At 48.6% G+C, this 142,253-nt stretch overlaps 4 protein-coding genes across 7 annotated transcripts in view; 2 read left to right on the top strand and 2 right to left on the bottom strand.

Moving 5' to 3' along the window:
• Positions 1–12,152: 12,152 nt before the first annotated feature.
• U2AF1 (U2 small nuclear RNA auxiliary factor 1) lies at positions 12,153–24,380 on the top strand. Of its 2 annotated transcripts, none has more exons than XM_090272032.1 (8): positions 12,153–12,287; positions 14,984–15,071; positions 18,727–18,793; positions 22,082–22,131; positions 22,298–22,396; positions 22,928–23,061; positions 23,155–23,247; positions 24,103–24,380. In XM_090272032.1, exons 1-8 carry the CDS (start codon positions 12,244–12,246, stop codon positions 24,239–24,241), a joined length of 714 nt encoding a protein of 237 aa, XP_090128158.1. In that variant the 5' UTR covers positions 12,153–12,243; the 3' UTR covers positions 24,242–24,380. The 2 variants fall into 2 exon arrangements, with proteins under 2 accessions (XP_090128158.1, XP_090128163.1); XM_090272037.1 differs by lacking the exon at positions 18,727–18,793 and adding an exon at positions 17,828–17,894.
• A 12,153-nt stretch (positions 24,381–36,533) lies between these two features.
• On the top strand, positions 36,534–56,040 carry CBS (cystathionine beta-synthase). 2 transcript variants are annotated; one of them, XM_090272019.1, is made up of 17 exons: positions 36,534–36,668; positions 38,207–38,423; positions 42,534–42,640; positions 43,591–43,725; positions 45,334–45,413; positions 45,499–45,633; positions 46,199–46,268; positions 47,283–47,374; positions 47,987–48,112; positions 48,725–48,809; positions 49,467–49,572; positions 50,137–50,214; positions 50,391–50,525; positions 51,109–51,217; positions 53,380–53,464; positions 53,771–53,812; positions 55,206–56,040. In XM_090272019.1, the coding sequence occupies exons 2-17, from the start codon at positions 38,215–38,217 to the stop codon at positions 55,361–55,363; spliced, it is 1,752 nt and encodes a 583-aa protein (XP_090128145.1). In that variant the 5' UTR covers positions 36,534–36,668; positions 38,207–38,214; the 3' UTR covers positions 55,364–56,040. The 2 variants fall into 2 exon arrangements, with proteins under 2 accessions (XP_090128145.1, XP_090128150.1); XM_090272024.1 differs by lacking the exon at positions 53,771–53,812.
• Positions 56,041–65,892: 9,852 nt separating this feature from the next.
• Positions 65,893–114,623, bottom strand: PKNOX1 (PBX/knotted 1 homeobox 1). The gene is made up of 11 exons (XM_090272013.1): positions 114,544–114,623; positions 93,779–93,885; positions 90,566–90,693; positions 88,361–88,532; positions 86,378–86,548; positions 81,220–81,319; positions 79,938–80,035; positions 74,159–74,287; positions 70,639–70,715; positions 68,337–68,509; positions 65,893–66,451 (listed from the first exon to the last, which is right to left on the bottom strand). The coding sequence occupies exons 2-11, from the start codon at positions 93,827–93,829 to the stop codon at positions 66,240–66,242; spliced, it is 1,311 nt and encodes a 436-aa protein (XP_090128139.1). The 5' UTR covers positions 93,830–93,885; positions 114,544–114,623; the 3' UTR covers positions 65,893–66,239.
• A 23,589-nt stretch (positions 114,624–138,212) lies between these two features.
• NDUFV3 (NADH:ubiquinone oxidoreductase subunit V3) overlaps positions 138,213–142,253 on the bottom strand; it is a 10,373-nt gene continuing 6,332 nt past the window's right edge. Inside the window, exons 3-4 of one of the 2 annotated variants that reach the window (XM_090272001.1) lie at positions 140,561–141,652; positions 138,213–138,454 (exon numbers count right to left, since the gene is read on the bottom strand). In XM_090272001.1, coding sequence (XP_090128127.1) covers positions 138,288–138,454; positions 140,561–141,652 — 1,259 coding nt within the window. In that variant the 3' untranslated portion in view covers positions 138,213–138,287. The remainder of the gene's footprint in view (positions 138,455–140,560; positions 141,653–142,253) is intronic. The other variant, XM_090272006.1, reaches the window with a different exon arrangement.

Genomic DNA, 142,253 nt, shown 5'->3' with positions numbered 1-142,253 from the left:
AAAAACCTCAGGATTGCTTTTCAGGCCTGATTGAATGGGGCCCATCCAAAGTATATAGAATAATCTCTTTTACTTAATGATGACAGATGTCAACCACATCTGCTCCCTCCCCAGCGACAGCCAGCTGAGTGTCTGAATCACAGGGGGCCAGGCAGAATGGCACATAAAACTGACCCTCACATGGAAGTGATGGTCTCACAGCAAAGGGGCTGCACTTAATGCCAGAGAACTGTGCGCTTAAAAAGGGACACAACCCTAAATTTTATGCTATGAATATTTTACCACAATTTTTTTTTTTAACTGACCATAACAGGCTCTGATCCAGGTGAATGTGGATGCCTGGGGAACCAGCCAGGAGGTGTGACAAGCTTCAGCAGGAACAAGCAGCGCCCCTGAGGCAGAGCTCGGCTGGCAGGGCGGCCAGTCCTTGTCTTTGACCATCCTCAAGACATAGTTTAGGCCTATGTGAACAAGAATGCATTTTCTCCCTGTAACCTGAGCCCCTGTCAAAACCAAGGGCTGACCACCAAGGTGGGGGGGCTGCCCATGGAGGAGGGGTTTCCCTGCTCCAGGAGCCTGTACAGCAAGCAGGTGGTCCCACATTAGCACATATGCACACTATGAGTTTGTGCAGAGAAACTCAACACGCGCTGTCTTACTCACGTTTCTGTCCCCAGGGAGCGGCATGGGGAGGTGTTCAGTAAACCTCTCACTGGTCAATGGACATAGGTTTTCTACGTCCTGTCTCAGTCCATGTTCACCAGTGAGTGCCTTCCCGTAAAACTTGGACAACGAGGAAGAGGACATTCTGGACAGACACTGGTAGGTGGTCACTTAGTAGCCAATCCAAGAGCGCCATTCCTGTTTTTCTCTCCCCTGCCCCCACTTCTGCCAGAGGCTCATCCGTGGGGGCTGTATGTCCAGGGCCACCAGCACCTGTCCATCTAGCAGCCAGAGGCCTCTGGGAAGCCAGAACTCACAGCCTCGTCTCCGATCTCGCTTTCAAAGCCCGCCAGCGCCCACCATTCCAGCATGAGTTATTTCCTGTGCGGCACGCTGTGGAAAGTGTCAGGACACAGTAGTTGCTTGGGGACATGGCCCTCTCCCCTTCCTCCTGCCAGCACCAGCCTCCTCCCCGCTCATGTCCATACAAGTGCCCACAGGCCCCTCCAGGCCCCTGAGCTCCTCCACACCCTTCAGAGGACCACAAAGGTGCCTCAGAGAAAAAAGATCACCCTGAAATTTCCACTTACCATTCCTGCATCCCGGGACGTGGTGGCTCTCTAGAACAACTGTCTAACAGATAGCTCGTTCACACCTACAGTTCAAGGAGGCCCTGTACCGAGTTGAATTATGTTCCCCCAAAAGATGGTCACATCCTAACGGCCAGAACCTGCAAGTGTGGCCTTATTTGGAAAGGTCCTTTAGATGTCATCACATTAAGATGAGCCGCACGGATCAAGGTGAGTCCTAATCTAATGACCGGTGTCCTTATAGGAAAATTGGATACAGAGACCAATGGGGCGGAAGCCATGTGAGGACGAGGGCAGAGACTGGAGGATGCTGCCACAAGCCAAAGAGGCCAAGGCCTCCCAGCAGCACCAGAAGCTGGTCGCCAAAGGATGCTCCCCTAGAGTCTTCAGAGCAAACCAGCCCTGTTGACCTTGAACTCAGACTTCTAGCCTCCAAAACTGTGGGAGAGTATACGTCTGTCATTTCCAGCCGCGCCATCCATGGCACTTAGTTACGGCAGCCCCGGGACCCTCACATGAGCCCTGTCTGCTCTCCCCTTCCAGGCATTTTCAACTCCCGTCTGCCCCGGGAGTGACTGCCCTGACAGGCAGGTCCAGGGGTGACTCTGCCAGGACAGCTCAGACTGTGCTCAGCCCCGCACATGGTTGTCTGGCTGGGCAGGCCCCATCTGCATTTCTGCGTTTCTGTGTCCTGGACCATAAAGCAGGAGTTAGGCCACCAGCTGGAAGGTCCCTTCCATTCCAAGGAGCAGGTTGTGCAGGTTCTGCACCTCTCTGTGCTCGGAGCACAGCATTGTTAGCCACCCTCCCTGTGATGTACAGGGATGCATGTCCTTGCACACACATCACAGTACAAGTTAGGCAGAAAGACGCATGTTGCCCACCCAGGACTCAGCACAGCACAGAGCCTGGCCCCAGGGCTGCCCACCTGGGGCTTTCTAAAATCGGTAAGGTAGAGCTGTAGGTGGGGTAGTGCAGTGAGTACAGGGGGTTGCTGCAGCCAGCGTGGCTCAGCTGTGTTCTACCGATGGGGAGCACACCTGTGGGGCTGGGGCTAAGAGTAATGGGGACCAGGCAGGCGGGCAAGGTGACAAGGTGCCCTTGCTGAGGGTGGGAGAGAGGAGCACAATGGCAATGATATCATGACCACATGCAAACCTGCTTGGAGACCAACACGGGGACTCTGGTTTACCTGACCATCGGGGAGTCCTGGGAAGGGGACATGGAGAAGCCCATTCATGCTGGGGTGCAAGACGGAGTGCTGACTGCCTGAGACCCACAGAAGAGGTGGTATGGTGGGTGGGGGAGTTTCCTGGGGAGGATTGGGTGCCAGGACAGAGGAGGTCTCTCTCCAAGCACAGCGCAGGAGCCCCGCCTCTTTGCCACTCAGTCCCTACTCAGCTCTGCACCAGCATCCCTCCTGCCGGCAGCCCCCGGCTCCCTCCCAGCACCTCCAAACACCCAAAACCTAGGTGCCCTGGACACCCAGGGTGGGAAGGCAGCCCTGCACTTGTGCTGGGGGTGGGGGTGGCTTGCACCGGTGGGGAAAACCCACACACTGACCCCCCATTGACAGGCAGAGGAAGGACCTGGACCTGCCCCTCTTGCAGCCTCCCTACAAGGTGGGGCCCCCACCAGCTAGTTCTGACCTCCAGCTCCTCTCTGCTCCCGGAGCAGCTGGCCTGACCCAGAGCCAGAAGCTGCCCTTCCGAAGCTGGACAGGCCCATCAACACACTAGAAGGAGGTGATGTGTGCTCAGCAGCAGGGCCCCCATGAACTGAAATATGCCATCGTCTGTTTAAAAGAAACTGTAAGTAGCAACCTTTGGGCCCTGTCTCCGTGGGGTCAATACCGTGCCCCAGCAGAGGCGTGGGCGAAGAGCAGGCACTGGGCTGGAGGTGGCAAGGAATCCCCGGGTCCCCCAAGTCGGTTTCCAGCTTCCATACTTGCTCTCTACCCAAACGCTACACAACAAATCCTGTGTCGCATCTCTTCAGGCAACACCGAGATTTTTTTTCCATTCAAGAATCTTAATAATCATTTGCACGGTGGCAGAAGAGGACAATTAGCTGGAGCCTTCTCTGCCCAAAAGTGGGGCAATTGCGCCCCCTAGTGTCTACCACGCAGCAAGCGGGGCATTTCTGCTTCCGGTTGCTTTGTCAAAGATGCAGCCCCAAGGCAGCAGGCATCTGAAATTTGCAAACTCCGACCACGACTATTGCCTGGTAAGCACCCACACCCTCACCCTATAGCCAGCAAGATCTGGGTCATCTGAAACCAGTTGCCAACAGCTGCCCAAATGGAAATGATCTAACAACACAGGTTACTGAATTACAAGAGCACCTTCTGTTTGAGGCAGAGGTTCCACCTGTAGACATGTATCCTACAGCCATCAAGTGTCATGGGCACGGATGGAGTCACCGGTGCACGGGGCTTACTTAGGGCAGCCATGCTTGTGACAGAAAAAATCAGACCCTCGCTAAAGGGGCACCAAGGAGGGCAGGGTGCTAAATTCTGCGGCATGGGATGGTCTGCAGTGCCCTCAGAAATGAGGACATCTGTCCACCCGTGTTCCTGGCAGCGTTCCTCACGGTGGCCAAAGGTGGCAACAACCCCAACGTCCACCCACAGACAAGCGGGTAAATAAAATGTGTGCTGTTTCTCAGCTTCAAAAAGGAAGGACGTTCCGACACACAGCACAGAGTGGATGAACCAGGAGGACGTTACGCTGGGTGAAATAGGCCGGTCACAAAAGGACAAATTTCGTGTGATTCCTCTAACAGTAGGTTTCTAGAGCCTCTGGAGTCATAGAGACAGAAAGTAGGAGGGTGAGTGCCAGGAGCTGAAGAGGGGGATGGGGGCAGGGACTGGGGTTGGTCCAGAGACCAAAACAAGGCCCCCAAACAACAACCCTGTTATTAGCTCATGATCCTGGGGACCAGCCACGGACGCTGGCCCAGCTAGGGCTTGTCCCCACTCAGCTGGGCGCCTGTGCTGCCCCCGAAGGAACACAGTGCCCTTGTAGGTCCTGTCTCAGCTAACTCAAAGCTCCAAAACCCTCCTCCTTGGAAGGAATCTTGCATCAAGCTCTCTGTATCTCTTTACCACGCCACCCCCACCATTCCCACCTGCAAGCTGACCCTACCTCCCCTCCTAAACCCAGAGAGCTAGCTCCCCATTTTCCTTCAGCGGAGGGGCTGGTGGTAATAGTGAGGCTGCTACATGACCACCACTGCCAAGGAGCAGCCAGTGATCTAAGGCAGGAGGCCCCAACCTCTGGGATGAGGACCAGGAAGGGTCTGTTCGGAACTGGGCTGTACAGCAGGAGCTGAGCTTGAATGTAATGCGCTTGGACTATCCCAAAACCATCCCCTCACCGCTGGTCTGTGGAGAAATTGTCCCACAAAACTGGTCCCTGTTGCCAAAAATGTTGGGGACCGCTGCTCTAAGGGGTCTCAGGGAGGCCTCTGGGCTGCACTTGAACATGCTGGACAAGAGGATGATTCAGAATCCAGGCAGAACAGGGCAGGATGGCTCAAGACTTCATCATGCTACTGAGAATGGTGCACCATTTAAAACTTATGAATTGTTTATTTTTGGAATTTTCCATTTAATATTTGCAAATCACTATTAGCTGCAGGTAACTGAAACCACAGATAAGGGAGGACTACTGTGCTTTTCAAAAGACCTTCAGAAGGGAACGTGTGGAGCAATTGCGCGGAAATAACATCTTGGTTTTCTTCCTGTTCGGGCTCTCTGCAGTGAATTCATGAAAGGCATTATCAAACGACGCAATGAACATTTCTTGGGTTACCAACATACGTTCATTTGCATAATAGGGCACAGGGACACGCCATATGCCATTCACAGCTGTGGCTTTTTCCAATCCAGGTTTCTCCTGACTCACCCTGTGCTTTGCATCCTAAAACCCCGCCTGCACACCCCTCAACCATTCTGAAGTCTTTCTAGAAAAGGAGCATGGGGCCGGGCTGCCTGGTCAGCGCTGGAGACTGGTTCACACAAAGGCTATCATCCATTCCGATCTGAGCAAATCCATCAGTATAATCATCAGATGTTTTCTGATAAGAAGTTTTTCCTCCACATATATTCAGATTCTTTTACAATTTAACAACACCTGTTAAAGTTCCCCAGCCAGCCTTTTGAATATTCACGCTCGCCTTTAGAGAGCAATGCTTCCTGCTGGATCTGAGCTGTTTCGTAACCAGCAAACCACCTCTCCAGGGCTGTTGGCATCTTCACTGCCGGCTCCGTTCAATCCCCTCCTGGCCAGCCTCTCCTCCAGCCTCCCCCAGCAGTGTTTCCCGCTTCTCCGCGGTTCTTGGTCATCACCAACACTGTAAAACTTCAACTGCTTGTCCTTTGATGTCTGAAGTCGTATGTCATGGCGGTTCCCAAATTCACTGGCTTTCCACTCTTTATAAGGACAGCATTTTTATGTTTCCCTCCCACAGCAAGCAATGGAGTGCCTTTAACGCTTTATGATGCATTCGTAGTGCAATTGAACCCAAAGTCACAAAAGGAAAAACAATTAAAAATGCGCACATTGTCAGCAGCCAGCAGAGGTGCCTGACCATTGAGGGTGCTAGAGCCCTGCAGCAGCTCAGGTCAGGCCTGATTTTGCAGCGACTTAAATCTTGGCACCAAACTCATAGAAGAAGAAAAAAGACTCAGTTTTCAGGATTGCAGACAAGGGACTGTGGGTCTTTTCTACCAGGAAATCAAGGGAAAGATAGAACCGGGGTCTTCAAAGAGCCCACAGTCTAGTAAGAGATGTCAACATTCAATGAGAGCGCAGTTCAGCGATGAAAGTAGCTATTGTTTAGGGAGCACCTACTAAGAGCCAAGCTTTGTACAACTCTCCAGGTAGGTTACTGGTCCCGATAATAAATGGAAACTAAGTCCAGAAAGGTTCATAACCAAGTGCCATAGATGGAATCTTCAAATTCCTCCCAAATTCATCTGTTAAATTCTCCCCCTCAGGGTAGTGGTATTGGAGGTGGGGCCTTTGGGAAGGGAGTAGGTCACAAGGGCAGAGGCCTCATGACTGAGCTCAGTGTCCCTGTAAAAGAGAGCTCAGAGGGTTCTTCTGCCTGCCTCTTTTCCCAGGTGGGGCCACAGTGACAAGCCGTCCTTCTGTGAACCAGGAAGCCGGCCCTCTCCAGACAGCAAATCTGCCAGTGCCTTGACCTGGGACGTCCAGCCTCCAGGACAGTGAGAAACAAATGTTTGCTGTCTAAGCCTGAGTCTGTATTTTGTTAGAGCAGCCTGAGCTAAGACCACAGCCTAGGCACGGCTGCAGTGATGCAGCACACCCAGCGTGGCCGGGAAGCAGAAGAAGAGCGGACACAGTTGAGAGGCCAAGGAACTGGAATGCATGCAGGAGGAAGGAAGTCAGAAACCCCAAAACAACCCACGGGGCCTTAAGATGTGGAGGGCTGACCCCCACCAAATGCTGAGGCAGGACGTCCTCACTCCACATCTGTCGTCAATTGATAAGCGGTCAGCAGCCCAGCAGCCCCTGAACTTTAGATGTCTCAATCCAGTAGCCATATGTGGCTACATAAGTTTAAATCTAAATTAATTAAAATATAATTTAAAATTCAGTATCTTCATCCCACTAGCCACATTTCAAGTGCGCAATTGCCATATGTGGTCCGCGGCCACCGTATCACTGGACAGCACAGAGAGTGTATCCATCATCACAGAACATTCTATCAGACAGCTAGCTATACAGGGGTGGGCAAAACTAGGTTTATTCTTGTATTATTATTTATTAATTATTGTATTATTTATTTGCATGACAACTGTAAACCTCCTTTTGCCCCTCCCTATATACAATGGTTGCTGGTCATTTCTACTTGAAATTCCGATAGGCCATTCACATCCATGCTGTATTCGTGGACAGAGCTGCAGTAACAACCCTAAAATCCAACTGGCTTACAAACAAGTCTCCTGCCCGCTCCCTTGCCTGCAGGGCTGATTCGGCTGCAGGCCTGTCTGCTCAGTCCTGCTCCCTGCGCTTCTCACTCAGGCCCCGACTGCAGGGGAGCAGACTCTTGGGACCTGCTCTTTTGGGAGCGGCTCACATTATGTCCCCTTGCATTCTGCAGGCCAAAGCAAAGTGCAGAGCCAAGCCCCAAGCAGTGGATGGGTCATGATCCGTCCTCTCTCTGTGGTGTTCCAGGGGCAGGAAGATAAAGTTCCAAAAGAAGAACACGTTCTCGCACAGAGGCCGGAACTACCCCCAGATCAGTTCCTCCTCAGCCACTTCCTGCTTTGGTAGGTGCCGCCTCTCCCCTTGGCCACTCAAGGAGCAGTCTAGAAGCACAGACCATGACCTTGCCAATGCACTCACCGCCCTGCCAGGAACACATATAGGCAGCGATGGGAGACCTCACTCAGGTAGTGGCGGGGGAAGGGTAGCAACGCAGAGTTCCAGGTGTCACTGGGGGAATGAAGGGGGTCAGAGTGCACTGCAGCAGGACCAGCAGGCTCTTCCCCAGACCAGTGCAGCAGGGTGACCTCAGACTTAGCACCCCAGCCCTCCAAGCAATTTCCTTACGAAGGGACCAAAGTTTGGCCACCTGAAGCTGGATTTTGGGGATACTGGTTTTAAGCTGTTTATTTCAAAACAAGACTCGGAGGGAGCCTTTCACCCTTCCCGCTTTCCAACCCAAGAGATTCAGAGAAACCTGCTTCAGGAGAAAAATGTTAGGATGCTGCTTTAGCCCAATTTGAATTAAATGTGGTCAACAAGAAGGATTCAGGGAGGTGCCTATTAGCTGGATACCCCACTGTTGCTCAGTTGCCTCCTAAGGATTTTCCTGCCACATGTGTTCCCACTCTTCAACTATGAATTTATCACCCAATCTCATTTCTGAAATCTAATATCATACCCCAGTCCACCCTTCTTTCTCCTTTGTCCAATAAATGTCTTATATGCCCAGGGACTTCCGGCCAAGATGGAGGCCTAGACAGACACTCTGCATCTCCCTCCACAACTAAGAAGGAATACAACTACCTAAAAACTAGAGAGAACCAGAAGTTCCAGAAAATCGAGCTGCATGAAAGTCCAGCAAAGATATAAAGAAGAAATACTCATCCAGACAGGTAGGAGGGGCGGAGCCGGGGCAGAGAGGATGCGGTGTGGTGGCGGCAGCAGTGGCGGCAGCGGCAGCAGCAGCAGGCTGGCAGAAAGTGAAGTCAGACATTTTAAAAAGTCAAGAGGGACACCTGGGGAGTGCTCCCAGAACCAGACCAGACTGCACAGCTCATGGTTCCAGCGCCAGAGACAATAAAACCTCATTGCTTCTGACTGCGCAAACCAGCGGGGGTTGGGGTGGAGGAAGAGAGACTGCCGGTCTCTCAGCAGAGATCGCTTGTTTAAAGGGTCCCCGTGGTCCTAGAATGTCCGCAGACCCACCCACTCTGGGAACAACAGCCAGGGCAACAGCTAGAGAGGTGCCAGTCCCATACGGAAGTGGGAGAAGTGCCTGGAAAAGGGGCAAGTGCTGAGCAAGCGGCATTGTTCCCTCTCAGACCCCTCCCCCACATACAGCACCACAGCATAGTGAAATGAGCTGCCCTATACTGATGAATACTGAAGGTTCCGCCCCTTACAATGTAACAGGTGTGACAGCTCTACCTAAGACACAGAGGCAAACAAACACAGGAGCCTGTCAAGATGAGGAGACAGAGAAGTATGGCTCAGAAGAGGGAACAGATCAAGGTTCCAGTGGGAGAACTAAGTGATGAGGAGACAGCCAACCTAACAAATGAGGGGATAGCCATCCTAACAGATGCAGAGTTCAAAACACTGGTGATAAAGATACTCACAGGCTTGACAGATATGCTTAAGTATAGCAAATGCATTAGGGAAGAAGTGAAGGCTGTGCCAATGGTGAAGAGAAGGAAACTGGGGTTCAAATCAATAACTTGGAATATAAGGAAGAAAAAAACAGTCAACCAATACAGAATGAGGAAACAAGAATTGAAAAAATGAAGAGAGGCTTAGGAACCTCTGGGACAACTTTAAACGTGTCAACATCCAAATCATAGGGGTGCCAGAAGGAAAAGAGGAAGAACAAGAAATCAAAAACTTATGTGAAAAAATAATGAAGGGAAATTTTCCAAATTTGGTGAAGGAAATAGACATACAAGTCCAGGAAGCACAGAGAGTCTCAAACAAGCTAGACCCAAAGAGTACCACACCAAGACACATCATCATTAAAATGCCAAAGGTTCAAGATAAAGAGAGAATCTTAAAAGCAGCAAGAGAAAAGCAGAGAGTTAACTACAGAGGGGTCCCTATAAGACTCTCAGCTGATTTCTCAAAAGAAACTTTGCAGGCAAGAAGGGACTGGCAAGAAGTATTCAAGGTGATGAAAACCGAGGACTTACAACCAATTTTACTCTACCCAGCAAAGCTATCATTTAGAATGGAAGGACAGGTGAAGTGCTTCCCAGACAGGGTGAAGCTAAAGGAGTTCATCATCATCAAGCCATTATTATATGAAATGTTAAAGGGATTTATTTAAGAAAAAGATCAACATTATGAACATTAAAATGACAACAAACTCACAAGTATCAACTGAATCTAAAAACTAAAAACAAAAACAAACTAAGCAAACAACCAGAACAGGAACAGAATCATAGGTATGCAGATCATTTGGAGGGTTATGAGCTGGGAGGGGGGAGGGGGAAAAATGAGGAAATGGTACAGGAATTAAGAAGCATAATTGGTTGGTATAAAATAGACAGGAGAAAGTTAAGAATAACATAGGAAAGGGTGAAGCCAAAGAACTTATATGCATGAGCCATGGACATGAACTAAAGGGGGTGGTATTGCTGGAGGGAAGGCGGGTACTGGGCAGAGGGCAGCCGAAGGAAAAAAATTGGGACTACTGTAACAACATAATCAATAAAATATACTTAAAACTTGAAGACAATTAACCTATCAAACAATTTTTATGTCAAAAAAAGTCTACTATACCCAATGTTGCCTGTCTTGGAATTTTCATGCCTATGTGAATTCCCCATGCACATGCATGTTAAACTTTTGAGTTTTCTCTTGTTAATCTGTCTGTTAATTTGGTTATTAGCCCAACCTGGAAGAATTTAAAAGGTAGGAGGAAAAGTATTGGTTTTTTTGACCCCACAATTTTAAAGGCCCCTTTTTAAATGTCTTTTTTTAAGATTTTATTTATTTTTAGAGAAGGAAACATCAATGTGTGGTTGCCTCTAGTGTGCCCCCAACTGGGGACCCGGCCCACAACCCAAGCATGCACCCTGCTGGGGAGATCCACCCGCAACCCTTTAATTGACAGGTGCTGAATTCACTGAGCCACAGCAACCAGGGCTTAGGACCCCTTTTTAACCGAAATGTGTTCCTTCACAGTGCTGGAGCCTGGAAGCCTGAGGTCAGGTGTCTCAGGGACGGCTCTTCCGAGACCTCTCTCTTTGGCTTGTAGAATGCCTTGTGTTGTCATACAGTCCACATCTCTTCTCAAAATGACACCAGTCGGATTGGATGAGGTCCCACTCTAACAGCCTCCTTTTAACCAAATCACTTCCGTAAAGACCCTCCTTCCAACTATAGTCATAATCTGAGGTGCTAGGAGCCAGGGCTTCAACATACGGATGTGCGCCACACTTCTGCCATCACAGTCCCATCGTTTCGGTAGCCTGCCGCCCAGGACTCTGAGCGCTGCACCTGCCACCCCCGCCCCAAGTCTGACCCAGCCGTTTCTCACCCACAAAACTCCTCCTGTAACCGCCACCTCCCCTCTGGCCTTGTTCCCCTCAAGTCCAAGCAGGACTCCAGTGATGTTTCCCCAAGATTTCGGCCCCTGTTTGTTCAGCCAAACACAAAGCTAAGGACTGCCAGGAAGAGACTTTCCAGACTGTAGGAAACAAGGACATAGTGACTCACAAACCAGTAGCAAGTCATTAGTAACAAAGGGCAAATGTAATTAGAGGGTCTCTGAGAAGGGAGCTGACAGCATTAGCATAGTCACAAATCACAATAAGGGCATTTAGACGAACGGGTTAGATTGTAACTCCGGGGTAACCAGTCATGGAGAAACGGGGAAGAAGGAGAGGGGAGGGGGAGCTAATTGCGTTAGCGTGGGGGAACTGATCCTCTCTATTTACAGCAAGGAAGCTAGTCAATTTCACTCTGCCCTGGCAATTTCATGGTGGGGAAGCCAAGACTATAAAACCAGCCATCTTTGTCTACTTGGGGCGCACATTCTCCTGGCTGGTGGTGCGCCCGGCTCTGCAGACTCGTGAATAAAGGCCTCGCTTTACTGCTCAAGTCCTGTGTCCCGGTTTTTATTGTGAGCGTTTCTCACAAGACCACCTTGAAACAGGGAAATTATCCTGAATCAACCAGGTGGGCCCAGCGTAGAAAGTGGGGCTGTTAAAAGGACCAAGCCCCCAGGCACGCTCCTCCAGACCGGAGCGAGGGGGGGGGGGGCAGCCAGAGACGCCCCTTCCCCATTTCCCTCCGACGAGGGCAGTGGAAGAGGTGCCTTCACGGAGGAAAGGCTGGAAAGGCGCTGCAGGTCCCCCAGGGAAGGCGCGGGGAGGGAAGTACGCCTGCACCTCTCCGAGCTCCACGGACTCGGCCCCACGCTACCGCGTGGAAAACCCCTCGCCCACCGCCTTCTCTTCCTGGCGGTGGTTTGCGCATTGGGCTTCCCCAAGCCGCGGTTAAGGTTGTGGGCGCTAGGTCCGCACTCGCCGGCAGGGGACGCCGACGGGCAGCACGCGGGATGCGGGGCCGAGGAGATGGTGCCTCCCGCGCGCTCCAAGCTCCGCCCAGGCGCAGGCAGCGTTTCTCCTGATTGGGCAGCGCCGCCACGCCATGGGGGCAGGGAGAGCGTCGTCGCGTCCGGGTGACGTTTCCCGCGGGCGTCGGGCAGGGTCGGCTTCGTCCGCAGCGGTGTCGGCGCCTGCGGGTGGGAAATGGCGGAGTACTTGGCCTCCATCTTCGGCACCGAGAAAGACAAGTGAGTAAGAGCCGCCTGCCGGGGCTCCAGACTGGGGGAGGCGAGCGGGCACGGCGGCGGGCCCCGGGCGGTGTGAGCGGCCCGGTGGGGGAGGGGCGCGTCGGTGTTTCCGGCCTCGGGAGCCGCGCGCCGCTGCCGCCTCGTGGGCGATCGGGCGGGCTGGCAGGACGGCTACGGGCGCGGGAGCTGGCCGCGTCCTTCCGCCTGGGCGGCGCGGCCTTCCCCGCCCCGCTCTCCTCTGCGGCCCGCCGGGCCCCCGCGGCTTTCCGAGGCTGTCTGGAGTTGCGCTGAAGTTGTCGATGTTAAACAGTTCCCAACTTTCAGTCCTTATGTGTCGGGAAAGCTCTGGTGCCCATCTGGCCCGTGGTTATCGCCAGATAACGTGGGACCCTAATTGTGGAAATGTTAAGATACTTGGACACGCAATTACCATATAAGGAAAAAGGTGGGGTGTTTTTCCTTTTTTATTTTAAAGGTTGCATGCCTTCCCTAATCAGTTGTTAGGTTAAGAGTTAAAAATTGAATCCTGACTTTGAGTGTCACCTTTGCAGGTATTCAGATTTAGACTAAAAATGCCTTCAGACATTTAGAGGATAATTTTTACTTTGAAAATCTAACGACTAAATGTCTAGCTTAATCTCCTCTTTCAATAAGTCATTACTATTTGGGATTTTTCAGGGCTACGTAAGGTTTATGTGAATATATGTTTTTAATGGTAAACCTCTTAAGTTTGTCATACATAATGCTTTAATGCTATTTTTCTGTACACTGTTTAAACTGTTTCTATTTTCCAGGATACATCTTACAAAAATGTCTTCTTTTACACATGATAGAGTCCTCTCTGTTGTTTGGAAGAGGGGGTTTTATTTTTTCCTAACAAAATCACAAGACAGAAATCATCCATCATAGTCACCTGGGTGACAACCCAAAGACCATCTCTGGAGACTCAAAGATGGATAAAAGTTGGATCTTACTCTCAAGGAGGGGGTGCATGCATGTAAAGGATAACTAAAGTAAAATGCATCAAGATATGTTAAATGTTACGGCGGAGGTGTGCACCCCGAATGCTTTGGGCTCACATAGGAATAACATGGGGAACTTGCCTTTAAATATAATCTTGATTGAATGGACCAGCTTTGCTGGAAAAAGGCTTCTGAGTGCGGAATAAGAACATACATCATTAATTTCACTCTTTAGTTTATATTAGTATGGGCCATGATTTCTGTCTGATGCTTTCTTTTCCCTGTTAAAAAAAACTTGCAGGTGGTGTCTTCACTGTTACTCTACAGAATTCTTGCTACAGGGGTTTATTGCAATTACTGAGCTGTTGTAAAAGCCATGGCTTTAATTCAAGAAACTTGGTTAATTTATTGAAGTTATTCATGTTCTCATTTGAGAGAGATTGGGTGGGGTAGTTTTAACTGGACATCAACAAATGAAAGCCAGCTTTGGAAGTATAGGAACAAGGATTGTTTTAATTGTGGAAAAGTTGGGTGTTAATTGTTAAGGCAGGGTTTTGCCCATTCTGAGAATTTATTTTTTTTTAATAAGCTTTTCATTTTCAGGGGACTCTGAAGATAAAATGTTGTGTGCTCATTAGGTAATCTAAAGTAGACCTATAAGATTAGTTTGCAAATATGTATAGTAGTGTAATCATTTTCTTCCCCTGGTAAGTTCAGACTTTGTTAATTTTATTGCTACCTAATGATAAATCAGTGGCTAGTCAGTCTTCATGGTTCATCAGATTTCATTGAGGTCCTTCTGTCTTAACTCTGGGTTGGCTGTCTAAATATATGACGCTTGCTAAAAAAAAAAGTTGAATCTACAGGGTAACCTTCCCACCTCATCAAGTCTGAATTTGAATGGGAATCATCTAGTAAGGTTTCATAGTTCACCACAGATCTGCTAAGCCACATGGCATTGCTATCAGGTTGGCTGGATTGCTAGTTTGGATTTGATCTGGGTCATCCAATATTTGGCCAGTATTAAGGGAGGGCTTTGCAACAGGGACAGAGGTGCAGGTCAAGTTCCCCAGCAGTTTGTTTTTAATATATTGAAACCAGAAGAATTATTTACTTCAGACCTGTTTGTGGAAATTTCCTATTGGCCTGGTATCATGGCGAGAGACCCTGGACTTTGTTTTCTATTTTGTTTAGATAATGATTGCATCTGATGAACACTGTGTGACGCACACCTGCATTACAGCTGTTTCTCAGAACAGTGTCTGGTTGGCATTTTCCTCACTGTACAGGGGGCTCCTAAGACCCTGAGAGGTGGGGTGATTTGCCCAAGCCCAGGCAGCTAGCAGCACAGGAGGATCTTGACCCTCACTGCACAGTGTGGATGTCCCAAGAGAAACCATTTCCTCATGGAAGACTAAAGAACAGTTAAAAATAGTAGTTTTAGACTAATATTTATGATAGAACGTAGAGCAGAAGAGGTTGAAAGTGGAGGGGATTTGAATAAAGAGGAATTGGGTTTGAGTGCTCTGCAGTGAAAGAATTTACAGAAAGACAGATATGAAGCTGAGTAGTCCTAAAACATGGCCCGAAAGAGGGAGGGGTATCTGCTGCCTCCAATCAAGAAATGTGCCGGTGTTTTTCCGAAGTCGTTTGATAGTATGTGTCATGTTGATGGAATGTTTTCATGTTTGCCGTCTTCCCAGCAAAATAATTCACTCTTATTTTCCTTTACAGAGTCAACTGTTCATTTTATTTCAAAATTGGAGCGTGTCGTCATGGAGACAGATGCTCTCGGTTGCACAATAAACCGACCTTTAGCCAGGTTTGTTTTATTTTTTCTGTTTTCACATAGTCAAAACTACGTGTACTTTACAGAGCCAGTTAATACTGTCCACGTATAAGTTAGTCCTTTGGTTGTTTTATTTTCCATTTGTGTTCATAATGAGTGTGTTCTTCTGTGTCAGTGAGGATGAGGCTGGTGAGCCACCCCAGTGTAAGGTCTCAGAGCACCATTCCATTTTTATCACTAGAGAACCCTGTTAAAACGAAGTTTTTAACCTGAGCCTGTTGATTGTGCCTGGTCCTTGATGTCTTGCCCCCCTCCCTGCCCACTAACAGACATGGGCCCAGGTGGCAGCCTTGCCAACATTGACTTAGCCTGCTCCAGGCACAGGAGATGCAGAGTGGGCTCTCTGCTCTTTGCTCTCTCCAAACAGTAGAGGCGGAGAGAGCCATCCTCCAGGAGAGGCTGGGTGACTGCCAGCAGACCCACAGTGCCATGCACTCAAGTTCTCCAGTTCTCCGGGCTGAGATGACATCATGGCATAGAAACATTAAACACGAAATTTAACATTAGAAGATGGGCATTCAGTTCAATTATTTGTAGCCAGCCTGTTTAGTAAATTGAGAGATGCCTTTGATCTTGGCTTTAGGTCTGCTATGATTTGGTTTAATAAAAAGATGACAATTTTTTTGATATTTTTGGGTAATTGAAGAAAAGGCAAGAGTGTGTACACTAAGTGATTACTGATGGATTAAAGGGAGAAAGCTCCTCTAATACAGACAGAAAACTGACGCCCATGTTTTACTAGAACATTCAGAATTTGAAAATTTTTTACTGCAATCTTTGTAGACTGAAGGCTGTTGAGCTCCTTCTGACCACCCAGGAAGTCTGAAGGTGCAGCGTCTGAACCATTGGTGACCATTGTGTCCACCCCGGAAGCTGCCAGACCCTGCTCTGACCCACGTCTTCACGTGTTTAAGTGTTTAGGGGAAGCAGCCAGTTGGTGTTAGAAAGTGACACTAGTGTTTCCTAAGTTACGCCTATAGGAAACCCCACAGTTTAGTTTGTCTTTAAAGGGGGGCGACGGCTTCCCTTCCTCTGTTATTCCTGGTTACCATGTGGTTGGTGTAATAAAACTCTTAATAGCTTTGAGCATGTCTCAAGTTTCAGAATATTGGAGAATTTGCTTTAAATTCTAAGTGCTTTGGTATATAACTAAATCTTGCCACTGAACCAGTGGCCATAGGTTGGGCAGTAACCGGCACCTTAAGTGTCCTCTGAGTTCTTGGATTTTGGAGGGTTACTTACCAATGGATCAGGTGTTGGGCTGAGAGATTGTCCCTTTACACTGCTGTTGTTCCCCGGAGACACCCGGTTTATTTTCTTTCTGAATCATTTGTTACCTCAGAATATTAACATCAAGTTAATTTGAGCACTTTGGATCAAAACAAGGCAATGGTGCCATTCACCATTCAAGTCGGTGGGGTCAGTTGTATGTGTTAACCTGAGCGACTCGTTTTGATGTGGCTGGTTGGTTTGAGGTCATCTTAACCAGCCCTGATTTCAGTGGAACTGCATGGCCCCCTTTAAATGGCAGTTCTTTCATGGCACGGCCAGCTCTGCCAGGTGACCTGAGTGAAGCCTAGAGGGAATTTCCCTGTTGAATAACTGGGCCCAGAATAGCTTTCTGTTAGAATTGTCCCTGGTGGTTCCAGTTGAAAACACTCGGTCGGCTTTGGGAAACGCCGGAGGGCCAAGACAGGCCGAGTCAGGGCAGCGCTCCCTGGCCCGGGGACGGTGCCAGGCCCTGAGTGGGGGGGTCCGCGCGTCCCGTGCGCAGCGTGCGGTTGGGGTTCCTCCTGTGCTTTTCCCGGCAGCTGACCTTTGACAGGGGAGTGTTTACACAGCCCCCCACCCCCTTAAGGTAGCCAGAATTGGAGTGGTTGGTTCTGTGAAACCACTTACAAAACTGCTTTGGGCACGTGTTGTTGAAACTAAACATTTATTTTCCTAAGTCACATGTTTTATTGGTTCAGCTTGTAAATATCTAGCATAATTCAGTGTGGGTTTCTTTTACGCTTCTTACAGTGATGTGGACATTAAGATTCGTGTAATATATTAGTCTACTAACTTAAACATGGTTTGTTTTTTCAGACAACTTGATTTTAAGAAGAGCGGTACAATGTAAGGTTTCAAGTCTGCCTGATCCAGTTTAAAGCAGAAGGGCTAAAAGGATTATTTTTTCCCTTAAAAGAAGGATTGGAAAAGAGCAAATGTTTTAAACTATTGTATTATGTAAACAGAGATCCCACCAAGAAAACATAACTCTGATAGGCATCCGTGGCAGTTAGGAAACCCATTCGGTGTGCCTGTTCCCTACGAGACCAGAGAGCTGGGCGAACTGCATACAGCTGGGTTATGCGTTTGGTTTTTTTAAAGAATTGTGTATGGGGGATGTGATTATAATGTCAGTTTTTCAATATCTTGGTGTCTGTAGCTTAAAGTACGGGGAAATGCTAATGTTCTATTTATCTTGCATTAAAACACTTACAATGTGGGACTACTCAAAGTGACAGTTATCATTTCTCCTTGGTTGCTGGCTGACGAGCCAAGTCACCGCTTAAACTCTGTTTTCATAATATGATGGTTTGGGTGTCCTCTTCAGAAGACACTTGTCTGACTTGTGGGAAACAAACAAGCATTGAGCCATTTACAAACAAGTTGTCTCTTTGCAATTGTCTAATATATGCACAGCAGCCAGTAGAATTCCCCTTTTTATTTTTTTTTCCCCGCAGACCATCTTGATTCAAAACATCTATCGTAATCCCCAAAACAGTGCACAGACGGCTGACGGCTCACACTGTAAGTCCCACAGTTGGAGAAACTTTTTTAAAACAATGGTGTTAAAGAGCCCACTCTTAATTGAGACAAATAATGTTGGCTTCTGAGCTGCTGACATAGAGCTGTTGCAAACAGGACAAGGTGGTGGAAGTCCTTGGCGTGTACAGCAAGAACTTGATACTTGGCTGTGTTCAGGAGGCTGTCCTAGGGCAGTTCGCTGGCCAGGTCTCTTCCCTTGACTGACATTTTTTTAACAAGAGAGGGGTCTGTCCATGTGACATTTGAACATTATCAGCCGATCATTGGTCTTTACAGTGACTGAACCCCTGGCATTTATTAAGTTCTTTCTGTAAAATTAATACTCTTAGGAATATTTAGGAATCATTAAGGTAAGTTGCCCAATAATTGCGGGTTTTATTTCAACATTATGATTTTTTCTCTAGGCAATGGAGATTTCATGATATGTAATTATTGTATTTCTCTAATACAGTAATTATGTCATCAGTTCATATGGGCACTTTTTCTTTCTCGTTTGTCCATTAAAAGTTTTTCTGGGAATGTGCTGGTGTAGCTTGCCGAGTTATTTGCGCTCCTACCTGGCTGGGATCGTTGAAATGTAGAACGCTTGCGCTCTGTGAACAGAAATACAATACTGGCATATCATGGGATCTCTGTACATTGCAGCGCTAGGGTGCTCCGAGACCGCCATCAGCTAAAGAAAACGTCTGCCTCGAAAGAAATAACTTGCTTTTTTTCAGCAATGAGTCTTGACTGAAGCGAACGCCACAGGAAAACGGTTAAGTGTTTACATTTAATTTTCCATAATATAAAGTTGTTGCGTTTTGTATTTCAGACCATTGCCCTCTTGAACATTTACCGTAACCCTCAAAACTCTTCCCAGTCTGCTGACGGTTTGCGCTGTAAGTTCATACAAGTTCCTTCCCCGGTTCCCTGGGCTTGCGTGTCAGAGCTCAGCGTCCACTCCACCTGGTCTGCCGCTGTAGCGTCAAGGACTGCCTCCACAGGAGTGTTGAGGGCCTTTGTCCCAGCGATCCCACGGCAGCCTCGGTCAGAGATTCGAACTCTTCCCACTGCCTCCCGCAGGAAAGTGGTGGCTGCAGAGGGCACCCTTGACGGTGCTCGGAGCTGCGGCTCTTGCTCCCTTTCCCGCAGCCGCCATCCTAGGGGAGAAGGTCATGGAGTTGAGTTCCTCCCTCTGAGAGCAACAGTACTTGAAAGTTTCTCTCACTTAGAAAAAATTGTTCTGAAATCACTTTTCGGATTTTATTTCTTGTTAGACATTTTTCCCTTAAACTCCACCCTGGAGCTCATGCTTTAATTGTGAGAACATTGTTCTGAGCATGTTTCCTGAGTGAGGGTCCTCTGACTTTTCCTCCGCACCGGCCCTGTTCTCATTCAGTTTTTAGCCAGAATACTTCATGTAGATATCTCCAGCTTCAGGAGTTAATTCACTGTATTTGGAAAATACGGGGTACTTGGTGGGGAACTAGCTCTAAACCGGGCATCCATTAGACGTTACCGATTTCTTCTTGTACTGTCAAACGTTAAGTTACGGATATTGTATTTACTGAGGAGTGGAGAACAAGATACATATTAGTATCATTGGAAAGGTCACAAAACAAAAACTGAAATTGAAATAAAACTGTCCAGCTGTAGGATCAATGTAGTCACCTGTGGATAAATTGAGATGAACATCCTGGACTCCTGCTAAAACCCAGGGGTTCAAACCACAGGGCGGGTACTTCTCATTCACCAGTTTGTTCTAAAGCTATAAACATTAATAGAAGATGTTGTCCAAGGTAACTGGGTAGCACAGACCTAAATCCAATGCAGTCTTGGCCCAGAGCCCCTCAGTTTACGGGTGACCTGCATTGGGTGGGAAGGTCCCAGCTGCTGCCACCACCTTTTTCTGGTCCCACACTGGAGGTCTCCTGGTAACATGTCTGAACACGCAGGAGTGCCCATGTCTGCAGGGTGGGACTGTCTTGTCACTTTTAATTGCTAATACCGACACAATAGTGGAGAAGTCTTTCCCCAGATCTGGTGGTAGCAGGATTGACTTGGTAGCCTTTGGATTAAAATACCTGGTTTTCTTTTCTTTGTTCCTTTTATTTATTTACTTACTTACTTACTTAATTTTTAAGAAGGAAGATCAATTAGATGAAGGAGAATGTTATATATGGACTTAATTAATATTAAATGATTGAAAAGTAGATAATGGAGTAACAATAGTTCATAATTCTTTGCCCTGCTTATTTACTTGGGGACTGTGGGTTCTTTATTGGCAAAAAAAATGTTGTCAGTTTTCTTGGTGTCTTTATTTGCAATTCGTAGTGCTCTTGTTCTGTATATGCTACAAAATAAATCTAGCTATACAAATATTCCAGTTCTGGGGTCCAGATAGTACAAATTAAATATGATTCTGATTCTGCAATATAAAAAAAAAAAAAATTCAAGTTGACAAACCTGAAATATTTGGCATCAGATCCTTCCAATAAGATTTCAACCAGCTGGGTTCATCAGTTTTCCTAAAAGCAATGATTCTTTTGACTATATCCTTTCATTCTTAGAAAAATGAGTTTTCTGTGCTTGGGTTAAATCCCAGTTTAAGAATGTTTCTGTAAAAATAAAAATAAAAACTTGGGTATTTTTCAGATTGTATTAAAGTTTTATTGAGTTGTATAAATTATTTTTTAGTTGATGAGTTTTTAATCATCACTGCCTTTTAAGTCATTTTGATTGACTTAAGTCAAAATTTTTAAGTAGGGTATAGAACATAAAATATGCCCATTTTCAACTACAACCTTTCCAGAAGTTATTGAAATACAGAACTCCATGGTCTGTAGAACAGAAGAGGAGTGTCATCATGTAGCTGGTATTAGAACCTCCACTGGTCTCGTCATGCTGCTCAAACAAACCTTGAGCATGCGGGGATTTTTTTCCCTCTGTTCTCACTTTTCTTGATGTGGGGAAGGACATGCATTTAAACACTGTGACCTACCCTTTGCAGTGGGCTTGTCTGGCTAACTCCTCTGTTTAGAGCTTGGCGTCTTCTCAGGGAGGAGTTCCATTCCTGATGGCCTTCCAGTTGGGACGGGCCATCAAAAGTAGTTGTTGCCTATATTCAGTGGGTTTGGGTTCTGTATTCAAAATTAACTAAAATGCAGGGAGGTTAAGTGTTAGAGAACTTAAGTCACTCTCAGAATCAAAAGATTCAAATTCTTGTCCTTAAAGATAAAAAGATTTTTCAAGACAGGGAACTGCTGGAAGGCAGCGGTCTGGATAGAGAGCCCTGCACCCCAGCTCTGGTGCCCTGAGTGAGTTTTGCTGGGTGAGGTGGCGCGACCAATAGCGGCTGAAGACTCAGCCCAGACATCACTCAGCCTTCCTAAGCTCCCTGACCCAGCTGTTTGGAAATCAGTATATTGGCACGCCAGCTCTGTGACTTCTTCGGTTTAGGCTAGGAGAACTCTAAAATTTGGTAGAGGAGATAATGATGGAGAGAGAATGTAAATCTGCACAATCCACCCACAGAACGGACATTATTTCACTGAGTGCATGTGAGTTATGAAGAAGAATAAATGAGGAAAACAAAATAAAAATGCTTTCAACAAAGTATTATAACTTTCCCTTTACTCAAAGGGCATTCAAAATACTGTACTTGAACTTGGTAACTATTCTACTGGGTATTTATGGTCATTTGGGTTTTAATGGCATTAGAAAGAATTTCATAGCATTCTGTGTGTCTGAATAACCTGTGGGAAAAAATGAGTCAGGAACATAAGCTTTTCATTTACCCTGATTCATTTCGGCTTTCATTTTAACCTAATAAAGGGGGGAAACTGATTACTTGACCTCTATTTTTTTAATCTTAAGTTTTTCATTACGAAATTTTTGAGAGTCTACTTTTTCCTTATACTTTCTGAAAATGCCCTTTGATGCTGATTGAAACTTGTGGTTTTAATGGCCAGAGTGGAGACTGTCGGGGGCATTGAAAAGTCTGACCACGCTTTAACAATCCTGACACTTGGCTGTGTGACACAGTCTCGTCAGTGCTCCGGCAGCACACAGCCCCAGTGGGTTCTCGCTCTAGATAATCTCGTGTGTCACTGTGGCAGGCTGATTAAGCACAAGTGTTCTCTCGGTCGCAGCCCCGCTCTAACCAGCGAAATGTCTGTCGTTCACAGGTGCTGTGAGCGATGTTGAGATGCAGGAACACTATGATGAGTTTTTTGAGGTGAGATACTGACTACTGGGAACTGATAGACCTGTTTACCTTTTTATCAGTTTGGAGGGCATTTAAACTTTTCTCCATTACTAAAAGTACGTAGAGATGAGTTGTGTTCAGTTGGTTTTTTTGTCTTCAACATGTTGTGACCATTAAACCGCCGTTGTTCCTCCAGGAGGTCTTTACAGAAATGGAGGAAAAGTACGGGGAGGTCGAGGAGATGAATGTCTGTGACAACCTGGGAGACCACCTCGTCGGGAACGTCTACGTGAAGGTGGGCAGGAGGTGACGGGAGGGAATTTCTCTCCCAGCTGCTGTAGGTGAGGCCTCAGGGATGCTGGCCTTGCCCTTCTAGCTGTTAACCGCGGGGTTCTGAGTGCGCGGTCACGCTCCTGCGGGCGGGGGAAGGAAGGGGGGCTGCCGAGGTCCTGCGTCGTCCTTTCAGGGGTGGGCACCTTCATGGCTGTTTGAAATAGGGAGAAGTGGGTTTATATGTTGGGTTTCCTTTTCCTTTTTTTATTTTTTATTATGAAACTTGCATTGCCTACAGATACGGAAATCATTACATTTGCTCATTTAACCAATTGAATTGGAAAACCAAGACAACGTATTTGGCATGACCTTGGACCATCACAAGATTAAGTAATCTAATTGTAAATAGAAGATTTTCTGATTTTAATTGTGCTACATTAGTTAGTCCACCTTAATTACTTTACCTGCATGAGCACACTATACGTACTGGAATCCGTAATTGAAAATGTGTTACTGAAGTGTGGTAGCAAGCACTTTGGTTTTGTCTTTCCAGTTCCGCCGTGAAGAAGACGCGGAGAAGGCTGTGATTGACTTGAACAACCGCTGGTTCAACGGGCAGCCCATCCATGCCGAGCTCTCCCCCGTGACCGACTTCCGGGAAGCCTGCTGCCGCCAGTATGAGATGGGGTAGGTGCGGACAGCCTGCCCGGGCAGATGGAGGGAGGGTGTGCGTGCGCGTAGGTGAATGTGATGTGACAGTCACCTGGTTCTGTCCCCCAGAGAGTGTACACGAGGCGGCTTCTGCAACTTCATGCATCTGAAGCCCATTTCCAGAGAGCTGCGGCGGGAGCTGTACGGCCGCCGACGCAAGAAGTGAGTGTGTTTCCGGTGTCCATTAGCTTTGGGGGTTTTGTGGGTGGGTGGTGGCTCCCCCACCCCCCTTTTTTTTCTTTTTAAGTAAAGCTTGGCTAAATATCATTTCTGTTTCACTGCTTAGAATACGGTACACAGTTTTAAATATTATAATGTACTCTGAAGACTACCCTGTGTACGTGTTTTCTATTTGAGATCAAACCTCAGTAACTGAGGAATTGGTTAGTGGGAAACTATTAAAATTCTTTGCTGTGTGCAGTGTTTTATTCTCTCGGTTGACTGTCCTAACCTCCTTTATATCCTGCATATGTTCATTCAGCGTCTTGGGTTTTGTGAGTTTGGTAGGTTTCTTGGCGTTGCCCCTGCAGACCACTGGCAGAATTGAGCACGGGCATATCTGTCTGGTCATGGTTTTTAAATGTCACAAAACAGTGAACCCAGATGTCAGAAGGTACAGAGAGTCACTTTTCCTGCGTAAACAGAGTTCTGATTCCATAGGGGTTTCTGTCCATCCCATTAAAACATACATTAAGAAATGCAGGCGTTGTTCGTGACTGTCCTCTTGTCAACAAAAATAAGCATAGGAGAAAAAGATCCCTGCTCTCCCCACCCAGAAGTCATAGAGTGATGGACACCAGGCCTCGCAGTTCTGAGATGCCCTTTTCCCCAGACACTTGAACCCCTGAAATTAGGACTCATCTTATAGGTAACTGCTTGCAGCTAAGTAGGCAACATTTTTCTTTTTATAAACTTATCTTCAATTTGATGGGGAACAGCATTTGAAAGTGTTCAGTCACTGTGGCTTTATGTTGTGTGTTTGGATGCCAAGGTTTTGTTTCTTTTCCTTGATTGCAGGCATCGATCGAGGTCCCGGTCCCGGGAGCGTCGTTCTCGGTCTAGAGACCGTGGTCGTGGCGGAGGCGGCGGAGGCGGTGGGGGACGGGAGCGTGACAGGAGGCGGTCGAGAGATCGTGAGAGATCTGGGCGATTCTGAGCCAGGCCATTTGTACCGTATGTCTGCTAGGAAGTGTTGTAGCTGATTGACCAACCCAGTTCATAATGGGAATTTTTTTTTAAAAAAACAATTTAAAAAAAAAGATGGGTTTCTGAATAAAATTTGTAGTGATACAGTATTCTTGGTTTAACTTTTTCTTGTGGAAAGTCCACTTTAAATCTTTTACTTTCAGCCCTGGCTGGTGTGGCTCAGTGAATTGAGCACCAGCCTGCAAACCAAAGGATCGCTGGTTTGATTCCCAGTCAGGTCACATGCCCGGATTGTGGGCCAGGTCCTCATTTGCAGATGCAACCACATATTGATACTTCTTTCCCTCTCTTTCTCCCTTCCCCTCCCCTCTGTCTAAAACAAATAAATCTTTTAAATAAATAAATAGATAAATCTTTTCCTTTCAGACCAGCACATCATCAGCCCTTGAAGGGAAAGATTAATGTCCATCAGTCACTTTGGGTAGAAAAGAAAGCGTGTTTTTTTGTTTTGTTGTCTGTTTTTTAAAATTAGGTTCTGCAGTAAAACACCCATTGAGGTAAAATTCACACAGGAAAAAGTCACATCTCTTGGTCTCTGCATATTAATAGGTAATCCAGAATCTCCTGAGACACTGGAGACCGGTGTAGAAATCACGGGAGGCCCCTTACTTCCAGTGAGTCAGGAAATCTTAGCCATAATTCTCCGTAGGCTGAGCTGGCCTTTACAGGGAAGCCGGTCCTCAGTGGTACATTTTCCTTCTTCATTCGTGGGTTTCCCAGTGTTGCTCTGAGAGCTGCCGTGCACTCCTGAGCCGTGGCTGTGTGGCAAACAGGCGTGTGCTCCTTGCAGCCTGACAGCCTGCAGTCACCTATCTGTCAACAGCTGACTCCTGTGTTGTGAGACTGCTGGCGTTGCGTGAACTCAAGCCCTGTGATGCAGATCTGCCTTCCTGCAGAATTTTGGCATGCATATCTATGTGTGTGTGTGTGCCAGAAGCAAGCAAAATGGGATAAATGCCTTGCTAGCACTTAGGGTAGCTCAGTTGGCACTTCAGGACAAAAATAACGCCTCTCCTCTTGAGAAATGGATTTGGAAGTAGCCAAACGAACTGGGCCCTGGAGTTTGAATTCCCTGCCGATCCAAACACAGGCACAGGACCTTGGAGCAGACTTAGCACAAAGTAGGAAGGAAAGGGACCTTGTGGGACCAGCTCTTGATCCCAGTGAATCCACACGACTTTTTGATAAATGAGAGGAAACAGCTTAGCAAATAGCAAGTTGGTTGACCAGGCTGTCGCAGTGCCAGGAACAGAAAATACAATGAAGTGGTTTTAGCAACAGTGATTAGAGATGTATTAATAAAGTAATTAAGTGTCCACACAATGAGGTATCTCCTCGCACTGGTTGGAATGGCTGTCACCAAAAAACCAAGCAAGTTCTAGCAGTGTGGAGAAACGGTAATCCTTGTGCACTGTTGGTGGGATTGTAAAACACTAGAGATTTCTCAAAAACAATAGAAATAGAGTTACCATTTGACCCAGCAGTAACTCACTTTGAGTATTTGTCCAAAGGAAACAAAAACATTAATTCAAAAAGATGTACGCACCCCCGTGATCAGGGCAGCATTGTTTACAATAGCCAAGATGTGGAAGAATCGCCTCGGTGTCCGACTGTAGACGAAAGGATAAAGAAGATGTGTCCACATATATATACAACGGAATGTCACTCAGCCATAAAAAAGGAGTCTCATTTGTGACAACAGATGGACCTAGAGGATGCTCTGCTAAGTGAATAAGTCAGAAAGACAAATGCGATACGGTTTCATTTATGTGGAATCTATAACAAAACATAAACACATGCATAGATATATTGGGTTGGCCAAAGAGTTCATTTGGTTTTCACTGTCTGGCTCTAGTAGCGCTTTAGTTGTGTATACTTCATTGAAAACAATTTCGTTAGTGTATTGTGACAGCTGTCACGTCAGCGTCCATTTTAAAACATCAAAATTGGTGCATATTTGTGTAGCCATTTTTTGAAGATGGAAGGAAATAAGCAACATTTTTGGTGTATTGTGCTTTATTCAAGAAAGGTAAAAACAACAAAAAATGATTTGTGCAGTGTGACTGATCAAACACATTGAAAGTGGTTTGTGAAGTTTCATGCTGGAGATTTCTCGCTGGGTCATGCTCCACGGTCAACATAGACCAGCTGAAGTTGATGGCAATGAAATTGAGACATTGAGAACAATCAACATACCACATGGGAGACAGGTGACACACTTCAGAATATCCAAATCAATAAGTCATTGGTGAAAATGAAAAATGTCTACAGAAAAAAGCGATACAGACTGGCCAGCCCAGTAGAGAACAAACGGCTGGTTGCCAAAGGAGAGATGGGTAGGGAGAACTGGGTGAAATTAAAAAGAAAAAGGAGTTCAGTTTTAGACCAATTTAGTTGAGATGTACATGAAAAGTTGGCCCTTGGCTGGTTTGGCTCAGTGGATTGAGCGTCGGCCTGTGAGCTAAGTGTCGCTGGTTCGATCTTCCAGTCAGGGCACATCAGAGAAGGAAAACTGACTCCAAAAAACCTCCGCTGCCTTGCGGCATACCTCTTCAGGGGAAAGGCTAAGGGAGTAAACCCCGACAGAAAATCCGGAGCCGGAGTCCCTAAGGCGGTTTGACGTTGTAGTCAACACCGGCAACTCCTGCGGCGCACTTGAAGCCAAGCTGTATTGACTCCGTCTTTCCCTTGGACCCTTCAGCTGCGAAGAGAGGGGGGGTCTGCTGCATGGGCAACAGCAGACCCTCCATATCACCCTGCCCAGGCTCTAGCTTCAGCTTTACTGGAGAGGACACTCCAGCGTCATCGCAAGATGTCGATTCAACACGGGAGGAGACAGATACCGTGTCACTCCCGAGTCGGACTGCACAGCCATTCTCGGCGGTGCAGATAGACTCTTAAGAAGCTACACCATCGTCTCTCGAGACGGACGGCTGCCGACGACATGAAAAGTAGCTTATAGAAATAGTAGGTCATACTAGTAAATGCATGTACAGTATTGGAAAAAAATGCGGGACCCCCGCAGTTCAAGCCCATGTTCAAAGGTCAGCTGAACCTAACACATGAGTCTGGTTTCAGGAAGAGTTACAAGGCAAACATCCTAGTGAGTACTGCTGGTCAGGGAGCCACTGTGTGTTCTTGAACTTAATCTGGTCCTATTTATCCCTTCCCCTTATAAGACAGCCTTCTGGGTCCTGTTTCAGGAGACAAACAGGCTCAAGGCTGCCTCCAAGAGCTTTAACCTCAGTAGATTTTTCTCCCTCTTTGTCAACTATTAGTGATAAAGCTGGTTGGAGAACATGAATTTGGATTTTTATATATATAATTTTTTCTTTTTTTTTTTTTTAGGATAGGGGAAGGGAGGGGGAAAGAGGGTAAGAAACATTGATGTGAGAGCGAAACCTCAGTTGCCTCTCATGCACACCCTGACAGGGTCCAAACCCACAGTGAAGGCATGTACCCTGACTGGGAATCGAACTGGCAACATTTCATTTTGTGCAATGACACCCAACCGAGTCACATCAGTTGGCATGAATTTGGCTTTTAAGGCCCAAACATTTGGCTTTTAAGGCCCAAACATTTGACCTTGGGGCAGCCCTTCTGAAGGCCAGTCTGGGTCTACAGAGCAAAACGGCCACCAGGATGGCCAGCTTGCACCATCAGACTAAGGAGGGGAGAGAAGAGAGTAAGTCCCCAGAGTTTGCACTTTTGAACAAAGCAGTGTCCTGCAGTCAGGAAAAATGGACAAGTCAGTGTCGGGGCCTTGTCACCCGCCCATCAGACACTGCGCACCTCATCTGGGAAAGAACAGAATGGCAAGGAGAGGGAAACGAGCGTCTCTGTGGTAGGTGTTACTTCCTCTTGGAAGCACAATCGACGTGAAGGAAGGTCACTCCCACCCCAATATTCCTCAGTGTTCTCTCTCAGCCCACTGGGCAGAAGCCCATGGTGGGGTGGTCCTGAGTGGGATGGGGAGGGGACCAACTCTCAACAAGGCTGTCCCCCCGCACCCCATCCCCTGCTCCTCTGTGCCTCCTCCTGGTTCCATGGTAGGCTGCTGGCTTCCACCCAACAAGGTTTTGAACAGATGAGAACCATGCAATCATTAACAGGGCCGCCGTACAGCCCAGGCTGAGACTTCACGCTCCTTCCCACCTCCCATGACCCTCCGTCGCACTGTCCGGGGAGGCTCCCCAGCAGCTGTGCAGGAGATCAAAAGAGAATGAAGCCGGCAATGTACGTAAGAGCGCCAGACTCGGGAAAACATAACTTTCCTCTCAAGTCAAATTTCCGAGACACAACACGGTCCTCTAAAGCTCAAGATCTCTTTCCCCCTCCACCTCTTATGTAATGGAAGCTTCTCAACCAAACAGACTTGAGGCCAACCAGGTGGCTGCCTTCCCTGGCTCCTGTTCCAAGAGCAGCAGGACAGGCCTGAAAAAGCCACTGTAAGCCACGTGGCCCTCTAGCAGAGGTCCCCTGCCCAGAGACCTGTTGGCCAGCGGATGGTCACCCACTCAGTGCCTGTCCCTGGTGGTGGGTTATGTCTGGGTAATTCATGTAGATGGCACAGATCAGCTCTCAGGGATGGGACCTACCCTTTGTCTCCCTTGGGACTTACTGTTAGAGCAAGCACAAGAGCTCTCACCCCCCAAAAGGGGCCCCCATCTCAGAACAGACTGCAGTGTTCTGCTCAGAAGGTGCCGCGCACACATCCAGGTGCACTTGGCTCACCAACTGCTGGAGTGTCCTTGGGGAGAGCATGTTCAAACCTTACAAAGCAGAACCTTAGAAAACCCCCACCTGAATCAGGAGACAAATATTCAGGCACCTGTTTCAAATCTCAGGTTGGTTTGTTTTTTTAACAAGTTACATGAAATTTTTTTTTTTTTTTTTTTTTTTTGGTAGGTCGCAAAAGATCAAACATCAGCAATTTCACGTGGTTCCACCTAATCTGTCCCAAGATTGGGCTGACTGTCATTGCCAGAGAGGCAAGAAGCCCAGAGGCGGGAGTGAAATCCTGGGTCTGAGTCCCAACTCTGCTCCTCACTGGCAACAGACTCTCTGTGCCTCATCATAAAGTGAGGATTAAATAACACCCACCTCTGATTGTTATGAGACTCCTCAATTAACTCAGGTTAAGTTTTCAGAACAGTGCCTGGCACGTGCAGAGTAGGAGCTCAGTAATGGCTAGTTGTTAGCAGTAATTGTAAATGAAGGTGGTGGGGAGAAGGACAGCAGAGAAATACGTAGCCACCCTAATAGTTCTGTCTTATAAAGAGAATAGTTGATGGATGGTGTAAAAATTTATTGAGTACAACACATGTACTCTAAAAGTGACAAAACATTGTTGGAAAAAGTAAAGTAGACCTTAATAAGTAGACATCCCATGTTCATGGACTGTAAGTCTTACTTCCCAAATCTGAAAGAATATGCTTAGGAATAAATTTAACCACGGAAATGCAAGAATTAAATATCTGAAAATCAGAAAACAGTGCTGAAAGAAATGAAAGACCTAAATAATGGAATGACTTCCTAAGTTCACAATTGGAAGATTTAACATTGTTAAGAGGGCAATTCTCCCCAAAGCAGTCCGCAGATTCAACGCGACCCCGATCACAATCCTAGCAGCCTTTCTGCAGAAAGAGAAATGCTGACCCTAAAATTCATATCGGATTGCAGGGGACCCTAAGCAGCCCTGACAATCTTGAAAAAGGAGAAGAAATTTGGAAGACTTCGTTTCCTGATTTCAAAACTCGGTGCAAAGTTAAAGTAATAAAAACAGCGACGGTGGACTTCCGGCCAAGATGGAGGCCTAGACAGACATGTTGCGTCTCCCTCCACAACTAAGAAGAAACACAACTACCTCAAGACTAGAGACAGACAGAAAATTGAGCTGCATGGAAGTCCAACAAACAAAGATAAAAAGAAGAAATACTCATCCAGACAGGTAGGAGGGGCGGAGCCCGGGTGGAGAGAACGCGGTGTGGTGGCGGCAGCAGCGGCAGGCCAGCAGAAAAGGAAGGCAGCCACATGTTTTAAAAAGTAGGGATGGACACTTGAGGAGTGCTCCCAGCACCAGACCAGAACCTCACAGCTCACAGTCCCAGCGTTGGAGAAAATCAAACCTCATTGCTTCTGACTGTGCAAACCACTGGGGGTTGGGGTGGTGGGAAAAACTGCCGGTCTCTCACTGGAGTTCACTGGTTTAAAGGGCCTCCACGGTCCTAGAATGTCCACAGACCCACCCACTCTGGGAACCGTGGCCGGAGCAACAGCTAGAGAGGTGCCAGTCCCATACGGAAGTGGGAGAAGTGCCTGGAAAAGGCGTGAGTGCTGGGCAGGCGTCATTGTTCCCTCTCAGACTCCTCCCCCACATGTAGCGCCACACGGTGGTGAAACAGGTCACCCGTATTGAGGAATACCTAAGGCTCCACCCCTTACAACATAACAGGTGTGACAGCTCTGCCTAAGACACAGAGGCAAACAAACACAGGAGCCTGTCAAGATGAGACAGAGAAGTATGGCCCAAAAGAGGGAGCGGATCAGGGTTCCAGTGATAGAACTAAGTGACAAGGAGATAGCCAACCTGACAGATGAGGAGACAGCCAACCTAACAGATGAAGAGTTCAAAACACTGGTGATAAAGATGCTCACAGGCTTGACAGATATACTTAAGTACGGCAGACGCATAAGGGGAGAAATGAAGGCTATGCTAAATTAAACAAAGGAAAATCCACACAAAACCAAAGGTGAAGGGAAGAAAACCGGAGTTCAAATCAATGATTTGGAACATAAGGAAGAAATAAACAGTCAACCAGTACAGAATGAGGAAACAAGAATTGAAAAAAATGGAGAGGCTTAAGAACCTCTGGGAAACTTAAAACATACCAACATCCAAATCATAGGGGTGCCTGGATAAGAGGAAGAGGAAGAAATTGAAAGCTTATGTGAAAAAATAATGAAGAAAAATTTCCCAAAGTTGGCGAAGGAAACAGACATACAAGTCCAGGAAGCACAGAGAGTCTCAAATAAGCTAGACCCAAAGAGGACCACATCAAGATACATCATCATTAAAATGCCAAAGTTTCAAGATAAAGAGAGAATCTTAAAAGCAGCAAGAGAAAAGCAGAGAGTTACCTACAAAGGGATGCCTATAAGACTATCAGCTGATTTCTCAAAAGAAACTTTGCAGGCAAGAAGGGACTGGCAAGAAGTATTCAATGTGATGAAAAGCAAGGACCTACAACCAAGATTACTCTACCCAGCAAAGCTATAATTTAGAATGGAAGGGCAGATGAAGTGCTTCCCAGACAAACTAAAGGAGTTCATCATCACCAAGCCATTATTATATGAAATGTCAAAGGAACTTACTTAAGAAAAAGAAGATCAAAATTATGAACATTTAAGTGACAACAAACTCACAACCATCAACAACTGAATCTAAAAAATAAAAACAAAATCCAACTAAGCAAACCAGAACAGGAACAGAATCATAGCTGTGGGGATCATTTGGAGGGTTATCAGCTGGGAGTGGGGAGGGGGAGAAATGGGCAAATGGTGCAGGGACTAAGAAGCATAATTGATTGGTACAAAATAGACAGGGGGAAGTTAAGAATAATATAGGAAAGGGTGAAGTCAAAGAACTTATATGCATGACCTATGGATATGAACTAAAGGGGGTGGGATTGCTGGAGGGAAAGGGGGTACTGGGCAGAGGGGAGCAGAGGGAAAAATTGGGGCTACTGTAACAACATAATAAGATATACTTAAAAACAAAACAAAACAATGATAGTGTCACTGGCACAGGATTCATGGAATAGAGTTGAGGTTCCAGAAAGAAATTTTTACATCAATGGTCAGTTGATTTTTGACAAGGGTGCCAAATCAGTCAATGGGGAAAGAATAGTTCTTCAGCCAATGATATTGGAACAACTGTTTATCTACATGCAAAAGAATAAAGTGGGATTCTTACCTCACACCATATACAAAACAGTAACTCAAAAAGCAAAAAGGATTAAAACCTAAATATAAGAAATAAAACTCATGTAAGAAAACATGGGGCTAAATCTTGATGACTTTGGATTTGGCAATGGTTTCTTAGATATGATATCAAAGCACAAGCAACAAAAGAAACCAATAAATAGAAGTTCATTAAAATTGAAAGCTTTTTCCATCAAAGACACTGTCAAGGAAGTGAAAAGACACCCCACAGAATGGGAGGAAATTTTTGCAGTCATATATCTGTTGAGGGTCTAGTGTCTCGAATATATAAAGGACTCCTCCAGCTCAACAACAAAAAGACAAACAACCCAATTTAAAAATGGGCAAAGGATCTAGATCAACATTTCTTCAAAGAAGATACACAGAGGATGGACAAGCACATGAAAAACAGTCAACAGCATTTGTCATCAGGGAAAGGCAATCAAAAGCACAATTAGGTCCCACTTCACACCCACGGGACTGGCTGCGAGCCATGCGAGGGAGAGCAGGTACTGACGAGCATGTGGAGAACTTGGAACCCTCCTGCATTCCTGGAGGGAATGTAAACGGTGCAGCTGCCCTGGAAAACAGTCTGGCAGCTGCTCATGAGGTTAAACATAGAATCACCACATGACCCAGCAGTTCTATTCCTAGGTGTAGACCCCAGGGGGAAACATATGTCCACACAAAACGTGTGCATGAGTGTTCATTCGCAGCAACGTTAACCATGACAGCCAAGATAAACGTTCATCAGCTGATGAGTAGATAAATAAAATGTGATATTTCACGCAATAACATTTCATTCGACAATACAAAGAAGTGAAGTATGGATACATGTTACAACATGGATGGACCTGAAAACATGCCAAGTGGAGGAAGCCAGGCAAAAAGGACCATATATAATATGATTTCATTATATGAAAGCCCAGAATGATGTGGGGGGGCGGGGGGGCTAAGGGGTGTGGAGTTTCTATGTTGATGAAAATGTTCTAAAATTGACTTTGGTGATGGTTGCATAGCTCTGTGAAGGGACTAAAAGCTACGGATTGTACACTTTAATGGGTGAATTGTATGCTGCTATGAATTGTATCAATAGAAGTGTTACAAATAAAAAGTATTTGAAACAAGCAGTAGGTTATTTTTATGGTATCAAATAGATATTGTTTAAAGGTCATAAATCAGGAAAGAGAAATACAAGATACTGTCTATGTTATGAAGATGAACACCTGGAGAATAAAAAGTAAAACTACCTAAGAGACTGCCCCTGAGGCTGGAACGGGGGTGGGGAGGGGGGAGAGACAGGGGCCGCTCTTCCGGGCCATCGCTTTTGTTATCCTGTGGATGTGGGAAGGTTTTCTCCCTAGTTGTCCAGACCTGGAAAACCCCAGCCTCCAGTCCTTGCCCCCTTGTCTGTCCCACCATGTGCCAATTCCTGAGCTGCAAACCCTTCTGGTGACCCTCAGAGGACTCGGTGCTGTGGCAGCAAACTTCTCCAGAGCAGAAATGTATTTCTTCATGGTCTGGAAGCTGAAAGTCAGAGATCCAGTGTGGGCAGGGCTGGTTTTTCCTGAGGCCTCTCTCCTTGGCTCTCAGATGACCACTTTCTCCGTGTAATCATATGCTAGAGGCTGGAAGTCCAAAATCAAGGTGGGACCTTTCTCCCCCTGAGCACTGACGGGTGGGGGTGAGGTTCTTCCTGCCTCTTCCAGCTCCCGGTACCACATCCTTGTCTCATGCCAGCATGACCCCAATCTTTGCCTCTGTGGTCACATGTCCTCCTCCTCTCTGTGTCTGTGTCCAAGTTTCCCTCTTCTTATGAGGACACCGGTATGATGTCATCTGAAGTTGATTATATCCTCTAAGACCTTAGTTTTAAATAAGGTCACCCTCACAGATTCCAGGGATTAGTAAATGTTTAACATTTGGGAATCTGGGTGAGTATCTAGGAATTCTTTGCCACTTTTGTGACAGTCTGAAATTATGCCAAGATAAAATAATGCAGATAATTGATCAAAAACTACCCCAAGATCCAGCCAGTGCACTGGATGTTGTCCCACAACCCGAAAGGTTGCCTGTTCAATTCCCAGTAGGGCACATGCCTGGGCGGCACGTTCGGTTTGGTTGGAGCACATAGGAGAGATAACCAATTAATGTTACTCTCTCACGTTAATGTTTCTCTCCCTCTCTTTGTCCCTAACCTTCACCTCTCTCTTGCCTAAAAAGAAAAACAAAAACAAAAAAGCAAATCTACCCACAAGGGTCCCAAGTCATTGAGGCTGAAGTCCAGATCCTGGCCCAGAGTGCTCAGGCCTCGTCCCCTCCCCCCTCTCTGACCACGCCTGCTCCTCACTGCAGGGGTCCCTCTGACCCGCACCTGAGCTGGCTCCTGCCCAGACATTGGCAACGGCTGTTTCTGCCTGGAACATTCCTCCCTCAGAAGGAGATGTGGCTCCTCAGGTCTCCACTCAAGGCCACCTCTCTGGAGAGAACTTTCCTGACCGCTGATCTAAGAGTACCTCCCCTTTCCATCCCTCTTCCACGTTTCCGGCTTTATGGTTCTTCCTACCAGTTCTCACTAGGGCACATTTCATAATAAAATGCTGTCTTGTTGAGGCCCTTGCTCCTAGATCAGCGATTTGCAACCTTTTTCATCTCGTGGCACACACAAACTGATTACTAAAATTCTGCAGTCCAAAAAACAGTTTTTGCTAACCTGACAAAAATAGGTATGATTTTTGTTGATTTACAAATAATAATAATAGTAATTACCTACCCTTCTTGCTCTAAAGTTACTTTTTAAAAAAGTCAGGTGCCTATACTTGTATATAAGGATTTCTGGCACCAAGAATTAACCAATCAGGGCAACCTTATTATGTGACCTGACCAGTAAGATGCAAACTATTATATAACCTATATATTTACAGTTCAAGACAGGTCATTCCCACCAAACGGCTGTTGTGTTGGCTGCTGTCCTTTATTTCTTTTATTTGACAGCCTGCGGGAAAAGAGGTCAGTGCCCCTGACTAAATAGGTATTGCATGTTTTAAAAATTTCTGCACCGCACAGGTTAATAATCGCTGGCCTAGAGAGTTTAGAAACACCGCAGGGGAAGAAGCCGCTGTTAACTCTGAGTTGGGCTCTATTTCCAGGATCTGGGACAAGTGCAGGCAGGTGGCAGGGACTTGGTGAATAATTGTGGAACTTAGGCACAAGATGCTCAGCAGAGTGACTTAATGTGCCCACCTGTGCCCAGTCCAGGACTAGTCCGGTGCCCAGAAAGTCAGGTTGAGGGGTTCTCCATTCAGCCCTGTGGGACTCCAGAGCACATACATTTGGAATATTGTTAAGTGTGGCCCTCAGGCCCCTCCTGGCCGGCAGACCTGGCGTCATTGATGGGAACCACCTGTGTGACATCTGTTTTAAGGGGCTTTTGCGATTTCTGACCTAGTCTCAATGAACTCGGGTCCCTTCTCTGATCGGTGAGAGAGCCCCCCTTGCTGGGCGGACAAGGGCGCTGGGCCGGCGAAGCCTGTGAGTCTAAGCATTGGGACAGGAAATAAATTCCGATGACCCGCCCGCGCGGTTAGTGCTGAGTCCAGGTGCTGAGCGCTGCCGCTGCCTGTGCGCGCGACGGGCTGCCGCAGCTTTCGACCCCCGCGCGACCAGACGGCACGAGCGCGTAGGTCCCCACGCCGCGGGGACCAGGGCCCGCGTCAAGGGACCGCGAGGGCGGGATATTTGCTGAGGCTCATCCTCAGGGCCTTCCAAGTCCTTCTCCTCTCCAGACGGCACGTTTTAAAGTCATCCACAAATGTTTATTGCGCCGCGCAGAGCGAGCAGTTACCCAAGTTAAATGGCATCGGGACATCGCGTATTGAGCGTGCGCACAGCCCCGGGGGCCGCGGGGTGGGGGAAGGGATAGGGGCCCTCAGGCCCGCAGTTGCGTCAAAGGCAAGTGGGAGATGGGGGCGGGGCAGCGGGGAGGCGTGGGTCCGGCCCGCGCCTGGAAAGTTGGGGGGTGGGATCGGAGCAGGGTCCTGGGGTTGGATGGGGTCTGGGGGCAGGCGGGTCCCGACCCGCTGGGCGGCAGTTGCGGTGGGGTGGGAGGGGCTCGGCCCCTCTGCGGGTGGTGGGAGCGGTGGAGGTGGGGTCGGGGGCGGAGCAGCGCGGGGGCGGGCCGGGCGTGGCGGCGGCCTGGCGCTCAGCACCTCGGGATTGGTCGAGCGCTGGTCCTCCGCCCCCGCCTTTGGACCAATCGTCTTCCAGCCACTCTCGGACGCCAGGTCCGTCTGAGGCCCGCCAGCCCCGGCTTCGGTCCTGGGGTCGCAGGTGTCCGTCCGCAGCTCGCCGCGCTTGGACGCGCCCTACACGCCCCCTTCCCGCATTCGGTCCAGGTGAGCACCAAGCGGCCCAAACCCGCCCCAGTTCTGGGCCTAGGGGTCGTCTAGGTACCGGGGCGCCCATCCCCCGCCGGAGTTACATCATCTACGCCGCCTGTGGCGAAGATGGGCTGGCGACCCCTCCTGGCTCTCGGGACCCTCTCTCCCGCAATCCACACCGTCCTGAAGCCGAGGGTTCAGTGCCCGTGGGCCCGGGACCGCCCTCCCCCCACCCCCAACTCTGAGCTGCGGAGGACCCGGGGCCGCAAGCCTGGGAGCGCCGCGCTGGGAGCCGGGAGGGAATTGGGGGGAGGTGAGCCGTAATGGTGCCCATCATTGATTTTTCGCCGCATTCCAGATGGGAAATGGCTGTTTCGGAAATTGTTCCTTTCCACCAGTTGTATGGGGTGGGAATAAATGTTGATGTCGCTGCGCGGGCGGCAGTCGAAGCGGGTGCCCGCATGGGGCAGAGGGTACAGGGCGCGCGGGGCCCTGCCCACGCACGTGTCGGGTGCGGGCGGGGCGGGAACGCAAAACGTTTAGCCTCAGGATTGTGTCTGGATGGTGTCCAGAGTCACGGGAGCGCCTTGGTCTCCCACCTGGAAACTCTCATTTCAAAAGACGAGTTTACTATCGTCCGCACCCTTGGCCCTAACCGGCCCCCTTCGAGCTGACTGGTGTGAGGGGTGCCCTCGCAGGCATCATGACGCCAATAGGGTCTTGCGGTTTAAGGGGTGGAGGGAGCGTCTGGAGGCGCCGGCTGAGCCCGCCTCCCCTGGGCTCACGTGCGTCTGCCTGGCGCAGGCGCCGGAAGCTGAGCGGCCCTGAGTGCCTGAGCCTGCAAGCTCGGGCTCCCGTAGACAAGCGGCGTGCGTTTGGGTTCTGCGGACCAGATCGATTGCGATTTGTTCCCAGCAGCTCCTTACTTTTCTGGAGGTTGCTCCGGGGTGAGGCAAGTCTCCAAGAAGGAGACGCCTGCATCTTCTGGGGCGGGGTCTCCGTGGGACTGTGGTCAGTCCAGCAACCCAGCGAGCGCCCACCGTCCAGGACACTGCCAGGCTATTGGCCTCTGCACAGTGGGGGTGGGGAGGGAGGTCTGCGACCTTGAGGCGGTGGGACTTCTGCCAAATGGAAGAATCACTTCCCAGCTCGGGCTTGGCCAAATAATATTCCGTGTACGGATATAGCATATTTTGTACGAGTATATCCATTGATTCATTGATGGACATCTGCTTAGTCTGCATATTTTGGCTATTGTGAATAGTGTGCTTATGAATGTGGTGTGCAAATATGTTTCCATTTTTTTGAATAGATGCCTAGGAGTAGAATTGGTGGGTGGGGGGAGGTTACCTGGTAGTTCTATGTGTTAACCTTTTGAGAAACCGCCAAACTCGTCCAGAGCACCTAGTGCCCGTGTTTTTAGGCTTGTCCTTGCTGAGCTATCTGAATGAGTGGAGCCCCACACCCAGAGGGGTGGGTGAGAGGCCAGGCCCAGCAGCATCAAATGGGAATGGCCTTAACAGATGACTTCTCTTCCCCTACCCCTCTGATAGATCGCAGCATGCCTTCTGAGACCCCCCAAACCGAAGAGCAGGCGGCAGGGTGCCCCCACCTCTCAGGGGCCCACTCAGAGAAAGGGAGCCCAGAGCAGGGGCCTCCGGGAAACAAGGACACCAAGGACCGCCTGTGGATCCGGCCAGATGCCCCGAGCAGGTGCTCCTGGAAACTGGGCAGGCCCATCACTGAGTCGCCCCATCACCACACTGCCTTGTAAGTCCTGTTTACAATCACACGGGGGTTCATCCATTACATGGCAGGGAGGAGTTTGTGGACTTGGGGTGTGACCCGCCCCCCCACTTGTAATCACTGTAATGGCCAGTGAGCTGCAAGATGTGGGCACTTTGTAGATGAGTCTACCAAGGCTTAGAGAGGCCAAGGCTTGTTTGCACTGTAGCCCAGCGGCCAGGTCAGTGCCGAACAAGAGTAGATGCGAATCCATAAATGAAGTGCCCAAGCCACACACTGTGACTGGTAGAGGGAAGTTTCTAACCCAGGTCTGTCTGGTTGAACACTCACGTTTGGGGTAAGTATGCATAATTTCAGCAATTAGGATTATACTGGCTCCCTTTTACTTAGCTCTAAGTCATAAACACTTTTCCTGGCCATGAATTATTTTCCGAGTCATGAACTATTTTCCGATAGTGGGTTCTTTTTTGAGTTTGGACAGAGATGGTTGGATGGATAAACCATGACTTTTTAAGCCTTCCAGTAGGATTTATATGTAGCAATTATATCATTCTGAATAACAATAGTAGAAACCACTATACATTCATGTCGTCAGTACATCTTTTTTTTAAAAGATTTTATTTATTTTTAGAGAGAAGGGAAAGGGAGGGAGAAACAGGGAAAGAAACGTCAAGGTGTGGTTGCCTCTTGCGCACCCCCAACTACGGGCCTGGCCTGCAACCCAGGCATGTGCCCTGACTGGGAATCGAACTGGTGCCCTTTTGGTTTGCAGGCCGGCGCTCAATCCACTGAGCCACACCAGCCGGGCATCAGTACATCTTTATGAAACACCTACTATATTTTGTGCCCTGTTCTAGGTGCATGAGATCGATCAGGGGCAAAGGGAAAAAAAGAATCGGCGACCCATCGTGAAACTTAAATTGAGCTCACTTTATTTTAGGATTATCTTTATTTCCATAATAAAATCTCCCAGAGTCAAAGACCGTGCCTTTTAGATGTTTGATTCTCATTCTGTATAAGCTCCTATACCAACATTCATGATGACTGATTTTAACATCGGAACTGGGGAATGCAGAGAAGGGTGAACTTCTCTGTGGGTGCCAATAGATAGAAATGGAAATTTACAAGCCCAGGAGCTCCAAGCATTAAACATATCTCAGTGCTGAGTGCTTAGGAGGCCAAGTTGGCCGCTCGCCAGACAGGATAAGTCCTCGATGCCAAAACAAACCAAACCGAGCAGTGGGTGGGAGCTGCGGTGAGGCTGGGGCGTGGCTGCTGGGGGTGGGCAGGGAAGAGAGACCCAGATTCCCGAGGACTGGGTGACCTAACGCTGGGTCTTGGGGTGGAAAGGACACTTCTCCTGTCCAGGTTGTAAGACAGCATTACACCTGCACCTCACCCCCCCCCCCGGGCCTAATCACCCCTTCTTAAAAGCCCTGCAGGGGTTGCCACCCCATCCCGAGGCTCAGAGCCCTGCTCCACTTGTCCCAGCTCAGGTGCCTGGCTACGAGGTAGCTGGGCTCAGGCCCAAGTTAGGCTGGGGCTCTTCTGTGACGAGGACACAAAACCAAGGTCCCCTGGAGGAGACAGGCCTTGGGGATCCTGACTGTGAGAGGTGACCTGGCAGGTGGCTTGGGAAAGGCCTCAGAGCTGGGACCTGCATAGGCAGAAGGTGCTAGAAGTGTGGCTGTATGGGGAGGGGGATTCCAGATGGTTCCAACGTGGGATGGGCTTAGAAGAGGGTTAGAGTGAGGAGCAGCAGAGGGGCCGCAGAGGGAGAGGGGCAGGCAGGTCCCTTTCCCTGGTAAGGAGTTTGGGGGTTATTCTGAGATGCTGTGGGGTTGTCCTCCCAGAGGCCTCCAGGGCTGTTGCAGTGAAAACAGTTGAGAGAAGGTGACCCCAGGGCCGTCCCTGGTAAATTCTCTTCCCTGGCTCCTGCCCTGATCACTTCAGGCAAGATTCTCAGGTGACTGAGTTAAGAACCCAGAGGAATCTCGAGTTCTTGGCCTGCCCACTACCCCCTGCTTCATGGGGAGTGGGCCTCAGCCTCCTCTGGCTGCCACAACGCCCAAGGAGCAGGTGTGACCCTGTGATCCACCAGCCCCCCAGTTCTGCCTCATCATGACTGTGCAGATGTTCACCTCTGTCCAGCTTTGGCTTTAGCTAGTTAATGAATGAACCCCCCCACCCCCCGCATGGCCCCAAGAACCTGCCCTCCAAAATGGGGTCAGGAGTCCTTTGCCCCTAGCGAGAGCTTCACCCTGACACCCTGCCTCTGGCATGGCTGTCCCTTTCAGCTCCTTGCCACATTGGAAGGGAGCAGTTGGATGCCAGTGTGTCTGTGCAGCGGCCTGATTGTGCCCATGGTGAGGGGAGTGCAGCATTTGTCACCTGTCTCAGGGCCCCTGCGGAGCTGGGCCACCACCTCAGGGGTGGTGGGGCCAGGAATCTTCATGTTCAATGGGCTCCGCGCTGGTGACAGGGGCTCGCTAAAGTTTGAGGACCGCAGAGCAGTACGTTGCAAACCCAAGGGAGCAGGAAGCTATTTCATTTCATGAACTCAGGCCAGGTGTGTATGTGCCTGGCTGGATATTTGGTGAGCACCAGTCCCTGAGGGCAAGGAGGAAAAATCACCACAGGAGCCATTTAGGAAGTGCCCATGTCATGGATCGCAGCTGGGGAGAGGGGACAGTTGCTGAAGCGTGAAGGCAGAGCGTTGGCGCATGTGAAGGAAATCCTGCACGGAGCCTGGAGGTCCACCTGGGGGTCCTGACCCCGATCCCAAGGACAAAATGACCATTCTGAGGTCTTTGTTTTTTTTTCTTTTTTTAATTTAAGATATTACTTATTTATTTATTTAGAGGGGAAGGGAGGGAGAGAAACACTGATGTGTGAGAGCTACATCAATCCATTGCCTCTCGCACGCCCACAATTGGGAGGCCTGGCCCGCAACCCAGGCATGTGCCCTGACCGGGAATCGAACTGGCGACCTTCTGGTCTGCAGGCCGGAACTCAATCCACTGAGCCATACCAGCCAGGGCTCTTTGTTCTTTTGCCTTGAGTGTCATGCTTCACAACACCTGTACCTGACACTTTCTCAGTGATGCCTGGTGCTCTTTACAGTCACTGTCACTGCCTGGTGACCAGGCAGTTCAAAGGGTCTCCACTCTGGGGTCACTCCAGTTTTTTGATCTAAGAGAAGAAAAGGAGGTACCACAGGGGTCAGACGCAGAAAACTGAAGGGAATGGAAGGTCCCCAGGCAAGACTTTCTAAAAGGGTGGACTTGGACCTATTGCTTTGAAGTTAGTGTTTATTTTAACTTTGGAAATAACGCTGGCAAGTAGCTGTAGAAACAATACAGAGAGGTCCTGTGTCCCCCTTCACCTGGCTGCCCATCGATGGCATCTTATGTTACCACAGTGCATTTTCCTTTTTTTTTTTTTTTTCACTGTGTGGTTGCCTCTCACTTGCGCTCCCAACTGGGGACCTGACGTGCAACCTAGTAATGTGCCCTGACTGGGAATTGAACCTGCGACACTTGGCTCACAGGCCGACGCTCAATCCACTGAGCCACAGCAGCCAGGGCTCCCACAGTGCATTTTCTTTCTTCTGCTTCCTCCCTCCCTCCCTCTTCTCCTTCCCTTCCTTCCCTCCCTCCTTCCTTCCTCTGTCTCTTTCTTCCTTCTTCTTTTTTTTTTTTTTTTTTTTTTTGCATTTCCCACCAAAAGAATGCTTTATTGATAAAAGGCATTATTTGCTTTATGGGAAAGACAGATCAGTTGCTAGCCCTGCCTCCTGCCTTCTCACCCCACCCAGTCCAAGAGATCCAGCTGGAGAAGGACCATGAGGGAGGCGGGACCCGCAGCCCCCCAGGGCGCCCGCAGTTCCACATGCGCTTTCAGACCCGGGCAGTGAGGCTGGTGTTAACAGCTGACTGTTAACTGCATTACGGACGTTATTCATTTCACAGGTTTTTAGGTGTGTGTACGTGGCAGTGACCTTTTATCCTGAGTGGGGATTTGTGTCATCACCACCCAGATCCCTCATTAAAGCCAGTTCTTTGACTTATTTTTTGACTGCCAAGGCCAGTACCATTTTGTTTTTCTGAATAATCACGGACTCCTCTGTTTTAGGACAAAATCACCCCAAATCTTGCCAGATATCCTGAAGAAAATTGGAGATACCCCCATGGTGAGAATCAATAAGATCGGGAAGAGCTTCGGCCTGAAGTGTGAGCTCCGTGAGTGCCTGCCCCCTCCGTCCTGCGCTTGGCCCCGCAGCAGCCCCGTGTGCCTAGGCGTGCGGGGTGGGCCCCTTGGACCCGCGTGGGGGTTAATGAATGACCAAGACCGGAAATAATGTGCTGGAGGGTAACTGAGTGGGATGCTCTGTAGCCCGTGTCAGTGAGGAGGGGACCTGTGAGCTAAGGCCTGAGTGTCGTGGAGGGAGTGTGTGGTGTCCCGGGAGCAGGCTCGGCAGGTGTCACAGGCAGACCTGACCCAGGTGGGCGAGGGACCTCCCCTGGACAGTGCAGGAGGAGGCCCGGGGCCCAGGCGCAGAGTGCAGTCTTAGACTTTCCTGGGGAGGAGTAGACACACTGCTGCTGATGGGCGATGTGACAACGGGGACGGTGTTTGTGATGAGGGTCTCAGTCATCACCTGGGCAGGAAGTGGTTATCTCAGTGTTCAGCCAGTTTTGTGGGGATAGGCAGTTCATCTGTCACTTATGAGACAAAGAGTGGGAAATGGGGGGACCTCGTCCTACATAAACAACGATGTCATCCACGAGTCTTATCTGTCATTTGGGGAAGGGGCAGCTTTGCAGGAAGTGGTTTCTAGGCACACAGGGGGCTGGCAGATTTCTTTACTGTCACTGCCTTCAGGGCAGGAGCCCAGGTAGACTGCCACTTGGTCACAGAGGAAACAGCAGATGCCAGTGCCCTAGAAGGGGACCAAGCACTCTGGGGCTCCTTCCCTTGGAGTTGATATGTGTGGTCCCAGGCAGGTGGGAGGAGCACCTGCAGCTTGGGTGGTGGGTGGGCGTGGAGAGGGGGCTGACGTACAGAACCAGGGAAGACCAGGCCTGGCCCTGCATCAGTGGGTCAGCTGGCGGGGGCGGGGTGTGGACAGCAGAGATCAGGCGGGGGGCAGGGGCCTCTTCCTGTCTCATGCCTCATCTCTGGCTCCCAGTGGCCAAGTGTGAGTTCTTCAATGCGGGCGGAAGCGTGAAGGACCGCATCAGCCTGCGCATGATTGAGGAGGCCGAGCGGGCCGGGACCCTGAAGCCCGGGGACACCATCATTGAGCCGACATCTGGGAACACAGGTACGTGCCGGGACGAGCCGGGGTCCCCTGGCCAAGGTGACCTGCCGCTGTGTGCACCGGCCTGGCTGGCGGCCTCGTCCCCGGCAGTCCACTCTGCGGGAATGCATGCTGCACCGGTGTGTCACGCTTGCTTCCTCTGACGTCATAGTCGGTCCCGCGTTGCTGATGTCAGATGCTCACGTGAGCAGCTACACCGGAGAGTAAAAACCCGCCTTGGTTTCCTATCACTGCCATAACAAATACCACAGACAGGTGGCTTGGTCAACACACATGTATGCCCTCCCATCCCGGAGGTTGAAGTCCGAGATCAGGGTTCGCAAGGCGGGTTCCTCCTGAGGCCTCGCTGCTTGGTGTGTAGACCGCTGTCTTCTCCCTGTGTCCTCATGTGGTCGTCCCCTCTCCATGTGTCTGTGCCCTCGTCTCCTCTTCTGGGGACACCAGTCACATGGGATTAGGAACCAGCCCAGCGACCTGACCTCTTCAAAGACCCATCTCCAAACACAGTCACTTTCTGAGATGATGGGGTTTGGGACTTCAACATAGAAATTTTGGAGGACATAGTTCATTCAGCCCATAACACTCTGCCACCCGGTCCCTAAGCCCCATATGCTCCTCACATGCAAAGGGCAAAGTACATTCACTCCATCCCAGCAGCCCCAGCAAGTCTGAACTCACTCCAGCATCCGCACTGCAGTCCAGGGTCACATCAAAGTCAGACGAGGGGGAGACTGGAGGCAGGTTCATCTGAGGCAGGTTTCTCTCCAGCTGTGAACCTGTGAAACCAGACGAATCATGTGCTTCCAAAAGACAGTGGTGGGACAGGCACGGGACAGCCACCCCCCCCTTGTAAAGGGAGAAACCAGAAAAAAGGAGGGGTGCCGGGTCCCAAACAAGTCTGAAACCTGGCCTGGCAAAAGCCATTAGGTCTTTGTTTTTTTGTTTTAAGATTTTTAAAAATTTTTTAGAGAGAGGGAAAAGGGAGAGAGAAAGAGAAGGAGAGAAATATTGATTGGTTGCCTCTCATACACCTCCAACCAGGGACCTGGCCCGTGGCATAGGAATGTGCCCTGATTGGGAATCGAATCAGCAATCTATTGGTTCGCAGGCCGGCACTCAGTCCACTGAGCCGCACCAGCCAGGGCGCACTGGGTCTTAAGACTCAATAGTAATCCTCTTCGGCTTGATGCTCTGCCCTCTGGCCAGTGGCCCAGACCCCTCTGGAGCCAGGGAGGAGGCCACCCTGCCGATCTCTGCTTGCCTTCCGGCCAGTCCCCCTTACCCTGAAGGACCACGTGTGCTCACGGTCAGCCCACAACATTTGCTCTTACTGTTGTTCTGAGTCGCCCAGGACATGGTAAGGGCACCCAGGAAAAGCTGGAGGAATTGGGGTTCATGTTTGTGCCCCAGCTTTTCTTCCCTATGAGCACAGGGGCCTTTTATTTTATTTCCACACTCTCTTACCCCACGGGCAGCGAGGGACAACATGGGGCTTTTGGGACTCCACAATGCCCTCTCCTTGGGCCTTTGAGGCTTGTCTTCGGCCTCCCAGATGGGGGCTGCAGGTGCACGGGGAAGGGTCTCACCTGTGTGCCCATGTGCTGTCCCCAGGGATCGGGCTAGCCCTGGCTGCTGCAGTGAAGGGCTATCGCTGCATAATCGTGATGCCGGAGAAGATGAGCATGGAGAAGGTAGGCTGGCGGGCAGGCCTGTCTCCCAGACCCCGGACCCAGCTCAGAAGCCTGGCACGTGGGTCAAGGTTCCGTTTCTTTGCAGGTAGACGTCCTGCGGGCCCTGGGGGCCGAGATTGTGAGGACACCTACCAATGCCAGGTTCGACTCCCCTGAGTCACACGTGGGGGTGGCGTGGAGGCTGAAGAACGAGATCCCCAATTCTCACATCCTGGACCAGGTGAGGCTTGGGGCCTGGCGTGAGTGCGTACCCAGAGTGTGGACTCCTAAAGGTGGGGCCCTCGGGGGGGGGGGGGCGGTTCTGCATTGGGGAGGGAGTGGTGCCACATTTGTGGCAGGAGAGGGGCCACAAAGGTGACTCACACAGCGAGTAGCACGTGGTTGCGCACTTCTCTGGCTGGATGGGGCCTCCAGTGGGGAGCCTAGCCTTTGGCTCTGCATCAGGCTCAGCCCATCACATTGGGTGGGAATGCCCATCGCTGAGGACCCTGGATGCTCTGCAGAGGTAAAACGCAGAAAAACGTTTTCTACTGGTAACTCTTCTGTCTCACTCATTTTGCTCCTACGTTAATTCAGAAATCGCATCTTCTGAGGAGCTGCATTTAATGTTTTGTGTCTGGTGAGGCTCCCGAAACTGCCTGCGCCATTGGTCCCCCTTCCCGGGGCTGCTGGAATCCTCTCTGGCTTGCACCAAGCTTACTGGCCTGTTTGCCTGATGTCCTGTGGCCGCTGCCTTTCAGTGTCCTTGGCCCTCACTCACAGCCCTCTGCTCTCTTTCCACGCAGTACCGCAATGTCAACAACCCTGTGGCTCACTACGATAGCACGGCCGAGGAGATCCTGCAGCAGTGTGACGGTGTGTACTTCCAGCCTGAGCCCTGTCCATCTCTACTGCCTTTCTCTCTGGTGGCCTGCGAGTGTACAGATCACTTGCCCACTCCTTGGTAAACTCCTATTCATCCTACAAAACCCAGATCAAATGTCCTCTCTCCGTGAAATGCCTTCTAGAGCATTTCTCTAGAGCGGGGTCCTGCTTCCGCTGTGCTCTCTTGGACTGTGTGTGCACCTCTTATAAACACCAAGCAGATCGTGCAGTCGCATCTGTCTCCTCAGCAGTCCGTCCTCCGGAGCTGCAGAAGCTCCTGCGTGCAGGGAGCAAGCGCGTCCTAGGCTGGCGCTGGGCTCACGGCTGCGGCTTCACGTTGCTGAATGGCACCGGGCATCAAGCCCTGGCTCAGGCGTTGAAGTCCACATTCACGTTTTCTCATCTCCGCAGCCTGGGTGGGGATGTCAAAGATGCGCTTGCTATCCGTATGAACAGGAGTCAGGTAGTGAAGTCCAGGCACTTGCTCACCCAGGTTTTACGTGTGAGAATTCCCTCCTTTGGCAGGAACAGCCCCCTGCCTCGGCGCGGGGCCCGCACCCACACGTCTGCGGGATACCTGGGCTGGCGCTCGGCAGCGGCAGAGCCCAGATGATTTCTGAGCCAAGCCAGAGTGACTGATTCTTTCCTTCGGAATTCAGTTCACTTATGCCCAGCGCCCAAAACAAAACAGCGTAAGAAGGGGCATTGTGAGGTGCCCCCCCATGTCCGGTCCCCCCAGGAAGCCCCACATCTGTCCTTCCCACACCTCCAGATGGGCTTTACACCAAATAGAGATTCCGTGGCTCAGTGTCGTTTGGCAAAGACTCAAACAAAGCTCACTGGGGGTGAGGCAATGCTTCCTGCACGTGAAGGACTGTGGTGAAAAGCTGTGGAAATCGGAGAGCAGCTTTCCTTTGGACCTGTTTTGATAACCTGCCCTCATCTGGGTCAAGTACGCTTTCACTTATTAGAATGTTCGTCCTGATGTGGCTTCTCCCCCATCAGGGAAGCTGGACATGCTGGTGGCTTCTGCGGGCACAGGCGGCACCATCACAGGCATTGCCAGGAAGCTAAAGGAGAAGTGTCCTGGATGCAAAGTGAGCGGCCCGGGGCTGCCGGGGCGGGTGGGGGTGGTTTGGGGGCCCTGCCTGGGAGGTAGAGGAACCCGGCCATCAAATGAACGGGGGGGAGGGGTCAGTTTGGAGCCCCCCAGGGATCACTAAGAAGCTCTCAGCACCCAGGCTCAAGTCAGATATCTGGGCTCTGAGAGGCAGGAAGGGCCTGGGCGGGGCTCATAGAAATACCTGCTGCTGGTGCTGAGCGCACTTCCTGCCCGCTCTGTCCGCTGTCCTGCTGGCCAGGAAGGGGTCAGTGCCCTGCACCTCTCCCTGTTCCCAAGGTTCCAACTGTCCCCCAGGCTCCAACTGTCCCCCTGGGGTGACATGTCGGGGCTGTCCTGGGACATCCTGTGCAGGAGGAACTTCCTTGGGAAACCACAGCCCCGCCCCCCGCTCTCCCCTTGAGCTGTGATCACTCCAGCTCCTAGGTGTCTGGGTGTCGAGTCTCTCCCCAGAGTCCGGAATGACATCTGCCTCCCACGGGCCGATCATGAACAGGCACCCATTAGTGGCGCTCTTGACCACTGACGATAGCCAGGCATGTCCAGTTAGGCTTGCCGGACACAGGCCCTAATGCTGCCCGCTCTGTAGATCATCGGGGTGGATCCCGAAGGCTCCATCCTTGCGGAGCCCGAGGAGCTGAACCAGACAGAGCTGACAGCCTATGAGGTGGAAGGAATCGGCTACGACTTCATCCCCACGGTGCTGGACCGCTCGGTAGGTGGGGCCTTGGCGACCAGGCCCAGCCCTCAGGGCTCTCCCTTTAACTGGCTTGTGCATCCACATGCCCGGCCGACCCTCCTGCAGAGGGAGGGGCAGAAACATGGCCACGCAGAAGCAGGTAGAAGCGTAGTCTCGCAGGTCAAGACCAGGTAGTGTGCTGCACCATATCCAAGTGCCTGACGTGACCCCGCCGGGCAGACTCCGGAAGGTTTGGCTTGGACCCAGATGCAAAGATGAGGCTGCTGCCAAGGGAGGGAGCTCAGACAGGTGAGCAAGGAGAACATGGGAGAGGTAAGGACCCCAAGAACAGGCTCCTTCTAAGGACCCAAGAGGGATGTAGAGCCCCGCCTGCAGGACATGCAGCAGGAGCCAGCAGGCAGTTTGAATCACCACGTGCAGACTACAGCGAACCAGGGAGAGGCAGAAAGTTCCGGGTTTGTAGACTAGTCAGACCCTGGAGCAGGGGCCGGGCTGTATCCACTGAGGGTCACAGCCCCCTGGACTGAGGTCATCTGTGAAGTTGCAAACCCAGCTGCAGGGCCCCCACCCCCACTGCACACCTGCCCAAGCCCCTCCTGGAGCCGGCAACCTGGGTCCTGCCCACAGGTGGTGGACAAGTGGTTCAAGTGCCGCGACGAGGAGTCTTTTGCCTTCGCCCGCATGCTGATTGCGCAGGAGGGGCTGCTGTGTGGTGAGTGGTGGGCGGGCACTGGTGTGGCGGCTGCAGCGCGAAGGACAGGGGCTCGCCCTCTGCCAGCATCCAGTCCACACATGTAAAGGGCACCCTCACTCTGAGGCTGCGTGGCAGCTTCCCCAGGTGCCATCTGTCCGCTCTGGGCTTTCGGGAGGTCGGGCCTGTCCTCCAACTTGGCGGTCACTTCGCAGGCGAGGCAGGAGCCCCGGGTCACTATTCAATGTTCCCCGGTCTGCATGCTTTGTTTTCTGCGCTTAACGGGCTTGCTGGGGGTGGGGCATGGCGTGAAGCCCTGCAAAGGGTCTGGGGACACGGTCTGACACAGAACAGCAGCAGCTGCTGGCTTTGCACTCCTAGCAGAGTCAGCAGTGGGGACCGGGATGCGGCCCCTGAGAAGTGACCTGGCAGCACTGTCATTGGTGCCTGTGTGTTTTGGGGCCAGAGGTATCAGGGCACATGGTTTTTCAGTCAAGACCAGCATTGCCCTTGGGGTGGGGGCTCCCCATCAGTGGGGGGTCCAAGGCTGGGGTGGGGTGCTGGGAGAGGCTGGAGGGTGTCCGTCATGAGGGCCTTCATGGCCAGGAGGTAGGACAAGGCTTCTGCCTGCTCACTTCGCTCTGACACCAGCGGGTCTGACCCTGGCCCTCTTGGCAGGTGGCAGTGCCGGCAGCGCCATGGCCGTGGCCGTGAAGGCGGCCCAGGAGCTGCGTGAGGGCCAGCGCTGTGTGGTGATTCTGCCCGACTCCGTCCGGAACTACATGTAAGAAGCCCCTCCCTCCTTCCCCCTCTAGTCCTGTCCTTCCTAGTACCCCTCGGACCTGCAGTTGTTGCTTTGCTGGAGCTCCCCTGAGATGACAGCAGGGATGTGGGGTGGGGTCAGGGGCCCTGCAGGCTCTGCGCCCACCCTCCTGGGCCACGGCTCCCCCGCATCTCGGGAGCCCATGTTTTCTCCAGCCTGCCATGTCCGTGTCTGGAGTCTTCTAGCTGCACTTAAGCCCTGTTCACGACCATGGTGGCAGTGCCCACAAGCCTGAGGACTCCTCACCGGGGAGTGGCCCTGCTCCTACTGGCAGCTACCCCCCTCCATGCCCCATTGCTCCTGTGAGACCTCTGGGCCTAATGCACCAGCTGCATGAAGCAAGGACGCAGCGCCGAAAGAAGGCCTCCACCCCACTGCCCCACTTGTCCCATTGCTTCACCCACACTCTGGCCCGCAACCCAGGCGTGCGCCCTGACCAGGATTCGAACTGGCAACCTTTGGCTTTGTGGGACTACACTCAACCCACTGAGCCCTGCTGGCCCGCTGACCTACTGACGCCCACAGGTCCAAGTTCCTGAGTGACAGATGGATGCTGCAGAAGGGCTTCCTGAAGGAGGAGGACCTCACGGTGAAGAAACCCTGGTGAGGACACCCCTGGGCAGGGGCCGCGCCCCAGAACCACCTACAGAACGCACGTCCCTGGAACCTGGGGAGCCTGAGCTGTCCCACACCCGGCCAGTCATCCCCAGAGTCCCCCCGCGTGACACTGTCCTTGCGTCAGAGTGTCTGTCCTTGACTGCCCTGCTCTCTTCCCTCAGGTGGTGGCACCTCAGGGTTCAGGACCTGAGCCTGTCGGCCCCGCTGACGGTGCTGCCCACGGTCACCTGTGAGCACACGATCGAGATCCTGCGAGAGAAGGGCTTCGACCAGGCGCCGGTGGTCAATGAGTCGGGGTCAGTGTCAGCCACACGCCGGGACGGGGCTGGCCGGCTGACCTCGACCACTTGGCATAGGAGGGTCCAAAGCATTGGGCCGCGCCTGCTGGACAGCAGTCCCTGAGCACCAGTGGGGGCAGCGGGGGCTGGCAGTGTTAACCCTTGTATCCCACCCCACTGCGCTCGGCGTGAGCACAGCAGGCAGCGGGCAGTCACTTGCCTTGCTCTGAGACGTCTCCTGGTAGAAGGCCTGGCAGACATGCCCCAGTAACCAGCCGTCCAGCTCCTCCTGGGCCTGTCCCCATTCTAGCTCCAAAAGTCCCACGTCCCAGAACACCCTGACACCCGTCAGAAGGAAATCCCCACAGGACTCATTGGCTTGCTGTCTGCCCGCATTGGGTGGGCGGGTCCAGGGCGGGGCGTGTGGGCACTGCTGTCTTCCTGCCACATGTGGGCACCTGGCAGGCATGTGTGAACTCTAAGCAGAATCCCACGTTTGGCCAAAGACGACACGGGCGCCGAAGGAGGGTGGCTGTGGGCGTGTTCTGTCTCCAGGAGGGGGAGGCTCCTGCCCTGACCCTGCCCTTCCCTGCCTCCCCAGGGTGATCCTGGGGATGGTGACTCTGGGGAACATGCTGTCATGCCTGCTCGCTGGGGAGGTGCAGTCATCGGACCAGGTTCACAAAGTTATCTACAAGCAGTTCAAACAGGTACGCGCTCCCGTTCGATGGAGTGGTAGGTGCCGAGACCCACTCCCATCCTTGAAGGCAGGGCGCAGCGCTTCCTGTGCAGGGGGGGGGGTGGTGATCCCTGGCCCTCCGCACCGCTCCCATGCCAGTGGGGCCAGTGCTGGCAGCACCCGGTAACCTGGCATTCGCCCCAGCTCTGCAAGCGGAGAGTTCCCCGTGGGGAAAGGCCCCCATCGGGAGGGTTCGTCCGCCTGGCCATACCTGTGGGTCAGTCTTGAAATATTGGGCCCTCGGTTTTCCCTGGGAAGCCTTCATTTAAGAACATTTGGCACGCCTCATGATTTAATAAGAACTAGAATGTTCTGGGAGAAGTACCACATCACCCCTTGCTGTGCTGGGGCTGGTCAGAACTCTGTGGTTTTACACCCACCTTCTCTGACCTCCCAGTGAGCAGGGCTAAGGGTGACCTCCCACCTAGGAAAGAACTTGACCTTCCTCTCTCTCTCTCTCCCCCTTCCCCCCACCTCTCACTCTCTCTCACACACACACATACACACACACACAGCTGAAATGTCACCAGTCCCAACCCCAATGCCATCAGCTGTCATGTGGTCCCTGCAGCACCCCTCACCCCATCCCCTGTCACCAGGAGAGACCTCAGGAGAACATGCTGCCCAAATAGTTGAGCTTCCATCGCTTTTCACAGGCTGAGTGGGAGTGTGTGGTGAGCTCGCCCCCCTTTCCTGCTCTTCCCTTAACCTTGTCTGGGAAACTCCCGCTCCTTTCCAGTGAGAAAGATCTAAAATGGAATTACGGCCACACATGCATTCACCTTGCAGGGAAGTCCCCTTCTGCGGCCCCAAACCCGATTCCCCAAGGAGGGCATTTTCTGTCCTCACCGAGTCCACCCGCCGGCCCGGCAGCCAGTTCAGCCAGCTCTCCGAGGGCCGGGAGCTGCGACCCCCGAGGCCTCCTTGGGGCTGGCTTCCAAGAGGGCCTGGAGACGGGCATGGGGGCCACAGAGGCCTCTCGCCCACAGCAAACGTCTCCCCTCCTGGGCATCTGGTGTCTGCGACTTCTCACAGCTGGGCTGAGGGACCCTAGGGTCCCCCCTAATCCCCGTTTCCAGGGTCTTTCCCAAGGAGCGAGCTGCCAGGTTACCCCCGCAGGCCAGGCACGGGTGATGTGGGGGTAGGGGTTCCAGGCAGGCTTTCCCAGGGGGCTGCACGTGGACACACCTAGACCGGGCGGAAGGGAGCAGGCAATCCACACACAGGGCCTCTGGGTCAGTGACGTGTGGACCGAGTGGGTTGACACGCCTGGAGCTGGGGGGCCACCATGGGTCAGCTTCGCCCCTCCTCCACCTTGGCCAGGACCAGTGTCCGTGCCTCAGCTGGTCTCTCCGATCCCCACTTAACTGCCTTCCGCTCACTTGCTCTGTCCCTTTCGTATTTCCCCGTCTCGCTGTAAACTCCATTCCAGAAGGGTGCAGGTGGGTCCCTCTGTATCGAGCTTTGACTGCTGGGCCCTAAAGTGGCCTTTCTTCCTTGTTTAGAATTTCCATGGTTTGTCTGTGGGGCCGCAGTACGGAGTGAGTCCCAGCGCCTCCCTCCCCTGCCAGCTTCCCCTGTGACTGAATGCACACGGCGTCAGCCTCAGGACTCGTCACCATTGGCGACGGCCACTACAGGGTTAGTGGCTGAAGCCCCTCACTTACAGGAGGGCTCGGCCTTGGTCTCCTGCAGTTCTGTGGCTGTGACAGTGTAGAGTGACGCGTGTCCATGACAGCATCACGCAGCTTTAGACCGTGTGTGCTGCTGCATGTCCCTGTGCTTTGCCCATTTTTCTCTCTCTCCCTCCCCCAACCCCCTGCACCACTCATCTTCCGAGCTCCCCTTTCCCAGAGGGCCCGAGAATTGGAATCCCAGTGAGGGCCGCCTTTCTCACCGGCTCCTTCACAGCGATGCACATGTAATAGTCCTGGGTCTTTTCCTGGGTCGGTGGCCCACCCAGAGCCTTCCTGAGCGTTGTGCCGGCCTCCGGTCCTGCACTGTTTCTAACTCAGCGGGAGGCTGCAGAAGCAGCTTGTGGAACGAGGCCTGCCTCTCCGTGGCCTCGCGCTCCTTCCCACGCGGGCCTGGCCGGGCCGCCTTGGCGAGCGATGACCACGGCTTCTCTTCCAGATCCGCCTGACGGACTCGCTGGGCATGCTCTCGCGCATCCTGGAGATGGACCACTTCGCCCTGGTGGTCCACGAGCAGATCCAGTGTAAGTGGGGCCGGGGCTGGGGGCGGGGGCAGGGATGGTGGAGCCCTGCAGGGTGCCGGCAGCCAGGACCTGGTGCCTCGCAGGCATCTGGGAGCCAGGGTGCCGACCTTCAGCCACTCCCAGCCTTGGGCACGGTTCTCAGAGGGACCCCTCTGTGAGCCAGGCCTGGGTGCCCACGAGGGCGAGGGTTGTAGAAATCACGAGAATTGGGAGTGCCCTGGTGCCTGCCCCCCAACCGCCCAGCTGAGGGCCGTCTCAGGGCCTGGGCAGCCAAGTCTAACCCCTCTCCCGTCCTTGGCTCCACAGCGCAGGACCAGGCCTTGGCAGGAGTGGTGGGGGGGTCCGCAGGTATGTACGCCCGCTGTCCCCCCTCGGCAATGGCTCTGCTGTCAGAACTGTGGCTCCGAGGGCAGAGGAGGGCGTCTGGGCTCCCAGGTCCCAGAGCCTGGAGGGGAGGGTTCTTCCTCTTTGGCTCACGTTTACTTGTATTTGAACATCCCCCTCCAGAACGATATGAGTTCCAATGTCGGGGTCCACAAATGAAGTGTCCTTGGGCACGGCCACACCTGATACTGTGTCCGTGGCTGCCTTTGTGCGGTTGGCAGAGCCGCGCGGTCATAGCAGAGACTCTGGCCCTTTACCGAGGTGGCTGACCCGCTCTGCACGGGGGCTCTGTAGGCTGCACAGACTGCCCACCCCCTGCGGAGGACCCACTCCTCCTAAGTGCCCCTTTGCCTAGAAGTCCCTGAAATGCGGGTAGCTGGTCTCATCTGGGCTTCTCTTGTTTTTTCCTGAGGTGCTCAGAGTAGCCCAGCAGGGTGCCTGGCTCCTCTGTGTCATCCCCCTCCCCTCCTGTAGGGACAGATGGCCCTGGAGTCACTGGGATGGGGTCTGGGAGATAGAATGTGACCTGGGCACTTCCCACCACCCCTCAGCTCCACCTGGCTCTCTGTGCTTCATGGCTCTCCAGAGAAGCAGGACCATGGCGGGGGGCGGGGGTGCAGGGAGAGATTTGTTACGAAGGCTGGCTCACATGACCAATTTGGCAGGTCCCGTGATCTGCAGGGGGAGTGGGCAGACTTGAGACCCAGGAAGAGTTAGTGTTTCATTTCAAGTCCAAAGATAGGAAACGTCCCCTCTTCCTTGTGGAACATCAGCCTTTTGTTCTATTGAGGCCTTCAGCTGATTGGATGAGACCCACCCACAGCAGGGAGGGCCGTCTGCTTTCCTCAGTCTCCCGATTCAAATGTTGATCTCATCGAGAAACACCCAGAATGATGTTTGACCAAATCCGAGCATTCCGTGGCCCAGTCAAGTAGAGCCATCTCAATCTGCTCTCCAGGGCGATGGGGCGGCATTCATTCCAAGCCCGAGAGAGAGGCATGGGTTTGAAGACAGTCACAGGCCAGAAATGTGAGCTGATATAGCTTGTGGGTGTGCTTGATGTTGGAACTTCACGCCAAGACTAGAGGCAGGCCCACGGGCTGCGCTCAATCGGTGCGGCCCCGGGCACGTGGCTGCTGGGCATGGCTCAGAGACGTCAGCACCCTGCTCTCTGCAGCTTTGCCCAGGCATTTGTCAGGAGGAGGAGGCCTGTGTTGGGCTTCCTTGGGTGCTGCCAGGTGCTGTAGACACTGGGGTAGGCTCGTGGCCGCTCCCCCAGGGCCACACTGTGGTTCAGTCTCTTACAGCGCCTGGGGATGGGTGTGGCCTTTAACCCACTGCCTTGTTCCCTCCTCAGACCAGAGCCACGGGAAGTCCAGTAAGAGGCAGATGGTGTTTGGGGTTGTCACCGCCATTGACCTGCTGAACTTTGTGGCTGCCCGGGAGCGGGACCAGAAGACAAAGTCAGCAAGTGCCTTGGAAACCAGAGCTGGCGGGGCTGCAGCCCAGCTCTGACTCCACACACCCCGCCTGCTCTTTTGCTCACAAACAGTAAACAAGCCCGTGTGCCTTTTAACCATTGCTGGGTGCTGCCCGGTTGCTACGGGCAGCAAGGAGCGGGTGTAGGATGCTTAGCCGGAGGCCAGCGGAAATGTTCCAGTTTCCCTCTCATTAATGTCTGACACTTGGATGAATCTGGTTTGTTAGAATGTGCTTTTCTTTACCTTTCTCTTAAAATGTTTCAACAAGGAAATCTTATTAAGAGGGACCTCAGCCGGGTTGATGAGCCCATGCAGTGATGAGGGCAGAGTGGACTGAAGGCAGAAGGAAGTGCCTTTTCCAGAGAAGAATCCAGAACGGGGAGCAGCAGAGATGGGGCTCAGGAAGCGTGGATCGGTTCAGTGACCCTTGCACGGCTGTGCCGTCTGCTTGGGGTGGAGTTTTTTAGTGTGGCTTGGGTGGGGGTTTTTAATTGAGGTGAAATTCACATACCTAAAATGAACACATTGTAAATGTACAATTCCGTGGCGTTTATTACATTCAAGATGTTGTATAGCCACCACCTCTGTCAAGTCCCGAAACGCTGTCCTCATTCCCCTCTCCGTCCCCTCCCCTCCTGGCAAACAGTAATCTGCTTTCTGTCTCTGTAGGTTTACCTATTGGGGATATTTCAGATAAACGGGATCACACAATCTGCGGCCTTTTGTGTCTGGCTTATTTCACTAGACGTTTTCAAGGCTCGTTCCATAGCAGGCATCAGCACTTCCTTCCTTTTCGCGGCTGACACTCCACGCACCCGTGGACGGACACTTAGGTCGTTGCCGTGCTCTGGCTATTGTGAACTGTGCTGCTGCGGACATTTGTGTACACGGATTTGCTTGGATGACTGTGTCCAGTCATTTGGGGTGTGTACCCAGGGCCGGAATTGCGGGGTCATGTGATAATTCTATGATTAATATTTAAAGGAACTGCCATACGGTGTCCCACCGTAGCTATACCATTTAAAAATCCCACAAGCAGTGCATACAGGTTCCAGCTTCTTGTCCTCGCCAACGCTTCAGTTCCTTCTTTATTTTTTATAGCTACGGTAGAGGGTGTGATGGGGTGTCCCGTGGCTTTGATTTGCCTTTCCCTTCTGACCAGTGACACTGGGCCTCCTTTCGTTTGCACATCTCTTGCAGAGATGCCCGTGCAGGTCCGTTGGCTATTTTTAAATCGGGCTGGCCTTTGTTGTTCGGTTGTAGTTCTTTATGTATTCTGGAGATAGATCCTTATCAGAATTATGATTTACACGTATCTCCTCCCATTCTGTTAGCGTGTCTTCCCTTTCTTGATAAAACTTCAGGGCATAACAGTTTTTCATTTTGATGAAGTCTGATTTATGTATTTTTCCTTTTGGAATTCTAAGAACTCGTTGCTAGAACCAAGGGCATGAAAATATGCTCCTATTTTCTTCTAAAAGTTTTATACTTTTAGCCCAAAGTTGGCTCATTTTGAGTTAGTTTTTATACATGGCATGAGGTAGGAGTCCAACTTCATCCTTTTAGATGTAGGTATCCATTTCTTGAAGATACATTTTTTTTTTTCCATTGACTGGTCTTGACACTTGCTGAAAATTGGCCACAGATGTCTGGGTTTATTTCTGAACTCAATTCTATTCCATTGGTCTCCATGTTTATATATGCCAGTGCCACGCTGTTTTCATTATTGTAGCTCTGTAGCAAGTTTTGAAATCGGAGAGTGTGCATCCTCCATCTTTGTTCAATTTCAATATCGTTCTAGAAATCATGATGCTTCGTGATGTATTTTTCTTCATGTTTTTTGTGGTTGCAATTCTTTGAGCTTCTTGGATTCTCATGTCGGACTAGTAATAGCTCCAGAATGGAAAGAGAAACAGGAGGAAATAATTCAAGAAACTGTCCCACTGAACATTGGCCTGCGAGCCAGGTGTCACTGGTTCGATTCCCAGTCAGGGCACATGACTAGGTTGCACGTCAGGTCCCCAGTTGGGGGCGCGAGTGAGAGGCAACCACACAGTGATGTCTCTCTCCCTCTCTTTCTCCTTTCCCCTCTCTCTAAAAAATAAAATAAATAAATTATTAAAAAAAGAAAAAGAAACTGTCCCAGACTAAAAGACATGATTTTGCACATTGAGAGAATCCACACAGTTCTCAGCATGATGGGTGGAGAAATTGCCACACACGGACCATTTTGAACATCACTTGGGACAATAAGATCCAACAAAAGCTCCCAGGGGTGGGGAAGCCGGGCTTACACAGAAAGCCTCAGAACGCAAAAGGCATTGAACTTCTCTGTCCCCAGCACAGGGAGGCTGGGAGGCAAGGGGGCGGGGCCTAAAAGCATCCGAGAGGAGAAGGGATGGTGGCGAGCACGCTCTCCTAACAGCCGAGGCGGGTCCAGATGTCTCCACTGAGGCAAGTGGCCTCCTTGCCCAGGAAAGCACTAGAAGGTGCACCCCACCACAATGAGGGAGTAAAACGAGGGGGAGCTAACGGGCTCCACCGGCCGAGGCCATGGAGGGCACCCCAGAATGACAGGGAAGGGAGATCCCCAGACAGCAGGACCCGGCAGCCACAGATGGCAGTAGAAAGACAGGAGGGCCCAGAAGTGAGGCTTCGAGGGGCAAAGGAAACGCGATCCAAGCAATCCCGGCCGTGAGGGCGGGTGACCAGGCACACTGCTGTTCCTTGTGCTCCTGCTGGGATCTTGCTGAAGCCCCCATGGCAGGAGGCGGATGCGAGGGCCGGGGACACCGCTGGTCTGCCCTGGCATCCAACCGCTCCCTCCATCAGCTCGGCCTCCGTGCCCTTCACCCACAGCCGTGACTGGGCTGGGACTGGTGGGGACTCCCCGCCGCCTGGGCAGGGCCTCAGGGTGGGGCAGAAATATGCAGCCTCAGATCGTGAGCCCCAAGGAGCCTCCTGTGGGGGATGCCAGTGCTCTGGGCTCAGTGGGGAGCGACAGTGTTCTTGTTTCATGGAAAGGGAGCGGGCCTGCTGGACCAGCCTCTGGAAAGGCGGCAGTGCGAGATCACATGTAAGCTATTACACTCAAGACAACCAACTGCGTCAGACTGCGTTGCACGTGGATCCTAAGGACACAGATGCTGCTAATTACAAAGACTTCATTTCAGGAACACTCGTTTGCAAATGAGTCATTTCTTAAATATTTAAATAACAGAACAGGTCTCTTACTGTGTTTTATTGTTTGCTCTTCTCATTAACTCAATCTGGCTTCTGTGATTTAGTTCAAAGCAATCAGGCCCTTCCTTCCTGGGCTGGGCTGACACCTCCCTCACGGCTGCCGGCCCAGTGTACCCAAAGCACCTCAGACACGACTGGGCCTTTCTGTGGCCCGTGACGGGGCTGGACGAGACCCATTAAGTCGGGATTACGTGAGCTGGAACGCAGAGCCACCCTGCTGCCTGTGCAGGCAGAAGATGGCACTCTACCCCGGATGAAGCCGGTGTCGGGCTGCAGCAGCAGCCGTGGCGTGGGCCGTGTGCAGCCCCTGCCTTCCCAGCCCCCTTGCAATGCCTCCCCTTCAGCCAACAGCAAAGGTGGGAATAATGACTGGGACCAGAGCCAGCATCGGGGTTGGGCTCACTGAGTGCTTTCGTGGGTTGGCAGCGGGCTTCCTTCCGAGAGGCCGGTGCTGCCGTGATGAAGGAAAACAGGCCCGCCCTAGGATCGCGGAGCACAAAGAGGGAGCTTAGCAAACCTGAAAACGGTTGTGCCCCAAACAGAGACGGAAAGCAATGACCAGTTATTTGCTCACAGGGCTGTGCTTTGAGCAGTACACAAGTTCAAGGACAGCCGTCTCTGCTCCATCCCGTCCCCAGGGCAGCGGGAAGCGTCTGCGAGCTCACCCACTCTTGCCTGTCTGCTGGTTGATGCTGGTTCTGGCTGGAATGCCTCTCACAGTTCCTGCATGGAGCCTGGTCTTCCTTACCACATGGGGGCCGGGACCCACGGGCAATCATCCCAAGAAAGAGCTGGTGGAAGTGGCCCGCCTCTGGTCTAAACCTCCCAGTCACCAGTGTCATAGCCACCTCATGCTGCTCCGACATTGAAGTGGTAACAAAACCTCACCCAGTTTCAAGAGGAGGGACCTCACTTCAAGGACAGTCTTAGAAAAACACATGGGACTGGACCTGCTGCTGTGGCCACTGTGGAAACCATAACCTGCCATAAGACCCCATATACTTGTAGAGAGAATGACATTCCCATACAAAGAAGCAGGAATTAAAATGGCTTCGAGTCACTCCACGATGAAGTGGATGACAACAAAACCACCCCTCACATTCTGAATAGAAATGGTTTCCGAACCCAGTTTTCCCCTTCTTGATCCCATCTTTGTTTAACTTTGGACCTCTGGTCCAGGGAGCTTGTGCGCCCCACTCGGGGTCTGGACAAGGCCCCCCTCATTGCAGACGGGCCTGTCCTGCTGACCCACTGCTAATGCCCTCTCCTCCCAGCCCTGTGCCATGGGTATGCCCTCAAAAACCTGTGTTTTGCTCATTTCTCATTTACCTAATGGGATTGTGCTATCGATCTGATTTTGCTTTTTCCTCCATTCTAATTTATCTTAAAATCTTGTTTTTCACACCATTTTGTGGCTCCACTTCCATTTTGGACGTACAAGGCCATGAGAACATGACTTGCGCCCTAACAATGACAAAAGGTGGATAATCTGCAAACTCTTAACTTTTCAAGCTCAGAGAGCTGTGTGTGCCAGGTTAGCAGGTGACTCAATTCCAAAGAATGACAAGCCATCCAAGGAGAGAGGGGGACAGAGGGGTTCCCCTTCGGCGGAGTGCAGGAACAGGAGGCAGCTGAGGGGAAAGCTGGGGAGCGGGCAGGGAACTGGAGAGACCACCTCTGGGGCACACAGGCATGACACCCATCCCACCACCCCGACCCTTCCCTCAAGGGAGGCAGAAGTCTTCATCCCCTGGGGGAGGAACAATCCCCTTCGCCCTCCCAGTAAGAACCATTACTGGTGGGAGGGGAGCAGAAAACCTTTCAGACCCAGGGTCCTGCCGATCCCCGGCCCACTCCCACCCACCCAAGGCCCTACCCAGATACGAGACACAGTCTGGCCGCAGAGGCAGGAGTGGGCAGACCGCTGCAAAGGCTGACCTTTGAGCCCCTAGGCACCTGGACACAGGATCAGCCTCCAGCTGAGGCTGAACCCGGAGCACACCCTGCCTCCCGAGCCTCCTCTGGTCTTCCGCTGGGGGGGAGAGAGGGGCAGGGAAGAGAGACCGCCTCCCTGGCCCAGGTGTGCAGCACCTGTGTGAAGCTGAGGCGTGGCAGGAACACGGAGGCAAACTGGGGAGAATCAGGGTAACGGGAGCAACGGAACCCAAACCCCGCACACAGGCTGCAGAGGCTGACCTGCTCCCACACCAATGGCCTGTCAGGAGTGCGGGGCCCATTTCTGGGCATGAGCACTCTCTACTGTGGTCCCTACTTGTTCTACAAAAATATCCAGTGCTAAATCACAAATTATGAGACACAGAACATGGGAAAAAACCATTGTCAACACGGAGAGATGCTGCCAGGAACTGAGTGGGTGCCCGCCGAGACTCCAGGTCCCTCCGTGCCGTCAGGGCTCAGGATGGCTGTCCCAGGGACACCCCGCCAGCAGCGTGCAGTTCCCCCACTTGCACAAATGCTCGATGTCACCTTCCCCCACTTGCACAAATGCTCGATGTCACCTTCCTGACCTTTGCCTGATACCGTGGTTTCCATTTCTGTGCCCGGCACTCCGTGTGCTTGTCACCTTTTGAGTCTTCCTTTCAGTGAATATCCTGCCATTTTTCTCTTGATTTCTAGTCTCTTCCTTACTGATTTGCAGGAATCTTCCCTCAGTCCTAATTATGAACTCCCTGTCAGCTTTAGATGTAAAAGAGAGAGAGGAAAAAGGAAAAGGCTTCTCTCTGATTGTCACCTGTTTACAGTACATGGGTCTTTCTTCCACTGAACGGAAATCCTCCCTGAGGATCTGCCCAAACCCACCAGTGCACTGTCCTGTTGTCTCTGCATTTGGGGTCCCCAAATGTCTTCACTTCAAGCCAATAAAACAAGCCCCAGGTTACCTTCCACTGGCTGCAGTCACCCTGTGACCCCGACGCCTGGCCTCTGCTCTGACCCTTCTCTGACACCGCTCTTTTCAAAGCCACAGGTGCATCCTGGGGGCCCCAGCCGACGTCCTCCACACATTCACCTTCTGGAAACTGCTTTCTCGGCTTCCCTGGCTCCATCCCGCAGAGCCTTTCCTCCACCCTACCCCCACACCCGGCTGTTCTGACACGCACGCCCTCTGCTCTGCAAACCCAGGGCTGCACTAACCCCCCAGAACACACACCAGCAGGGGCCTCACGATTTATTTCTGACATGGATTGCTGTGTTGAGATAGTATCAGAAAAAAAGTGAGTTGACATACAGCAAAATATTTTTAAATACACCAGATTTTATCTACCAGCCATTCTCCAAAAACGTATAAGCAACTGAAGCCATCGACATCATTAAAATGCTCCTTTCAGACTTCCTAGGGTAAGAGAATTCATTTGTGTTGTGGCCATTATTGGCTTTTACAACTAAAGTCTTGGGTTCATTCAATTCCTGACAGTAAAAACAGAAAAATCTGTACAAGGTAATGCTTTCCAAATACTTTATGTAAAATACTCACTCAGTTAAGCAACACGACCTAGTCCTTTACAGACCAGCCAGGGTAGAGCCGGAGATCTGGTGGGGACGGGACATTCTGCGCCCCTTGCAGAGGCCCGGCCCGGCCCGGCCCGGCCTGAGGTCCGCGCAACGGAGAGAGCGAGCCTCCCAGACCAGCATGCGCTTCAGTGAGTCACGGGGGCTGTAATTTTGCAAATTTTAGTTTAAAAATGGTGCAGCCATTTTAGGTCTCAGTGAAGGTAAGAGAATCTAACTGTAAAAGGGGCAAAAATAAATTGTGCAAGAATTTCTTCTCAGAGTGTATACAGCAACGCACACACAAATCCATTACTGAGGAGATCTGCATCAGGCAACAAATGGGGATCACTAAACACTTAACCCAACTTCATTTCTCTTTGCTAGATCCTTACTTAACGCATCTCTCTCGAGATAGATAAGATTTTGTCATAAACAGTACCTCTGAGTTAGAATAAACCTTATAAACCAATTCCTTTCCTTTCATAAATGAAACCCTTGGAGCCTAGAGGTGATGGTCAAGGGCTGGGCCCTTACCTGGTTAAATGCCACGCCCACCCTCTCACCTCTGACCTCGGGGAGTTGGCATGACCACAGAGTGACTCCGTTTTCTGTCCCGTCAGCACACTTCCTGAAACAATATACTTCATGGCTGTGAATCCTAATCTCCAGCAAGATTCACACTTTCAGATGTACTTTTTAAAAATACTGAAGTCTGCTGACTCCCGTTGGCCTCTGAGCACAGCTTTGGGGAGTTAAATTGCCACTCTGAACGGTTCAGACGTTTCCCAGGGTGTCCAGGGACTGCCTGCCTGGTGTGTGGTTTCCAGTGGGAACTATGGAAGGCGTACCTTACTCATCATTTTTCTCATTGCTATCAAAATGTAAGATGTATGATGACATATAATAAAAAAGCAAATTAAACTTTCTAATTTTTTCCTGGAAAACTAATGACTAACTGAAGTAATTGAAGAGTCTTAAAAATGTAAATGGCTCCCATGCAGGGTGACCCTAATTTTTCAATTGCGCAGGGGTCCCCACGAAGCCCAACTGTCAGCAGCAAAACAAGTCGACAACCTGAATGTATTACCTACAATGGAAAGGCAGCTTGCGGTGACGTGAGCTTCAGAAAATAAAACATCCATAAAGCGTGTTTCTATTTTTAATTTTTTTGCTTTGATAAATCAGTTGCTTCACAAAAATCCCTTTTAAAGACAACAATCCAAGAAAACATATTGTTACAGTATTCACGTTTTAAAGATTGTCAGTTCATAGACCAAACAAACTAAAACAAAGGAAGATTGCTGAGTCGTTTGTCACTGCCAAACACGGGTCTGTCACGCCTTCTGGGCGTGTCTGAGTTGGTCAGACAGAACAAAGTACCCCGACACTTCCTCACAGAGGTCGGGGGCGAGTCACCTGACAGGTGAGGGAACTGATTCCTGAAACCCTAGGTGTGAGGTCTGAGCCACGTGGCTCTGGGGTCCGTGAACGCGCTGGCGCCACTGCCCCCTGGCCCTCCCTACGGGATAAATACTCGAACTTGTTTTACCAGCTGGAGCCAAGAGACTGCGAGCCGGGTTAGTCCACCAGCTGGAGCTGTCTGGGGGCAGCAAAGCCTGTCCAGCTACCTGCGCTCCGGCGGGGATGCAGGGACCAAACAACATGCTTATCTGGGGTCTCAAAACACATTCAAAAGTATCCTTCATATGGAGAACTTAACAAGAACAAAGCATCTGTTTGTTTACAATGAAAGCTCAATGGAAGGGGTACTTTCAGATTCTCTCAACTGTCTGAGGGCTGGAAAATGGGTGTTGCTAAGGTGGAAACTTCACAACCGGTATGCTGGGCAGCAGTTTTTTGAACCAGAACAGCCATGTCAGCTGGTTATTAGGGGAGGAGGCTAAAGAAACTGCAGGCGCCGTCTCTCCACGAGTGCACGCTCTCTAAGGGGCTTTAACCAGCCCCTGAAGGCAGTGACTAAGGACTCAGCTTTAGAGCACCAGCTTCGGGCAGAGGTGCACGCTGCATCTTGGCCAGAAGCTGAGTCCAGGCCAGCGTGCCCCTGACTCAGCCGCCTCCAAACTGACGCGGTGTGCGCAGCCCTCAGCAGACAGTCTGCTGCTCCAGTGGTCATGGTTTCTGGTGGGGGGACAAACAATGACCTTAAGGAGCCCACATTCTCTGAATGTTTTCACTAAACCAAAGAGCAGGGTGGCCCAGAGGGACAGAACAAGTGGGGCGGGGGGGGTGAGTTGGCTTCTACAGATCCTCAGTTTTGAGAAGTCCAGCAAAGTTAGAATTTAGTAAAACTAAAACGATCTTTTAAAGTTGTGTAGACTTAAAATATTAAAAACTGTTCATAAATAAGGAATGCCATCAATAGCTGCTTAAAAATGGTATTCTCTCCCCAGAGTTGATAGTCAAGTTTTTCTTTTTAAAGCTCCTGAAATGTTTTTAAAGAAATTTATATTATTTCTCCCTGCCTTCTAGGTTACCCAGGAAGTAGTTTTCTATAATTAACTTTAATTAATAAATTTTTAAAGGAAAGTCGGTCCCAGAAAAAAATCTGCACTAGCTCTGAATAGCCCTCCAAGTAACCCTGGTCCATAACCAGTTACTGTTGTTGAATCTCAGGAACTAACGACCTTCCCAACCATGTGCCCCTCCTGCAGGAGCACACTGAACTCTGGGTGCGTCCCAGTTAGGGTTACATAGGGACCTGCTCTCTGAAACAAGGCGCCCTGTTTTCTCTCTGAGAAACAGCCCCTCTCACAAGTGAAGAAATGAAAACCAATCAACCAAAGTAAACAAGACCCGGCCTACGATTTGGGTTCGTCCTGTCATCAGGTAACGGGAGTCCTAACGTTATTCCAAATCTCATGTGCTGGAGTCAGGGGGAAGGCTCTGGAAATTCCAGAGCAACGGGGACAAGGAGGAGATACGGGCCCCAGGACCAACGGTAACAGTCGTGCAGCCAACAGCAGCAGGGCGCGTCGCTCCGTCAGCACGGTCTCATTCGTTTCTGTCACGTCATGGGCGTCCGTCAATTATGGAACGAAGGTGAGTGTTTTTGATTTACCCGAGGTCTGAGCCAATGGGATAGAGGACATTTTATATTAGTTTATAATAAACATTCTATGCATAACATATGGCTAAAAAATTCTAAAACAATACACAGCTAACATGGTATAGTCACCATTTAACTGCAGTCAAATTTAAATTAGACTGAAATATGTATGGGAAGAGCTTTAACTAATTACTGGCTATCATTTCACTTCACTAAGTCCTATTTAGCAAATACCTTTAGATATAGGTTTAGATTAAGTGGAAAATGCAATCTGAGCATTTACATATAAACTAAAATTTGAAGAGAACAAAATTTCATTAAATAGTTGTTTGTCTTATAGTAGTAAATGTAAATTACTACCCTAGCTATCTTGGGGCAGGCTCATTAAATCTGGTCAATCCATAACACTCCAAATTGGAATAGTAAGCAGGTATGGTTTCTTCTCTAGAAATTTTACCCTCAGTATAGTCATAATCCAATTCATAATGAATTTATAAAAATAGCTTTTTATCCAATAATTCCAGCAAGGTAAAAATAGGAGTTTCTTTTTATATAGAGCAAACGAAACAGGCTCGCTGACCGGGAGAGATCTCAAAGGCCGTCAGGTGCCGCACGCTCGCCACGGGCTCCCGTGGGCGTGCCGTCTGCCATGTCCTGCCCACCTTGCGCTGGCGGTTTGACTCCTATGGGCTCCACACACGGGTCAGCCCACCAGACCTGCCTGAACCGCAGAACTCAAAACTGCATAATTTTTTACAAAACGGCAGCGCTGATCCTTAACCTAATCAGGAGCTCACGGGGGTGTTTGTCACTCACCACATCTTCGCGTTATGCTTTTAAAGAACTTCCTTGAGAACCCACACGCACGCACGCGCGCACACACACTTGAAAGGAGCCGCTGCGCCCCTCGCCGACGCCCTTGAAGCTCGCTATGAAATACAAAAGTGCACTCTTCTCTATCTACATATAAAACAGATCAGAAATAAAACTGTGTAAAATGTTTGCTGTGCAAACTGTAAAAAGCCAGGCCCGCCGCCCCGGGTCCTGGCGCCGCCCCGGGTCCTGGCGCCGCCCGCCGGCCCCGCCGGGCCTACTGCAGGGAGTCGCTGTTCTCCAGGACCAGCCCGCTGATGTGGGCGGGGGTGAGCGCCGCCCCGCCGGCCCCGGGGCTGTCCACCGACTCGTCCTCGCTCTGCTCCGCCATCATGACCTGCTGCACGGCCAGGGTGGCGCCGTCCGACGACAGAGACTGGAGGCTGTCCACATTCATGCTCACGGGGGTGGTGATCGTCACCACGGCTCCTGCAGCAGACCAGAACGCAGCGGTCACTATCCAAGTTAGCGCTCAGTGGAGGAAAGCGCTGTCACCCGGTGGGGCCCACCTGCTGACCTGACCTCCCGTTAAGACCCCTCTGTATGTCAGGGATGCTCAGCAGGGATTGTGGAAACTGTCTCTAGAATGGGCCTCAGGCCTCGCTGGAGGCCACAGGGGTCAGGGCAGAAAGAGTGCCACAGAAGAACAAAGGAGACCAGAGAGCAGGAGAACGGCCCGCACAGACAGAACTGGGGGCACAAAGAAAAGGCAATGAGGCCAGAGTAAGGAGACCAGTTTGGGAAGGGGAAAAGGAAGAAAACCTGGGACGTGCGAATCCCTGTAGAAGTCTCCAGTGTATTAGTAAGGGGTCAAAGCAAAAGGAGACGTCACTGTGTATGTCAGATTTGGGAAAAGAGGTTCATTCATTCTTGTCTGCAGAGAACACCCTATCTCGTGTGCACTGGGAACACGCACAGAAAACTGGAAATAAGGGTAGTCTCTGGAGAAGACTACACGCCCGGATGGAGGAGAGATTTATTTTCAATGGACAGTCCTGTTTGAACTTCTCCCCCGATAGACAGGCACTGCCTTTTCTGAAGGGGAGGAGAGGCAGAGAGAGAAGTAATACCTTTCTAACTAATTACTGGATTAAAAGAGAAAATAAAAACTGAAAATAGAAATTATTTGAACATGAATGCAGGATCGCTACATATCAAAACCCACATGATGAAGCCGGAGATGTAAATGCACACACAAGTCAAGGGGAGTTAATGGGAACAAAATAAGCCTGGTTTACAGCCCGGGCCGCCTGGCTGCGGAATGCCTAGAGCACACTGGCCAGAGGACAGATGGCATGTAAGTGCAGGGAAATGACCCAGGGTCAGGCAAGGGCCGCCTGAGAAGATGACAGAGCAGTATCCAGAGCTCAGGGGCCAGAATGGACACACCCACAACATGGGATGCTGGGTGGAGCATGTAGGATTGTACGATTTCGGGGAGAGATCAGCCTGGGACTGAGCCTGCCAGGAGCAAGACTCAAACACCAAAGTAAGACCCAGAACGGAGGATGGAGTCTGCAGAGGAAGACACCCAGCAGTGACTGTAACTGTACTCCATGGGTTCAAAACTTAAGCAGACCCATAAGAGACAGAGGCTCTCGGGGAACTGCTCGAGGTGAAAACTACAATGTCCAACACAAAAGCGCACTGGATAGGACTAGCGGAAGACTAAACCCGGCAGAAGAGACTGGTAAAGCTGACGGGCAGGAACAGAAACGACCCACAGGAGACAGAGAAAAAGAACCCCAAACCTAAAATGGCGTGACTTTGAACCGCCTAACGGACGGGCACCAGGAGTCCCTAAGGGGCAGGCGGAGAAAATACATTTGAAGAAACAATGGCCCAAACTTCCCTAACTTGTAACAGTTACGTTGCTGAGTGAGAAGAAGAAAAGGAGAGAACACCTTTACAGACATTTAAAACCCACGCACACAAAACAGAGACGTGTGTTAACACACCCGAGGGGATCAGCAAAAGCAAGACGAGGGCCGGGGGCTGAGCACATAAAGGGGGCGCGGTGCCAGGGGGCGAGAAGGCGACAGTGCCACCCTCTGCCCAGGTGCGAGGGAAAGGAAGGGCGAAAGGACACCGGACAGAGCACACTGTTGACACTGGGTCTTGGCATGGGTCCTGTTTCCTGTGTGTTGTGTGTCCCCTCAGTCCCTTAACACACGGGATGACGTGTCCTCACATTTCAGACGCAGAGACAACTACACACACCTTGGTCACGTTCCCTAAACTCATGGGAAGTGGTGGTGCCGAGGGGTCCCCTTCCGCCCTGGGGTGCCACCCGCGTGGGCCCCGGGCCCCGTACCTTCCGGCATGGAGAGCTCACTGGGCGGCGGCTGCGCGGCTCCCGACGCGATGGAGTCGGGCCAAAACCTCTGAACTGGTCTGTTCTGAGCGGTTTTCTTCTTCGTTTTGGGGGTTTCCGAACAACTAGAATCCAGCATGGGCTGAAGAATCCGCCTCCTAGCGTTGATGAACCTGAGCAGCGAGGTCCACAAAGAAAGAACCTGCGTCAAGATGGCCTTTTTAAAGACCCCGGAGGAGCAACTAAGTCCTTCCAGGAAACAAGTGGCTTTAAAAACAACACGAAAGCCATCAGAATAGCTCATCTTTCCTATGACAACAGGTATTTACAGTAGTGACAAGCATATTATCTAAGTGTCTGGAAAAACAGAGCATGCTGTTTTTTTAAAATAATTCATTTGAATCAAGACCAGCTCCTCTGTGTTACCCTTTTTCCACTTTAACTGACTCAGTCCATGTCTGTGAATTCGATATTCCTTTTGAGACTGATGATACTGTCAAAGTTGTGATGTGGCATTATTTTCTCTAAGGGAGGGACATGTTAAAGCAGCAAAAGTGCATCCCCTGCAACCTAAGTCTGTGTGTCCCCGTCTGCAGTCCCCGATGCCAGCTGCAGGATCCACTTCTTTATCCGTATTCAAAGCTGCTTTGGGACAGAGGCCTAAGCTAATCGTGGGTGTGTTTAATTTCATTCCATGATATAATTTTTGTGAATAAAAAAAAAAAAATACAGAAAAAGTCACAAAGGGTAAAAGTAGCTACATCTATTAATTAAAAGATTTTAGAAAATTTAAAGTTTACAAAAGTCATGTCATTAAACAGTATTTTTAAAAATTAAAAATCGATATTAAACCTTCTAGAGAAGACAATTCTGTGAACACCACAGAGCAAGTCAGGGAACATGAGGAAGCTGATAAAGAAAAGTAAGGGGAGGACCGAACAGGGACAAAGCATCAGGACATTCAAAGAAGGAATTCTGTGTCTGCCACTCATCTTAATCCACCAAGTACTATCATGGCTGAATCAAAACAGGAAGTTTAAACATGAGACTGTATGAAAACAAGTGAGCACGTGCCAGACATTACAAGCACCACAGCGACAATGTACTTGAAACCTTTAGATGTCTGTTATGTAAAATATTTAACAGGGAACAATTAAAATAGTACGGTCTATCATTGCTCCCTGCCCCCCAATAAAGGCCGAAACGCAGGATAACAGAAATATTTAGTGCGATGCAGAAGCACACCCCCTGCTTATTAGGTTGCATAAACTAGAAGATTTTATCATTATATTGGAGCTTAACTGGCCTTCAAGTTCAAGTTTTAACAGTTAAAATAAGAATATCGTCATGTTTAAAAGTGCTAGAATCTATGCTTCCTTTTCTGCATGTCCATTCTGTTAAGCGGAAATTGCTTCCTCCCTCTGAACAGTAAGCAAATAAGCATGAAGCTCATGATTGACAGAGGGAACCCACGAGCACCCTAGGGCTTAGCACCACTTAGTAACACGGACAGCTCTTACTGAAGGGAAAACACGTGGTCAGGGTGTAGGTGTCCCCAGTCACTCGTGACACAGAACCAGAGCTGGATGTCTTATTAATCAAGTAGTCAGCCCTGGCTGGTGTGGCTCAGTGGATTGAGCGCTGGCCTGCGAACCAGAGGATCACCGGTTTGATTCCCAGTCAGGGCACAGGCCTGGGTTGCGGGCCAGGTCCCCAGATGGGGGTGCACGAGAGGCAACCGCACAGGGATGTTTCTCTCCCTCTCTTTCTCCCTCCCTTCCCCTCTCTCAAAAATAAAGATAAAATCTTATAAACAAACAAATAAATAAATAAAGCAATCGTCACCCTGGCTTTCTCCCTCCTGGCACCCCCGGCTCGTGCTGTGGGGCAGACCACCACATGGATGGCGGAGGAGCTTCCTCCCCCACTTACAGGTGACAACGGGACACACAGTTTGAAAGGAGAGCTTGGCTGTCCACTGCCCGGAAGCTCCGCCATGAAAACCTCACAGTTCTGCATGAGTGAGGGGTCAGGGGTAGTAACACAATAAAGAAACACACTTCTAATCAGGCAAGTAAGATGCAGGCAGAAAGCTCACAGTGAGGGGCTGATCACGGAACACGCACGTTGGAAGTGTGCGCTGACTTATTCTTAAGTATCTGCCACCAATCCAGCGCTCGGATCACAGAGCACTGCTCATTAAAGGGACTCGCTTTCAACCACATTTCCCTAGTGACTACTGCCAGTGCTCTCGGGGGCTCTATGACAGCGACAAGCCCGGTTCAGAAAGCGGGCGCCTCACCAGTTGTTAACCTGGAGTAGTGTCAAGTTTGTCTGAGCAGCAATCTGTTTCTTCTCATCTTCTGTTGGGTAGGGATGCTACAAACAAAAAGAAGCATTACCATGAACTTCAGATCTTAAAAAGCAACTCAGGACTTTCTAGGTAAAATAGAGGCACACAAATAATCATTTGTAAATAACTGACAAGTATCAACACTGCTTTCAATTAAAAACTAACTTCCATCTTACTATTATTCAGAAGGAAGGGTTTCTCCCGGCCGCCCAGGAGCACCCTGGTGTGGCAGCTGCTGGTGACAGCCCAGGCGATGGCGGTGACACAGTCTGAGGCTCCAAGACGACAGCGCAACACCACCAAGTGCCACCCACCACCCCAGGGGCCGTTCTAGGCACCGGATATGTCAACACTTTCTGTATCAACTTGCCTAAAGAGTAATTTATGAACCATAAGCTGCACCACGTGTGTGAAGTGGGTAAAGGTGGGCTCATGAAACCTCGGGCACGGCACGCACAGCACACCTGTCGTCTCTGCACACCCCACAGCAGTTCACGGTTCCCCACCATCCCCTCTGAGCCGCCAGACGCTGCTGCCACGTTGGCTTCCCAGGGGCGGAAGCCGAGGCCCAGGGGGTTTACAGACTCCCCTACCCTCCAGCTGGCTCCACACGGCAGCAGGAGAGGGGCCAGGCAGGCTGCCATCATTTGGGTGACAGGTCTCTTATTTGTGTATATTCTAACATCACATCACAATTACATTTATTGGTTATAATAGTCACAATATATTAAAAAATGCCTTTTCACTTACTGCCGCCCACCTGAAGCCCCCTTGCACTCACAGCCCCCATTCCTCACGCCCACTAGCTGTATGATATTCCATCAAATTGTGGGTTCTAATTCACATACTCACCCAGTTCCCAATAGGATAACGAACTGAGTTATTTTACCCATAAAATCTTTCATGTTCTTGTGAAGCCTTTTAGGACAAGTTCTAGACATGGTCTCACTGTTCCTTCCCGACGGCTGCCGCCACGTCCGGCCGGCAGGAATGGTCCAACAGAGAACAGACACCAGAGAAGAGAGAGGCTGGGCCAAGCGCGCAGGGAGGGGCAGCCTCGGAACCTCCAGGGTCTTCCCCTCAGAAGGGAGGGGTGCCCTCTCCTCCTCTCAGGCCTGCTCAGTGACACTGCAGCCTCCAGGCCCCTGCCCTCAGGGTAGTAACCCGATGCCACATAGACGGTAGTGGGGGGCGTGAAACAGTGACAAGGGCCAACCCAGAAGGGGACTAGACGCTGAGATCGGCTGCTGGGCTTGAGGCTCAAGGTCAGGGCTAGGATGTAGACACGTTGCCAAGGGACCAGTGCAGGCCTGAGGCCCTCGGCAGGGTGCAGGCCGAGAAGGGCATGAGGAATGAGGGCCTGCCAGACACTGCCACCGACAGCAGCAGCACCAGGACAGACATGGAGAGGATGGGCTGGCGAGGGCCGGTTACAGTGGCAGAGAAGCCAAGGGGCAGACCTGGGGGCCAGCCCAGTGCACAGGGCCAGCCCAGGGCCAGCGCTGCAGAAGGAGCAGGCAGCCACTGCACTCAGAGAAAACTGACCACGGGTGGACGCCACCGGCCGGAAACGGGGTCGCATGGCCACAGGCAGCCTCCTTAGGCCTCCTTTCCTTCTGTCCCTCTAGCACCCCTGCGGGCTCCTCCCCCGGTCTGCCCATGGGTGTAACTCAGCAGGTAGCATCCACCTTCCTGCCTCCGTCCCCACCGCTCCTCTGACAGCCATCCCTGTCCATCCTGACCCTGGCCGCTACACTGGGAGTCACCCCGAAAGCAACTCCGGGTCCAGGCCTTCCCAGAGGCCCATGGAGGGAGGACTGAGGGCTCAGCCTGGGCATGCAGGAGTGTACCGTTAAACCTGTCGGCGAGGGTGTGCTCCCCAAGACAAGCCGTCTTCACTGAGAAGACGTGGCCACGAGCCCGGTGAGGAAACCAGGTGCTCAGACAGAACGCAGGATGAGGTGGTGCTGCCGACGGGCCCAAGTGCATCTCACGGGCCACAGGCCAGGTGCTGACCCCCTGCCCGTGTGCGCAGCTCTCTCCAGCTCTGTCTCAGGGCCTTTAGCGCGTCTTCCTCAGAACTCCAACACAGAAACCATCACTATTTTCCAAGGTTTTGCCGAAACGCATCTTTTCTCTGCCCTCTTCTCTAAGGAACCTCACCTCACCCAGGCGCTGTTCACAAGCAGGTTCTCTCTCACACACACACGGGACTCACATGAGCTAAACGGGTTCCCTTTTCACCAGTGGGCCCCCTCATTTAATTTAGGTTTCTTGAAGGGATGTCCTCCATTTTTGGTAAGCCTCCCTTCGGTCCCACGCTCAACCCACCTGGACAGTTAACAAAACACAGGTACAGGTATTCCCTGTACAACACGGTACTTCTATAATACGGTTTTGCTCTAACATGGTTAGGGAATTGGGGAAACCTCCGTATAACACAGTACTTCTATAACACGGTTTTGCTCTAACACAGAGAATTGGGGAAAACTCCCATATAACATGAAATCAGGGAAATCCCTGTCATATTGAATGTGATAAAATTTTGGACTGGAATAATCTAATAAACTCATCAAAGAAATAAAACCAACAACATTAAATGCTTGTCGGAAAAATATATGGCCAGAGTCAATTCAAAATGAAAATCCAATCGAGTCAGCAGAAAACAGGACGGACAAAATAGTAGAACTTGCTAAGTCTTTAGGAGGGGAAGGCTTTGATGGTATGGCTGTAGGAGATACCCAAGAACTGCTGGTAGACGAAGAAACTGATGAAGCAATTTTGGTGGAAATGACATCTGCAATCTGCCAAGATAACTGAGGGGACGATAGACTGAGGAAAACGAAGAAGTGAAACAGGTTACTCTCCAAAGCGTAAAGAGAGGCCTAGACTTAGCCGAGCAGTTAGTCCTATTTCTTAAATGCAGATCCCTGCACTGCCAGGAGCACAGAGTTGAAGAGAGAACTTCAGAAGTGCTTAGCACCGCATAAGGAAATTTATAAAGATCTCTCGGCTAAAAGCAAGCAATCTAAAATAACCGATTTTTTTGTAAAAAGTAGAGCATAGAAATCAAGATAACGCTGAAGAAAGTTCAGAGGACGAGGATATCTTGTTAAAAAGAAAATGCATTCGGTTAATGGAGCTTGGTAGTGATGATGAAGAAAACATTGCTTAATTCATAATAACATGTAATACTTTTGATGAAAATTGCTTTAATAAAGATATTCCTCTTAATTATGAAAATATAATAGCATGTTTTTTTAACTTTTGGAACCTAACCCCCCTTTTTGTACCAGTTCTTTGTTCCGTATAACACGGATTTGCATAACACGGCCTTTGTTCAGAACCTAACAACCGTGTTATACAGGGGGTTACCTGCACTTCAAACCAGGCCTACTAGCACATACAGGCAACTTTTCCTAGAAAACGAGCCAGAAAGCAAGCCTCGCGGAGGTCGCCGTGGCCTTACCCCAATGTGCTGGAAGAGCCAGGACCGCATCACACTGGTGGCATGCTTCGGCAGGACTCCCCTCTTGTTTTTAGAGGAGCCGTCGTCTTGATGCAAGATGCTCAAATCTTGGTTTAACTGTAACTGAAGCTTTAAAACAATTGAAAAATAATGTCAGAAAGCACAGAAAATTACGACACGCCCCAGCAGTTCACGACTTCTGATGGAGAAAACCACCGCGGGTCTTAAGGATAAATGCCTCAGTCACAGCAGAGGCGCGCGCACACACTGATTTAAGGCTCGGCTCCCTCCGTCCCGTCACTATTTACACCACGGTATCTGAGCCAGCAGAGGCCCCTGGCCTGCGACGCAGAAGGGATGGACGCTGAGAAGCCCCTGAGCCACACGCCTGCAGACGGGCAAGGTCCATGTCTCCACCACCTGTCCTCATCTTGCTTCCTCTAAGAATGGGCGCCATAAGACCCGAGTTCTGGGCCCAAAAGAGGCTTCAAGCAGCTGCTGAGAATGGAGAGGGAAGCTGAGAGGACCCATAACCAGAGGAGGCGGTGCCCGCTGAACAGAGGGGAAGGGAAGAGCTACACGCACGCACGGGGCAGACAAAGGGGTCGCAAAGCGAAGGCGGGGTCTCAGCAGCCTCCGCAAACACAGTTTCCCTCGCCCAAGAAAAGCACAAAACGCTGTCTGCCATTCCATTTCCACAGGAGACACGCATAACGCTTCCTGGGTAAGTGTCACACACGAACCCGAGGAAGCCTTGATGCTGCGAGGCCCTGCTCAGGCCCCGGCACGTGTCCCAGGCGCAGCCTCGCACTCCCGGTGTGCTCACGGAAATGGTGTCACAGCCGTCACTGCAGGAACCAGGGAAGCAGCAGATGCCCTGGACCCTTGAACGACATGGTTTGCTGCGTGCGGGCCCGCTCACACGGCCTGCACATCAGTGCACACCTGCGCTGTCCGAGGGTCAGTGCGCTGCTTGATAGGGCCCCGAGCGGACCGGTCAGGGGTGTCTCTGCCATTACTCGCAGTTTAATTCAGAGCTGACAGGTGAATCCAGCTTTATAAATAAACGAACACCAACTTCTATAGGTTGATTTCAGTATAATGTACTCATAAATGTAGATTCAAGGATTTGCAAGTTCAACTGGGGGAGGTGTTCACTGTACTATTGGTGCTTCCTCTGGATTGACATCATTTTGGACATATTCTAAAAAAGCCTGAACACCATCATCTAAACAGACATAAAATGTGTAACCTGAAAGAGACATTAAGAACACTAATGGTATCTAACATTTCTTAAAATTCCAGATTATTGCTAAGGGCATAATTGTTTTCAAATGTATTTGTTTGTTTGTTAAAAGACTGAAAGTAAATGGTATTAAAAGTGCTGCCTGAATGCTGATGTTCCTGCACAGGAAAAAGAATGGACAAGTGAACTTATAAAACTGATTCCAAAGCACCAGGGCCAAAAGTTAGCTGTCTGCCCAATCTGCCTCCATTTAATGTACGACATTCTTCAGGAAACTTGGCACGTACTTCAGTGTTGCTTTTTTGTGTGCAGGGTTAGAGCAACTGTGGGCTCATGAATAGGCAAAGTGAGGAGGGGCACCCGTGATGCCACTGTAAGGATGCCTGGAGTGGGGGGTGGGGGGCGCTGGGAGCACATACCCAGCCAAGAGAGCAAGCAAGCAAGGGCCTATTAGCCCCGCTGGGATCCAGCAAAGCCCGGGACTGGACAAGGCAGGTGACATAAAAGCCTAGGGATCTGGCTGAAAGTCCATTTGAGAAGCAGTGAGACCCCATCATTCTCTGTAGATGACCCTTCTACCCCCGCTCCTGCAGGAGACCCGGGGTTTCTTCCCCAAAGAAACAGACCAGAGCCTGCAGACTCAGTACATGCGCAAGGCTGGAGGGAGCGAGGGAGGGGCAGGGCTAGAAGGAGAGGTGAAGAAGGTCTGCACACAAAATGGGAGACCCCAGTCCACCCCTGCCCCTGCCGCGATGCTTCTGCCCAAGCAGAGATCAGAGCCCTTCTCCGGAGAAACTAAGGAAGAAATGACCGAAGGCCGGCAGAATGCGGAGTAAGCCCGTGGAGAAGCCAGCCCGCCACAGCCCAGCCCCTGACTAGCACCAAGGAGCTTGTGTGTTTACATTTAAAAGGGCAGCAAAGTGTTGTCCCCAAACACCTGAAAACCTCCATCACAAAAAGTGGACACCAAAGTGAATAAGCTCTGAGATGCAGAGAAAACAGAAAGAATGCAGAAACCCAAAAAACTTAAACCATGAACCAAAAACAGGATGCAGAGAGGGCAAGGAAGGGTATTAGAAATTCAAACTGTGCTTGAACATTTTAAACTATAGAGGGGCTGGAAGATAAAAGGAAATCTCTCAGAAAGTTGGCAAAAAGTTGGCAGTGGGCATACAAACAAAAATGCACAGCAACCAAGAGGCAGTTGGTTCAGAAGGGCTGGTGGCCAGTTTAAGGGCCCTAGAAAGGAGAGAATGTGCCTGCTGAGGGCAGGGGAAGGGCTGTCACAGAGTTCAAGGAAATGACCCAGAACACAAACCACGAGGTCCTTCGGCAGGCAGCGCTCAGCACCAAAAGCCTTGGGCAAAGAGAAGCGTCTAAGAACCAGCGACCTGATCAGAGGCAGCGCTGCCCCAGGGCACACGGAGGCACGGATGCCGCCACCCCGCCTCCGGGGAAGCGTGTCTCATCTGGAGCTGCATGCGTACACAGGTGTCCTGTCAAGTACGGGACCAAAATCAAGTCTCAACACAATGTACTTCCCATGTACAGCCTCTCTGGAAGTTTTTGAAGGTGGCAGTAAAGCCGAGAAAGCAGAAAACATGGGCCCTGAGAGAAGGGGGTCCTCAGGGTGAGGGCAGAGGCAAGTCCAAGGACATCCCTAGGCGGGGCCTGCGCAGAGAGCGGCCTGGACACGGGAGACCAGCGGGGCCGAGAGCTCCTGTTGTGCAGGCTGCGTGCATGGGGAATCACCGAGAACCCTGGAGGATTTAGCCGTCGACACCAGGGACACGGAGCAAAGGGGTGGGGGGTGGGGATCAGTGATTAGCTCGGGTAGAGGCAAACATCTGAACTGGAAATGCGCTGTCGGCACGGTTAGACACCAAGCTCAGTAGAAGCCAGTATTTACATGACGACGTTCCAACTGAAAACAGATCCGACTACACCACACCCTGAATGAACGGGGAGGACACATGAGAGACGTGGCAAGGGGTGAGTTAAGAGAGGAGGTTTTTATTTAGAAACATGAAGGGAAGAAACAGAAGAAATGTTTAGAAGACCCGAGAGTGGTCGCCTGAGGGGACTGGGACGGGGGTGGCTCGGAGGCTGGGACAGGAACCGCTGTCCTGTTAGGAGCCTTTCAGCACCTTGGACACCGACCTAGATGACAGAGCAACTCAGTGAAGTTGTACAACAGAAGTACAACTCTGCAGGGAAAGGGGGTGGTTAAGGGGAAGGAGAGACCCCGCCCCCACCCCCTGCCTGCTGCTGCTCCTTTCCTCAAACAATGTTTTGAACTGGGCTTGTACTCCATGTATAGTTAAAGACTTCTCCCTAGAACTGTAGGAACAGGGTCCAAACCCTGTGCACGACTCTGCCTGGCGCTGGGCCAGACGGTGCCCCACGGCGCTGACTCTCTCTTCCCAGGGAGCTGGGCGAAGCTGGGCTAAAATCCCCCGTGTGCCCTCCACCCAGCCCCCCACCCCCACCCCGGGCAGGGACCCGTCCTGAGGTACAGGACGGGATGGCACGGGCACACCCAGGACTGACTGCCACCACACTGCCATGCTGCCGAGGCCCACCTGTGAGTAATGCTGACCACCAGAGTGACAACAGGAGCCGTGATAACCTCCAACTCTCTGGACAAGGCCAACCCTGAGTCTCTGACACAACACAGACGCTCCTACTGGCAGGTTACCCACCCCAATTATCTGAAGCACAAGGACCCCCATTTTGGTCCAGAAAGAAGGGAAAATAAGATCGCCCAAGCAGCCCAAACAGCTGTGGCAGAATCATATCTATAACGTCTAGGTTTTATTCAAAGAATGCCACACCACGACCCGCAATCACGTTTCTTTACTCTCCTGTGAGAAACCCAAGTAGCTCTTTTCTTTGGCTTCCCAGCCTGGCCACACTAGAAACAATGACAACAGGGAAGATAAGACACTTAAGGACAAGGGGTACCGTGGGCCACCATGACCCAGAGCAGGGGCAGCCCACAGGCAGAAGCAAAGGAGTTATGCTCCCCAGGGACCCGCTGAATGGATCTGGGGAGAGACACCATGTTAGACATGACAAGGTATTTCACTGAAATAATTCAAATTTTGTATAATCTATTTAAGCTAGTAATTTATTGTCTGTAAGAAAACTCAGTCAATTAGAAAACTTCTTTCTCAAACAGCAGGGTGAATGAACTCTAGCATATAAGTAAGGCATTTGATTAAAGCACTTGCCTCTAAGAATGGCTCACCTCAATACTAGGTAACCCCGCAAATGAGGCCCTGCTTTATGTTCACAGCTATTGTAAGCGGGAAACTACAGGGAGGGCAGGGTGGTCAGGGACCCAGGACCAGCATGGGCGGGCCTAGCTCCTCCCCATCTCCCCAGCGCCCATTTGCTGTCCCTGGGACGTGACCTAGTGTCCTAGGTCATCGGTGCCCAGGTGGCCTCTGAGGCCTCACAACCACTCAGCCCTGACCAGCCCCAGTGCGACTTTGTCCAACAAAACCTTCCATGAAGTCAAAGGCAGGAACCCTGGGCTGGCTGCGCAGGCCCACGCACACCCCACCCCCCTCGAGTGTGCTGATCCAGAAAACACCCACATCCCCGAGGCGGGGCCTCCGGGTGGCTAAGAGTGTAGAAAACATGTGTGCAGGCCAAAGACAAGGAAATAACACACAGAAGGACCCGCTGCATTAAATGAGAATCAATAACAGAAACACTATCCTTCTGATCAAAGCCAAGCTAAATGTAAAGGTTGTGTGTGTGTTTCCAGAACTTAGAGGGGCCTGGGGGACCACCAAGCCCAATCTCATGTTACCAAAGACACAGAGAGGACAGGACCATCCTAAGGTCATGGCATGTCATGCATTTTCAGCTCTGTTGCTTCTGCCCTCGAAGCTGCCCCTGTGCTCTGGGAGCAGGTGGGCCAGGGGAGGAGCAGCAGACCAGCCTTCTTGAAGCAGGGCCCCCAGTGGGTAGCGTGGGGAGGGGGCAGGGGAGCCCCCTCTCAGGCTTCTCCCCAGGTGTGGCGGGGCATTAAGCAAGTGCCCCAGATACCCTGAAGCCCTGCTTGGCTCAGCAGGAACACACCAGAAAGGCCGCGGAAAGCTTTGCAGAGGGCACCTGGCCCACACTCTCATGCTGGAGGTGGGAGCCGGCCAGGCGTGGTCCGGGAGCCCGGCTGAACTCTGCTGTGACCTGGCGGTGGAGGGACTGTGCGTCTACATGGCCCCCAGTCTCCTGGTTCAGAGACAACTACACAATCCAACGCTCAACTGGACAGCTGCGGTTGCTTGAGGGGAAGGATAATGGGTGACTTGTTCCTGCTTCCTTAGACTTTTCTGAACCTTGCAACGTTTTTACAATTAGAGAGATGAAGATGAAAAAAAAAAAACAAAGTACTGACGTTCAGGTTCATTGGAGGAGCTACATGACAGCCCCCAGACAGAGCGGCTCCAGCCTGCCTCCCGCTGCACCCCTCCGCTGTGCAACAGCCCCCACCCCAGCCCCACAACAGAATGGCACACACACCTGGGAGTTCTGGATCCTGATCGTCCCAGGTGACAAGGCTTGTGTCACTACTTGGCCTTGAGGAGTGACAACCGTGACAGGCTGATAAACTGTGCCACCTCAAAAAGGAAGAAGAAAAAAACTGCATTTAAGTCTCAATGATTTAAAACTAATTTCCTCACTATACTATGAAATGAATAAAATCTCTAGTTTGACAAACTTTTTTTTTTTATCCTCACTTGAGGACATTTTTCCCCATTGTTTTTAGAGCTAGAAAGAGAGACAGAGAAGCATCGATGCGAGAGAAGCATCGGTAGGTTGCCTCCTGCACACGCCTGGAATAGGAATCGCATGCGCCTGGATTGAGGACAGAACTTGAAACCCAGTATGTTCCCTGACCGGGAATCGAGCTCATAACCTTTTGCTGACAAGATGATGCTCCAACCAACTGAGCCACACCGGCCAAGGCTGATGATGAGCCTTTTACATCATTTCAAAAGATCGATACTTGGCTAGTCAACTTGTTCCTGTATGTTACCAGAATGAACTCACAGCACAAGCAGGGCCCAGGTGACACGCTGACATCCCTGCGGCCCTCACAGACGGGGCCCAGGGTGCAGCTGGCTCAGGAGTCTGCACTCCCCTGCCTTTTGCTCGCCTCCATTTTCTACTTTTCCTCACAATGAGCACATATCAAGGGGCTTGGACAAAGGTGTCAGATGACAAATATTTTTTTTTTTCCTCTTCTTGTAGTTTGACAAATATTTTTATTACAGTTCTCTTTTTGGTCAAATGTGCTCCATTCTCCTGTAGAGGCTTCCCTTTGTGCTATTACATGGGTTTTTTCGGCGTAAATTTCTCCCCCTCCTTACAGTTCCAAGATGGTCTTGTACTTGCAACATTCTAGGTGATGGTTTTTATTATACAAGTTAAACCAAGACTAATTCTGAATTTTTATTTACCTATCATCAGTTAATGACACAACTTAAGCTATTCCATGTGCTGCTAAGAGAATAATTAAAAACTATTATTTGAAAATTACAATTGATTTTTGCTATACAGTTTTAACTCCTCTATAAAACCTTTCTTCCCAACATTTCTTTTTGGTAGGAAAACACAATATGCAAAGTATTTGTCATTGAGGATTAACAAGAAAGAGGCATTCAAAGAGGCTAGACTGTGGGGCTCCCATTAGGGAACTGGTGTTAATTAAAAGTTATACGTATGCACATCTCCACTCTGCTATGGAGGACTTTTTCTGCACAAGCTCAAGGCAAAGGTGTGCTTTCATCCACCGCCATACCTGCCACCGTTGCCATGGTTACGTTCCCCTGCTGCAGCGCAGATGCTGGCACCACGATTCCCTGGGGGCTGAGAGTGCCTGTGATGGCGCTTTGAATCTGCTGTAAGTCAGAAACAGACGGGAAGGGATGATTAGGAAACAGAGCACCCGTGTTTAAAACTTCCAAACAAGTGGCATAATAGCATCATCAATAAAGGAGATGCTTGAGGCAAGAACACAATCAGGTGGCAAGCCTTCGATGAAGCAGGCTCCACAGATCCAGAAACCAGGAGAGGCAAGACTGCCTGGATATGAGATGGGATGACTGATACTAAAATATCAGTTTCAATTTGGCTTCCAAAAGATTATCTTTCATCTCATCACATATCAACCACACCTTACAGTCCTGGAGGTTATGACTAGGGAGACCACGATCACCTGATCTCATCCTATACCTCTTCCATTCAATTTGGCTCAGACTCTTGATTTTCCAAAGCCTCCTTGACAGGATGAGCACTTTCAGAAGATTATGCCACAGGTTTGGGAGGTTCTCAGTGGTGATGGGGAGCCAGCCCGGGCTCACACAGCTCTGTACCACCCCGACCCTAGCACACACACACACCTGAGCCCCGACCTCGTGTGTGCATGCATGTGGAGTACTAGGCCTGGGCCTGGCCTGCAGCACACTCCATGTAAACATCTGTGAATACCACATCAGAGATTGTACTCATGTGACATTAGATCCAAATGGGCAAATTTACCCACTGACTGATGGCTGGATTGGTGGTTGGCAAGGGAAGGGATCCCTGCACCTGGCCTCTAGCATGGGGTCTGGCACACGCAGGCACCCAGATATTTGAGGAGATAAGTAGCCCAAGTGGATATCACCCAGAGGTGATTACCCTGTAAGCTTCGGCAGGTGCCCAAGAAGTAGGGTACATTAACTTGGCCAGAATAAAGCTAGGCCATCAAACAATAATCCAAGCTCCCACATCTAAAACCTAAAAAGAAAGGAACAAAATAAAACCAAAGCAAGTAAAAGGAAGGAAACAATAAAGGTCAAAGCAGATAACAATGAAACTGAAAACAGAAAACAACAGTGAAAAATAAACGAGTTCTTCCATAAGACCAACATATTGACAAACCGCTAGTAATACCAACAGAGAAAAGAAAAAAGACATATTACCAATATCAGAGATGAAACGGGGAGATCGCTGCATACCTTGCTGAACTCAACACACACAGATCTGACGTAGGAAACAAACTCCTATATGAAGTAGATATATTTGAACAGCCCTGCAACTTATTAAGGAAACTAAATTCATAATTTAAAAACCTCCAAAAAAGAAATCTATCAAACATGTAGAGAAAAATTAAGCCCTCACAAAAAAAAAGAAGAGGAGGCAATACTCTCCAGTTTGTTTTCTGAAGCCTGTTCTATCCTGATACCAAACTTACTCTAAGACTGTACCAGAAAGATAACTACAGGCCAATATCTCTCAATATAGACACAAAAATGCTTACCAAAATATTATCAAACAGAACTCAGGAATCCATATAAAAGAATTATGTGCCATCACCAAGTACAGTTTATTCCAGGAATCCAAGGCTTGTTCAATATTCAAAACTCAATGTAATCTACCATATTAACAGGCAAAATAAATAAATAAACCACATAATCATATCAATCCATGCATTTGACAAAATTCAACTTAATAAAAACTCTCAGAAAAATAGGAATAGAGGGGAACTTCCTTAGCTTGATAAAGAGCATCTAGGGAAAAAACCTACCATTAAAATTAAAATTAATAGTGAAAGACTGAACTTTCCTTATAAGATTGGGAACAAGCAAAGGATTCGTGCTCTCACCAATCCTACTCAAGATAGGGCTGGATGTTCTAGCCGATAGGCAAGAAAAGAAAACTGAAAGTATACAGATCACAAAGGAAGAAACAATTGTCCTATTTGTAGATGATACGACTGACGAGGTAGAAAATCCTAAGGAATCTACATAAAGGACCTCCTGGAACTAATGAGTTCAGCAAGGCCACAGGATACAAGATAAATATTAAAAAACAACTGTATTTCTAAAAATAGCATCAACACTGAAGTTAAAAAAATACAACAGCCTTTACAATTGCTCAAAAAATAAAATACTTATGTGTAATTCTAAAACTACATGAGCAGGAGTCATATGTTGAAAACTATAAAATACTAATGAGAGAAACCACAGGAGAACAAAGGGATGAGGAGGTGCATCACGTGTGTGAGATGAAAGAATTAACACAGCAAAGAATGTCAATTCTCCCCGAAATGACATACAGATTTAATGCAATTTCTGTCAAAATCTCAGTAACATTTTTTTGTAGATGTAGATAAGATTATTCTAAAATCTATATGAAAAAGCAAAGGAACTAGAAATAGCTAAAATATTTCGAGAAAGAATATTTTGAAAAAGAATAAAGTGAGAGGATTCAGTCTACCCAATTTTGAGATTTAATATTCAGCGACGGTAATCAAAACTGTATGGTATAATACACAGATCAGTGGGACAGAACAAAGGACACAGGAATAAACCCTGTAAATGTGTCCAAGTGACTTCTGACGAAGGTGCAAACACAATTCAGTGGAAGAAGAAGCCTTTTTAACAGATGGTACTGGAGCAATGGGACATCTAGAGGCAAACGTATGAACCTCAGTCAAAACCCTCACATTTTATATAAAAGTTAACTCAGAAATCATGGATTTAAATGTAAAATATAAAACTTTTAGAAAAAAATATAAAGAGAAAATCTTTGGGATCTAGGACTAGGCAAAGAGTTCTTAGACTTGACACCAAAATCACAACTAATAAAAAGAAAAGCTGGTAAATAGGAATGATCAATATTAAAGACTGTTGAATAAGCAAGTCCAGAAATAAATCCTCACTTAGACGGTCAATTAACGTACAACAAAGGAGACAAGCATATATAATGAGGAAAGATGGTCTCTTTAATAAGTGTTGGAAAAATTGGACAGATACATGCAAAAAATTAAATTGGACCACTTTCTAGAGCATGTACAAAAATAATCTCAAAATGGATTAGAGATTTAGATGTAAGACTTGAAATCATAAAACTCTTAGAAGAAAACATAGGTAGTAAACTCTTTGACATTAATCTTAGTAATATCTTTGTGGATGTATCTCCTCAAACAAGAAAAACAAAGGGAAAAATAAACAAACTTTTGCACAGTGAAGAAAACCATCTAGCAAAACAAAAAGACAACCTACCAAATGGCAGAAGATACTCACAAATGCTACCTCCAATAAGGAGCTAATACCCCAAATATATAAAGAACTCATACAATTTAATACCAAAAAAATAAAAAAACAATCTGATTAAAATATAAGAAGAGAACCTGAGTATGTCCTCTTTAGAAAAGAGGACATACAGATGGATAACAGACACATGAAAATATGCTCAGCATCACTGATCATCAGGGAGATGCAAATTAAAACCACGATGAGATATCACCTCACACCTGTCAGAATGGCCATCATTAGTAAATCAACAAACAACAAGTGTGGACAAGGATGTGGAGAAAAGGGAACCCTGGTGCACTGTTGTTGGGAATGTCGATTGGTGCAGCCACCATGGAAAACAGTATGGAGGCTCTCAAAAAACTAAAAATAGAGGTGCCTTGCGACTCAGCAACTCCACTTCTGGGTGTTTAGCCCAAGGAGAGAAAAACCTGAATTCAGAAAGATGCAGTCACCCCCAGGACCGCTGCAGCATCATTTACAACAGCCAAGGCATGGAAGCAGCCTCAGTGCCCGTCAGCAGATGACGGGATAAAAAAGAGGCGGTGCATATATACAATGGAACACTGGTCGGCAATACAAATAGTGAAATCTTGCCGTTTGAGACATGAGTGGACCTGAAGGGTATTATGCTAAGTAAAAATAAGACAGACAGAGACAAATACCGTATGATTTCACTCACAGGTGGAACCTAAAAGGACAAAACAACTGAATGAACAACAATAACAAAACAGAAACAGACTCATAGATACAGACAACAAGCTGATGGCCGCTAAAAGAAAGGTGGGTGGGTAGATGGGTAAAACAGAAATTAAAAGTAAATAAATAGCCCTGACTGGCATGGCTCAGTGGGTTGGGCATTGTCCCACAAAGCGCAAGGTCACCAGTCTGACTTCCCATCAGGGCACACGCCGGGGTTGTGGGCCAGGTCCCCAGTTGGGAGCGTGTGAGAGGCAACCCATCGATGTTTCTCTCCCTTGCTCTTTCCCATTCCCTCTCTCTGAAAATAAATAAATAAAATCTTCTTTAAAATTATCATTAAAAATAAAAATAATAAAATAAAAGACTGGGGAAAATGTTTGCTCTGCAAAAGACCCTGTCAAGAGAATAAAAAAATAAGCTACAGACTTGGAGAAAATATTTGCAAACCATATATCCCATAAAGGACTAGTATCTAGAATACTCTCAAAAGTCCAGTTTAAAAATAATCCAATTAGAAACTGGGCAAAAGATGTGAGAAGATATTCTACCAGTGAGGATATACAGATGCAAAGAAAGTATGTGAAAAGAAGGTTGCCACCCTTAGCTGTCAGGGAGATGCAAGTTACTACCACAGTGAATGTCACTACCACCTATCAGGTGGCTCCCACAAAGGGCTCCAATACGCAGGAGCCTGAGGACAAGACACTGAGTGAAATAAGCCAAATACAGAAGGACAGATGATTTCCCTGACATAAGGTCCCTAGAGTTGTTTCAGTTTGGGGAGATGGAACGTTCTGGAGATGGAGGGTGGAGATGTCGGCACATCAGTGTGAATGCGCTTAGCGCCACTGCACTGTACACTTAAATGTGGTTAGGAGGGTAAATTCTACGATATGTGAATATCACCACAATTTAAAAAAATATATTGTTAAAAAAAAAGAAAACAAGAAAGAAGTGATGGGGCCTCACTGCGTTCACTGTGCGAGGCCAGAGGGACTGTCGCTGGGATTCACTCCCAGCCCAGGCTGGGGCCAGAGGTCGGGAGGTTCTTTGAGCAGGAGAGCCACTGAGACAGCCTGACAATTCTGAAAGGGCTGGTGGTCTCAGGACCAATACAATCCATCCTTGCAGATGTGACAGCAACCAGGAAGTAGAGCAGGACCCGAACATAAATACCTGGGACTGGACAGGGGAATACGGGCTTCCAGGTTCTCCACTCAGAAGAGTTTCACTGTTCATTTTCGTTTTTAGACAAGCAATATATCGACTGCAGAAATCTTTGCAGAGTTCATTAACCTTTTCCAGCTCAAGAAGGTGAATACGCAAAACCTGGATTGCTTTTACCATCTAGAAGTAGAGAAAATGAAGACTTTCAGACAAAAAGCAGGTAGCATGATGTTAAATCGTAATTATCACCACATAACTGCTCTCAGTTATCAGCCTGAACCCTGTATTGCCATCACCATCTGTACTGCCAGCGACAGAAGTGGAATAACTTCAGACATTGTGCAAAATGACAAACTGGCCCTGCACCGCTGACCCGCGGCATGGCACAACGCCAGCACCGACCCCGGGAAGCACAGAGCCAGGGCCAGCGGCCTCAGCCAGCTTTGCCCTTGCTGCGCAGCCCCATGGGGAGGCCACCAGCTCTCGCTCTGCTCCTGTTCTTTCATCCGTAAGTGAGGATGGGCACAGACCCATCTGACCCGTGGGTCTCCACTTTGTCGAAGTTCAACTTACCAGCTCCACCTTTGCTGGATCATGCTTCTGGTGTCAAGGTTAAGAACTCTTTCCCTAGCCCTTGATTAGCCCTAGATCCTAAAGATTCTCTCTTACGATTTTTCTAAGTTTCATGACTGTGTATTAATTGACTAAGTTTGGGGGCAATTTGTCCCACAGCAGTAGATATTATAACTAACACTGATAATAAAACCATTACCATGCGCAGCACCTGCCTGGGCATTCACAACCCACAGTTCTGCTACTTCTGCTGTGAGTTTGGCGTAGTAATTCATAGCATCTCCGGAACGAACCAGTCCGTCCGTCAGTGATGAGGAATACTGAGCATGAAGCTCACTAGGCCCTGCGCTCTAACACCAGTCAGGACAGCCTTGGTCCCTGCCAGCCCGGGAACACCGGGGCCGCTCCTGCTCCCCACTCACTGGTGGCTGGCTGTGTGACAGACAGTCAGAGGCAGAGAGAGCTTCTGGTCCTAAGGCCAAAGGGCAGCCACTGTCAGTCCTGTTTCAAAGATGAGGAGACAGTCTCAAAGTCAAACTCACCTATAAAGTTTATTAAGCTATGAGGGTTGAATGTCTAATGAGAACTTTAAAAAGCAGGAGCAACAATTAAGACCCAGGCAATGTATTCAAGGAAAAGACTTCCAAAGACCCTTTTCTGCTGATCAGGGCCTGACGAAGGTGTTGGTCTGGGAGCCAGCAGGCTTTAAGGGAAATGCAGTGAGGGCCCAGACCCAGCTTGCACTGCTCCCCTTGGATGCAGCAGTGACATTACCTCCAAAGAATTCTCCATTTCCTTCAGAAAGCGCAGAGAACCCTGAATTTCAGAGCACTGGACCTCGGAGCAGGGCACTGACGTGAGCCAGGCTGGCTGCAGACAGAACGATCAGGGGAGGTAGTGAGGGGCCTCGGAGACTTTGTTAAGCCTGACCCTGCTCTGTGCTGGTGGGCCTCCCCAATTCTTCAGGAACTTTGTGAGCAAACCAGTGTGAGCCTTAAGACAGGGCTATCATGGAGAATAAAGTCACGTGTCCACAGTCGGGGAAAAGCCAAGGGCTGAAGCTGGGCACAGACATGTTGCCTCAGAAGGCAGTCAGGCCAGCATGCCAACCCCAATGAACCTTTACAAATGTTTAGGAGAGAACTGAATCCTCTGGTCCATTCAGAATGCAGGCTGAAACCAGCTTATTTAATTATCAAGGGAAAGGGTAACTAGAGAAGGCTGGAAGACATTCAAGTCACACATTCGAACACACACATGCACACACACACACGCACACAAATAAGTTATTTCATTAAGTATAATATTCTCCCCTTTAGCAGAACTACAGACAGTCTTAAGTTCTTACTGGAAGTTTAGTATTTATCAACCTGATTTTAAATTTAAGAAATAAAAAAATAAAGCATTTATTTTACTCACTAAATTGTCAGTTTCCGGGTCTTCGCAAAAGAAGGGTTTTCCTTCCTTCTCCTGCTTCCTTACAAAATTTTCAATGTCCACATCGAAACTGGCAGAAGTTGTGCCTTCAGAGCCCTGCGTGGATTGCTCACATTTTTCAAATAACAAAGCTAATAATGGAAACAATGGATGCCTGGGGGGAAAGAAAAAAATACATGGATGTTCCACATTTGCATCAGAATGTTTCAGTATGTATGTATGTATGCATTACTTGACCTATCAGCTTTACTGAGATATAATTTACATAACATATAATTCATCCAAAGTTCACAATTCAATAATTTTTAGTACATACACAGAGTTATGCAATCATCACCACAGTCAGTTTTAGGACATTTTCATCACCCCCAAAAGAAACCCTGCAGCCATTAGCAGTCACTCCCCATTCACCCACCAGCCCCAGCCTCAGGCCACCACTAATCTGCTTTTGGTCTCTATAGATCTGCCAGTTCTAGACATTTTATACATGTGACCTTTTGTGTCTGGTATTTTTCACTTAATATACTGTTTTTCAAGGCTCACCGATGCTGTAACAGGTGTCAGTACCTCATTCTTTTTTATGGCCAAATAATATTCCATTGCAATGGATGTACCAATTTTATAGTTTTCTAATTTACGTTTAGGTCTATGGTCCATTTTGAGTGAATTTTTATATGATGTAAGAGTAGGTCAAGGATCTTTTTTCTGCATATGGGTGTCCAATTGTTCTAACACCATTTGTTGGAAAGTCTGCCTTTTCTATTCTGAATTGTTTTTGTACCTTTGCTATAGATCAACTGAATCATATTTGTATAGATTTATTTATAGAATACTGTGGCATTAATCTATGTGTCTATTCCTTCACAAATATCACAATTTCTTAATTACTGTAACATGATAGCAAATCTTATGATCAAATAGACTGACTCCTCCTTTATTCTTTTTCAAAATTGTTTTAGTTGATCTAGTTTTTTTGACTTCCATATAAAATTTAAAATTAACATGTCTACATGTACAAAAATATCCTGCTAAAACTTAATTGGAATTGCATTAAGTCTATAGATTGATTTTAGGAAGTGACATCTTTATTAAATTAAGTCTTCCAATCCATGAACACGGTATGTCCTGCCATTTACTAAGTTGTGTTTGATGGCTTGAATCAGCATTCTATATGTATTGATTCGTACTTCAGTTTTTTTGGAGCTCTCATAAATGTATTGTCCTTTCAATTTGTTTCCAGTTGTACAACACTGGTACAGAAATAGGATTGCATGGAACCTCATTAAACTCACTTAAGTATCTGGAAGTTTTCTGGTAGATATTCAGATTTTCTATGTAGATAATCATGTTGTTTGTGCTTTGAGCCAGTTTTGTTTCTTCCTTTCTAATCTTTTTCTTGTCTTACTGCACTGGTGAGGTCTTCAATTACAGTGCTGAGTAAGAGGAGTTATGGTGGACATCTCTGCCTCATTCCCAATCTTAGAGGAAAGCATTCAGTCTTTTACCATCAAGTTTGATGTGAGCTATAGGCTTTTGTAGTTTCCCTTCATCAGTTAAGAAATTCCCTTTTGCTGACAACTTTTAATAATAATTAGTGGTTGATTCTGTCAAATGCTTTTCTGTATCACTTGATATGATCACACTGTAGATCTCATTGGTTGATCTTTGAACAGTGAACTAGTCTTGCATTCCTGGGATAAACTCCATTTGGACACTATATATTATTATAATATTATTCTATTAATTTTTGTTGCTGGATTCAATTTGTTAACATCTTATTGGTGATTTTTATGTCCAAATTCATGAGGGATGCTTGTCTGTACTTTTTTTTTTTTTTTTAATTGTCTTGGTATCAGAGTGATGATCAATTTGTAAACTGAATTGGGAAACATTCCCTCAACTTCTATTTTCTGGACGAGACTGTGTAGACTTGGTGGTTTTTTTTTTTTTTTTTTTTTCTTTATAATTTTGGTAGAATTTCCCAGTAAAATCATCTGGGCCTGAAAATTATTTTTTGCAAGGTGGACTAAAATGTAAAATAACATCTGAACCTGAAAAAATGTTCAGACCAGTAGTTATCACATCATGCCTTACTCTGCCTGCTAATAGCTCTATTGCTCCCAGTGACAAAGTATTCTGCTCTCATCACTCCTCTGACAACCCACGTGCTTCACATCTCTTCACTACCTATAAATGGCCTGCTTGTCTGCATCCATCGGTGTCTGGGACCCCACGGGGGGAGGGCTCACTCCTTCCACATCGGGTTCAGAGCAGTTGGGGTCTTGCTCCGTTTTTAACTCTGTTACTACTTGCATCTGTGAAAGGAGGATAATGTTTGTTACTCAACAGGAAACAAACTGCTCTGAGGTGTTCTCTTCTCAAACAGGAATGCAACAGGGACTGGTAAACTGCCAGCTATGTGACTGGCAACAATACAAAAACCACCCACAAAATCCCTTTTAATTTAATGCTTAGAAAATGGTTAAAGATCAAATTTCCAAACCATTTAAAAACAAAGAGAACTGATATCTGTGAAATGTTCATGATTTTCAAAATCATAGTAACCATATGTTATTGCCATAGGCAATCTTACTCTGTCTCTGCGTGCAGTGTAGCTTCATGATGATAACATTACAGTAAGAAAAGAATAAGCAAATTGTCCAAGCTCTTCTTATCTTGTCACAAAAATAACTCATACCCGATATGCTACAAATCTGTGACAAGGCTGAAATTCTCCCCCATCTACCCTTAAACTTTGGGAATACATAAACTATAACTTTTTTAAAAAGTCACCGTATTCAGAAAACAAAAACAAGCCAGCTGTGTTTACTTTTAATTTTAACAGCTTTATTGAGATATAATTTTTTAGAGATTTTATTTATTTATTTTTAGAGAGAGAGAAGGGAGAGAGAAAGAGAGGGAAAGAAACCTCAATGTGTGGTTGCCTCTCACACACCCCCAATAGGGGGCCTGGCCCACAACCCAGGCACTGGGAATTGAACCAGCAACCCTTTGGTTTGCAGGCTGGCACTCAATCCACTGAGCCACACCAGCCAGGGCTATACGGAATAATATTAAGTGCTTATTTAAAATAATGTTCTCAAAGAGTTTTCTATGTTGTGAGGAAGTGCTTAGCTATAAAAATCAAGCAGTTCCACCCCGCACACGTGCCTGCCACCCCTGTTGCGCCCAGCACTGCAGCGGATACAGGCTGCAGCAGGGCTCAGCCAGGGAGGAGGAAGCACAGAAGACCATCACGGAACAGAATGTAGGAAGGTGATCACTGCCGGCAAGGAGAGAAAGGTCAGAGCGAGCTGCAGTGTAACGAGGGCCCGCAGGGGAGTGTTCGCAGGAAGGCAAAGACCTAGGCAAAGAGTTGCAGGATGGGAAGGAGCCGGCCAAGCTGCTGCCCAAGGGAAGGAGAGTCAAGGGAAGATCTAGGGCCACAGGGCAGAGGGGTGCCCAGGAATGGGGCAGGCAGCTGGGTGAGCTGGGGTGGGGTGAGTGCACTGGAGGGGCTGTGGGGTGGGCCTGGAATCTTAGGGGCCAGGTCATGTGGGGGAGCTTTGAGGGCAGGCCTCAGCAAGGGGAGAGAAGGAGTCACCATTAGATTTGTATGGTAGAAACAGTCACTTGGAAATACCAAAGAACTTGCGGGTGAAAGAGCAGGCTGAAACAGAATTCTATACCTTGATTCCTGTAAGAAGCAAAAAACAAAACTTTTTTCCAAAGCCTACAAAGACAAAATCTCTGTAAGAGCAACCAAACTAGAAATGGCGCAAAACTGGCCAATAGGGAAAGACACAGGAGTTGGCAAGGGTCGGGGGCACAGACTTAGGTCCTAACCGTCCACCTGGAACCCGCCCAGAGCCTCACCCGTGGGGTGGGGGGGGCTGTGGCCTCCTGTGGGTGAGTCGACCCCACTGGGATTTGATTACTTGACCGTCAGTGCTCACTAAAAGCCTCCAGGAGGGCGAGAAGAGAGCTGCTGGCACGGGCGCTCCGTTCCTGCATTCTGACTGCGGGGTAGGCAGGAAGCAAAGGCCGAGCTGAAGGTCTTCAATGGAAATCAGCTCCCCAACTCCAGAGGAAGAGGTCGGGGAATGGCCCCCACTGGGAGCACACAGGACACTCCCACAACCTCATGTGTCCCAAGAGAGGCTACACAGGCCTCAGGGGGCCCCTTCCTCCCCAACTCCTTCAGGTCACAGAACACAAAACGCCTGGGCAGCTTTAAGGAAAACAAGGTCTTACAATGAGAGAGCTATCAAGAAGCCACCCATGCCCTAGTCGGGTAGCTCAGCTGGTTAGCACGTCATCCCAATACACCATGATTGCAGGTTCAATCCCTGGGAGGGGCACATATAAGAACCACCCAATCAATGCAAAACTAAGTGAAACAACAAATCAATGTTTCTCTCCCTCTCTCTCTCATTCTCTAAAAATCAATAAATAAAAATTATTTTTTTAAAAGAAGCTACCCACATTATCAAAGAAAGCCGTGCAGGCCCAGGCACAGGCATGAGCCGGGGAAAGGTACAGACGGCACTGCAACTAAGCCACACAGACATCAGGACAGTCCCCTCTGCCACTCACACCTGGAAATATGAAACCACACAATTCCCACTCAGGTTAGCAACCGTCAACTTGGGAAACTATGATTATCAACAACACCCAGCTTTCCTTTCTTTCTTTTTAAGATTTTATTTTTAGAGAGAGGGAAAGGAAAGGAGAAAGAGAAAAAGAGAAACATTGATGTGACAAAGAAACATCAATTGGTTGCCTTCAGCAAGCACCCCGACCAGGGATGGAGCATGGAGCCCAAAAATCCAGGCATGAGCCCTGACTGGGAATCAAACCCGTGACCTTTCACTTTGTGGGATGACACCCAACCTTGTGAGCCACACTGGCCAGAGGACACCCAGCTTTTCTTTAAAAACAACAACACTGGCTTTTAACACTGACATTAAAATGGAAAATTCCCAAGAAAGTATGATTCAGGAGTCAAAATTACTAGCAATCTTGGCATCACTTAGGAAATAATCTGAACAACATATAATAAATGCATAATACACTAAAACTGAATCTGCAACCTCAAGGAATTTGAACTATTAATATACAAAGCATTTTTTGTGTTTTAGTACTAGGTCAACTGACTATAATTAAAACGCAGAATAACCCTGGTTGGTGTTGCTCAGTGGACTGAGTGCTGACCTCTGAACCAAAGGGTCACTGGTTCAATTCCTAGCCCAGGCACATGCCTGGGGTGTGGGCCAGATCCCCAGCTGGCGGCATGCGAGAGGCAACCACACATTGATGTTTCTCCTTTCCTTCCCTTCTCTCTAAAAATAAATAAATCTTTTAAAAAATTAAAATGCAGAATAAAACTCAAGCTCTCACTTGTTGCCCATCTTGATAGCTGTCTATGCTTAATGTCTGTGTAGCCATCATGGTTAATGAGTTTATTGGAAAACATCAAATCATCTTGAGTCAAAAGCAAGTGGTGTCTGGAAAACAAAAGCAGAAAAGCATCAGTTAATATTTGCCGAGCATTTTCTGTCCCCCTACTCCACAGCACCCATATAATTTTTTAAATACATATTTTTACATGGAGAAAAAAGCCATCCTTAACTCTGTGCTACGAGCCAAATCCTACTCAGCATCCCCCACTCACTTGGCAATCACACGTACGCTGCTCTTGCACGGGGCCTGACTTGCTATCAGATTTTTCAGCCATTTGGATGAATTCCGTCACTCGCCCAAATGTCTAGTGAATGCCCACACATGCAGAACACTGTTCTAGACAGGCCCTGCTTTCCTGGGCAGACAAGGTCAGGCAGCACACAGGGTGTGGTGACAGCAGTGGATGAGGGGCTCCCTTGATGTGTGACAGCGCAGGGTCTCTGAGAAGGTACTGATACTGAGACCACAAGGACCCGACTCAGGGGACTGCTGGGAGGGGAACCCAGGTAGGAATGGCAAAGGTGGGCTCAGGGAGGCGGAGCCGGCACTCTTCTGACATCTGTCTGTAATACAGAGAAGGAACAATGGCTCGTTTTCCTGTCAAAACACACAGGTAAATGAGAGGAGGAAAACCAGGTGGAGACAGAAAATGACTGGGGGCAGGGCCACGGACTGTCTGGGAGAAACACGGGACAGGGAAGGAGTGAGTGGCCCGTGACACCTGGAGGCCAGAGGACCAGCAGGGCCCACAGGTAGAGCCGATGCAGCTGGGCAGCGAGGTGCAGCGGGAAAGGAAGGGGGCAGCAGACGTGGGGCCAGCTCACGCAGGCACTCGTGGGCTGTGGTGTAGACTGTGGGTGTTCCTGGGAGGTCTGAGCAGAAGGGTGACGTGGCTGATATCTTAGGAGGGTCCCTCTGACTGTTAAGGACAGGCTGTGTGACTGGGGAACACACAGAGGATGGGAGGTGCTCCCGTGGACAGGCAGGGGGCCGTGTGGACAAGGCGGGCCAAGAGCACAGGGTTTGCAGATGGCCTGGGGTTGGGTGTGGGGTCAGGGAAGGGTCCAGTGTCCCCACCTGAGCAGCTGGCAGAGCCAAGCCACATGTCCTGGTGAGGAGCAGACGGTGAGGAGCGGGTCGTGCAGCCTGGGAAGAGAAAGCAAGAGTCAGGACATTTTCGGTGTGAGATGCTTCTCAGAAATCCAAGAGGAAATTCTGAACAAATGAGTCTGGGCCAGAAAGACACAGTCAGTAACCATCGGGCATGGTTAGTATGTGTGTGGGGGGTCAAACTGTGTTACATGCAAGATATGGCCAAGTCCTAACTCTCAGTGCCCGTGAATGGGACATTATCCGGAATAGGATCTTTACAGAGGAAAATATTAAGGGTCTCGAGATGAAATCATTTTGAATTGAGAGGAAGGCCCTAGGTCCCATGACAGATGTCCTTTAAGAGTGGGGAGAGAGATCTGAGATGCACATAGTAGAAGGCTATGTGAACTAGAGGCAGAGACTGGAGCAATGCTGCTACAAGCCAAGAACACCTGGCCACCAGGAAGCAGGCCTGAGCCTTCAGAGGGAGCATAACCCCGTCCACATCTTGATTTTGGGCTCTGGCTGCCAGGACCCTGAGAGAATCCATTCCTTTTGTTTCCATCCACCCAGTTAGTGGGACTTGGTTATGGCAACCCCAGGACCCTAAGGCAATAGATAAAGCCAACAACCTGCATGAGACCACCCAGGAAGAAAGAGGAGGGGGCCATGTAAGAAGACTGGGAAGACGGGGCACCCAGCACAGAATGAGGAGCAGCAGCCAGCAGGACAAGAATAGAATCAAGTGATGCCATTCACACTGGTGGAGGAGGACTGAGGAGGGGGTGTCAGTCATGTTAATGCAGCTGGGGTGAAGGGAAAGAAAGGCTGAGCATGGCCACGTGAGGAGGGGAGGGGACAGAACCTGGTGCAAGATGTAGCTGTGAACCAAGGAAAATGTCAGGAGGCGCTTAGAGGCGGAAAACCAGGTGGGGACAGAAAACAACGGGCAGGGCCACTGATGGTGTCGGGGAGAAACGTGGGACCATCTCCATCTGTGTATCCTTTCCTGCTGCGGCCTCTGACCAGCCTCGCTGTCTTTAGTAAGCCCATCAGAGCCGTCCAGTTAATGATTATCTGTGTTCCCCCTAATGTAACCGTAAGTACTGCTGTTGGTAACAGCCAGAATGACAACTGAGATACATAGCAAACTGGTGATAGTATCGACCATCAGGAGGGATGGCCCCTGGTGCTGCTGCATTCTTTGTCCCTTTGTCTTGTCAATCATTAGTACCTGAGTCATAGGATAAAAACAGTGACAGGAGTGTTGGGGAGGGGGGCAGATAACCTGCACAAAACTGCTGGTCCTCTGTCTGCTCCAGACCCAATCTTTCCCATAAGTGAACTACCATAAAATAAATTCCACTACTGTCTGAGGAGTTGGCTGCTTCATCTCTCAGTCGGAAGGTACCTTCCCGTTAAAGTGGCCATTGCATGTTTGCCCCAACTGGACAGCAGGACTTGGAAACCTCACTGCTGGGAAGGGAGCCCGTGGGTTGCCATCATGATGTTGCTCTCTCTGCCCTCTGAGAGACTCCCAACGCTGAGAGACAGGCCCCACACATCTGCAAACCTGAGACTGAGTCTCTGCCTTGACCAAAACCTGGCCCTCCTTTCAGTGCCCTGATCTGCCCTTGAGCCCCAAGGCAGAGACCCCAGAGTGCCCTGGTCTTCCCTGCACCATGGCCCATACCTTGATCAGAGCAGGAGCTCCTGTGGCCTCTAATTTTTCTTACCCTCCTTTCCCCCATTCTCCACGTTCCAAAGTGAAATCTGGTCCAAAACGCCCTTGCAGATTAAGTCCCAGGGCCACCCTCTGCCCACCCTGCCCTCCCACAGCAGCCCCTCCCCCACTCGAAGTGTGGACACAGATAAAGGGATGGCCGTCTGTAGTTCCCGCAGCAGGCTGACTTCTTGCCCAGCTGGTAGTTCTGCCCACACACTCTGGCCTTCTCCGGGCTCGGCCAGCCTGTGCACACACAGCGTCATCCACATCACCTTTCCCAAGGCCTTCCCAGTGGCTTGCCCCACCCACCAGTTGGAACCAAGAGTTGTCAGTATGAATTCATGATTTTTAGTATACCCAGATATGTGGAAATAGATATATATCTGTGTATCTCGCACATATATATGTATATACATATGTATATATACATACGTGCACGAAAACATACACTTTCCTGGCTCTGTCCACTGAGAGGGTCTAGAAGCAATGATACCCAGCAGCAGCGAGCACTTAGTACCTATATATTGATTGATAAACGCCATTCTCAATAAAAAGAATCAGGACTCCTCAGAGAAGTGGCTAATTTGATTCCAGGGCTGGGTTAGGAAAAGTACAAGATGAGCCTGAAACTTGTGCTCAACAAATTATGGGGATATGTCAAAAGGACAGACAAACCAGCTTACAGGGGTTCCCACTGGACAAATCTGGGACAATCTGTGCAACAAAATATGATGGTAACTGGGAGTAAAATAAAAATCCACAAGCCCATACTGACAGAACTAGATGAACAAATAAATAAACAATTGGGGTGGTGAGCCCTGAACTACAGTTCCAACAATATGTAGAGGAGGATGGGATTCGATCAGCACCATTTGGCGACTGGCACAGTGATCACTGCTTCCAGTAAGAAGCATCATGGATGTCCACACGAGCCAGGGAACTCGTGATGAGAAGTGGGAAATGCACATGGTCCCAGAAGACCTGCCACAAGATACTTACTGTCAATTACAAGGGAAAACAGTGGCTTACAGTGGAGAGACCTGGCAGAAAACACCTTAACCAAAAGGTGAAAAGTCACATCAACAGCAACGAGGCAAATGAGCATGACGGGCCTCCCAGGAAGGACACAGAACGGAACTTCTGGGCAGACCTGCTCAATCCTGAGGACGTGCCCAGAAATCAAAATAAGAACGGCGAGGGAACTGTTCTGAGTTAAAAGATGGAAAAAACAACCATCAAATGCAGTATGTGATCCCGGCTTAAAAAACAAAAGCTGTAAAAGGAAGTTTAGGACCCTGGGGAGATGTGATATAAAGCTGGTACGAGCCAGCACCAGTGAGTGTTACATGGTGGGATAATGCTGTACGCCCATGGAACCGCCTTTGTCCTGAGGAGCAAGGGCTGAGATACTTAGGGGTACGGTCATGGTATCCAGTTTACTTTAAACGGTCCACAAGAGCACACACACAGCTACACAGATTGTGGCCTCGTCAACACCTGCTGAGTGGAGGTGGGGGGATCACTCACTGCTCCACTCTTTTAACTTGGTGTGCTTCAAAATGTCCATCATAAATACTGGGGGGAAATCAGAATTTTATTTCAAAAATGTAGCGATTAGCAGTCCTTCTTTCTATCAAAACTGGCTAAAACTTCCAATATCTTACATAAATTGGTGCAACTGTTCTAAAGGAAAATTTAGAAATTTGTATCAAAAGCTTTGAAAATATGTGCTCTCTCTACAATGGAACGCCATGTGAGGATTTTTTTAAAGGCAATTCTATTGACTAATGTGTTTATATTGTTTCGTAAGCACAGAGGGCTGAGTACCAAGGTGGCCAGTATTCCTACGGGGACCCCAAAGAAACCTGAGAGAAGCTACCAGCAGATGGCGCCATCTGCTCAGGACAGGCTGCAAGAGCGGTGGAGCAGACCCACAGCAAGCATCACCCCGAAAGGGCCTTTGCAAATTCATTGCTCCTAATTTGTAGGGCTCCTTTCCAAACTGCACTCAGGAAAATGACATACGACATTTGGGTGGAAACACCGATGGGTCCTGCAAGACGGCAGGACAGCAGGTCGCAGCAGAACTCACAGGGCTCATCCCAGCAGACTTCCTGGGCTTAGGAGGCGGCGCTCTGCTCCAGCCACGGCCTCTGTCCATCTGCTCAGCTTCAGGCCCTCACGTCGCTGGCCCAGGCAGGCCCGAGACAGAATCTGAGTGACTAAGTGTTATCTGTCATCAACTGGGGAATCACTGAAAGCATCTGACCCACGGATGATTGATGATCAACAGACTCATCGTTCTTTATCACAATCTGTTTTATTGGGCAATATGTAAAAACCAAAGGCTAACTTAAGATTTAGAAACAATCTATTCATCCCTATTTCTTCTCCCCACTACAAAGGAAAAAGTGTATCTATTATGTTTGAACTCCAACAGTGTCTTAATGTCTTAACATCACAGGATGCTCTAAAATGCAAGTTGAAGAAGTGCCCACCCAACGTACTTATAATACCATGGTGCTCAGGGTCAGGCATAGTTTTTGTCCATATTATTTCTACAAGTTTCACACAATTAAAAAAGGTTATATAATTTGTTGAAGTTGTCACGTTGGTACCCTTTCAAGAGCAGTACAAATGAAATAAGCACAACTATCCAATTTCACGTACAGAAATATTAAACCTCACTAGTAATTAAAGAAATACTAATTTTAAAATAATATACTTTTCATCTAGAAATTACTAAATTTAAAACCACCACATTGCCAACGGAGATGAAGTAAACCTTGGAACTCTGAAGGAGTCCTAGGTCTCTCAAACTGCGTGACTGTTTTGGAAAGCAATGTGACCACACGTAGCCATGAAAAAAATGTCATAGTCTTCCCCAATCAACCAGAGAACGCAGCACTCATACTGTAACACTAAAGGCAGACAAAAATATGAAATATGGGCCAAATCTAAGAGGCTGACATTTTAAATGTTTTTCAACTTTCTAGTCCAAGCTGACTGGAATAAGAGAAGTTAATCGAAATGGACCAGATATAAATAGATTAGTTGAAACCCATCTGGTGGTGAAGTCTTTCCTGCTCAGACCATATGGATGAATCTGGGAAGGTTGCAGCTGGCTAGTCCACAAGAGACTAGAAAAGACGATGCAGTGTGTGGGTCAGAAGGCAGAGGAAGGCCCTGAAGTTGGCAAGGCTTCAATCTCTTTCCTGGTCACAACTCTCTAGCCAATGTGGGCCCCCCCAAACTTGTCCGAGAAGATGTAGTGCCTTAATGGTATCGTTAAGCCCTGTGGAAGATTTAGATTTTAATATTTCGGTATTCAGCTTTAGAATAATCTATGTATTTGACATTCAAGATGTTTGCAATAGTTAAGAAAATTTGGCAAATGAGTTTTAAATTTTAGCTTTGATTTTAATTTAAAATTTATAGTTTCATTATTGATTTTAGACATGATTTCTGTTTAGTGAATAGGTATAAGAGAGACATTAACAAAAATTATAAACATTTCTTCATTTATGCAAAGTTTATCACTGTCAGGCACAATTCTACATCCTGGGATTACAACAGTGAACAAAACCAAGCCCCTGACTACAAAGCTTACCCTCTGGTAGACAGGACTGGAAAGTTTGAGAACATGAGATTCACTGAATGTATAATTTTAAATTATTAGACCTACCCGAGAAGGTTTTAACTGTCTGGGCAGATAAAGTGCTTACACGAAAATTAAATCCACTAAACTTAAAACTATAGCTCCAAATGTGTACATTGTGAATGGGACTGATCATTAAAAATATTTAGTGTATTTAGTCTGGTCACCTTGAGTTGATCAAAAGTGGTCTTAAAGGTCAAGTTTAGTCAAAAATACACTAAATTCATAGAGAATTTTAAAAATCTGTAAATTCTACATAAAAGCGTAGAAAACAGGCCTGTAACTTTGTAGCCTTTTTGATTTTAAAATAACCTCAAATAATCTTTTCTGTGCTCAAAAGGCTCATTTGAAGGGCATTAAACATGCCAAGAAAAGGTCGATGCTAACAATGATTTTTATGCACATTAATAAAAAATGGAAACAGAACCTCCATGTCATCCATAGAGGACCATGAAGTCAGTTACAGTCACCCATCATCAATCGTGAGCACGGCGGGTACACGCAGGCGCAGCCAGGAGGCTCACAGGAGCCCGCCAAGTGAAAGGCAGAGCCCAGAGTGCGTGGGGGGCGTCACTGGGCCCTTCATTGAGCCCACAAACACCTGCCGAAGGCCTTCTCCACATGGGGCTCTGTTGCAAATGCTGGGGATGGAAGAGCAAACAAAGCAGGGAACGACTTCACACAATGCTGAACAGGTCCTGATGGATTACTGTGGGCAGGAGACACCTGTGGAGTGCCAGGTCTCCCGAGGCCAGAGCCTGGGTCCTCCCCTACATCCTGCATTAAGTTCGATGTCTTCTCTGTGGAAGTCTCCTGTACTCGTGGTTGGATTAATTCCTATGGCTTTTCTTGCTGCTGTCAACTATATGTCATTTTACCGCGTGATGGACTGCTGGGTATACAATGTCCCCAGTCTGTTGGGACCAACTCTATACCTGTCAACTTCACTGGGGCCTTTAGTCCTAACAGTTTATGGAGTGTCTACTGGTTTTTCTTGGTACATGTCATTATTCGTAAGTCTTGTAGCTGCAATCCCAATGAAAATTTCTATTGTTTTTTAAGAAACAAAAAAACTATTCTAAAAGGAATATATACAAAGGAATCAAGGTCCATGAATAGCTAAATCACCCTTAAAAGATTTAAGAACTAGCCCTGACTGGTGTAGCTCAGTGGGTTGGGCGTCGTCCCGCGGACTGAAAGGTCACTGGTTCGATTCCTGGTCAGGGCACAGGCCTGGGCTGCAGGCCAGGCTCCTGGTCGGGGTCGTGAGAGAGGCAACCAGTAGATGTTTCTCTCGCACAGTGAGGAACTGTTACATCTGAGCTGACCTTAGAGACTCACGAGGAACCTCAAGGATGCAGTGGAAGAGATGCTGTGCGCCTCCTCGGCCGTGTCATAAGCCTGAGGCAGCTTCTGCCTTCTTAGCTGGGACACTCACTTCTGAATCCCTGAGCCAACATGTAAAAAATCTGACTAACCAGAAGTGCCCTCATGCTGTGAGGTTTCCCCCCTCCCATGCTATGAGACAGTCCCCCCCACCCCCTCAACCCAATGCTGTGAGGTTTCCTCCTCCTATCCTGGGAGGGGTTTCCCCAATCCCATGCTGTGAGACAGATTTCCTCCCCACCCCCAAGCTGTGAGGTTTCCCCCTTCCATGCTGTGCGGTTCTCCCCCTCCCAAGATGTGAGACAGTCCTCCCCTCCCATGCCGTGGGGTTTCCCCCCTCCTGCTGTGGGGAAGCACCCCCCCAACCCTCCCACCCCCAATGCTGGGGGGAAGCCCAGGTTTCCTAGAGAGTCCATTAAGGTGCTCTAGTCAACAGCCTCCGCTGACAGCCAGTATCAACTTCCAAGTTTGAGAAAATTCCTACATAAGACTGGCTCTCAGCCACCAAGCCCTGCATCTCCCCAGATGAGGACCCAACACTGTGATGCAGACATGGGCTTTTCCACTGCACCCTTTCCAAAGTCCTGGCCCACAAATTCGCAAGCATCATGAAATGGTGGTTTCAATTACTAATGGAGTAATTGGGTTCCCACTAGTAGTAACCAGAACACTTTAGCAGGTGCTTCGTAACACTGTCCTCAGATTACTGATGAGGAAACAGGCACAAAAGAAGTTAAGGTACCTCTGTGAGGTCAGACTCTGGCTCTGAAGCCCTGCCATTTCCTGTACACATTTTCTCTGAGAATACAATGACTTTGTTTCTAAGATAATTGTGGAACTCATAAGAAAATCAGGACAGTATTTGACAATCTGTTCAGCTTTGATTCCTACAAATGTTAATTTCATCAATTCAATCTACGAATTATGATGTCATTCAAAATGGGAAACACCAATTAAAGGAATGGATGAAGGCGACGCATCAAGTAAACACCACAAATGACTTTCAATCACGTCAGGGATGGAACATTCAATGCCACAGACACATGCAACTCTGCTCTGCAAACATTAGCAATTCTAAAGAAAATGATGGCCCAGTGCTTATGTGTAGAAGTGGCATCTCCTGATAAGGTTTGGAAGACAGGCACCTCCAAAATACCGAAACACAAATTACCGAAGAGGAAAAAAATCCCTCCCTCATGCTCAGTCAACACATACAAGAAATATATGATGTCGCCCTGGCCGGCATGGCTCAGCTGGCTGGTGTCATCCTGCAAACCTAAAGGCTGCCAGTTTGATTCCCCGTTAGGGCCCACGCCTGGGTTGCGGGCTCCACGCGCCATCCCTGGTCAGGGTGCTTGCAGAAGGCAACCAATCGATGTTTCTCTCTCACATCAATGTTTCTGTCCCTCTCTTTCTCCCTCCCTTCTCCTCTCTCTAAAGTAAAATAAAAACATTTTTAAAAAATGAAACCATCACCTCACTAAAGAGGGAGTGAAGTTCCCCCATCACACCTCGGTTTCCTGAACTCCCAGCAACGCCTCCAGACCTGTCTCCCGTGGCCACCCCTCCCCACCCACATGCCCCCCACCACGTCCATTCTCCATGCTGCAGCCTCCATAATGGGGTTCCTAGGACTTGCTTCTTTCCCTCCGCTTACCAATACCCAGAACAATCAATGTGCTGGTTCCCTAGCCTTCTCCAACAGTGGTCAGGGAGGCTGTTTTAGTACATGATCTCACGGATTTGGACATTTAAAAAATAAGTCCAGTTATATATTTTTTAAAAAGCTATATGTGTATATATATACACACACATATGGCAAATTATCCTGTCTTTAGCCAATGCAAACACCTTCAGTTACCTCCTAGAGCCTTTAACACACCCTAGTGAGTCTTCATAGCTTTCTTGTTTTCAGGTAAAATGAGACACTCCAGGCTTATCTTCATTTTCTACACCAAACCCGGATTTTGCCATTCATCCAAGAGGCTCTGATTCCTTATAGTGGAAAAAATTATGTAGAGAGTGCAACATAGATGCTGTGTGTGCGCATTGCTACTGATTGGTTACTGTTTCTAGACCTTTTCAATGGACAGAAATAGAAAATATTCTCCTAAAAATTTTTTTAAAAACCAGTTAACACTGATAGCGCCAATTCAAACTTGACATTACATAGTATTAACTGCTTTAATTTCATATTTGTATATCTTTTCTCTTACCCTGAAAATCTTGTTTCCTAATGATAGTAACATAATGACTTATTTACCTATGATATGAAATTATTTATATATCTGATTTCAAAGTAACAATGTGAACATTATTACTAACAATATGAGTACTAAAACCTGTTTAAGGTTTCTCTGCAGTTCCTTTATCTTGAGGACTTATCCCACTAGGAAGGACAAACAATCCAATTTGTTTTGAAGTCACTAGAAATAATTCTCTGTGTAGTTAAGCCACCAATTCAATATCTAATTAGGTTCTTTTTGTTAGTTTTGTTTTTAATTTTCAGGTACTAGTGTCTCCCCCCATTTTGATTTAATTTTATTTAAAAACTATATAAAGCATTCATATGGTTCTATGAACAGACGATATGTTCAGAAACCCAATTATAACCCTGTCCCCTCCCTTGCCAATAAGGAACCCCACTTTTAACTAGTCTAGGGTTTAACCTTCCTTTGTTATTATAAGCAAATATTCATATGCCTCTCTTAGATAAATGGGCCTTACTTTTTTCACTTACTGTCTCCTAAAGATGCTTCCTAGCAGGTTACTGGTCACCTTCATTCCTATTTAAAGCTGTAGAGTACTCTAAGGTGTAGACTTACCACAGCTTACTTGGCCAGTCCTCTACTGTGGATATGGATGTATTTCCATCCAAGTCTTTAAAGGGATATTCTGGAAACCTAGATCTGATCATGACACACCCATTTAAAACACTTCAGGGGATTCCTATTGCCTACAAGATACAGATCGTAAAAAATAACACAGCCAATGACTGTTCAGCGTGATTGGGCCCTTACCTGGCCTCCTCCCTCCTGCCCCACCTCCACATCACCCCCACATTAGGCCCTTCCAGGTTCTTTGGAGCCCTATATCACCCCCACCTCCCCACATACACAACCTTTTAATACACCATCCCCACCTCTATCTGGAATGGTTTTCCTCCTTGTCGTGCATCCCTTGACAGTCATACCGTCTTAGGAAAGCTATCCCTAACCTTTGACCCACATTTCAGAGCAAAACATGCCTCGCTTTCACAGTTCTTAAAAAGCAGTTGTTACTTTCCATTTATTTGGGTGAACCTTTGATTAACTTGCTGCCTTTACTTCCTGACTGGCAGGAACTCTGTTTGGCACACAACAGGTGCTCAGTAATTCTTTGTTCAGTGAATAGTTGCTACAATTTATACAGCATAGGTATTACCTGTTCCAAGAAAAGTTTGACCTAAGGCACCCATCAGTGCCTAGTGCCTTTTTGAAGAGAGAAGTCTTTGACTACTTTCTCAGTTATATCTAAAGTTACTGATCTGTACAGATTCTCTACCTTCAATTCTGGTCATTTATGTTTTCCTTAAAAACCATCCACAGCTCTTCAAATTATTGCCATCAAATTATACATGTGTGTGTTCTTATCTGTAAATTTTTTCATATCTGTAGTTACATCCCTTTTGTAAACATTGTGTTCTCATTTCTTAATCAAATTTGCAAAAGCAGACACATTTGTTTCTATTTTCTTTGAGTTAATTTTATTTTCCTGGTTTCTTGAGCCGAAAGCTTAATTCACTTTTCTTGTTCTCTAATAAATGCATTTAAGACACTTTCTGTTTCCTGATAACTTTTTTTGCCTCATCCCATGGGCTATGTGGTATGTGGTGCTGTCATTCATGTATAGTCTGAAAAGTTTCCATTCTCTTCTTTAATCCAAGAGCTGTAAAGGGGGTCTTAGCAAGTGTAGGTAGCTATTTTTAGCTATGCAGTCACTCTTCGGTTCTAACTAAGTTGTACTGTGGTCTGAGAATCTGGCCTATAGAATTTATTTAGAAACCTAGGATTTCTCTATGTGGCCGATTTTGTTAAATGTCCCATGTGATTGAAGAGAATCTATATTTTGTTTGTTGGACACAAATTTCTGTACATACCCATTAGCCATGTTATTTAAATCCTTTGTATCGGTGATTCTCAACTAGAACTGACTGTGGCCCCCATGGGACATCAGAAATCTACAGAAACATTTCTGGTTACCACAAAGAGGGGAAGGGGTAGCTACTGGCATCTAGTGAGTGGAGGCCAGGGATGCTGTTAAATACTCTACAGTACATAGGGTGGCTCCCTGACAAAAGAATGGCCTGGCCCCAGTATCACGCGAGTCAGGTTGAGGACTCCTGCCCACACCGCTTCACCTTTGCTCTACCTGGTTTGCGGCCTGCTCCGTGTTCCAGTATCATCTCCCCCTCTGTGTGCAGAACTGCCAACTCTCCCTATTCCCATCAACCTTTATTTTATATATTTCCACAATTCCTTAAGTTAGTTTATTATTAACTACACCGTCCAGCAGTCTGAAGTATTTCTGCAATGCTTTCCCCCTTGAGTCTAGTTTTCTCTGACGTTAACATTGCTGAGCCTGCTCTTCTGTTGTTGTTGTTACTGTTCGGGCCAATGGTTTCCCGCCCCTTTGTCCCTTCCTTCCTGTGTTAGTCTTGCATCATTTATGTACTGAATTTAGCTAGATTTTTAAAAAAACTAAATCTGCAGATTTTCAATCAGCTGGGAGACTTAACCCTTGTACACAAACTGTGAATACTGATAAATGTGGGTTTGTTCATGCCGTCTCAGTTGTTTTTTAACATGCCAAGCAGCTTCCTTGTCTTCTTTTCTCCTTAACTACCTTCTGTGGAAATGATTAAGTTCTCCATTGCTCCGTTTTCCCCTCTGGTATTCTGGGAGTCACATACTCTAAAATATCTTCAGTCTTCTGCTGTTTACCCTCACACTGCCTAAAACTAACATCTGTATCAGGATCCGTTTCCTCAGCAACCCTTGTTCTGTCGATGAAATATAAACTTTTGTTCATTATACACTTGACTGTGCACTCTTCAGTGGCAGGGACTGAGGCTAATTTACCTTTACAGGTTCAGTGCAGGCAGTGAATCTACAACAATCAGGAAGCAAACACCTCTGGGATCATTTGAGAACATTTTTTAAACCCTAAAATGAATTTCAGGGCATTTAGAGGTTAAACTTTATTATCTGTGGGTTTCACTTAGCTGTAATACTTCATTCCCAATTAATGCCACATAACCTGTATACCATAAATAAACACATACATATGCATTAAATACTCTATACACTCTATATAGTCATATAGTGTTATGATGCCTCCTTTTGATGGGAGACCTTAGCAAAGGCTCTTACAGTAACTATTTTTGAACATATTATTTGACTAGTTTGTACAATTAAGATAAGTTTAATGACATCCTATTAAGAATACAGCTACAAAGAGAAAATATTCAAATGTTTTGTCACCTTCAAAAGAGATGTGAGGACAAAAAAAAAAAGTGTGAGGGGGGACACTAGAAAGAAAAGAAGCCCCGATAAGCCAAAGACCAAGAGGCGGTCTTGGCCCAGCCTTCGTGGAGCCCAGCCCTTTCCTGGCCCCTGGCCCTACAGCACCCAGTACCTCTCCACCTAGCTGCCTATTCATACTCTGCCCCTCAGCCCCAAGTGTGACCCACAGGAGGGAGCCCTCCTTGCTTTCCCAGTGGCACCTGGGTCTCAGAACAACCACTTCTGGACAAGGTGGTACCCATAACAAAGTATTCAACTCTATATACTAACTTTATCAGCAAAGCAGAGTTTCTCAAGGTTCAGATGCCAACAAAAGGGGAAAGCAAAGGAGCAATGAAGCAATGAGAAATGGTCTCAGAAGCAAAGATTTCTGGATCTAGCTTTCAGCATTTGTTCACATGGATTCCTTTATGATTCTAATTACAATTCAAGAGCTACCTACATAGACCCTATTTTTACACAGGTGTCATTACATACCAGTCCCAACAAGATACAGTTTACAAAGGGACAATATCCTACCTTCCCCTTTATCATCCATAGTTCCCCATCAGTTTTATTCTATTTGATTCCATTTATCCAGACTGACTTGGATTTGTTTCAGCTGAGAACTGACTGAGGGGTCAGCAAACTTTTCTGTAAAGGGCCAGCTAGTAAGTATCTTAGGCTTTGGGGGCCACATACTGTCTGTTGTGTATTCTTTTTCCTTTACAATGTATCATGAATGGCTCTATTGGCACTTTGCCCAGAGGCTGGTAATTTGCCAAACCCTGGTCTAAAACACAGCTGTTCAAAGAGACATGTTCTTAACTTCTTTTACCCATTAAAAATTTGCTAACTCCATTTTGGGGACATCAAGTCTTTTGCATATTTTATTTAATGCCCAATGCAGGAAGCAGTTCCCTCCCGGAGATGCCACACCTGGCAAGGGCTTTCCTTCTCAGCAGGGTAACTAACCACTCCCCACCAGCTGATCTCAAAAGCTGCTTTAACTAACGAGCCTGACCAACCCCACTAACAGAAATACAGGAGATTCTAGGGTAACTTCAGCTTTCTCATCTGTAAGAGATGGCTATGAAGCCGGAAAAGGACTGGGAGCGCAGTAAAACTCAAGAGACATTTGTCAACTACATCTCCAGGTTTTCTTTGTGGTTACTAATCTTCCCTCAAAACATTTAACTGATGATCATTTTTGAAACTAAACCTGTTAATATTACTAATAAAACTGTCAAGAAATCCAAGAAAACTATCAAAATTGTATGCTCAAAAAAAGAGACCTTTTCCAAGATACCTTTTAGGACACTAAGCTGTCCATCACTCTAGTTCAGTGAGTTGTTCACCTGTCCCCTACCTTCCACCTGGCTTTATTCATACCCCTTGTCCCAATAACACATTCTGAGGAAAACATTTGCCAAGAAATCACTTTATTTCTCAAATAAGGTTTGGGGAAGTATCACTTGAAGTTTAATATTCATATAAAAAAATCATAGATACTACATTGTTTAAAAAAAAAAAAAAAACTTTCCAAAAAACATATTTCCAAGCCAAAGGTCCACGTATGTTCACTAAAGACACAGCAAAATTCTAACCACAAAGGTGTTTTAACGTTTTTAGGACCTGCTTTAGTAAGTTCTGAGCTGGATGGTCTGTTACAGGTGGTAGAATTTCAATTCACATCACAGCTGTGTTTTTAAGCCCTTGGCTATCATTGATGTCATTCAGAAGCTGACACCCAATCCTTTCATGAGGTGCTTGTTATTAAGGGTCAATGAATACATTTTTTTGAAAAATGTGAACCCTAACCCTTTGAGGCAAGGGCCCCCTCCCACAATCTTCCTTCCCAAGGCACTGTCTGTGCTGGCGGACAGAACCTCAGAAATGGGCCCAGCAGTGATACCATCCTACCCATGTCCCCTCAATTGGACTTGTTGGGCCAGAGGATAAAATAAACACAGAAAACATCAAAAACGAGACGCCCAAAGGCTCTGCAACATCAGGCATGGACATAAAATAACAGAAAAAAAAAAAAATCACCAATTGTGAAGATACCTTAAATACTTAAAATAAAAAACATATTTACCTGGATTATGTAAATATATGAAAACATATAATAGTGCTGACTAAAAATAGAGCACAAAAAAGCTTAACTAATACATAGAAACGTATGCATATCCCATTAAACTCAGGTTCCACACAACACATTTTGGAAAAGGCCGTTCTAGATCAACGAAGGGATGAATTTCGTCTCCCAGGGAAGACCGGGCAACATCAGAAGCCATTTAGGATTGTCACAGCCGGGGCCAGAGTCCCGCTGGCACCCAGTGGGCATGGACCAAGAATGTGCCACAGTTTTCCAGCCCTGGGTATCAACAGTGCCACGGGTCACTGCTGTCCTAGAGGACCGCAGGGGTACTTCCGCTTATGGTGAAGTAAATTCTGCTGAAATAAATGGTCTTTTTTTTTAAGTATAAATACATAACTGAATTTAGAGGAATACAACATTTCATTTCTAATTTTTAAAAAAGATTTTATTTATTTTTATAGAGGGGAAGGGAGAGAGAAAGAGAGGGAGAAACATCAATGTGCAAGAGATACATTGATCGGCTGCCTCTCACATGCCCCCAACCGCAGACCTGGCCCGCAACCCAGGCATATGTCCTGACTGGGAATCGAACAAGTGTCCTTTCCATTCACAGGCCGGTGCTCAATTCACTGAGCCACACCAGCCAGGGCTAAATTCCTAATTTTTTAATACACAAAGTTGATAAACTGTATTAAGACAAAATACTGATTAACAAGGTCACATTGAGACATTATTTTTGCAAACGTCTAATCAGACTATTCTGGAAACTGCAATCACAGTACCTATCAATACAGTCTCTTCTGAGTCTCCCAACCCCTCTGCAGACTCTGGTGAAAAGGGGGCAGCTGTGCAGATGGCAGGAGCCCACCCCTCCCCGGGGACAGGACAAGGCAGCCCCTCAGAGGGGTGGAGAGAAAGAGAGCTCAGTCACCCTCTCCCTGTGGTGAACTGGGAAACAGGAAGAAGAGGTGGGAGAGCTGAGCCCAACTGTGGGGGTGGGGAGGAAACATGCAATTGACAGGGTGCTGGAGCAGACCAGGGAGAGCTGGAATCCAACAGAGCGAGAAGGCCAAGCAAGACCCCAGGTGGGCAGCCAGATCCTGCCAGGGCCCAAACCGTGGCTGCACTAGCCCCAAGGCCCAGCACTATGGTTGTCCCTGCAATCTGTTCGATTCCCATTTTCCTTATCCTTGTTGGACCCCAGAGCCCTGGACTTGAAGTCAGCCTGCTCCCTGCCACCCTGAAACTTGACTAACACAGCCGGTCATTCTGTAAGTGTCAGTCACAGGTGGCAGACAAGAAAAGCATCATTCCCAGCAAACATGCCCACAACCTCACTGCACATGGCTTTACTGGACCAGACAAGTGCAAGAGACACCTGACTTTTGGGTGATGACATCACCCTGAACAGAAACAATCTCCCAAGACAGGAGTGCCATCAACCCGCACTGAGCAGCCTGCCCTAAGAAAGGGAAGGCAGGGCCTGCTATCTGGACCTGTCAGGATGACTGAATCCTATCATTCAGAGGAAGACCCAAGACAATAAAATGAATCTAGAAGGTTTACCAACTAGCTCATAGGCCCTCAGTCTCTCAACCTGGTACATCAGCAGTGTTCAAGATTTTGAAAAAGCTGTTGAACCTTTTCCCCAAGGAATCCTCCAGAGTTAAGAAGCTGCTCTGTCTCCTCCCCAAGTCCGCTGGCCAAGTGAACTTCCCAGAACCAGTTAGTAGCCTGGCTGATGGGGGGTGGGGGGTGGAGGCTGGGTGGAGGGGAGTGGGCACCAACCCAAGGGGCCGCTGGCAGCTGGCACTCCTCTGCACACTCTCTGGTGGGCAGGGCAGCATGGCAGGTGCAGTAGCCTCATCTGACAGCCTTTGCAGCCAGGCCTTTCCACCAAATGAGCCTGTCAATCAGCCCTTCATTTCCAGTGCGAACTTTTTCTACACTGTATTTCCGCTTTCTGTGTTGAAGGAGAGAAGAGTTTGTGACCCCGAAATATGCCACTTTGGGATACTGATTATTTTAAGCTGGTTAATTTTAAGAAACAGCAGACCTGGGAGCAGCCCTGAACACCCATAAATTACCCCTTGTAAAAAACAATGAGATTTGTAAGGACCATCTCCATCACAGTACCCAGCCTGCCTACAGTATCAGAGGAAAGGCAGGGACTTAAATCTGCATAACAGCCTCACCAGGGTTTCTGTGCTTTGCCTGGTCACCTCCCAGAACTGATTCTCCATCCCTGTTGCTAGCTGAAGGTGGTAGGTACCTAAAGATGATAGCTTCCACTCAATGTTCCTGGGTCTCTCCAATGTATATATGTTACTAAATTTTACTGTTTTTCTCCTACTAATCTTTCTTCTGTTAATTTGATTATTAATCCAGCCAGAAGAACTTGAAGGGCAGGGGATCATTTCTCCTCCCCAATGGTGTCTTCTTAAACAGCCAGTACAAAACAGAAGGGTAACTTGTCAGAGCTAGGAGTCGTCACAATGATCTAAGACGACTATTTTCAATCGGCATGCCGCAAGAATCTTTCAAACACGCAGTACATTTAGTCAGGGTCATTGACCTCTTCTTGATTAGACTGCCTAATTAAAAAATGACAACAGCCAATACAACAGCCATCCACTGTGAATGAATCAAAATTATCCCTATTTTCCGTAAGACAGGCAAAAAATAGACTTTTTGGCTTATGTGTGCCATGAGATGAAAAAGGCTGGCAATCACGGGCCTAGGACAGTGCCCCCACATGGCCCCTGCAGCCGCCCCCCTCGCTCTCCCGGGCCCCAGAGTGCCGGGTCCCGAGTTCCTTCCTTGTCCCCACTGCCACCAGCACAATCCCTGGAGGAAAGAAAAGGGCGCACACGCATTCCCACCAAGGGACGGGCTGAGGGCAAAGGGGCGTCTGGTGCAGCAGTTCCGAACTTGATGCCCGTGAGCCTGAGTGAGCAGAATAGCACATCTGCGTTTGCAGGAACCTGGGGCTGAACCTAGCGCTCCGGCAGCCACGAGGGCAGCCATTCGGTCCTGGGCTTTCGGCAGTACCTGCGGCTTTCACCAGCAGGACCCACGAGCATCTTCACAAAGCATTCGAGTTGCTTCGGGAAATCGCCAACTGTCAGCTGCGCTGCTCACCCCGCGAAGGAACCGCTGGGGCCGGCCCTCGGTCTGCCCTACCTCGGCTAATGAGGGGCACAGAGACACTCAATATTCTGGTAACTGTATTTCAGTGCAGCGGCTTCTCTTCCCGATCCTGTTTTACTTAAAACTTCTGTACCGAGAGCCCAGAGGCCCCGCGCAACACGGGCCAGGCCCCCTCAGGGCAGACGGTTTGCATCAGTAGCAGTTTCAGGGCTTCCGCCTCAACACTTTCAAAACGCTTAACAATTTGCAACAAAATTGCAACTTGTAAGTACAATGTTGCCGCCGTGTACCCCTAACCTTTCTGGCGGCACACCGCACTGCCACCAATGTAACCAGCTGCAGCCCTCCGACGCGAGCCCAGCACCCGCGGCGCAGGCCCGACCCGTCAGATCCCGCTTCGGGGCCGCGTTTCACCCAGCCCCAAGCCCCACTGCACGGCTTCCGTCTGCACCCCACAACGTCACGCTGTACAGTCAACCGAACACTAACTGGTGACGCACATGCCCCTGTCCACGCCGGAAGCTAAGGAAAAAGTGAGGACGGGCAGACAGACGTGAGTCACTCCGCCACCTTCCAAAGCCGCGCGCCAGACGTGCGTGCACCACCAGCAAACACTTTTTATTCACTTCAATTCTCCTTTGTAATATTTAGAATAATTGTAAAATAGTGTGTAAGTTTTGAAAAAATGGTGTATTGTATAAATATATTGAACATATAAAGTATTCCTTATGTTCCCATTTGGTGTTAAATTTTTATTTTTTTTAAGGATATTTTATTGATTGTGCTGTTACAATTTCTTTTCCCTCCTTTTTTGATTTGCCAGAAAGAAAAGAAAACAAATCAAGTTATACCCACTAAAGCGGAGGGTTACCCTGAAGGGTTAAGGGCTCACTTCCTAAGGCAATACCAGTAGCTTTATAGAGAGCTAACTCTTACAACCTAAGTCAGTAAATTATCCCCCCCGACACGTTAGCTGCACCCCGGACGGTGGCACGGCTGCGATGAAGCTCACCAAACGCACATCTGGTTATAGACGGCTCGCCCCGCCCCCAAGTGCCCGCCTTCCGCCACCAACCACGGACGCCGACGCCAGCAACGCATCTATGAAGCATCTGGGAGTCACGGCTCAGGAAGGAGCGTCTAACTGGTGTGGCACAACCACTTAACGGGGTGAAATAAAGCAGACTCAACTTTTCCTAATTTTTCTGAAGTGACTCACGACTTCTCTCTAAAGGAATGTTAAATTCCGGCGAGCGCCTGACCATGTCCGACACTTCTATACACTATTTCAAATTATCCCTCTATTATAAGCGATACCTCCGTAACGAATTCCTAAACAGGCACCCTGGCCTGAGGCACGCGGCCCAGACGGCCCGTCCGCGCGCAGCCCGGCGCCCTCTCAAGTCCACACCCCCGGGGCTCCATCGGATCCCGTTTCACCCTGCCTCAGGGGCGCGGGTGTCGGCCGGGGCGCGCCCCTCTGCCTGCAGCCGCGCCCGCCATCTTCCCGCCTCGCGGAGAACCCCCTACGGCCGCCACTCCAACCACCGGGCCCCAGCGGCCCTCACGCTGGCTCCGCCTCCGCGCGCCCCCGCGCCGCTCACGCAGGCCCCGCCCCCGCCCGCGCGCCCTCCCCACTCCTGCCCCGCCCCCGCCCGCGCAGGGGCGCGCGCCGCGCTCCGTAAGGGACGGTTAGGAGCGCGCGCCTCACAGCGGGCCCCGCACGGCAGCAGCGGCGGCCGCAGAGCCTTCCAGAAATTTCCGCATCCGTACACCCACACTGAGAAAAAAGCTGGGCGCGCCACCGCGGCTGCCCGGCAGACAGCGCCCCTCCCCGAGGCCTTGGCTCCCCTCCCCCACTCGTGCCCCCTCCCCGCCCCCTGCCCCGGGCGGCGGGTCCAGCGCGGCCCTCCCGGGCGGTGGCGGCCCATGGAGACCCAGGCATTGACGACGGGGCGACGGACGCGGCGCCGGCGGGCCAACGTGATTGATAGGGACGGGGCGGCGGAGCGGCGGCGGCGGCGGAGCGGTTGAGTGACAGCTTACCTGGGTGCCAATCTTCATCACACTGACAAGCGGCTGCAGCAATCGGGACCCGCAGTGCCGCGCCCGCGTCCAACCGTCACGCCGACGCTAGGCCACGCGACACAGCCTCGCTCAATGGGAGGAGGGCGACGCCGACGCGCGCAGCATCAATATTCAGAGAGGAGGCGGGGCCATCCGGGGACGGGCCCCGCCCCGCCCCTGCGCGGCAGCAGCGTGAGGCGTGGCCTGAGTTCCGGGGGTGGAGAGCGAGGCGGGGGCGGATGGTAGCCGGCCCCGCCCCCGCCCCGCTCCGGAGCCAGGCCCCGCCCCCAGCTGGCCGAGCTTCCCGCCTCCAGACTATGCAGCTGGAGGCGTGACCTGGGCGCGCGCCACGGCCCCCTGCTCGCTCTCCGGGCCGGGAAAAGATTTGTGGAGCCGGCTCCGGTGGGTGGAACCATGGCGGGAGAAAGTGCCGCTCGGTCTCCGCGCGCCCTGCTGCAGATGGGCCTGAGTGGACCCGGGCGCCTTCAGAGATCTTTGGAGGCCGGGCCGCGCTGGCACCCCGCGCCAAGTCCTCCCAGCTTGCGCGCGCGCCCCCTTTGTGTGCGGACCCCCGGCAGCCCCCGCCTTCCCGGTGGGAGCAGGCCGGGACCGCACAGCGGGTGCGCACGTGTGCCCCAAGCCGCGGTCTTGGCCCAGCGACTGGCCTGGCCCCGGGCACCGTCTGTCCCCGGGATGCGGGTTCCGGCCACCGCTGCAGGTCCGCCCCTCTGGTCCCCAGGTCACCCGCGCAGGCCTTATCAGCAGGTGCAGGGGCTTCTCTTGGAAGGACAGGGGAAGTGTGGTCTGTATTTCAAGGTGGACTTTCAAAGACCGGCGACACACCACGGTTCCCGCCGGTGGCATTGGTCTCCAAGGCATTACGGGAAGGCACCTGCCCCAGTACAGAGGCACGGGGTCTGTCCGACTGGCCGCTCAGTTTTGCAGAAACATTCCCACCGGGCGGGATCGCTGTCCAGAGCTGACACACAGCAGGAGGAAGGGCTGCTCGGCAGGCTCGCTGGGATGGGAACGTGGCTGGAGGGTGCCTAGGGTCGGTCTGTCCTGAGCAGCCCGGGGGAACATCCCTCAGAGCCCAGGACAAAATGGAAATGCCCGCGCAGTGTGGGCCCTTCCGAGGGCAGGAGCCTGGAGGACTGCGCGGTCCCACGCTGCCGTGGAGCGCCCGGGCCTCCCTCACCGCCCCCGGTCCCTGCCCTCGTCTGAGGCTTTCACCCGGTTCCCCGAGTGAGGCGGCGGGGGGTTCGGAACTGGGAAGGCGGGTGCATGGGGTCCCCCTAGAGCCCGATGGAAGTCCTAGGGCAGAGGGGCCGATGCCCTGCCCGCCCACCATCAGAGGCGGCCTCTGTTCTGGTCTTCTTTGCCTCTCTTACCCTCGTGATCTGTCTTGCCTTCTTTTCACGGGGCTATCTCTAGAAAAAAAGAGAGAGAGCGAGAGAAAGGGCTTGAAACACCGTCGGTTTTGTGGCCCTGTGGCTCACATGTGGGAGGCCCTCTTTAGGAATAGTAGTTCAAAATCAGGTAGGTGGACGGCCTTTGCCTCCACTCATGGCACACCAGGTGGTGGTGGCGGTGTTTTTTCCCACACTTAGGTTTTTGTTTTATTTTTTTAATTTAATCTTTATTTTATTTTATTATTATTATTTTTACATTAGCTTTCAGTCCCCTTACACCCACCTCCCCCCTAGGTGATTTCTTTACAACGACAAAAAACAAAAACAAAACAAAACACATTTGTATGTAACCAGCATTCTGGCTATTCTCTTTCCAACTTCTTTTCTAAAGAGTTGTTACTATTTTCCCAAGAACCATATTTAGATGTATGAAATAAACAGCCACGTATGAATGTTCAGATACACTCAGGTTACAGCCAAGGCCATCAGGCTGAGAGGTGGGAGAGAAGGGCACATAGAAGGGGGAAGGAGAAACACTTGCGAGAAGCCACAGGAAAAGGCTGAAAGAACTCTGCTAAGGTGTCCGTGAGCCTGTCTCAGGCTGGGAAAGGCAGTTCTGTAGGGCCACACAGACTCTGCCTATGGCTTTATGGTGCTTGTGCAGCCCTGAAGATTTTTGTAAAAGAAAGGTAAGACTTGGACCCTATCTGGCAGAGCTTACAATCCACTGCAGTGGCAGATGAACTGAGGGCGTTGGCTTCTTGCTGGCTGTTGCCTGAAGGTTATGTTCGTTTTCTTGCCACTGGGGCCTCTCCATAGAGCAGCTCATGACATGGCAGTTTGCTTCATCAAAGCCACCAAGGATTAGAGTCTCATAGAAAGACAGAAGTTACGATCTTCTAGGAAGTAATCCCAGAAGTGACATTACATCACCTCTGCTTATTCTATTGGTTGGAAGCAAGCCACAGGTCCCACCCACACTCAAGTCACGAAGACACCACTGGAGACCATTTCATATGCTGCCCATTTTCTTTTTCTGTGTAAGAGACAATTGTGGCTGTCATCAAAAGAGCCCTGGGCTTGCGGTCTGAAGTCCTGGATGGGAAGCCTGTCTTTGCCTCCTACTAAGTGAATTTGGTGAATTTGAATGAGGTCATTTCCCCTCCCTGAGATCCAGTATAATGCATCTTTAATGGAAACAATGGTACATCTCTCAGGATTATTCAGAGGAGGAAATGAGGCTGCTTATAGAAAACACCCAGCACACAGAGTAGGTGCCCTAGCTGTGAAGAACCCTGGCCAGGGTGAAGAGGGCCCACAATTCTTCATTCCTAAATCTCTGTTTTCTCAAGAGCCCAATTTCTACAGTGAAGCCCCTGAAAAGATTAGGGCAGAAGACACTGCCCCACCAGCCACACTTTCCCCTGAAGCATCGTAGCAACATGCAGTCAGGTTCAGGGCTCAGCAATAAAAAATCAGGTTGACCAAAGACAGAATCGTGACTCACACATGTAATCAGCACGTGGCAGATACTTCACTGAACTCTCATTGAATGTGGGTCCTGCTAAGATGTTACAATCAGTTCAAAGGAAGCTGTGAAGAATGGACACAGATATGGGTCAGGAGTATTGGAAGGAGCCTGCAAGTTGTGCCAGACTAGCACTGGGAGGACCAGGTGGCATGTGTATCATTTTCCTTCATCATTTTCTCTCCCCTCCTACCTTCTGAAATACTCAGATTAAATTTATAAGATAATAATTTTCTAAAAATGAAGAATTGGGAAGTTTAGACTTAATTTCCCCCAGCTGGAATGAGTCCCCTTGCAATACCCTGACTCTCCAGAGGCTGCATGGCACATTTCAGAGCTGGCTTTGGGTTGATGAAAGCATATGGTATTAGACATTAAAACTAATTGTTTTTAAAGATCTGTATTATTTTAAATTACAATAAGAAACCTATTCCATTTTGTTCTATGGCAACATAAATAACTTTCTTTTATCATCGCCCGAGGACATGCTTATTGATTTTAGAGAGAGGGGATGGGAGGGAGAATAAGAGGGAGAGAAACATCGATCTGTTGCCTCTTGCACATGCCCTGACCTGGGACTGAACCCACAACCTATGCATGTGCCCTGACTGGGGATCAAACTCTCAATCTTTTGATTTATGGAACAACACTCCAACCAACTGAGCCAAACCGGCCAGGGCATACATAACATATTTTATGAAAAATAATTATTTTCAAAAAAATTTAATGAGGATAGTGGACTTGTTTCACATTTTGGGGAATCTGTTTAATGTCTAGCTTACCGGAAGACAGCTGGGTTCTTGTATCTGGGTCTGTTTTCAGTCTGCTGCGACCTGTGTGAAGAAATTTGGCCTTGCCAAGATGTGTAGTAGGAAAAATGGAGGAGCATTTATGTAGCTCCTCCGCCCAAACTGACAGGTGAATGTTTCTTGAAGGTTCACTGCAATGTGAACTGTGATGCCGCATCAGTGAACTTTTTGTGCTGTTAGACTAAAACTCACTGGTCTTCCTAGCACTTTGAATAGATCTATTATCCACATGCGATTTTCTAATATGGCCATTTGGAAAATATTAATCCACTGAGTTATGCAGTTATTCCAAATGTTGGCACATTTCACTAGACAATTAAAAATAAAAAGTTCTTAATGTCACCACCTGCCTCACCAGAAGGCTTTAAGCATTAGGCCGTGATCAGGTTCAGCAATAGGTTCAAGTTCTTCAGGATCCTAATTTTTGCTTGAAAGTCCAACTTTGGTCACTGAAAGCAAATACTGTACATTGGTTTCTTTGAAGTGACAAACTTGTTTTGTTCATTTTTAGGAAAATACCTGCCAAATCCCCAAGTCTGAATAACCAGAAGTTTATCCATCGTTCTTTCAGGTAAAAAAAATAATAATAAAATAAATAAATAAATAAAAGTATTTCATGAAAACAGCTGCTAAGCCAGCTCAGTCACATGGGGCTCCTCCTCCAGGCAACCTCTGGACCTGGGTCTCAGAGAATGGCATGTGCCCTTCCCATTCCCTTGGACAGAATCTAAAAAATTTGCATATTCAGTAGTCAAGACTTAATAAAATTAATAAATTCTGCTTCATCAAGAACATTCTTAGAAAAACTGTCCTTTTTTACAGTGAGCGCTGGCAATGGGGAACACAGAGGCTGGCAGCAGAATTTGGCGTCACTGCCTTGATCCATCTGTGCAGAGGAGCCTGCGGTTTCAGCCATCATCACATCTGTGCCAGCCCTGCAAATGCCACTGTGAAAAAGGCAAGTAACATGTCAGTGTCCTCCGGCCCAGGGACCACACTCGGAGAATAGCTGGTTAGAGTTTAACAGTGCAGAGAAGAAGGAAGTTCTTCAAACTGATTCTTCAGTAGTTATATCACAGGATCTCTTCTTAAAGAGTTTTCTTTTCCTCCTTGACATCTTTCTCTTGCTTATTAATTCATCATTGAGACCTGACAAGGTGTAAGGTCCTGTGCTGCGTGTTACACGCAAAGTGCAAGCTCACCTGCCTTTTGTTCTGATTGGAGTTCAGTTTGTATACAATCTTCTGGGGTCTCTCACACTGCATGCCAGGGACAGTTCAAACGTTTTAATAAAATGTTTGCTCCCAGAATTCTCCAAATTACTGGGATCCATCATCTGATAAAAGCCAATTCTTCAAAGAGATCGTTTCTTGATGAACTGTTGAAATGTGATAACCCACAGCAGGACAGAGCGAACCAGCCAGTATACTCAAGTATCAAGGAATTCAAAAGGATTTCGGCCATACAAAGCATGTCCTCCCACCACCATGGGACTAAACTACAAATCAAGAACAGAAAGATAACTGGAAAAATCCCCAAACACTTGGAAGCGATGTGATGCACTTGTGGTAAAATGCGCATACCATCAAGTCTGCCTTTGCGACCTTTTGCAAGCGCACAGCTCAGTGACCTTGAGCGCACTCACAGTGCGGTGCTGCCAGTTCACGGAGCTCCCTCATGGCGAAGCTGAGGCTCTGTGCCCATCGAGCAGGCACTCCACCTCCCCCACCCTCCCCCAGGCCCTGGTTGTCACAGTGCTGCTCTCTGTCTCTAGTCGCCTCATCTGAGAGGAATCATGCAGCGTTTGTCCTTTTGTGGCCAGCTTGTTTTACTTGGCATCTCTCCTCAGGGTTCATCCATGTTGTGACATGGGTTAGAGTTTCCTTCCCTTTTAAGGCAGAATAATAATTCCGTTGTATGTAAAGAGAGAGGGAGACTTTCTTGACTAGGTCAATGAACAATGGAAACATGATAACCAATGACAGGATGGAGCAAGTCGCAATGGAGACACAGAACTACCCAACAAGAGGCTTGGGGTCAGGACAGCCAGCAGGCTGGGCTGAGCCAGGTACACGCACTTCCCCTTTTAAGGGAGGCCGCTGCGTGCTCAGACAGGTCAAAGGAAGCACAATAAGCCAGAACCGTGAAATGACAAAACTGCATGCGGTTGGCACTGGGCACGGCTTTAGCTGCATGGGGGCAGATGGTATTTCCTGAGCTTTGGGACCCGTGATGGTTAGGGTTATGTGTCGACCTGGTTGAGCTAGAGTGTCCAGTTGTGCTGGTTTTAAAAATTTATTTATTTGTTTATTTATTTATTTTTAGAGAGAAGGGAAGGGAGGGAGAAAGAGAGGGAGAGCAACATCGATTAGCTGCCTCTCATGTGCCCCCAACCAGGGACCTGGCCCACAATCCAGGCATGGGCCCTGACCAGGAATCAAACTGGCAACCTTTTGCTTTGTGGGATGAAGCACAACCCACTGAACTACACCACTCAGGGCTAGTTTTGTTGTTAAACATAAATCTAGATGTTGCTGTGGAGGTATTTCTTAGATGAGGGTAACATTTAAATCAATAGACTCTGAGTGAAGCAGGTTACCCTCCGTAATATGGGTGGGCCTCATCCAATCAGGTGAAGGACTGACGAGAAAACAGACTGGGGTCCCCTGAGGAATTCTACCAGCAGACCATGGCAGCATCAACCCTTACCAGAATTTTCTGCCCACTAACCTGCCCAGCAAATTTCAAACTTGCCAACGCCCATAATGCCATGAGCCAATTTCTTAAAATCAAACTCTTTATAGATAGCTATGATAGATACAGATATAAATATAGATAAACACGTGTATATATAAATACACATATATATCTTCATCCAGTTGGTTCTGTTTCTCTAGAGAACACTGACAAAGACAGTACCCCTTTTCATCTCTATTTAGAGCCCTGTAATGGCATACTGAGACCATCAGGAGAGCAGCCAGGCTTCATTTTTTACTGCACCATCTCCTCCTTTCCTGTCGGGAGTGGCCAAAACCTCCATGCATGACCCTGGAAGGCTTGGGTCCAGGTTAGCCACTCACCCCATGGTTCTTCCAGATTAATTATGAGAACCATAAGCTGAGGATCAGCCACAGGAAATGTGCTTTCAGGTCCTGTAGTCCTGCTTCCTATCTGCCCACAGCAGTCAGTATGACCTTGGGAAAGTTGGCCTCTTGCCCTCTTAGATACCCCACCCCAACCTTTGGCTGGAATGCTCCCCCCTGGAGGGGCTCTATACACTGCCAGACTGAGGAGGAGTGCAGGGATGGAAAGGGACAAAGATGGAAAATCAGTAGTTGGGCTGAGGGCTCCTCTGTCACCTCTTTGCCCACCAGCTGGCCATACTGACCTTGGCAGGGACTCACATCTGCTGTGGCCTCACTGGAGGGGCTGAAGATGGAGGCCCAAGGGAGAGGGGGCAGAGCTGGCACATCGCCCTCCTGCACTTGGGAGAGTACAAAGTCAGTACAAAAAGGAGCATCAGGCTCAAAAAATGTTCTTTTTCTTCTTGCTCCCTCATTCTTGGCTATTTTCCTAATCTCCCTGGAACGAATGTTTACCACCTTTTAAGACATCAAGTAACAGAGCAGCAGCCTTCCCCCAAGTGTCCACAGCCCAGGGTTTTGGAGGTGGGGAAGGAGATAATACAGCTTTTAAGGTACTTTGCATACTTATGGCAAGTTGGTAACTAGATAATAGCTGTGCTGCAGCCCAGGGTAAAAGGGGGATGATAGGCCTAAAATACTTCTCATAACAAAGATGTATGGTGCTCGAGGGCAGCATTAAAAATTAGGGAGAGCCATGAGGAGAAAAGCCATGATCTGAAAGGGGGTGTAGACGGGAGTTGGCTAGGAGGTCCGGTGTGTAGGGAGCGAGCTGCGGTGTAGCAGTGAGGCAGCTTTGTAGGAGAGCTGGTCTGCAGCGAGCAGGGAGAAACAGCCGTGCGGTTTGCAGTCAGGATCCGGCCGTGTGGCCCGGGCTAGCAAGAGAGCAGGCGCACTGCTGCTTTGATCATGTCCACTCCTGCTGACTCCGAAGCCACCAAAGACTCTGCCTTGCAGACCCAGATATCTGGACTCTTGGAACTTGGGACATGCCTTTCCTGGACTTCACCATGATCCAGTGTAACACGGCACATGCTTTCCTGGACTATCTATGGAGGCTGAAGACAATGTGCCCCAGACCCTGAAGGAGAGAGCTGACAGATAAGGGTTGGGGAATTATTTAGCTTGGTTTTGGCTTATAGCTTGTAGGGAGTGTGAGAAAATGCTCACAATAAAAACCGGGACACAGGACTTGAGCAGCAAAGCGAGGCGTTTATTCACGAGTCTGCAGAGCCGGGCGCGCCCTCAGCCAGGAGCATGGGCGCGCCCAGGAGACAAAGAAAACTGGTTTTATAGTAATGCGATTAGCTCCCTCTTCCTAAAGTGATTAGCTCCCCCTCCCCTCGCCTTCTCCCCTGTTTCTCTATTACCTGTTACAGATAGACTCTCAGGAAGCTACGCCATCGTCTCTCGAGACGGACGGCTGCCGCCGCCGACGACGACGACGACGTTACTCTGGAGTTACAATCTAATGCGATTATGTAAATGTCCCTTTTGTGATTTGTAAATATCTTAATACTGTCAACTCCCTTCTCCCATTTTCCCTTTGTCTGGTGATGGCTATCTTTCCCACTTCAGGATGCCCCTTTTGTGATTTGTAAATATGCTAATGCTGTCAACTCCCTTCTCCCATTTTCCATTTGTCTGGTGATGACTATCTTTCTACTGGTTTGGGAGTCACTATTTCCTTGTTTCTTACCGGGAGCAAGGGAAGTGCTGGGTCTCAGGAGAAAAGAGGACTCCGAGCTGAAGTGTCCCCAACCCCCAGCCCCCCAAGGTTGGAATATTGTAAATAAAGACCTGCTTTTCTCAACACTAATTCTTGGAGCATACACTAAGGAGCCACTTGACCGAGCCCTGCTTTTGCTCAGTAACGATCAGAGAACAGAGTTTCGTTTTCTGCAGCATATTTTCTGAGAGAGAGAACAAAGCCTGGGCTGGACCCGTGAGCTCAGTTGAAAAGCAGCTTCTTGGTGGCTGTATCACCATCTCTCTTGCTGCCTGTTGGACGGGACTGCACTTCTGTTTTGCTGCACCCACATATATTTGTCTACAGATATAAGAAACTTTGTTATGTGACACTGTTAATCGGGATCAGTGGAAAGATTAGAGAGTAAACTTGTTACCAGAAAACAGAATGTGCTTAGGAATTCTAGAGCCAGAAGGAATCTGGGTCATTTTAAAGGGAGAAAACTGTGTGGACAAGTTCAAGGCTCTCTGCAGCCCCACTGTGCCATGAAGACAAGGTCACCGCCCTCATCCCAGTGCACCAGTTTGGGTGCACTTTCAGCGTGAATAAGGAACACAAACTTGCCTAATAAGGATTGCTAGAAGCCTGTTTAACAACAAGATTATCTCATTTATAATTAACTTAGGTTTTGGTAATTATGCATAAAGGTTTCAAGATTTTTCCTTGTAAATTTTTATTTACTGATTTTAGAAAAAGAGAGAAACATTGATGAGTTCCACTTAGTCATGCATTCATTGACAGATTCTTGCATGTGTCCTGAGTAAGGATTGAACCCACAACCTTTGTGTATCGGGATGACATTCTAACCAACCAAGCTCCCTGGCCAAAGCCAAAAATTTTCTCTATGAAAATATATCTTACTTACTCAAAGATTCCCTAGTAAGCCTTATTTACACTGATCATCCCTTGACCAAAGAATTTGCTAACAAAAAGAAGCTTCCACTCCTGTCTTGTTTCTATCATAGGCCATCATGAATTACCAAAGACTTCTCTATACAACTCATATTTGTTCTGTCTTAGGAAAATCGGAGTCCTTGAACTACGAAGTAATTTGGGACATTTTTTTCACTTACAGCAAGATCCACATCGCCTTTTTTCATAATTACCATGAGTTGTGGATCCCATCAGTGGGGCTCGGAGGAACATGCTCCCCCCCTCAGCCAGTGCCGCTGTCTACAAGATGAATGTACATCCAGAACTCGGAGGCATAACAATGAGGCATTCTGGTCCTTTCCAAGTGTTTTTTACAGCTGATCTATTACTAGTCTTTAGCTAATTCTCTTTATACTATTATAGAAAGTTCAGTGGTTTACAAGAAGCCAACAATATGTCTTCTCAAATATACCTCTTTCAGGTAAGAACAAGGTTGTTGATTACTTTTACAGCACATAGGTTAATGCCGTGTCTTTCTACATGACTTCACTGCACTTTCCACAATAGAGCATCCATGCTGTGATTGGCACAATCTCTTCAGTAAGTTAGCTTCTCCTGTTGGTTCACTGATTCCCCGGACTCAGTAAATCACCCTGGTACCGGGTGTCGGGTTGGCAGAAATTAACTGGCTTCTTGCGGCAGCTTATTCTTTATTCAGTGTGCTCATCTGGGAACCAGTGATTTATAAATAAAAATTTATTATTTACCATTTAGGAGACTGGAAATGTGACACACATAGAACTTCAGAAATAAATTGTCATCTCCCAGGCAATATATTTTTGATATATTGCAGATCTATTTCCTACATCACCCATTTGCCCAGATGGGCCTCCAGTTTGTCGTACAAAGATCAACTCCTCTGGGGAGCATCCAATGCTCTGGAAGTTTTATCTCCCTCTTTCACAGCCATTCTTCCCATGGGTCCTAAACTGTCTTCTGTCTCCTTGTCAACAACACTGCAGGTGTGATGCAATAATTTGAGGGCCACAGAGTAACGGCTCGAGCTTGTCTGTATGTGGCATCCTTCTCCAACGGGCCAGCGGTGCTCTAAGGATGCAGCTCCACTTCATGGCATTCTCCTGTGGTGAACAGGGCAGGTGTTATCATTATTTCCTAACCATCTTATTTTGCAAATGTTCACATGCACCAAAGTAGAGAGATGAGACTCACAAACCTTTGTGTTCCTATCAGTCAGCTGCAAAATTATTAACAGTTTGCCAATTTTATTTCATCTGTTTCCCTTCCTTTTTTTCCCCCTTTAAGTAGTTGAAAAGCAATCCCAGGCATCATGTTATTTCACTGCAGTAGGAGCAAGTGTTATTAATTCTATTTTATGGGAAAATAGAGGCACTGAAAAGTGAAGAATCTCACTAAAGTTTACACTAAGCCTGTGGGGAAGGAAGGTACCGGAAGTTGATTCCCTCCATCCAAACCCTGCTCTTGTAAACAAAAGCAAACCATCCCCCAAATGATTTCTCCAGTTACACAGAGTGTGTCGCCCACACAATGACAGCTGTGGCAACAATATTCAAACAGATTACTCACATAAATGAATTTATCTCAGCCCCTAAGTATTTAAATAAATTAAAAGAGTTTACTTCCTGAAACTAATAATCAGAAAAACTAGGAAGCTAAACCCCCCAAATGACATTGAGTTAGAAGAATGCTATTTAAAATCCAAACATATGGAGTCATAAGAGTAAATGTGTGACCTTTGGTCAATGGCAACTCTAGAAATACTTGCTTTGTTGCTGCATTGGCAAAACCCACATCCCTGCAAGAACTTACTGCGAAGGCCATCTCCCACTGAGACATCTGGAATGTCTGGGCTTTTCTCCTAATCACTTTTTAAGCTTTGGGTACATGGGCCATCAGGGAAACAGAGCCACCCTCCAGTATCCCCGTAAGGGTGTGGCTCAGGGCAGCTCTCAGAAGTGATTTGGGAGTTCCCTTTGTCTCCTGGTGGGGCTGCTAGAAGCTGTTGTTTAACAAAGGATTTGTCCTTTCTTTGTCCCCAGTTCCCAGGAGGCAGCCTCTAACCCCTCAGACCACACCTGAGTTTATGCTAATGAGGTGGGTCAAGGCAGTCCCCGAATAGCTTCAGGATGAGGGCCAATGAGGCCAGAAAGACCATCCAGGGGTTCAGAGGGTTGGTACTTTGAGCCCAGTGATATCAGGCCAACCTCTTGACCTCCAGGGAGGGGAGGAGGCTGGGAGATTGAGTTCAATCACATGACCAGTAATTCAACTGTGCCCTCATAGTAAATCCCCAGTAAGAATTCCAAACACCAAAAACCTGTATGAGCTTCTTGGGCAGTGACACACATGGATGTAGCAGGAGGGTGGCACCTGAGGACACAGAGACTCTGCATTGGAGGCCCTCCCAGACCTCACCCTGTGGGTCTCTTCTTTGAGCTGCTCCTGAGATTTGTATCTTTTATGGTAAAACTATAGTGCTTTCCTGAGTTCTGAGTTATTCTAGCAAATGACTGACCAGAGGGGTGGTGGAAACCCCTGAAATTAGTCGCCAGTTGGTCAGAAGCAACAGTGGCCTGGAGCCCCTGAAGTTTGGGTGGCATCTGGAATGAGGGCAATCTTGCGGGGGACTGTGCCCTTATGCTGTGGGTCTGCACTAACCCCAGGGGTAGGTGTCAGAATCGCACCGCTCAGCCACACACACTCTCCCTAGGCCTGTAGCTAACTGGTCACTATCAGTCCTGCATCCATCCACACCCAGATCTCAACACAGAGCCTTGGGGGCCTGGTGTTCTCTCCCCTTGGCCACACAGGTGAGGCACAGTCCCAGGCCCCCCCGCCCCCCAGGGAAGGCCAGAGCTCCAGCCCAGCCTGAGCTGAGGGATGGGGCCCAATAGCCCACTGCTCTAGCGGCTTCTCCCTGTCACTGCTTTATTTCTGTTTTGAAAAAAGTCGTAGTAGATTTTAATGACCAAATAACGCACATTGTCACAATCACCCTCTCCCACCTACTCTGTGCCCTGAGGGTGGCCTGCACCGGCTGCTCCAGGCTGCCTCCTTCTGGCTTCCATGGGGGCTGGCCAATGGGAGGCACTGTCAGAATGCATAGGGTAGGAGGGAAGTGTGTGTTTTGGGGGGGAAGTGACGCCCGGGTCACCATGAGTCAGGTCCCTCCCCCCACTGCCACAGCTTCTTACTGTCACCTGCCTCCCAGATTCTGTAAACTGTTTCCTTTCTTGTCTTTCCCTTGACGGGCAGCCAGCTCTTGGGAACCAGGCATTAGGAACTAGCACCACAACATTTCTTGGCCACAGCTTGGAGCTAGCGCCCAGTTAGTTAGTGTCCTCAGGTTGCCAGGTCTGCGCTGGCCCCTGCTGAGCGCCATAGTCTGGCGGGGGGTGGGTGTGGGTGTGGCAGCAGGAAGCAGCTTGTGCCCTTTGGAAGCAGCTGCCACCTACCCAGGACCAAGGGTTGTCTTGGGGACACTCGGGGTGGTTCTGGTCAGACCAAATTCAGGTGAGAGGGGACGAGCCAGCGAAGGTCACTGAGGAGAGAAGGCAAAGGCCAGGCCCCTCGACCTGGCAGGTCAGGCCATCCAAAATACAGATGAGGGGGGTGAGGTCCTTCGTTCCTTGTGGGGAATGTAGTGGCCTGAGGTCTCCAGAGTTTAAGACCTGGAGAAGCAGGAGCAGAAATAACAGCAGACACTGAAGAGGACTCGGGTGACTTGCCACACCTCAGCATCTCAGGTTATCACAGGGTGGGCAACGCCAGCCAAGAAATGACGAAGTAATACTGGGCTAACGGAGGCAGCACCCACGTCCCCCCGATGCCCCAAAGCAGAGCTTGTCCGAGTCTGGTCCAGGTCCACCTGTCTCGAGGCCCTGGGCATTTGTCCCAAATGCAGATTATTGGTGCTGAAAAGGATGAATTTTAGCCGAAACCCCAGGAAACAGTGACCTTCAGAACCCCCCACTTGCTATGCAGTTTAGACAAGACTTGCTGTATACTTTTTCTCATGACTCCCATGGACTCACAGAAGATGCCTTTTATACACAGTCCCCTCCCTCCCCCCATTTCCTGTTCTTTGTCTCATAAATGCTTAGCTGAGATTAGTGTTGTCCCATGAAACCAGCTAGACACAGAGCTGAACATTTTCCTTTCTGCTAACTGAGGTGTCCTGTTGCTCCTACTGACATTGGAAGGTGCCCTGCCTGTGACTAGTCTGGCCTTGTTTGGTCCTGACGGCTTCCACCCCACTCAGATGGGAATCTGCATTTCCGCTCACGCCCTTGGGTGACTCCTACAGTGTCAAGTCTGAGCAGTCCCACCCTGGAGGCCAGAATGATGGATGGGCACCAGGAGGTCTGTACAGTGGAACTCACACACACACTTCCTGCACGAGCAGGTGAGGGCCTGATGGGCGCCCTGTGGGGAATCCACTCTCCAAATTGCAGTTCTAGCTTCAAGCCGGTGTTGACGGCAGCTCTGCTTTGTCCCAGGGGGAAAGGCAGGCTTTGTAAATAGAAGCAGATTTGTGTAAATCAACGGTAAGAAGTTTGAGATCGATAAATCAACGGTAAGAAGTTTGAGGTCAATACATTCCTTTCTGAAGTCAGCCCCCAAACAGCGTTCTCACCAGGCCAGGCTCCATCCAGCCCGCACTTCCCCACCCCTGCGCACTCGGCCCTTTATTGGTTTGCCATCATCACCCCTGCTGACAGTGAATGATTTCCTCCCAGGGAGTATCACAAGAACTGTGGTCCTTGCCAGAATCTGTTGGCACGAATATATCTCTGAGTCAGAGCCTGAGGCCATTAGCGAGGGAGAAACAGCTGCAAGGGCCGCACATCTGCGAGTCATTTGAAAATTTTATGATGAATAAAAACTATCCATTACCCAGACTTATACATTATACATTAACCTAATACCTCTACAATTACACTACCGGCAGTCCCCTTCTGTTGTATACATTTTTTTCTTATGACACTCTAACTCCAATAATAAATTCAGATATCCAAAACGTTGACTATCCAGTAACATTACTTAAAATCCCCTACTCTCAACATGGTCAAATCCTTAACAATAATAAAAAATGTCACCTTCACTGGAAGCTGAAGAGAGACCGAGAAACCCCCAGCATGCTAAGAGCGTGGAGAGAGAATTATGGGATTTAGACTAAATAACCAAATGATTGAAACAACCGCTCCCCCTACAAAAAATACAGACAACATCAAAAGCTGCTGGAAATAAACCTTAAAAATAGTCCAAGCGCCGTAAGCTGTTTCAGCTGTCCCCTGCGTGTAGATGACCTTAGTTTGCAATGGCGGTACAATCAGGATGCTTTAAAGGACCCAGCGGCGCAATGAAAAGGGAGGATGTTGGAAACCAGAAGCTGGAGAAAGAAAAGCAAGTGAGCTAAGTACCACTCAGGGCGCGGCAGGGCTCATCCTCGCGATGAACCGCACTAAAGCAGTGTGTACCCAGTCAGCCACAGCCTACATTACATCCTAAATTTGTCGGTGATGCCTCTCCCTCCCTTCCCTGTGTCCTGTGTCTGTTCCCAGTTCAGGTCCCCAGTGCCTAGGTCAGTTTTGGGAATGTCTTCCCTGCCCCCTTCCTTTTTTCTCTCTTTTCTATCAACGATATAGTTTAAAAATTCTCTCTCTGCAAACAGCTTTTGGTGGCATGAGGCTTTGCCAATTTCCATGCAATAAACGTGCATTTTTATTTCGTACCAGAGCATCCTTTCTTTTCTGAGTACTCCCTTATTCCGGCAGCAGTGACTTGCCATATGCTCTGAAGAAGACAGTGCTTACTTTGGCTTCCCCTGGCTGGCTCAGAGCTGAGGACGATATATTTTAAGCCCCACATTTAAAAATAAAAACCTTGGCAAGACTTGTGATAAACTAAAAACATCAAGATATGCTTGAAGCCTGGGCTCCAGTTTGTAAGATTTCAAAGCCAGTGCTTAAAAGGAAGGAAGAAAAAAAAAGGCTTGAGGTTGCCAAGGTGGAAAGGTTGGATCTGATCCCTGATGTGGGTCTTGCTCCTGGGGGCGGGGCGAGGTGGGGGGCTCCCTCCTAGGACAGAGTGGCCCGAAGAGCCTCTGGGAGGCTTTCACCCAGGGAGTCCAGGCAGTCAGTTAGGTCTTCACTATCTAGAAAAATGCAGAGAAGCTGCCCTCCCTTCTTCCCAAGTTAGCCCTCTTTGTGCGTTTGCTAGCCGCCAGTTGCCTGTGTTAGGTGTTAGACTGGCATGGCTGTCCCTGACGATGTACTGTCTGTCCCCTGATTGCTAGGCTGGGGAGTTAGCAGATGGGGACAACAGAAAATACATTTTAAACCTTATTTGCTAAGAAGAGTTTCTTCTTAACTGGAGCCCAGCTAACCCACCCCTTTTGTGGTCTTTGCCTTCCACTGGGCAACAGTCCCCTCCACCCAGTGACTGAGAAGGACGATTCGGTTTTACGGGTTCATTCCCAACATCACTTAGGTGGTACTTGACTTGTGAGTGTCCAACCCTGCATAAAGGAAAGGTGTCTTTCGTAGGCTATAGGTCATCAGACAGTGCCCGGGGCCCACAGCTCGGACCCCACATCTTCCCGAGTTCTTCCCACAGAGATGATGCCCTGGAGAAGCCATTGCTCAGGGCTGCCTGGCCCCTCCCCTTCACCAGTACCCTGCCCCTGTGCTTCAGAAAGAAGCCTGCATCCCACCCACCTGGAGGCCTCCCTGCATCATCCCAGGGGCGCACCCCACAAAGAGACCCCTCACCTGGCACCAGGACCCCATGACAGGCTTCTGTCTTCCCTGGTCTTACATCTGTATGTCTGTTTAGAGGTAAAAAACATGTGGGCAGACATGCATGACTTGGTCTGTGTTGGCATGTTGCACCATCAGGAGGGGCTGTGGTCACTTGCAGCTGTGCCTCCTCCACCTCTGGTGAGGGAGGAAGGAGGGGTCCTCAGACAACAGAGCAGAGACAGGTAAGAACCCTGAGGCGTGGTGCCATTTCATCCAGGTGACAATTTGGGGCAAGTCGGAGACCTCACCTCGCTGTCCGTCTGTCACAGAACTCGAATACTCCATATTTGCAGAAAGCATTCTGGGGACACCAGCCTGGTGCACCTTCCGCTCTGTGCCCATGAGGAAGCTGTGGCCATTGCTCTCCCCAACGGGGCTCAGCTGCAGATGTTACATGAGTTCAAGGACCACGGTAACATCCCCAAGTTAAAAGAAACAATATTGCAGATAATGATTGTTTGTAAGTTCTACTTGTGGGAAAAACAGCCATTGATTTTTGCCAAAAGGTCACTGAACATGCTAAATCCATATTCTGTTCTCACAGTCTTGCCTGCTGTCGTTGTCAACCGTGCCGCTCATTTCTTCTACATGTACAGATTAGATTTAGATGAACTTAACAGGGAAGCGTTGTGGCTTTTAGTGTAAAGACGCACTTGATCAGAGGTGGGTTTAACGGCGGGTGCGCCGGGCGTGCGCCCTGGGCCCCAACTTCTGAAGGGTCCCGCAAAACCCCAAATTTACATTTTTTTCTAATGACACCAAGTTTGGTTTCATTACTACGCTGCATAAAATATGGTTAACATGTATTTTTATTTTCCCTGTCTCCCTCTTTTTTTTAAGGGGCCCAATATTTTCTTCTGCGCCCGGGGCCTCAACCGACCTTAATTCAGCTCTGCACTTGGCCATCATTAAGGATCGTGTGCAAGCCCAACACTTGTTACTGCCCAGAGGTGGACCCCCCCCCCCCCAATGTAGCCCAGGAGACAAACTTCAGGCCCCTCCCCAGGGGCAGGGTCGGGATGCGGCCCAGACTTCCCATGGTTACCTATTGTCAAATTTGTGAAAGTCAGTTCTTTTGATCACGATCCCTTACAGCCACAGCGTCTTTCCACTCCAGCTCCCTAAGTCACATCCCCCTCCTGTTTGGGGTTGGAGTGGTTGGGGCACGTTGGGACCTGGCAGAGGGTACGCTTAGTCTGGGTTTCGTGAGTGTATTTATAGGTTCTCATTGACTCCCCTGTGTGCCTAAGCTACCGATAGCGCCCTGCTGTGGGAATGGCTTCTAGCCGTATGCCTCCTTCCCACTGAGCTGACCCATCAGGCACACCGCTGGGAGGTGCTGACCACAGCGCAGGAATGTGAACATGTGACATGATCATAGAAGTGTTATGACCACGTGACATGACCATGAACCTGTGATATGTGATCATGACCTTGAACCTATATTATCGGACATGTGAATGAATGGGGACCATGTGATATGATCACAAACATGTGCTGGGACCATGTGACATGACTATAAACTTGTGATATGATCATGAACATCTGAGAGAACCTGGAATGTGACATGAGTAGAAACATGTAACATGACCACAAATGTGTGGTGCGAACATAAAATATGAACATGCAATATGGCCACAAACATGTGACTTGGCCACAAACACGACATGACCACGAACATGAGCTATGATCATGTCCTGAGATTCTTGGCACCAAAAGTAGGTGGCGAAGAAGGGAAGCAAGTTTTGAAATTCACAAAGGCAGAAGCTAGTTGGTGGGAAATTTCTTCAATCACGGAAAGTTGTAAGCAGAGGATTTGGTTCCCATCCCTACCCAGACGACAGAATTCCTCTCCTATCCGGAACATACTCCCAAATGCAGCCTGTGCACGTAAACATAGGCTTCGCTTTTCCTTTTCTGATGGGAATCATGTGAAATAGACTTTATCACAATTCCTGTGTTTGGAGCAGTAGTACAAACAGCAAGGACATCTGTGTGTGAAGTCACATTTTTTACGTGTCTAAACTATCAAAGAACAAATTTTGACCAACCATGAAGAGGGAAAAACTGAATTATCTTTATATTCTAGCAAAATAGTACTATAAAATTGTCATGTGAAAAAGCAATCAGAAGGTCTGCAGCCAAAACTTTTTTTATTAACTGCCTGACACATAAGCTATGTCAAACAGTTAATAAAAATATCATATTTTTTAAAATTTTGTGAGGTTTATAGTATCTACCAGCTTTTAAAATTTGTAAGCTTTTTTTCCCATTTAAAATAATATTCCTTTATATACCTTACTTTGAATTCATAATTCTGCATTATTTTTTATTAAAAAGAGCTCTCCTAGTTCTATGAAGTTTAGGCCCCACAAAACACGAATCCATCCCTGATAGTGGTCTACGCTTTCTCTCTCTTTTTTTGGCTGTTAATATTTATTAAACTAGGCTTTAGTAATATATTCATTCATGGACATAAAAACTAATTGAAAAAAATAGTTCCAGTATATCTCACTAAGAAATGCATGTCCAATAAAATTTTACTTTTTAAGTTTAGAAGTGGTGATTAAAATATGACTACGTAATAGATTAATAAGATTTGTTAAAAGCTTTAAAATAGATTTTTTAAAATTGAATATTTAAAATATTTTAAAGCTTTGATTTAAAATTTTGTTTAAATTTTACAATAAATTAAAAAAATTTAAACATCAACTTTAAAAAGCATTTTCTGTTCAAGAACCTGTCAGAAATAAATAAACTCATTTTGACACACTTAAAAATACAAAGTTTTAAACCACACATTAAATTATTAAATTTAATTGATAAGATATTGAAGTAAAAAAATTAAGGGATTTCTAAACTTCAGATCAATACATATTTTTCTTCAAAGATATTGATTCCCAATAAATGCCACTGAAATGGAGAAGCAGCCTGTGGGAACCGAGGCGCCCTGGTGTTGCTGTGTCCTGAGCCCCGTTTCTATTTTAGACAGGCCCGACCCGCTCTGAAAGATGAGCTGGGTCCCTCTCAGGCGGCCTCCCAGCTCCCAGCTCCTGCCTCCAGAGTCCTTGGTCTCTATGATTTTTACTTTGTCAGCGTTTGTAACAGTTTCGTCCTGTCTTGCAACCATGACCCTGCCCTTGCTGTGTCTTAGTTCCATATGCAAATGAATTCTGTGGCCAAACCCCGTCCTCTTACTCCGGCTCCTCGATTCCTGAGTTTTCGCTTTAATCAGCTCCTACTTAGCTGGGTTTCAGTGTCTAGTCTTTCTCCCATGAAGGGCTTGTGGTTGATACATTCTCTAAGAAAGGCAGTTAGAAGACAGACAAAAGTGTTACCGCCGATGGTTAGATGTCCTAACAGACGAACAGAAATAGAAAATATATTTAGATACTTTACAGGAAAATTTGCTGAAAATGAATTGTCCAAATGGACAGAGCAAATATAACAAGAGACAAAGACATGTGGTTACTATCAGAGCAGCTCACTTTTTATGTCTCTAAGCCTGAACGAAGTATAACCTTCACCCACACTTGGGATAAGAGTTACTTACCACATTAACAAACACCAGAGACTGTGATACCTGCTGTTTGTTGGCAAGGGTGTGAGGGGACAGGTGTGTTCATAAACTGTTGGAAGGATTATAAACCGGATTGACCTTCCAGGATGGCAGCTTGGCTACGTCAATCCCAAACCTCTGAGTTACTTGGCCGTCCAGGTGAGAGCCATGCTGGAGCCCAATACCCCATTTCTTCTGCCTGCAGCCATAGCAAAGTGACCCCCTTTCCTCTCTACATCTCAAGTTCCTTCCTGTCCAACTATCTTCTCCATATTACTAGTAGGATTTTAAAAATCCTTGTTATTAGGAAAGTTCCCTTGAAAAGTTAGAGCAGAAGCATGAACTTCCATGTCATCCAGTCTTAATGCTTATCAACCTTTTATCTTTTATTTCCTCTGCTGCCAGCCCCTTCCTTCCTTTTTTTGGTCAGAGTATTTCAAACAAATGATCACTCTGGTTCTTTTTATAAATCAGGATAGCTAAATTCTCTTCCTACAGGTTGGAGCCTGTTACAGATCGAAGGCTGTGTCCCTCCAAATTTGTATGTTGAAGCCCCAACCCCAACACAACGGTATCAGAAGGCAGCCACCGAGAACCAGGAAGAGCACTCTGATCATGAACGCAATCGGCCAGCACCTTGATCTTGGGCTTCCCAGCTTCCAGACGTGGGAGTTGATAAATTTTTCAGTTAAGCCATTGACTGTGGTATTTTGATATGGCAGCTGCAGCTGGTTAACACAGAGCCCAAGCCTCATGATTCAGCCCGTTACTCATTCAGTCTAAGTGCGTCCTCTCTCAAACGGAGCCGCTGGCAATGGCCAAGGACTTTGTTTCCCGAAAACCAGCAGATTCTCAGCATCCAGGCCTTTGCATATGCCCATCCCGAGGACCTGAAGCTGTCCAGTCTCCCTCCACAGTTCCACTGGGCATCTGGTGAATTCCTGGTCCCCTTTCAACGTCCGGGTGAGACATGTCCCACACAGCCTTCTCTGATGGACACCCGCCGTCACCTCCTCCCCAGTCAGCTCGCTTCTGTTAGCACGCCTGCTTGCCTGCCTTCCTCGGGGGAGACTGTCTGTATCATCTCTGAACCCACAGCCCTAGCCTGGGCCTGGCACTTAGGAGGCACTCACGGGAATGTGTATTAGAGGCCCGTAAGAGTGACAATGGCTCTAGAAGAAACAGCACTTTAGCTACTGTTTCAGAACCCTCCTAGAATGAGGGCAAGAGGAGGAGAAAGGAACAGAGGGTCAGGAAGAGAAGGAGGTAGAACCGGGGGTGGGGAGGGGGGGGCGGAGCTGGGCACCTGGAACACACCCTTATTTAATCTTCTCTGGCCAGCTCTGTTATTCAATTCAAGGGCCTGTGGCGAGCCCTTTCATCTGAGAGTCCACGAGCTGCAGCTCCTTAGAGAATCCCTGCCCTTTGCCTCTGTGTATGCCCTACAGAAGTCTATGCAACACTGACCGTTCTATATGTGGCAAAGTCTAAAAGATTCCCTGTCTGGCCCCTCACAGAAGAAGTTCGCCACTCCCTGCTCTCCCGGGACAAATCGATTTTATAGCATTTATATCTCCCTAGGCGTCCTGTAGGGTGCGGTAAGTTCTGTGCTGTTGGTGAGCTCATTCCGCAGACCTCGGATTGCTTCGTGCCAGGCCTGGCGCCAGGTCAGGCAGCACTGGATGGCGAGCCGCTGAGCACATCCTGGGTTCTGAATGCTGGAGAGACAGGCAGGAGGACAGGAACTGTTAAAATACAAAGCAGAATCAGAAACACCCACCTCCCCAAATCCTCTGTCCATTTTCAGTTATTAGCCAGCTGTCGGCAAACATCGGGGCAAGAATCCATAACACGCAAGGACTGGACTTGTGATTTACACACCGTCTCCTCCCGTCCACAGGGACTTGACAGGTATAAGACAACACATGTCTAGAAAGATGCGAGTACAGGTGACTGGAAAAATATAAACAAAGATAAAACAATTGCCTACCTTATTTAACGCAGACCTGTAAAAATGGTTTAAAAAAAATCTCGCAGAAACGAAAGCAAGACAAATGTTGACAGAACACATGGGACCCATCAGATCCGTTTCTGGACATCGTGTCACACAAAACAAGTGACATTCACACTGCTGTTCTGGCAGTCCTCCTCAAAGGAGAACACAGGAAATAACGCAGGTCCCACACGGCCCTTGGTGGGCAACCATCGTGCTGCCACCAGATGCGACATGCAGGAGGCATTAGCGACGATGGGTTGAAAGCACAGACCCGCCTGGTGCTGCCTATGGCTGCTTTTCAAGCCTTTTCAGTGAGTGGAGGCCAGGGGACCGAAGTCTCAGGGAGGCTGGAAGCGCCACAGGACTGGTTCCAAGGGAAAACGTCACACAAATTAAAATATACTCACACTCATTTTTATACAACTTTCGAGTCTGTGGCATCAACAGTCCAGGGAAGCGCACTCTGTGGCTTCGCGTCCTATTGTCCCCACCACCCCTGCACATTACAGGCGGTCTGTGGGCCATAGTTTGACAATGACAAGCAGGCTATTAAATGAACCCCCCATTCCCCCCAGAAACCCCCCCGCAGGATGGAAAACTATGTATATTATATGGTTACAGCTAACTAAAGCCACCACCACTGGGGAACATATGTAAAATGTTAGTAACGGCTGGGCTAGCATAGTGGATTTTAGGTAATCTTACTGTTTCCCATTTTCCCTTTGGTAATGTGGTTTTAGTACTTTTATAATAAAAAAATGTGCTCAGAAGACTTGCTGAGTTGCTAAGCCTCTTGGGTGGTAAGAAAATCTGAGGCAGACAATCACAGTACTCGTTTTCAAGGCTGTTTTCAATTTTGGTATTCTTACTTGGACTAATTTTAAGCAATGTAGGATTACAGGAATGTGAATCATAAGTTACAAATCTGCTGTAGGTTGATTGGAGGCCAAGGACCGAATTCATACGAAATGAAATGAAGCCCATAAACAAGAAGGGAGGCGCGAGAACAAAGCCGAACATGAAACTGTCCTGGGTGGACGACCTCTCCACTTCCGGCCCTGAGGTGTTGCCCTGAGGGCTGGAAGCTGTCCTTTAGCTCAGCTGGGAATCAGCTGCACTCTTCTCTAGACCTGTTACTTCCTCTGAGCAGTCCGCTTACTTCATCCCCGCGGGGTGCCTGGTGCGGATGCTATGCGACACACCCCAAGCATGTCACGGTTTGAGTAATAGGTTATCTGGCCACAGAAGCGAATTCAGCTGAGTGGCTGTGGCCACCTGGACCTTCTAAAGTTCCCACTTCTCCCTAATCCCACCACCGAAAGCTTCCCTGAGTTTACATCAAATACCTAATTCAAGTGAACGAAAGGACTGTTCCTTCTCTGACAATAAAATGCTATACTTTTATTTCTTTGCAATGCAGTAGTTAAAATGAGCAAACTCCTACTCCTAATTTACTAAGAACTAGGTCTAGAATATGAGAAGCCGCCGTTCCATTGGTTAGCACCTAGCTGGTAACCCAGATTAACACTGAACTGACCGGGGGCTCAACAGAGAACCACATTCCCGGAAAGCACTCATATTTTCTAATGTTAGGGATGTGTCTTGTGAGCTTTAAAGAAAAATCCCTTGCACACAGATGTTTCTAAACACACACTGAATCAACGACCAGCGTAGTGTTGCCGATCCACCCTTCACGGCGAAGGTGTAAGAGGGAAACCAACGACCCACGCCAGGCCTCATGACTTGAGCGTACTTTATTTTGCAGGCAAGAACGCAACAGACAACGTAAGGGTCATCAACACCCAGAGCTCTCAGTGGCGAGGTGACTCGCGTCCGGAAGAGGGCTGAGGCATCCTGAATTTCGAGAGGTCCAGGTTTAGGTCTAAGTAGGTGTACGTGGTGTAGTCATGATGCTGAAGGTTCTTGTAGGTGGTGTTGTCAAACGGCTCGGCGGGCACGGCGGTGGGCGCGGCGGGCTCTGCAGGGGAAACACGCAGTGAGCACTTGGGACAGAGAAAGGGTTTCTTCATAAGCCTGATATCAAGTGTCTAATTAGAAAAGCCCATGAAAGCAACAGTATCTTCAAAACCAAAATCAAGGGATTAGCTGAAAATCTATTCTGAAACACATGGCCTTAACAATGTAAGAGATCGAAGTTATCATAATGTGTCTTAACATCTTACTTCATATACTTCTAGAGCCTGGACTTCTCAGAACTTTGAAAATGCCTATGACAATTACAGTGGGACTTTCAGGTCACATATAGATGCAGGAAGAGAAAAATGAGATCTATTAGAAATCTGCCTATAACAGAAATAAACATCTACAGAAGAAAATTTTCAAAAGCAGAGTACGTCTGAATATAAGAAAATTAGATAACTCCAACAGTTTTAATAACAACACAGTTAAGGGGTAGTGGAAACAGGATGTGTAGTTTTTGTCTTAACTTTTTTGGAGAAAGTTGGTATACTTTATAGTCAGAGTAAAAAAATATTAATTTAGCGTTATTTCCATAAGTGGGGTGGGGGGAGTTAAAATCCACACACCTAGGTATTTGGTAATCTTAAAAAAGTGTGTGGTTGAAGTGAAAGAAATATCGCTCTCCAGCAATGTGGGGAGCAAGATGCAACAGCGGCAGGATAAAGCGCGTGCGAGACGCTAGCTGAGGTCTGGGTTAAGTTCTCACTGATCCCAAACTTCTGTCACTGGGGCGCTCTCCACTTCTACTAAGGCTGCACAAAAATAACTTAAATACATTCCCCCGCTATTTGAATTCATACCAAAAGCTTTTTCATTTTTATTTAAACAAAAATGATGTCTAAAGAGCTGGCATCTTTCCAATCTCCACAAGTAAGAGTATGTTTGATGTGGTGTGGGGGAATCTTCACAGTGAAGGGAAACGTGGGTATGGAAAACTCATCAAAAACTGATACCCCTGGAAGGCACAGAGTGGGGTGGGCTGAGTGACATTTTGGTGCACCGCACAGACACAGCCCTGTGCTCCTGGGTGGCATAGTTCACTTCCAAAGGGCAAAGAGAATATTGGAAAATTCCCACATCCATGAGAAATTAGAAGGAGTTTTTTCAAAAAGACTGGCAATCTGAAAACCCCAAATTCTGTTTTTCTCCGGAAGATCCAGTACTCCTCTCCAATGCACGGCAGACTGAAACAGGGGCGGCAGGCAGTGCAGTTCCTGAGGTCTTGAGCAGCCTGGTAAACCCTGGCACTTTGCATATTAACGACAAACAGAGAAAAGGAGGGAGGAAAACACGTAAATTCTGTCAATGTAAGACAACCAGGAACGATAATGACTAGATAACATAAATTAGGCAAAAGGGCGACTTTAAAAGAATCAGAAGCAGACAGGAAGGAGCTGGGTCTATTAGTAACGCGTTTTAAAGATGACTTGAAGAGACACAGATCCTGACATTGGAGACCTACCGGAAGCACACTGTATCTTATAAAGTTCAATGCACACACACAAAAAGGTAACAAAATAGGTATAAAGTTTCCTTTAAAGCTTTGTGGAAGTAAAAAAGCCCTTCATAAAAATGGATCATAGAAAAAATAAAGCAGCACACTGTGTTTTTCAGGGAAAGCGGAAAAGGAAGCATCCGGTGAAAAGATTTACATGGTCTGTGGCTGCCTTCGGGTCACTTACTACTGGAATTCCTGAAATGCAGGTTTTCCCTCAGGCATGAGGACGCTACAAGCGTCACCTGGGAGCTCACCTGAAGACCACCAGACCCAGTGTAGCGATCGCCCTTCACATGAAACGGGACGTCCCTTTCCACTCAGTGAGCTGCTTTGCAAGTCCGTGAGATGGAGCCTGGCACATCCCCCACAGGTAAGGGTGATGTGTTCAGCTGCCAGTTTCCAAAATTATACTGGTCAGAGAACGGTCAAATGTGAGGGGCCTGCTCTTTCGTCATTCAGACAGACTGCACTGCTTGTCTGAGACAGTGTGAATCGATCCTATTTCTACTGCAGAATCTGACCAGGTGTAGTGCTTCTGTACATCCTACAGTTCCTCAGTCTCACTACCCCAAAGGACAAGGAGAGTTCTCAATGGTCAAGGTATACCCTGTGTGTCGTCCTGGTCTCCCACTTGGGCCGCTGAGTCTTCAATAACTTCGCCCTCTGCCTCAAGCTTTAGTACCGCTGTCTTTTCATCAAAAATGTCTTTATCATGAACAGGAACTGGCTTCAAATTTTTTATTGGCTCTTGATCTTCCAAAACCTCTTTGTTAGCTTTTGAGATTCCTTCCACTACCTGCTTCCCCAGATTTTCTTTTCTGAACGGGGAAGAAGCCACCTCCCCACTAGGCTCTAGTACTTGTTTTTCTAAATGTCTTCCTCTGGTCTCAGGAGGCGCTGCTCGCGGCCGTCTTCCTACGGTGGTTTCTTCGGTCAGTCGAGTGCGCACTGGGCCGCCACTTGGTGGTGTAGACAATCCTGATTGTGTATGGTCAGGTGAGATACTTCTAACTTCAAAGGGCTTTTGGCTCTCTTTATCTAGTTCATTCAAGCTAAATATTTTCTGCAGCTTTTTTTCCTTTACATTTTGCTTCGTAAACTCTTTATCTACTTGTGGCTTGGGTACTGTGGGTTTTGGTTCATCTTTTCTGACCTTTAATGGCTTCACGGAGGCCCCTTTCTTCTTTGCCTGACGGGGCCCTTCTGGAGAGGTGAGGTCCAGATGTGGCTGTGGTGACCAGGCCTTCTCTCTTGCTGATACCGACATTTTGGGAGCTCTATTTTCAAAGGAATGGGAGGCCTCTGCTTTTGGACCCCTTCCTTTGCCTTTGCTCGTCACTTGAGAATCAACTTCTGATCCATCCCTCTCCTCGTCAGACTCTGAATCGGAGGAGCTGGATGAAGACGAAGATGAACTGTCTGTCACTCTCCTGCTCTTCTGAAGAGCTTCAGAATTGGAGCCCTGTTTTCTGAACGAAGACGGAACTTTTTGAGGAAATTCTACCGAAGTCTTTCTTGACAAAAACTTTGAAACCCCTTCATCTGTGAACAGCACGCTGTCATCAGGGTTAGGGCTAGCTACTGTCCCACCTTGATTCACAACTGAAGAGTAAGAACTGGGTGAAGTTAAGTTTTTAGATAATTCAGCTGCTGTTGGGGTAGTTAGTAGCTTGCCCCTCTCCTTTGGGTCCACTACATCTAGGAAATGGCATAAAGAGGAGTATTATTTTTAATATTTAGTAAACAATCTATATTCATCAAAGTCACAGACATTTCATCATATACCAACCAACTTGTCATTTATAATATCTTCAATGTAATCATCCTAAGAAACATTTCAGGGGAACCCACCCTTAAGTGAAAGTCAAGCCACATGAGGGAATAGTAAGAAATGGAGATGCTTTTCTTAGGAACTGGAGATTCTTAAAATGAGGATTTTTAACAACAGAAATAACAAACTTGTCTACATTTTTCAAAAGAGAGATCCTTTGATAATTATTTTTAAACTATTTCATCAAATATAAGACAAACTATAATATAAAGATATTTTCAGATGACTATTAAAGTTTTACAAATGTATAATTTCTGAAAACCCTAAAAAACTTGTACTTTTCAAATATTAAAAAAGTTATCCATATTGTATGAACTTGAACTTTCTGGAAAAAATAGCAAAGCAAAAGTAGACAAAAGCCTGGTTTGGGTTTAGGGTGTGCACACCCAAGTGTCTAAGAGTCGGGGGTTGGAGCGAGGGGATAATGTAGTTCAAATGAAGTTGTCCTGAGGAAGGAAAGTCCTTCAA

The sequence above is a fragment of the Furipterus horrens genome, unplaced genomic scaffold, assembly GCF_987537825.1.
Source record: "Furipterus horrens unplaced genomic scaffold, mFurHor1.1.pri manual_scaffold_1, whole genome shotgun sequence".
In the NCBI taxonomy this organism is placed as follows: Eukaryota; Metazoa; Chordata; class Mammalia; order Chiroptera; family Furipteridae; genus Furipterus; species Furipterus horrens.
Note: the sequence above shows the minus strand (reverse complement) of the source record. Positions and strands in the feature narration are given on the sequence as shown.

Excerpts from the sequence above, each read along its gene's own strand:
- CBS (XM_090272019.1), top strand. The coding sequence starts at position 38,215 with ATGCCTTCTGAGACCCCCCAAACCGAAGAGCAGGCGGCAGGGTGCCCC. Across the intron at positions 43,726-45,333 it reads GCCGACATCTGGGAACACAG|GGATCGGGCTAGCCCTGGCT; the intron begins GTACGTGCCGGG and ends TGCTGTCCCCAG. Across the intron at positions 50,526-51,108 it reads CCGGTGGTCAATGAGTCGGG|GGTGATCCTGGGGATGGTGA; the intron begins GTCAGTGTCAGC and ends CTGCCTCCCCAG.
- PKNOX1 (XM_090272013.1), bottom strand. The coding sequence starts at position 93,829 with ATGATGGCTACACAGACATTAAGCATAGACAGCTATCAAGATGGGCAA. Across the intron at positions 88,533-90,565 it reads GACAAGCAGGCCATTTATAG|GCATCCATTGTTTCCATTAT; the intron begins GTAGTGAAGAGA and ends CTTTCCCCCCAG. Across the intron at positions 86,549-88,360 it reads ACCCGGAAACTGACAATTTA|ATGGTAAAAGCAATCCAGGT; the intron begins GTGAGTAAAATA and ends CTCTACTTCTAG.
- U2AF1 (XM_090272032.1), top strand. The coding sequence starts at position 12,244 with ATGGCGGAGTACTTGGCCTCCATCTTCGGCACCGAGAAAGACAA. Across the intron at positions 22,397-22,927 it reads TCGGGAACGTCTACGTGAAG|TTCCGCCGTGAAGAAGACGC; the intron begins GTGGGCAGGAGG and ends TTGTCTTTCCAG. Across the intron at positions 23,248-24,102 it reads TACGGCCGCCGACGCAAGAA|GCATCGATCGAGGTCCCGGT; the intron begins GTGAGTGTGTTT and ends CCTTGATTGCAG.